At 38.8% G+C, this 142,130-nt stretch overlaps 12 protein-coding genes and 1 long non-coding RNA gene across 19 annotated transcripts in view; 6 read left to right on the top strand and 7 right to left on the bottom strand.

Annotated features, from left to right (window-relative positions):
• Window positions 1-2,369: 2,369 nt before the first annotated feature.
• On the bottom strand, window positions 2,370-14,081 carry LOC116180238. The gene is made up of 7 exons (XM_031500133.1): window positions 13,742-14,081; window positions 10,534-11,594; window positions 9,714-9,922; window positions 9,519-9,666; window positions 9,261-9,465; window positions 6,847-7,085; window positions 2,370-6,792 (listed from the first exon to the last, which is right to left on the bottom strand). The coding sequence occupies exons 1-7, from the start codon at window positions 13,960-13,962 to the stop codon at window positions 4,715-4,717; spliced, it is 4,161 nt and encodes a 1,386-aa protein (XP_031355993.1). The 5' UTR covers window positions 13,963-14,081; the 3' UTR covers window positions 2,370-4,714.
• Window positions 14,082-15,497: 1,416 nt separating this feature from the next.
• Window positions 15,498-17,712, bottom strand: LOC116180239 (nucleolar protein 11). Its single transcript, XM_031500134.1, has 4 exons — window positions 17,448-17,712; window positions 17,237-17,401; window positions 16,833-17,190; window positions 15,498-16,670 (listed from the first exon to the last, which is right to left on the bottom strand). The coding sequence occupies exons 1-4, from the start codon at window positions 17,577-17,579 to the stop codon at window positions 15,520-15,522; spliced, it is 1,806 nt and encodes a 601-aa protein (XP_031355994.1). The 5' UTR covers window positions 17,580-17,712; the 3' UTR covers window positions 15,498-15,519.
• A 568-nt stretch (window positions 17,713-18,280) lies between these two features.
• Window positions 18,281-21,665, top strand: LOC116180898. Its single transcript, XM_031501078.1, has 5 exons — window positions 18,281-18,724; window positions 18,771-18,933; window positions 18,983-19,517; window positions 20,430-20,657; window positions 20,706-21,665. Exons 1-5 carry the CDS (start codon window positions 18,483-18,485, stop codon window positions 20,816-20,818), a joined length of 1,281 nt encoding a protein of 426 aa, XP_031356938.1. The 5' UTR covers window positions 18,281-18,482; the 3' UTR covers window positions 20,819-21,665.
• Window positions 21,666-22,768: 1,103 nt separating this feature from the next.
• Window positions 22,769-31,404, top strand: LOC116180324 (splicing factor 3B subunit 3). Its single transcript, XM_031500254.1, has 8 exons — window positions 22,769-23,041; window positions 23,809-24,878; window positions 26,393-26,727; window positions 27,097-27,248; window positions 28,572-28,727; window positions 28,931-30,178; window positions 30,536-31,096; window positions 31,148-31,404. Exons 2-8 carry the CDS (start codon window positions 23,812-23,814, stop codon window positions 31,286-31,288), a joined length of 3,660 nt encoding a protein of 1,219 aa, XP_031356114.1. The 5' UTR covers window positions 22,769-23,041; window positions 23,809-23,811; the 3' UTR covers window positions 31,289-31,404.
• A 1,821-nt stretch (window positions 31,405-33,225) lies between these two features.
• LOC116180883 (probable ATP-dependent RNA helicase DDX17) lies at window positions 33,226-37,861 on the top strand. Of its 2 annotated transcripts, none has more exons than XM_031501060.1 (4): window positions 33,226-33,450; window positions 33,495-34,568; window positions 35,893-36,014; window positions 37,364-37,861. In XM_031501060.1, exons 1-4 carry the CDS (start codon window positions 33,428-33,430, stop codon window positions 37,618-37,620), a joined length of 1,476 nt encoding a protein of 491 aa, XP_031356920.1. In that variant the 5' UTR covers window positions 33,226-33,427; the 3' UTR covers window positions 37,621-37,861. The 2 variants fall into 2 exon arrangements, with proteins under 2 accessions (XP_031356920.1, XP_031356921.1); XM_031501061.1 differs by lacking the exon at window positions 37,364-37,861 and adding an exon at window positions 36,237-37,350.
• A 23,081-nt stretch (window positions 37,862-60,942) lies between these two features.
• Window positions 60,943-62,033, top strand: LOC116180707 (6-phosphogluconolactonase). The gene is made up of 3 exons (XM_031500828.1): window positions 60,943-61,102; window positions 61,155-61,636; window positions 61,849-62,033. The coding sequence occupies exons 1-3, from the start codon at window positions 60,985-60,987 to the stop codon at window positions 61,954-61,956; spliced, it is 708 nt and encodes a 235-aa protein (XP_031356688.1). The 5' UTR covers window positions 60,943-60,984; the 3' UTR covers window positions 61,957-62,033.
• LOC116180706 (calcium-binding mitochondrial carrier protein SCaMC-2) lies at window positions 61,957-90,881 on the bottom strand. Its single transcript, XM_031500827.1, has 7 exons — window positions 90,555-90,881; window positions 86,767-86,893; window positions 76,924-77,011; window positions 76,646-76,757; window positions 63,191-63,349; window positions 62,570-63,140; window positions 61,957-62,516 (listed from the first exon to the last, which is right to left on the bottom strand). Exons 1-7 carry the CDS (start codon window positions 90,735-90,737, stop codon window positions 62,326-62,328), a joined length of 1,431 nt encoding a protein of 476 aa, XP_031356687.1. The 5' UTR covers window positions 90,738-90,881; the 3' UTR covers window positions 61,957-62,325.
• A 237-nt stretch (window positions 90,882-91,118) lies between these two features.
• Window positions 91,119-96,770, bottom strand: LOC116180708. Its single transcript, XM_031500829.1, has 2 exons — window positions 94,800-96,770; window positions 91,119-92,190 (listed from the first exon to the last, which is right to left on the bottom strand). Exon 2 carries the CDS (start codon window positions 91,785-91,787, stop codon window positions 91,134-91,136), a length of 654 nt encoding a protein of 217 aa, XP_031356689.1. The 5' UTR covers window positions 91,788-92,190; window positions 94,800-96,770; the 3' UTR covers window positions 91,119-91,133.
• A 1,413-nt stretch (window positions 96,771-98,183) lies between these two features.
• Window positions 98,184-110,980, bottom strand: LOC116180705 (roquin-1). Of its 6 annotated transcripts, none has more exons than XR_004147157.1 (12): window positions 110,708-110,795; window positions 110,013-110,599; window positions 109,790-109,965; window positions 108,540-108,873; window positions 108,260-108,491; window positions 103,626-104,046; window positions 103,180-103,569; window positions 102,993-103,131; window positions 100,702-100,922; window positions 99,255-100,212; window positions 98,717-98,922; window positions 98,184-98,660 (listed from the first exon to the last, which is right to left on the bottom strand). XR_004147157.1 is itself a non-coding variant. In XM_031500824.1 (10 exons), the coding sequence occupies exons 2-10, from the start codon at window positions 110,596-110,598 to the stop codon at window positions 100,021-100,023; spliced, it is 2,691 nt and encodes an 896-aa protein (XP_031356684.1). In that variant the 5' UTR covers window position 110,599; window positions 110,849-110,980; the 3' UTR covers window positions 98,952-100,020. The 6 variants fall into 6 exon arrangements, 4 of the variants coding, with proteins under 4 accessions (XP_031356684.1, XP_031356683.1, XP_031356686.1 ...); XR_004147158.1 differs by having other exon boundaries at window positions 99,354-100,212; XM_031500824.1 differs by lacking the exons at window positions 98,184-98,660; window positions 98,717-98,922; window positions 110,708-110,795 and adding an exon at window positions 110,849-110,980 and having other exon boundaries at window positions 98,952-100,212.
• A 1,795-nt stretch (window positions 110,981-112,775) lies between these two features.
• Window positions 112,776-113,189, top strand: LOC116180030. The gene has a single exon (XM_031499854.1). The coding sequence runs from the start codon at window positions 112,776-112,778 to the stop codon at window positions 113,187-113,189; it is 414 nt and encodes a 137-aa protein (XP_031355714.1).
• Window positions 113,190-114,217: 1,028 nt separating this feature from the next.
• LOC116180835 (epidermal growth factor-like protein 7) lies at window positions 114,218-136,155 on the bottom strand. Its single transcript, XM_031500972.1, has 7 exons — window positions 135,958-136,155; window positions 119,619-119,744; window positions 119,453-119,571; window positions 114,710-114,931; window positions 114,589-114,665; window positions 114,421-114,543; window positions 114,218-114,365 (listed from the first exon to the last, which is right to left on the bottom strand). The coding sequence occupies exons 1-7, from the start codon at window positions 136,110-136,112 to the stop codon at window positions 114,261-114,263; spliced, it is 927 nt and encodes a 308-aa protein (XP_031356832.1). The 5' UTR covers window positions 136,113-136,155; the 3' UTR covers window positions 114,218-114,260.
• On the top strand, window positions 123,856-125,370 carry LOC116180836. The gene is made up of 3 exons (XR_004147169.1): window positions 123,856-123,993; window positions 124,182-124,462; window positions 125,125-125,370. It is a non-coding gene; the product is annotated as an uncharacterized LOC116180836 (long non-coding RNA).
• A 4,371-nt stretch (window positions 136,156-140,526) lies between the features above and the next one.
• The window catches only part of LOC116180534 (slit homolog 2 protein-like), a 3,330-nt gene continuing 1,726 nt past the window's right edge, over window positions 140,527-142,130 (bottom strand). The window contains 1 exon segment of the mRNA XM_031500575.1: window positions 140,527-142,130. This exon segment is cut by the window's right edge and continues 40 nt beyond it. Coding sequence (XP_031356435.1) covers window positions 140,601-142,130 — 1,530 coding nt within the window. The 3' untranslated portion in view covers window positions 140,527-140,600.

Here is a 142,130-nt window from a genome sequence, read left to right as displayed (position 1 = left end):
AACAAATCAAATTCTATCAAAAAGTATTATATTTAGAACAGCGAATTCAACATAAAGAAAGACAAAATTACTAAAAACGGTTTCTTAATATAACAATTTACAAATAAATGTTCGAATAAGTCACCATTAACTGCAAGACAGTAACCTAAGTCGATCATAAAATCTATTTCGAACTGCTGCTAATTGACAACTGGATATCTTTTTGTTTTAGAAAATTCCATGGCATCGCAGATTATTGAAAAAGATGGGGGCAACAAATTGAAAACTAATACGGTTGATTGAAGTAAAAATATATCACTGTATATGTGTTACGGTCAAAGTTATTAATGCGGCGATTATTCATAATAACCGGTCGGTCAATGTAAATAAATGATGGAATAATTTTTTTTTAAATTCAATCTTAGTTTCATAAATAGCAGTAGTTTCCCTTCCCCTAAAGTTCTAAAAGGAAATGCACACCAAATTTATGACATTGTAATGTAACATATATAAGTAGGTACGTACTCTCAAGAAACCAATTTCGAAAAAAAATTCAAAGGGCTGTAACTTTTGAACTAGTAGCCCAATATTAGAACTGTTTGAAATTATGGATTCTACAGGCCACATTCTATAAGAAAATTTTTTTTCCGGGTCGATCTGAGACAATTTTTTTTTCGGGGCTCAAAAAAAAGGCAGTGTATAACCTTCCTTTTTTACCAAAAATCGACTACACCAAAATTTCTCGGGAAAACACTTTTTCTTATTAATTTGGGTGCGTAGAATCCAAATCAATTCGTACTTTTTCGACCAGACTTCTCAATCAAAAGTTATAGACTAGAAACTAGTGATTTTAAATTACACGTTTTTTTTAAGTGCGTAATATTACCTGTAAAATTACCAATTGTTTATGTTTTTTATGTAATTTATGTAACTTACCATTTTTTTTAAAAAAACCGTAATTTTACAGTAAAATTACCAGTAATTTATGTTTTTTTTCAATATTGTATAAACCTTTTTGAATTTTGTGAGTGTTTGAAAATAAAAACACTTGTTAAATTATATATTTTGGTGTATTAAATAAAATACCCAAGCAGTAGGTATTTCGCATCACGCGTCGTTTGGAGGAAGAAGTTCCAGATAGCGAATTAGAGGCTGTATCATCTTCATTAAACCAAACCAAATTCAACGGTGAATCGTTTATGTTAGTAGTACCGTTGATGGTCTGTGGTAGTACCGATCAAAATGTATCAAATAGGTATTACATTTATGTAACTTACAAAAATTACGGTTTTTTAAACAAAAAACGTAAGTTTCATAAATTAGGTACATAAAAAAACCGGCCTCTTGTAAGTTACGCGTAATATAACCGTTTTTTATGTAACTTACAAATCGTTATTTTACAATCCACATCACTAGTACTCTGGTATTTCTGAACAAGTTGATGTGGAGATGCAAAATTGCCGTAAAGAACGCAAAAAGAGGATGTTAAGCAGATGAAGATGAAGAAATAAATGAGTTTAAAATTCTGAACTTTGACTTTATCCATTTATTTTACTTCTGTCACAATCATATAATTCATAATTGACAAATAGGCACGTTACATAGGCGTCCTCCATAACCGCCACGCAACTACCTACTAAAAAATTCAAATTTAAAAAGAGCGGAATAATATTTTGGTAATCAGACACAAAGGACAAAGTATAAGTGGAATAGACATGTGAAGAAGGCATGATGGGTACGGTGTAAAGCAGACCAGAAGGTGGGAAGAGAGGCAAGTCAAAATACTTAAAGAAGACGTCAAAAAGGGGTGCAAGTTGTGATGTAGGTGCACAGTGGGATCGGATAGCAAGAAGATAAAAAATAAAGTCAAGGAAGGGTAAAAAGACGAGTGAATGGGACGCAAAGGATACTTATGAAGAGGGCGGCGACGTGAATGGATCAAAAAACGTAAAGAAGAGGCGAGGCTAATGTGAACCAGGCATGAATAATCTTCCATAGCGATTTGAAGCATGTGAAAAAAAAAAAGGACGGGAACAAAAGCGTAGTAAAAGTACCTTGAGGGAAATGGCAAGAAGAAGTTGATACAATGAAGATGTGAAAGACGAAGAAAGATAGAACGTATGAGCAAAGATAATAGCATTATCTTTGGTATGAGTATAGGCATTGTGAAGATTTGGAGGGGGGAGGGCAGGCGTGAAGTGCTTCGGAATAAGTATGAAAAAGGATCGAGAAGGCGTAAATGGGGTGTACTGAGAGCGTGAAGACGATGTGGAATGCTTGAATAGAAGTTTAGGTTAGATGAAGGAGATGCAAAGTGGCTTGTAGGAGGCGTGTGACAAGGCGCATGAGGTGTCAAGGAAATTATGAAAGTGTCATTAAAGATTTCAATATTAATCTTGCAATAATAACATTTTATTTCAGGAATATGTATAAAAACTTGATAAAACAACAAAGGATGAACAAATTAGAGAAATATTGCCATCAATTAAAATAGCCTAACACTCATGCACCAATTTCGTTAATAAATCGTGCATCCACTTGAGCTACTGTATCTACGCTAAGTAGATCCACAAGAAATACATTTCTTAATATATTGCCAGTTAATACCATTGCATATCTTAAAACAAATTATTAGGTTAACAATCACAATATACATAAATAATATGCAACAAGCAACACTGATATTACAATTAAGACGAGGTCAAATTGTAACTAATAATTTCTCCTAGTCAACTCCGATTAATACAAAATTAAGTTTACTTAAATATACATATCACAAAAACGCTTAATGTACCTTCAGATGACTGACAACATGTAGTACATGCTCATAATCTTTACAGAACGTGTGGAACTTAATTACAACAAAGCTTAATGAGGTGTGCACCGTACGAGTAGACTACACTTGACCTACACAAAAAATAATATCGACATTGTAATGTAATACTGTAGAACGTCAAGTGAGGATAAAAAAAATTGAATTATATTGAGTTGGTGTTTACTATTACCTCAAAATATTTGTGACTATACACTTGTGTGTTTGGTACATCATTAATAAATTAAAATTAAATAAAGATTCCAATGGTCAAAACAGTCCCATCATTTGATGATTGAAAAATAATACGGATTGTAAAAAAAGTCTTAGATGTATATCTACAACTGATGTTGGCCAAAGTTGTTTACTTAACCAGTTAATGAATATTCATTCCACACAAAAAGTTACACTTTTATCGAAACAGTGTCCTCCATTTTGAAGGTTTTTGAAAGAGTTTAGACTCTAGACCTCCTGAGAGGTTCTAAAGATCTTGTGCTATAAGATCTGTTCTGGAAAGCACTCTATAGACTTTCCAGGGTTATTCTGTCATCCTCCCTACTGATAATTGTCAGATCCATACAAAGTCTGGAAAGCGCTAGGAAACCTTTTTAGACTCTTCTAAGCGATTTAGGGGGATTCTAGCGTCCTCAAGAGGCCTTTTACAGGTCATCATACTTCCATTTGCAACGATATGATTAGCAAAATGAAATACATTGCAATTCTCATCCCTTGGTGCAAGTAGGTAGTTCTTTGCAAATACATTTGGGTAGCTTTGGGCGGGTGGCGTGTTGGTTGCCTAACGAACAGCTGGACATTACAAATGACCAAAATAGTCCATTTTTCTCAGTGAGTTTAGACCTTTGTACGTTTTTTTTTAACTTGGTAAAATTACTCTGCTTAAAAAAAGACGTTAACGAATTTGAGGAGTGTAGGGTTAACCTTTTAGTACAAGATCCCCCCACATAAGGCAACCTTTGCTCATCTGTTTACTGAGTGAAATACATTTTTTAGCAATCTTAATGTGTAAAGAAACACATTGCAAATGGTTGCCTAAAAAATTAAGTCAACACTACCCTAAATAAAGTTAATGTAATTAATATTTCTGTCTGTCTGCTTCTATCACATGGAGAGAGGGCATGCGCACTCACGTCGATGCGTACCTCACGATCAGGTGTTAGCGTACGTCTTTCTCTTACACATGGAACAATACACGTGTCTCTCTCGTGTGGTACTTAGAATTGCGACAACCGTACTGTTCCGTGTGAAAGAGAAGGAAGCACCGTAACAGCTGATTGTGGGGTACGCATCGATAGTGCGCATGCGCTCTCTCCATATTATAGAAGTAGATAGAAATATGAACTACATTAATTTTAATTAAGGGTAGTCTTGACTTTTTACGAAACCTATTTGCAATGCGTTTGTTTACATACTAAGAGTACTAAAAAATGCATTTCACTCAGTAAACAGAAGTGTGAAAGTTGGCCTTATATGGCATCTTAGACTATTTGTACTATCTCCCACAGTGGCGATAGCCACTTGTTTATTTTTCCTAAATTTGAAAAAAATGAAGAATTTACAGGAATAAGTTATTAACAAAAAGTGCAGAGAATGTTTCTTAACTACCTATAAAAATACTCGTACAAACAAAACCTACATCTAACCCTTTTATGCTTTTTTAGGAAATGAGAAAGTTTTTATTCCATGATGGCGCAGATCGAATTTGTATAACATCATCGAGTATGGTAAGGACCAAACTTGTGTGACTACCTAATTGTGTGGAGATAAAGATAAACTGAATAATGCAAATCATTTTTGACCAACATTACCTTATCCACCCCAAAGAAGCAGTATTACATGAAAAAAACGAGTAATAAACTATTGCATGGTACAAAATATGTGATATAAGTAGTCTGTTGTTCTCTCTTAATAATAACTTGAGTAATGATGATAAGGTGACGGTGTAGGGGAAGTGGTATGGGAACGAGACGTTAACGGCGTGGGATGGTATGGTGTAGGTGAAACGGAATAAGTACCGTACGGTAAAGGTGAAACTGAGCCATTACCCGTAGAAGCCGGAAGTATGCGACTATCAGAAATAATTCTACTCTGCTCTAATAGCCTGGATTCGTCTGTGCCAAGTAAATGATTTCCGGATAACTGCTCGCTGGATAACAAGCGGTTTGTACTATGATCAGAAAGTACCCGATTTCCCGTATCCGCAATTAATCGCGGTCTACTCGTGTTAAGCTCCGAACTTAACAGGCGGCTCTGATCTAAACCTAACCTATTGTGATCGTTTAAAATACGATTAGCTTGAATACTGTGATCAGTAAGTAGTCTAGAATTCCCCAACTGATGTACGTGTAAGGGATTTGAACGTAGACTAAGATCTACACTATGCCTACCAGGCGAGGTTAAATCCAAAGACACCACCCTTAAAACATCGGCATGAGGGTAGGAAGGTAAAGGCGGGCTATAATTTAATCTTAAATCGACGCTCGAGCGCTCTACATCCGGATACAAATGATGATACCTATTCAAATTTTGCGAGCTATGATAATTGTGATAACTACGAGCCGACATATCGAGTCCTTGCAACTCGGTCGAGTTGAGTATGATCGGTTCAAAATTTCGATCCAAACGAAATTCGGATTCAATTAAATTATTCCGTACGTCTACGCCTTCGCCGATGTCGTAGCCCTTAACGCGAAAATCGCCATCTACCGCACTATCGTAAACGCTGCGATTTGCCAGGTCGTAACTCTTAGTCCGCAAATTCAGGTCAATCTCAAACTGCTTGTTTCGTATTTCAGACGCAAGCGACTCGACCTCATACTTAGATCTGAGCTCTGAGACTTTGTGTTTAATATCGTCGCTGTCGATATTTTCGAAATCTTTGTTGCACATATTCGAATCGAAACTTTCGACTTGATCGCGTTCGGACGACTCTGAGGGTAGATCGTACTTGTTGCACTCGTCGTTTAATGCGTTATCGTGGTACATTTTACCATCGTTAATCTCCAAGACGTACACCTGCTTCCGTTCCGGTTCCAAGTTCAATTTCATGCCTAAGTCTTTGCGCAATTGAAAGTTGGTGTCTAGATAAGGCGATTTGTAGATGGATAGATCTAGTTGCACGTCGTTTTTGGCGCCGTGTAAACTCAAATTTTGGACACTCATTCCGTTACTGTCGTCCGACGAGACGTGGTCCGCGCTGATGGAATGGCCGAAATTGTATCTGGGCGGGCTGACGCCGGGCGACAAATTTTTTTCGTGGGATGAATTGTAACTTTGCAAGTCTTGAGGGGAAACTTGGCCCACGTCGATGTAGTCCCGATTAAAGTCCGCGCGGTGTTGGAGACCCGGACTGTTGGTTGGGCTAAAATCGTTATGGTGAAAGTTCGAGTAATCGATGCCCATATTTTCGCCGTCTGTTACTGAAATAGGTTCGTTCACTGACGGGGATATTAGATTAATGTCGCGCGATTCGCCTAAATCCACTGAATGGTTGTAAGGTACGTCTGATAAGGTATCGGGATGGGTTAGGGTACATAGATTGTTCACTAGGACTTCTGTACCGGTGGGTGTAGAGTCGACGTCAATATTAATTGTTGAGTCGCTACAGTGTATATCAGTGACAGAGTCCAACGCCGCTTCCACCAGAAGGCTGGCATTCGAGGACTCGTGCCGCGAATAAACGTTCAAATTCATACTTAACTTAGTGCGTTCGTAAGCGTGCTGTTCGTTAACATCTAAGCCGATATCGGAATTACTTATTTTGCTGTCCTGAACATGACTTAAACGATAAATTTCATTTTTCAAAGTCGGCAGTGGATCGTCACCCAACCATTTCTTGCTTCCCTTACTGAGAATTTTCAAGTTGGAATTCGAATAAGATTCCAATGCCGGAGGACTAGAATTTGAGACAGAAGAATGTTCTGTGGCAAGTTGCGGGGGTGAACATACAGCAGGGGGATCATCTAAATTCTTATCGTCTAAGCCTGAAATACAAGCTACATTATTAGAGAGAAGTAGAAGTCTCGGAGTGCTATTACTGTTCTCATCATCGGAAACGTCATTTAAAAAGTTATTCTCGTTTCCAGTATCTGAGATTTTATCAACAATTTCACCGTCTTGATCCTGGTCTCTGTCCCCGCTATACGCTTCAAAAGTGTAATCCACGCTTCGTTTAATTTTGGGCATCATGTCGTCTGTGAAGCCGTGCACTTTCTTGTAGTGAAATTGAAGACATTGTTTAGTAGTAAATGCTGCGTTGCAGTTTCTTTCCATACACCTAAACAGTCAATTTTGAAAGCTAGAACTACCTCTAACATTTGAGTAGTAATTCTCTCATTCGCAAATGAGTAGTAAACTTAATTCATTTTGATGTTGGACACTAAACTTTTTTTGCAAATATTTTTGAGGGATGTTTAAAGCGTATTGCTTAAATCCACCACAGAATCACCAAGCTGTGGAGAGTGACTTACTTTGCCACCATCATAATCGCCAACACCTCAAAGGAACGAAGGCATCACCAACGGCGTCAAATCGCATCCCGCTCGGGAGACCAGCCACCCCCATGACAAAGCGTGAACAAATTCCAATTCATACAAGAATACCTCAAGAAACATAATATAGACTCCCAGTCCGTGAACAAGTTCAGCTCTCAACGGCCACCCGTGCCCTCAACCAATTAAGTATTATTCCACGCAGCGCAGAAAATGACCCTAAACTACAAGACATATAAACCAACACTATCCCAATCAGCACATATGACATAATGCATGTAAACATAGCTATGATTGTGAAAGATACGTTCACACAAGATCCTAAGCAGTTAATTTGCTAGGATAGTGTGTCTGCCACCACCTTATGAGAACAAATCAAGGTGGTAAATCGACCACGCGGCTGTAAATATTATCTTCACATTTTTAATACTTGGTTTGTGAAACAAGTAATAAGTAAAACTAAAAGCATTTATGGTTAAAATTTCAAAGAAATATCTTTATAAATAAGGAAGTGATTAAAAGTTCGACAAGATATCCCCATAAATAAAAAAGTTGGCATTGTGTAGTCTGCGCATGCGCACATCCAATTTTTACGATATGCGATATGTTTGCCTTTACTAGAAGCACCTGTGGTTAAAATTTCAACAAAATATATTATTAAATCAGAAAATTAAAAACAACTTCAAGATCTCCCCATAAGCGTAAAATAAGAAAGTTGATATTGAGAATCTTTGCGCATGCGCACATTAATCGTCAAGATTTTTCTTGGCTCATGTGACACAGGGGTGCACAATATTATAAGGAAATAGCGCGGTCAGCGACAGTCAGCAGACACCAGCGAAAATCATAAGCAAGTATCAGAAATGTCCGCTAAGTAAAATTGCACACAGCTGCTGACAAAGCTGATTATTAGCGTAGCCGTTCAGCGGATTTGCTGCGTGAAAAACGTAGCCGCTTCTGTCCGTTTACCGCGCCCAATGTGTAACAGTGTTGCCTCAAAGACCATGGCCACCGCTACAAAGACTATTTAATCAAACCAGATTGTATCAATTCACTTCATCTTAACGTTTTATTTGCAACAACATATACTTTACCTGATTATGGTGTAAACAATGCTCTAAAACACAATTTCAATATTTTTAATGGGGGAACCGTCGGAGCGCTTCTTCTATGGGGGATAAAACCCTTGTAAAAGACTTCTTACATGGCAAACGTCGGTCTTTCACGAACGGTTCCGAACGCTCTCGAATGTTCTACTAGTGGATAAAACTGTACACTCTTGCCCTGATAACTCAATTTCAAGAGTTTATTAAAAATAGCGTCCGACCCTCTCTTCCATAAGAGATGAGTACTCTACATCCCCAATACTGCAGGTAACAACTGTTTATGTTTTTGAGGGAAACCTCTTTAGAACGTTGTTTTTTTTCAAATTCGAGATGCATTATACAAAATTAAATCCCCTTCAAAATAACAATACAACAGGTGGGAACAACCATACCAAACTACTAAACGAAAAATATGGCAAAGAACCAAGAAATAATAATGGAGAACGACTCATGACAAAGTTTAGACTGAGCACAGACTCGATATATTATTTGAATTCGAGATCAATGTGATTTTTTATACGAATTGTTTGATGTTTAAATAATGATTGAAATTGTAAATTTAAATTAGGTGTTAAAAAGTTAAGGGCGTTGGAAAATAATTGCATTTTTGTAAAAGTTTATCTCCGGTCAGTACGATAAGAGTCTGTTATCGCTGTGTTCCGCTAACTAGTTTCAAGATAATCAGATGTTTTTTCGCCGAAGAAAACATAGGTGTACTGTTCATCGTTCGACGATGCATTCATTTCGTAAGCAAGAAGCGGAAATGACAGACGGGAAGACTGTTTTATAAAGATGTAGCAGAGTGCATTTTATACGCTCTAAACCTAATCTGGACCGCGCCTAATGAATACCCACCTAAAAGGTTTAATACCGCTATGAGTCAGCATATGAATCTTCAAGTTGGACTTGTTCTGAAACAATTTTCCGCATCTACTACACGCGCACGCCCCATTCAATTGTTTATTGTGTACTTCCTTCATGTGACGCTGCAACGCTGCACGGGAACCCAACAACTTCATGCAGCTTTTACATTGAAATTCCTTGAGTACCTCCGCTAAATCTGCACAAGACACAGTAAGTACAAAAAGTCACAGAAAAGGTCAGTTACGTTACCGCTATGCATTCGCTTGATGTGCACCTTCAACTTCTGCGGCTGGCAGAATTTCCTCCCGCAAAAATCGCATAACGGGCGTGATCTGTGCGGATTAGCCGAGCATCCGTACGTCCGATGCATTTCTAAATAATTCAAGCGTAAGAAAAACTAAAAACAGTTGTCTCACTCGAATGGAATCATGTTACCGACGATACCTTTTTACAGAACTGGCATTGGTAAGCGCCTTGCCCGTTGTGCAATTCGGCGGCGTGCTTCATGATATTTTCTTTGCCGAGTACGGCGACTCCACAGACCTTACAGTGATATTTACGAATCGTTAAGCTGTAGCGTATGTCGTGAAAGATTGAGCAATGAGTTCGGTAGTAAAGAGGGTGGCAGAATGTCATGTTGCAACCGCCGCAGGCTGAAATATATCACCGTTAGCACTAGAACAAATACTCCTGTATCTATTTGGTGCTAGTTTGTCCCCCAAAAGAATATTAGTACCATTATCCGAAAATTAGTAGAACTAAATAAGTGTCGAACCTGGACCATGTGAAAGTCGCTCGCCACCATGCGGTGACCTGGGAAAGTAGGTAAAAGTCGTGTAATCCAAACGTGAAGGTTTAATTGACGTTAACGTCTGGATCCGATTTGCGTTCACGTTTGGGATCGATTCGCTTTCATCTTTCGTGACCATGGAACTAAAATTGGCACCGCAAAAATGGGGTCTCTGACTTTTGGTAACCTTGAAAGTGAAATATCAAAAATCTCCGATAACCTTGAAAACAAATGCCATTGCAGCTTGATCTACTTTCCAAGGTGACCACCACGTGACACGCAACCTTCACCTTGACCTACTTTACAGGTTACCTGAAGGTGGCGAGCGACCTTGAATTGGTCCAGGTTCGGCATTGTACCTATATCTACTAAATCTCACCTTCTTTCTTGGCACCACAAATTAAAGCAAACCATTTCAAAACTATCTGTTATGCTAGTTTCATATGCTATCCTGGTGAAAAGAAAAATACTTACTAGTTTTTTCCATTTTCTTTTTTGTTGTGCTTAAGACATCATCTTGCCAATACAACAATTCCTGTCCAGCGCCGATTTCTTTAACACTGACGAGAAACAGCTCGCAATTCCTAGAGATAGCAGTAACATTTCTCTCGTCGCGTGTCGGCGCCGGTCGCACAAATCTGATCCAATTGGACTCATTCAAATCTTCCGTGTTTACATAAATATGGGATTTATCGGAGTAAATTTCCCACAGATGCTTCATGTTGAAGTCCTCCGAAATGTCGACCTCCTTAACAGTTTTACCGAATAGTGGCCCGAATTGCGTGAATTCCTTGATGGTTATGCTTGTAACGATGCACAATTCTTCTGTGCCATTTACCTCGTTTAGCTGAAGACCGTGTGGGAGCGATAAGAACGAGAATGTGATATTTTCCTTATTTTCCTGTGAGTCTTCCACATGCAGTTGCTGCTCGTATAAAGGTTTGTACTTTTCTGACCATTCCTCGTATCTTAAACTGTCATGGACTACAAAGTGAGGGTTTTGCAATGGACAATGATCTTGAATATGACGTGTGCCACAAGTGCAACACAACTTAATTTTTATAGCAACTCGCTGAGGGTCTAAGTCACCCTCATTAAGAAGAGCACCATCAGGGTCCGCCTTTTCTTCAATTTGCTCATTCAACTCGGGAGCCTTTCTAATGTCGTAATTGTTCGTTTTCTTTTTTTGTTTCTCTAATGTTTTATTCTTATCCGCATTTTCCTTCTCTTTTCTGCGATGTTTCCGAATTTTATCTATCCCTTTCGAGTCATCAACAGGAGGAGCTGCTTCCAAGTTAACGTCTTCTGTAATTGGCTCAGCCTGCTTTGTATCGTTTACGTTATCATCCTCATTTTCTTCCTGCGTTGTAATCTGAACAACAGTTTCTTTATCTTGAATTTTTCTACGTTTGCTACGATCATTTTTTGCCACATTTTGATGATCGTCAGCTGTACTATGCTCTACTTCAGGTACACTTTCTTCACCAATTTTTTTTAATGCCCTAATTTCTGATTGCAGAGATGCTAATTTATTCCTGCAACAAAAATTGATTGATATTAAATGCCCGGTTGAACAACATATAACGATTGGGGAGGACCACCCCACAGAGGACCAAAACTATAAACACTCGTACAAAAAAAACGGGATGATCTCGAAAAAGGTTTATAAATGTCTAGTTCTAAATTTGAAATATATTTCTATCTCGATTTCTATGGTTTCAGACATTGAAAAAATGTTTGATGGAGGTCATTTTTATACACAGATCTACAAGATTCTTAATTATTAATAAGTTTGTAATTTATTACACCCTGTATAGAGCATTAATTTTTTGTATTCTTTTCCCTGATTACATGTATCATATTTTTCAAATTTTAAAAGGACATGTTTCTACCGTCAGCCATTTTTAAATAGTATTGTCTGTCTTAGTTACCATGGATACAGTAAACAAAACAAGATCTTCATGAATCCCATGAATCCATGGCCTAAAATTTAAAAACCGGAAAAAAATTAGGTTTTTATTTAGGTATGATCGCAACTATTCAAGAAAGTGCTTGGGAAGGAAATGTAAAAGTAGAGTGGGCTTTGTTAAAATATAATAAAATTACTTATTATAGTTGAGGTCATTTTAGAAAATTGAATATCAGTCATTAGTTCATTACATATAAACGAGCATTTAATTAATTTAATTAGTTATGAGTATACCTTGCTCTGGTTGCCTTATAAAAGCCAAAAGACTATCGTTTCAGCGACGTCGGAAGTGAATAACGGTTGGGGGGGGGGGGCAAAAATCAGTGACCATGGAGTCTGAAACGTCCCTCCCATACAAAATTGTGTACGAATTAATGCAAAGCAGTGGGTTTTATAAGTGACCCTAAATCCTGTTTATTTAATCAATCAAATAATGTATTTTTGAAAGAAAGGTTTTGAAAAAAATTTAAAAAAGTGTCGGAGGATGTCTAGTTATATGCAATTGAGCAACTCAGAGATACTTGACTCGATTGAGAAGACCATACCCATCATAGATCATCAATATTTATTTAAAAAATAATGAAGAACTAGAACATACAAAAGTTACAAAAATTTTGTTTCTATTTATTGCACTATGAGCATTGTAAAGAAAGCAAGTATAAAAAATTAAATATATCTAAAAATTTTCCGCCTCTCCGCAGCCAGCAAGGCAAATTCTTTCAACGTATCCTCTACTTCTACACTCTTTGTAATTTCTGCACGCACATGCCGTAGGTAGACGATGTGTTAGTCGCTTTTGAATGATTTATCTACTCATTCTTAGAGGGGGCGCGGCCCCCCTTGTGTAAAAACTGAGGGGGCGGCTCGCCCCCTCTGACCCGTACTTCCGACGTTGCTGTATCCTTTTAAGAATTTCAGAGACCTAATTACTTGTAAACCCATTCAAATTAGGAATATGATTCTCAATATTAAATGCTTTCAAAATTTTGCATCCATTAGGTAACATGAATAAAAATAAGAGCATTCTATTTATACAGTGTGTGTCAATTTTCAGAATAACCAGTGATAGTTCACGAAGTGTACATTGTAATAGAATGGAACGAAATCTCGTCATAGAATTACTGTAGGATCTTGTTGTAAATATTCTTATTGGCTAACGACAGTGAATAATACAAAGAAGTGCGAGCAAATGTGTATGGCTCTACAATGACCATCCTTCTTCACAAGATGAATTCGAATGCTCGACTAGACTGCCGATTAGATTCTACAAAATATGCTCGAAAAGCTGAATATGAGCCCAAGGAACCAGGATAAATAATCGTCAGGGTCAGCCTCTCGGTTAACTTTCCAGAGCGTTCTGCAACAAAGCAGTTCAAAATGGTGGACTAATAGTAGCAAGACATTGGGAGTCATTGCAAAGATCCTGGTCTTAGTTTAAATGCAGAGTTTGGACATTATAAGCAAGTACCTATCTGGAACAGAACAAGGAAGCAACACTTCACCCTCAAATTTTCTTTCTGCAGTTTGAGTGATAGAAACGAGACTGCTCTTTGCCTTTTAGAGGTTATGTAAACAAAAAGTAAACAAATGCACATGTGTGAACTGCCAAACAGTGTTGTTGTTATCGATCTGTCAAACGCGCAAACAAAAATGTCGTACATTGAAAAATTCGAAGAATTACCGAAAATGCCAACTTAATCGTAAACTACTTACTCCTTTAAGTACTTTTCGGCGAGATCTAAAAGAAACGTAGACAGTTCCTCGTTTGTTGTGCACGATAACGTAATTTTAAGCTGATTCCAACGTTTGACATTTATCGAACCGATGACAATTTCCAACACAAAATTACCGTCGTTTCTCGTCGAAATCTCGTCAAATTTATCACTACGTTTGCACAGTGCACGTTTTGGTTCCTTCGGATGCCTTTTCGACATTGCGTTTTGCTTCTATTATTATTTAAAACCGTCGAAAACATTGTTAATGCCCATTTATAACGTACTATCGTCTATCTACTTTATGCTCAAGGACAAGGGTGTGACGTCACACAGCTACCAATAAATCAATAAATTTGAATGGAGGCATAGCGTAACGCTTTTCATTTGAATTTAAATGGCGAACAACCCTTGCTTGCGACATTTTGGGATTTATTTAACTTCTAACCTTTTATTAAATTTTTACCTTTGAAGAATACGAAGTCCAAGAGGGGCTGGCATTTGCATACCTCTACCATACCTTATAGATGAATGTAGACCCTTCTATGTGCTTTCTAGTTTTCTGTTAATAGCCTTCTATGCTTCCAGAACAATATATAGCATTAGCATTCGAGCCCCTATAATCCGGGAAAGCGCATAGAAGTAGTGCAAATATATTAAACTTGGGTAATAAGTGCACTGGAAAGGGAAGTCCACTATGCGATCCAAAATGAGTTGCTATCGCGTCACATTTGGAATTTTTGTTTACATATTAACGAAAAAATGCCTACAAGGTCTTTTTTACTCAGTACTACACTTTAGAAAAGTCGCATTATTCTATATTTAATTTATAAAGCCACAGTTTGCAATAATAACTTGGACTCTGCACTTGTCGAGTACAGCACAGTCTTTGTTCGCCATTAGAACGGTCGTTTTGTTTGAAGGCCCTTCCATCATCATTAATCCTGTTTCCTTTTACCATGTATGTATCTAGTCCCAAAAAATGGGTTGCTAAACGAAGACTGCGTTTTAGCCTTTTTGGGAGGTGGAGAGCCGTTTATGTACTCCCTATATAAATACCCGCCTTTTGCTATTATTGTGCGCCACGGAGTATTACACTATATAGCACAGATAAAGTACACATCTGTAACTGTAGTATACTCAGCAAAGAATACCCATTGTGTGTCAGTTAGTCGTCCTATTCTATAATGAGAAGGTTTGCCCAAGATGAAAAAAAGCCAAGATGAGCAAATCGATTCTCCTCATTTGGCGACATTGTCCTCTTTTGACGACCAATGCTGAAGCATCCTTGTCCTCCTACACACCTCCATTTTTTTAAAATTTAATTCACATTTTCGTCTTGCTAAGATGAATCATTACTACCTATCACAAAGTCAACTGGAAATGGTAATTCCAAAAACCTTTCCATGACACAAACTGGCAACTTCAATAGCCACTTAAGCAGTACTAACAGCCTTTATTTATCCTTATCGAATGTGCCATATGATAACACTAATTTAAAATCCCTTATAAGTTGATCCAATAATTTTGGTTTTCTCTTTTCCCATTATACACTAATATAATTTTTCCTATTATCACATAATACGCTACCTATTATATTTTGATTTATTACCTACTTTAGTTTGTCTATAGTATGATTATTAACAATTTTCTTTCGCCTTAATTATAAATCTATCATTATAATTAATTAAAGTTTCAATTTTGTTGATATTTCTGCTCAACTGTTAAGTATTATGTGTCTGAATAAAATAAATTGATAGTTTTAACAATAGTTTTATTTTAATATAAGTTTAATTTTTCTACAGAATATAGCAAATTATTTAAATGTTTGTTTTTGTTTGGTTTTTTACCTTTCTTCAGCTCGTTAAGTAAGGGAAGTGTCTGCTGTAACGTTTCTAAAGAACTAGTATAATGTGCGACTAAGCCACTAAAGTTCGTCAATATTTCTATAATTTGCGTATCCCTGGAAAGTAAAAACTTCTGATAATTCGCGTCTAGAAGTACACAACACCAATTGATTAAGATATTTTCAAATTCGGTTACTGATTTTCCACACCGGCTGTTGGTGTCTGACGACATTAAATAAAAAATGTACTGCAAAAGAAGTATCGTGCACCCTAGATCTAATTTGCTATGAAGGTGAGGCAGTAGCAGCGAATCGCTGAACGAAGACATTAAAATCTTGTTCATTAAATTACACCGTTCCACTTGACGCAATTCGACAGGTACCACATTAGAACTCCCAACCAACTTCCCACTAAAATTTTTTGAATCAATCTTGATGGTAAAGCGAAGTAATTCCACCAAATACAATTCGGGTATATCGCAAAAGTAATCCAGGCAACTCAGAATTGCGTTGACATTCTTATTTTCGATATACTGGGGGATCACGATCTCGCAAATTGTGCTCTCTGAGAATCCCTGCTGTGACAGCTCGATCACTAGTTTCGCAATCTCCTTGGGAATTAATCTATCGATGTTCTCCAACGGGGACCCCCAACTAGCTTCCTCCAATTCTTCCATGACCACGACATCAGGATCCAAGTCGATTGTAGCGGTTCTGTGACTACCGACCAATGAAGATAACTGTTCTTTGTCCAAATAAAAGGGTATCACGCCTAAACTTTGACCAGAGCAAAACAATAAGTTATTTTCGATTTTCCACAATTTTGCGCCGGATGTAAATAGTTTAAGAAGCTGCTTCGATTGAGAAACCTTAAATTGTGTGTTGTACAAAATTAAAGCGGCACCCTCCTCGTTTGCGTCAGCGCCATACATGCCAATGTGATGTTGGTTAATGTAAGCCATCGTTATGTTGTCTTTACATGATAAAAACTCAAACTGTGAAAACAGATTTCCTGTCACTTTCGTTTCATTTACATTGCTTGTGTCTTGGTCAAGGGAGTAAGAGTAAAATCTTCCATCGGACCCTTAAAATGTTAAATTATAGAAATTACATTTGGTGCATCAATAGGTCCATTAAATTGCTCCCCCTATCAAAAGGAAAAAATCTCGTTCCTACTGTTGCTGTAAACCAGAAGTGAACATTGATGTGGAGAACAAATCAATGGATATCCCCCTGAATAACATACATAATATTAACAGCACAATGTTGTCGCAGTTATCAATTTGGCAAAGAATCTGGCCCTTTACAGTTAACCCCTTCTTTCGATTCACTTCCAAAGTGCTACAAGAAACTTGATCTTCACTAAACGTGTTTACTGTCACGTGCATCTTATGGCTAGGACCTGATAATACGGCTACATAATGTTTTTCGTTGAAATGTGCGGTAAGAACATCCAGGCTTGGGGTATGTAAGCTTGAAGTGCCCTCATTAACGCTTTCCTTGCGATTTTCTAATCCGTCACTTAGAGGTGTTACCGTACCGTTTTTAAATACCAGGAAACACTTTTGGTTACAACTGATTAATGTGTGGATCGGCTTGTTGAACTATAACGTAACATATTACAAAATAAAAGTCGAAGCGTGCTATTACCTTGAATTTTTTTAACTTATCAACGTACTCTTCTTCACCTTGCCAGGTTCGTATAAAGACCTGATTAAAAACAGCAACGTACTGATTTGTACATTTATCGTACACGACCGGTGAACTAAATTTGTCCTTCGTCCGCCAACTATGAATTTGTTTCTGATCTGAAATCTTCACGTGCGTTAGCCGTTGGTTGTAACACTTTAAACCGGCTTACTCTGTACTTAATCGCAATATTCTTTCCTAAGGTGACGATGACGTGCCCTGCCTCTGAATCCTGCGAGACACCTAACAGGTTTTTTTGATCAATTAAGGGGCACAGTCCGTAGTAAGAACCAAGCTTAGCCATTGTATTAACAGGGCCCTTAATCCCAATTTAAACACTAAGGAAATCACATGAAAATATGAAATAGTGAGGTTATGTTGTTTTGAGAATTGTGTGTGGGTTATGTCAGGTTATGTTTCGTGTGTTCTCATACAGGATGTTCTGATATATATAGCCCACATGCAGTTGGACCTACTTTGTATTAATTAAAAAATAAAATAAAAATGAAGTAGATTACTACATAAACTTTACCAAATCATTATGGTTATCTTTTACAGTTACCCATTAAATTTGGTAGTGGTTATGTATTCGTTGGACAACGGTTGTAGACAAATTACAAATTCACAATTTCGTTCCAAATAACAACTATGACAACCGTCAGCGCAACCTTATACAATTTTTTTAAGTAACTTGAATATATTTATATTACAATTACCCTGAATATTATTTATGCTTGGGTTTATGTCAATTATAAACACAATAATAATCATTTTGCTATTTTGGTTGGTGGCTACGAGTAATTCGTAGGTTGGGGGGGACCAGATTTAGGGGGGCTTATTAGAGATGCAGTCAATGGTGCAATTAGGAATCAATCCGGCCCTGTTATAATCAGATCATGGAATTTAAGCTTAGACTGTGAAAGTTCATTTACCTCATACAAAGGGTACAGCAACGTTATGAGGGCCCTCTTTCTCTGATTTCCCCTTATTGCGCATGCGCTGCTAAATTTTTATATTTGTTTTGTAAAACACTGATCTGTTTTTATTAATTTCTTTACCGCTTAACGTAGCAGAGAAGCAAATGGACGGAAAATTGTCGTAAAACGTTCAAAAAAGCAATAAAAGTTATTCATAAAGTGATGAGGTTATCAAATTTTACTGCATTGGTGCAGGGGATGACCTCTGCATTTAACATTTTTTGACTGAGATGGATTTAGCTGAAACGATGAAGAACGTTTTAAGTAAAGGCATTCAACAGACGTCGGTCAACGATTTGACCACATCAGCCAGTATGAACTTCGCTGCCAATGCCGGGTACGTCACCGAGAAGTTGTACATGCTGTTACAGCTGTACCTACAAAATAAGGGTTGGAATCCATCTGTCGAGTTGCTACAATGCTTTACTGAGCTGAAGGAGTCTTCTATGTTGCCGAGTGCGGCGTATCTACAGTAAGTGTAGCTTTAGGTGTCCGTTACATTAATGATCCTTTCATAGAATGATGGCGTCCCGTGTTACTTTAGACACACAGGGTAGGTTAATTTTGAGAGAGAATGGCAAAATTATTCTACCCTTTGAGCACTTTGCGAATGCGGTAATGCTGAAGCATATGAATGGCCCACATGGTTTACACTTGGGCCTGGAGGCAACCGTTCGAGCGGTAAGTTGTGCATTGCCTTAGCTGTAAATCCTAAGGTTTGTACCTCAAGGTAATGGAATCCTACACAATCGGTAGAGAAAATTTTGGCATGGAAAAGGAGTTTATAATCGAAGTTGTCGAAAACTGCCCCAATCCAGCATGTCGTTATTACAAAAATCAAATGGAATTAACCCAAAAAACAATTCAACACCTATCCGCACCAACCTACCTAAATGCCTCGCAAGCCAACTCGGACATTCGCGCTAACAATTTTAATTCTGAGTTTCCGATGCCGATACCGCCACCTGCCATTGCTTCACATCTCGGCATATCGGCCATGGACCTAACAGGGCCGGCTTTGGATAGCAAACCGATCGATCAACAAACCAAATCTGTTCCGCCCAATCAGATTACCGCCGCGATTATTCAACAGCAGAATAGGGCCATGGCTTTAGATAAGCTAAATGCCAACTTGGAGAAGCAAAGGCAAATGCAAATGCAGCAGCAAATCGATCTGGCAAAAAGTCAGAAGTCCCACTATGAAATGCCTGTGATTGAACCAAAGCTGTCTGATTTTTTGCGTGCCAATATCGATAGTTTTGAAGGTAAGCTCTTCATCAGTGGCGTTCCCAGATTGTTTTTCCCACAGGCGCGATTGCTCAAAACGCCTTTCATAAGGTTCAGATTGTTCAAAAAGCAACCCTTTTTTGGGACTTTCACTCAAAGCAGTTTCGAGACCAGTATAGGTCTTAGTTTGTCTACTATTTTTAGGTTTTTAGTTTAGTTTTCTCTTTTACTTTTTGTAAAAAAAATTCATGCTGACCTACTTCTTTGGACATCTGCACTGCAGGTAAATATTACATCAAGATTGATTTTTTGCATTTTGATTTTTGAAGATTTTATATTAATTATTTGAATGAAATTGATCTCGAATATCGGTCATTAAAAAAATTGGCATTCCTCACTTAGTTTGGTTGTACCAAAAAGTTCCGCATTTGGGCACTAAACCCCTCACTTTATGCTGGAGAGGACTTGATTGGTACTTTTTGTAATCAAATGTACATAGGCACCAACCTCTTCTGAAATGTAATATTTCTGTCTGCTTCTCTCACTTGGAGAGAGCACAAGCGGAATCTCTTACATTCTTTTTTTCACACAAAACAGTGCGGTTGTTGCAATTTGCAGTAGTTTGCGACAGAGAAACATGTCTATTGTTCCATGTGAAACAGAAGGACGCAGCATAACAGTTGCTCGTGGTGTAGGCATCGAATGTAAGAGAGAGCGCATGCGCTGTCTTCATGTGATAAAAGCAGACAGAAATATTAATTACATTAATTTTAATGAAGGGTAGTTTTGGCTTAATTTTTTTAGGGAAATATACTTTACGACCTTTTCTCATACGTACCAAATATACAAAAAGATTATTATTAAAATTAAAATTTGGGAGACTAAACCTAGCACCCTCACTGGGACCGCAAGTTTCTTTCACACTTGGAATCACTGAAATTGTATTGTAGGTTTCTCAGCCTCAAACAAAGACCTACTGGCCTTACATAACGGCGCGTGGTCCTCGAGTGGCATGCAAAGTTCGCAGGAAGACAAACGCTCTACAAATTCAGAAGGTGGCCAGGAGAAGATCATTCGAGCATTTGCCGAAGTTATGAAAAATATGCAACGTATGAAAACTTACGTTCGCCCTTCAATGTGCAAACCGTACGGAAAACAGTCCGAAGCGCTTCAAAAAAGTAACACCCAAACGTCAGAAACGCAAACTAATTTTCTACTTTTTGCAGCCTTAATGGACACAATTCAACTAGTACAATCGCTGCGAAGTTTTTTACCCCCACCCCACATACAGGTAAGTTCCTGGAAGAACGAAGACAAACACCGTTACGAAGAGACCTAATCCGCCATGACCTAATTTAATTTCTGTTTAGGCAGCCAATTATAAAATCTATAATTCGTTATACAGGTTGACCATCCTTTTGAAGGATGTAAAATGAAGCAAGCTTACCTTTCCTAACTAATTCTAATAATTTAGCGAATAAGATAATTGTCCTTTTCAGTATTGTTCGTAGTGAGTTTTATGGCATAAACAGAAATTGCCGCAATCTCATCTTTGTACATGTGTCGTGTATAAACTGTAGTAGCAAAACGGCCAGAAACGTTCGGAATTCACTTTTCTAGTCATGAAATTGCAAGAGTTTGAAGGTTTTGTTTTTCGAAATTGGGACTGTGATATTTTTTACGGAACGGCCATGACATGACAATTTTTAAAACAGAATCACTCATTCCACTGTTTTGCTTCTTGTAATTACGTTTTTAATTTTGAACAATTTTTGTACAGGGTGGTAGTAAGATCTAAAAAGATTTTGATTATCAAAATTTGACTGCTGGAATCGGTATTATTTTTGTAGATCTGAATTGGTAGATCTGAGCCAGTATACAAGTAATGTAAGACTGTTTATAAATGTATTTTTAGTTTTGTAACTGTAGAGTAATAACTTTTATGTCGTCATTTATTAAGTGTTAAAGTGCTGGTAGTTTACCTTTGATGGTACGGCTTTGCTTCTTAGAAATCCTTATTAGACATGTACTTTTTTTAGGTTTACAAAGTATATTCAAATGTTTATTATTATTATTCATTGATTTATTGTTGTTTTTCATCAAAGTAATATTTTTCTTTGTTAATTTGATAACAGTTTTGTGCAATTACTTAAAGCAAGAGAATAATAATTTATTTAATCGTGTCATTACTGCTTTTTTTTTACAATCACATGTACGAGTCCTACTGTGCCATAGGAACATAAAACAGCCGTCAAGAATCTTACAACAATCTCACACAAAATGTGTTCCACAGATTATACCATATCGTATGTACACTACTACCTTATTGCTATTTAGTTTTCAGTTTTATTTAAATATTGGCAAAGTTGCATGTAAATTAAATTTGCAATACCAAGTACAAAAATATATGAAATAAATAAAATGAAGGTGGAGAAAACGTCAGGGTGGTCCAAAACCCGCTATTTAGAATATCTGTTCCATTTTCACACTTGGCAACAGACAATCGGATTCAACGTGGTCGAAATATGGGATGGCATGTACGAGTAAAAAATAAGAGGAGAGAACCTTGCACACAACGGAAATGGTTAAAAAGGAGGTTATAAGAGTGGGGGGAAACGCGTCGCCATTGGCAGTGGAGTAAAAACAAAACCACATATATTTGTGACAAAATAACTTGCATCGTTTCTTCCGTTTTATTATAAAAGTCAAGTGAACATAACTGCCCATCTCAAAGGAGGTAATATGATGGCGAGTTTCCGTCGCGGGCTATGCTAATTCGCACGCGCACCACAGTTACATTCTCTCCCCTTATTTTTTTACTAAACTTCAAAATGAATATTTTGAACACAACGCCTCCAATAACTTGAAATGTAATCATGATCGTTGCTGGTATATGGCAATTAACAAGAAGTCTTTCAAACTGCATCTTCTAATACATGCTAATCAAAAATCGGAGAATTTGAAATATAGCCATTGCGGTATAAGGGATATGAACAGACGCAGAATTTTTCAAGCTACAAGAAATTTGTTTCCAAGTTATTGCGTTAAATTAATTGGGGGAGAAGAAGATTGCGCCCGTCTAAAATCTAGGGAGTTCGAAATTTTCATTGTTTTTCGGCTTCCAAAGCCAACTACAAGTTTATCCTGGTAATCTGTGCTGGTGCTTGTATCTCATTAATTATTATTAAATATTTCTATGACACACCCTGTGTGATTTCAGCTAATCCATATTTTAAAAAAGAGCGCGTAACGGAAACGCAATGTTTTCGGGAGGTGACCGTAATATTTAAAGTGGCGTCTGTTTGTTTTCCTGTTTATTTCGGTTGTGCAGACGGTGTGAGTTGGTGGCAATTTTTTACCCTTTTACTTTTTTAAATTAAGGGATAATAATGGATTTTTTAAAATTTTATTCACATTACATGTCACCATGATTGGTACCTAAATTTTGTCCTAGACAAGTCAAGTCTAGTAGCTTTTGTGTACCACGAATAGTTTAATGGCGGCGCTTGTGTGATTTTCATCTAAGTTTTCTGCAGTTAATGACGAGGCATCTTTACTTGTGGTAAGTGTATTTGTTATTGGATGCAGTTTGTGCACGTTTTGCGTACAGTATTTTATGGGTTTCTTATTTACAACGCTTTTGTAACAATTGAGGTTAGGATCTTGATCTAGAATTATGAAGAGGCCTGTTTGGTGCAACCCAGCACCCCCACGTTCAAACGTAACACAGAACCTTTGGGCTACATACATTAATACCAAACTTATACTGAATCGTCACTTAATAGAGCTTAAGACTCATGATAACGACTGTTGGTTTGTTGGATCCTGAAGCTGCTACAATGACACTGTTCATTAGCCTAAATTGTGAACTGTGTATAGTTGGAGCAAGCTCAGTCCAGACAACCATTAACAGCATTTTTTGCAGGTGCACAGGGTTGCACCAGTGCAGTACATCAAATACCTCGCCATTAAATAGTTTGTAATTTTGACGCACTTTTGGAATTGGTTCGGAAGAGTGAGAGTGGCTACAATTGGTCAAGCACACGGTATCTCCAGCAGTTTATCTGATATAAATTGCAGGTCGTAGATTGTGCAAGAATAACTGCAGATGCTCTGCATAGTTGCAGTAAACTTTTTTACTTTACTGCTGGTTTTCGCATCTCACACTTTTACAAAGCATCTTATTCTGTATCCCAGAATGAGGAAGTTGTTGACAGCTGCTAGAATATCATTTACAGTGTACCTACTAGTTTATATTGTCCACCAGCTAATTACTCCTCATTCTGAAATGAACTATACATAGTAGCTTACACAGTATTTTACTTGCAGAACATGTATCTATACAATCTAACTTTGCAAAGGGCTACGGCAATTACCCATGCCGTTCACGGTAACTTTTCGGGCACAAAACAACAAGAGATCATTATTTCACGAGGCAAAAGCATAGAATTGCTGAGGCCGGATCCGAACACGGGAAAGGTACACACGTTACTAACGGTGGAAATATTCGGCATCGTAAGATCGTTGATGGGATTTCGTCTGACCGGCGGTACCAAAGATTACATTGTGGTCGGTTCGGATTCCGGTCGAATCGTTATACTAGAGTATATTGTCGCTAAAAATGCGTTTGAAAAGATACATCAAGAAACCTTTGGTAAATCGGGTTGTCGGCGAATCGTCCCCGGACAATACTTGGCCATAGATCCCAAGGGAAGAGCCGTAATGATAGGCGCAATTGAGAAGCAGAAACTTGTTTATATTCTGAATCGTGATCCGGAAGCTCGTCTCACCATCTCGTCACCTTTAGAGGCGCACAAGAGCAATACGTTAGTATATCACATGGTCGGTGTTGATGTCGGTTACGAAAACCCAATGTTTGCTTGTTTAGAGATCGATTACGAGGAGGCGGATTCCGATCCGACCGGCGAGGCGGCGCAGAAAACACAGCAAACGCTAACCTTCTACGAACTTGACTTGGGTGTGAACCACGTGGTACGCAAATATTCTGAACCGTTAGAGGAGCACGCGAATTTTCTTGTTTCGGTGCCCGGCGGTAATGACGGTCCCTCCGGTGTATTGATCTGTTCCGAAAATTATTTGACATACAAAAACTTGGGTGACCAGCATGATATTCGTTGCCCCATACCGAGGCGGAGGAATGATTTGGACGACCCCGAAAGGGGGATGATCTTCGTTTGTTCTGCCACTCACAAGACGAAGTCGATGTTCTTCTTTTTGGCGCAGACTGAGCAGGGAGACATATTTAAGATTACTTTGGAGACTGATGAGGATGTTGTCACAGAAATTAAGTTGAAGTACTTCGACACTGTACCAGTGGCGACTGCGATGTGCGTGTTGAAGACTGGATTTTTATTCGTCGCGTCGGAGTTCGGAAATCAGTAAGTTTGCTTACCAGGATTCTTTCCAGACTGCAAAACTTTGGGCGGGGTTATCTATTAACACGTTTAGCGCCGCAGCGGTCCGTGGGGGCCGCTCGTAACATATCTGATAGGGCCACGGCGGTCCCTAGGGACCACTCGGTAGTTGCAGCAGTTTTTATTAAATTTATTATTTTTATTTTTAAATAAACAAATGTACAGTGTGTAAAGCGATGGGGTATACAAGAGGGAATTTTTTTTAATATTGATTTATGAAAAAAATTTATTCTTCATAATATTTTTTGCTTGCTTTGAAAGTACCAATAACGTTTCGATTGTTTGTGGTTTGATAGTAATACTCTATTTTAATTATAATGTAGAATGATAACTTTCAATAAAAAAAAATTAATTTTATTATTTTTCCAAATTTTTATAAATAAATTTTAGATTATCGAAACGTTATTGGTACTTTCAAAGCAAGCAAAACATATTATGAAGAATAAATTTTTTTCATAAATCAATATTTAAAAAAAAATTCCCTCTTGTATACCCCATCGCTATACACACTGTATCATGATATTTATAACTTTTTGCCATTATACCCGCCATAACATATCCGAAAATGCTTAAAATGGTTTTTGGCCCGATAAAAAATTTTCAAAAATTTCTGGTGGCACTCAACGTGTTAAGTTATAAAAATCACTTGATGTTAAATACCGGATGGTTCAAATTCGTGGCTCACCATTGAGATCTCCGTAACGGTGGGAGATACAATGATGGTTAAATGGGGGCAAAGTTGTCATTTTTTGGAGCTAAAAAAACGCATTTGAAATTTTTGAAAAATCTGGAAATAACCGAGGTATCGCCGAAAAACTGGAAATGTTGACCTACTGCTTTTTATGGACGCCATATTGAATTTTTGCGGAATGAGAAGGGAAAAAAATGACGTCTTGTTATAGTTCCATATAAATTTACAAGGAAAATCTCAATATCAAATGTTTAACATTCGTTTCTCAACAAAATATCATTATTTTCCTTTTTGTCTCTATCTCATTCTGTAAAAATCCAATATGGCGTCTATGTAGCTGCTACATCTAGTGTGTTATGGAAATTCTGATAACAGATTGAGATTCTCCGAAAAAAGTGTTCATAGAAGGTACTAATGGGAACCATCCATTTAAACTAGAGAAAAGGAAAACGAAATTTGACATTTTCAGTATTTCAGTGAAATCTTGGTTATTTTCATAGATTTTTCAAAAATTTCAAATGCGTTGTTTAGTCACAAAATGAGGCAACTTTGCTCCCATTTAACCATCATGGTATCTCTCATTGTTTTTTACAATTTATGTAAATAAAACAATCATTATTTTTAATTGTTTGTAATAATTACCTTGTTCCTTAAAAAAACCAACCTCAAAGATAATTACACCCTGTTTTGGTGATTTTCAGTGATCTTTTTATTAATGGAAATCAAAGTGTTGCAGTTTGGGAGGTTTCCTCGTTAGTTGCATCCGTATGCTAATGAAATTGTGAAGCTTTCTGTACCAAATAGCACATTTGGGTGACGACGACGACGAGTTGGAGTTCAGTTCGGCCATGCCGCTGGAAGAGGGCGACACGTTCTTCTTCGCACCTCGTCCCCTGAGAAATTTAGTCCTTGTGGATGAAATGGAATCGCTATCTCCAATATTGTCGTGCAGGGTTGCTGATTTGGCCGGCGAGGACACTCCACAGTTGTACATGCTGTGCGGGCGCGGTCCCAGATCGTCGCTTAGAGTTCTACGGCACGGTCTTGAGGTCTCGGAAATGGCGGTTTCGGAACTGCCCGGAAATCCGAACGCGGTCTGGACAGTAAAACGTAGAAGCGATGGTAAGTTGGCATTTTCTGTAACTTTTTGCTTCCCTTTGAAATCGTTGCTGGTGACAAAGTCACGTGCTCGATTTCAATAAAACTAAAGCAAGCAAAAATTAAACGAGCCTGGTGCTTGAAGTAAGTCTCAGACACCAGTGCTTTTATCTTTCAGGGTATTCGTTGGTGGACAAATTCCAGTTCGCATCATTCAGGTAAGTGGATAAATCTTCGATTATCATCATAACGGTTGCAGTTTTCATGATGACATAATCCGTGTTTCACCTGATTTTAATTGTGATTACAATTTGACCTGTCTGATTAAATATACCAACTTGAAATATTGTCGAATATGTAACGCAATTACAACGTTAGTGTTTGTTGTTGCAGATGAATTTGATGCTTACATTATTGTGTCTTTCGTCAATGCTACCCTTGTGTTGTCGATTGGGGAGACTGTTGAAGAAGTTACGGACAGTGGTTTTTTGGGTACCACTCCTACGCTATCCTGTGCTGCTTTAAGCGACGATGCACTAGTACAGGTAAATAGATATTATAAATTATCAGACGGAAGAGGGAAGACTAATGCTAAATACACATGTAGTACACAAATTATCGAATTGACCTAAAAAACCCCCTAAATTTGAATTTTTATTAATAATTTGCGAACATTGTGTGTACAGGGTTGTCCAAATGTGTAGGACACATTTTTATGGAAACACCTTTTATTTTAACAAATAGAAAAAATTGGACTTACGATGTCTGGAGTTCATTTATTCATGTATGATGTTTAGTTTCTTTTTTTTACTGTAGTTATTTTATGTTCGTGCTAATAAAGACTATTATTATTATTATTTGAAAGAGAAAATCAGTGACACAAACAGAATTCAGCTATCTCTAATCGTTTGGCCGGTAGGGGACGTTTTTATACAGGTTGTTTTTTATGTGACCCCAAACTACATTTTTTTGATACACATCACCCCGTATATTTTGCAGTTTTTGAAAAGGCTGCAAAGTTTCCTAAATTTTGTTGTTGGTATCACGTGTTATACGTATTTATATCAAATACACCTAGGTTTTCATGGTGAACAAAAGATGGCCAGATTTTTTAAAACGACAATGTTTTGGTTATCTGGAAATTTTTTCCAAACATTTTTAATTTCAAGAAACCAAAAAACAACGAACATGAAACCTTATGTGATTGTAATGAATAAAATGCAATATTGCAAGTAATATTAAATATAACATGTGATAAATCAAAAATTCCAAAATATACCGGGTTTACAGTAGTCAGAGTTGAAATAAAATACTACCTTGTTACGACTTAGATTTTGACGCGCCGCACTGCTGCTGCAATGTGCTGCTATTACCTATCTAGATCCATTTTTTTTCTATCTTAAAGTAAGGGTGTTAGCACCATAAGGAAGTGTCCCATTTGAACCACCCTGTATATACAAAAAGAAAAAAATGTTCTTTAAAAGTTGCTTAAACTGACCTAAAACGCCATTTGATGAGATTGTCACATGTTTAAAAAATGATGAGCACAATACCATCTAGCTAGGAAGCTTTTAAAAATTTGATTATGAAAGCCATTTAAATTTTCCCTCTATTGGTGATTTCTGGCTATATATCCAATATACTAGGATTTTGACTCCTCCCCTTTACATTTACTCTTAAGGCCAATACACACATTACATCTTCGTGTTTACATAACTGTTGATGGAAATTCATTGGCCAATAATAAACGCACATGTTCATAGTACCATAACTTTTGTATGAAAATTATGGGTCTCCCAACTGTGCGACATTACTTTGTACCTTAGGTACTTTGCAGCCATCTGAGACTAAATAAAGCTTTTGTCTAGGTTTATCCTGATGGAATTCGACACATTTGCTCCGATAAGCGGGTCAATGAGTGGAAGGCACCTGGAAAAAAGACCATTGTTAAATGCGCGGTGAACCAGAGGCAGGTGGTCATAGCGTTATCGGGAGGAGAGTTGGTGTATTTCGAAATGGATCCGGTGGGTATATTATGAAAAATAATTGTGCGTGAATATAACTACTGGTAACTGTAAAAGTTATCAGATATTTCTTCATGCTATAGGAAGATCTTTTTGTCGCCTTTGCTATGGTTTTGTAACATATCGAAGTGAATCATTAAGAAACATTTGTTCTACCACTCAACCCTTCTATAAACATTTGATTACACTCTTGTTCTTTTCAGACGGGTCAGTTGCACGAATACAAAGACCGTAAGCGGATGAATTCAGATGTAGTCTGTATGGCATTAGCAAATGTGGCACCTGGAGAGCAACGTTCTTGGTTTCTCGCAGTCGGCTTGGCAGATAACACTGTCAGAATTATATCGTTAGATCCAACCGATTGTCTATCGCCCCGCTCTATGCAGGCACTACCCGTGTGTCCGGAATCACTTTGTATTGTCGAAATGGGTTGTACAGAACGTAACCCTGAAGATGCTGCAGCTGCTAGCACCACAAGTACCTTGTATTTAAACATTGGTTTACAAAATGGTGCTCTCCTCAGGACTGTATTGGATCCTGTTTCGGGTGATTTGACCGATACCAGAACAAGATATCTTGGCTCGCGACCCGTCAAGCTATTCCGCATAAGAATGCAAGACTCGGAAGCAGTATTGGCTATGAGCAGTCGTTCGTGGCTAAGTTACTACTATCAAAGCCGTTTCTATTTAACACCCTTGTCATATGAAAGTTTAGAGTACGCGTCCGGTTTCAGTTCCGAGCAATGTCCCGAGGGTATTGTTGCAATTTCCACTAACACTCTTCGTATTTTGGCCTTGGAAAAATTGGGCGCAGTTTTCAATCAGATTTCGTTTCCCCTTGAGTATACGCCACGAAAATTTGTTATCCATCCAGAGACGTCCAATATTATTATGCTAGAGACGGAACATAATGCCTACACTGAGGATACAAAAAAGCAGCGCCGTTTGCAGATGGCGGAAGAAATGCGCGAGGCGGCAGGTGAAGAAGAACAAGAGTTGGCAAAGGAAATGGCGGAAGCTTTTTTAAATGAGGACTTGCCGGAAAATATCTTCTCTGCGCCGAAAGCGGGACACGGAATGTGGGCTTCTACAATGAGAATAATGGATCCGGTACAAGGGACTACATTTAAAATGAAAAGATTCGAACAAAATGAAGCTGCAATGTGTATATCTTTGGTCAAGTTTAACGGACAACCTGAACACCAGTGGTTTTTGATAGTCGGCGTCGCCAAGGATTTACAGCTCAATCCTAGGTTATGTATTTCGGGATATATAGATACCTATAAAGTGGAGATGTCTTGTCGCGAGTTAGAACTAATACATCGTACACCAGTTGAAGAAGTTCCTTATGCCGTTTGTTCGTATAATGGTCGGTTGTTGGCCGGGGTCGGTCGATTGTTGAGGTTATACGATTATGGAAAAAAGAAGTTATTGCGCAAATGTGAGAATAAGGTAATTTTTTCTATTGGTAGGTAATAGGTCGTAAACATCTTGTTATTTATACACCCTAAAGAGATGAAAAGTACAATACAATGCATTGTTGCCAAGTTAAGTATGATTTCTCATGTAAACAAAAATTCCAAAGGTGACTAGACAGTCGCTAACTTTTGATTTCTATGTATAACTTGCGATAGTATTTTAACATTACTCTTCGGTTTGTGTAATTACCCTCATTAAATGATGACAAAAATACACATTTACTTATTGTTCAGTGTTGAAACATCCTGCAGTACTGATTTAAAAAGAAATTTTAAGATGCTCTCCTGCACAGCTTACCCCCATTTACTGATACTTGTTTGTATATTGCAGCACATTCCAAATCTCATCGTCAATATTCAGGCGATGGGTCGGCGAATTTTTGTCGCCGATGTTCAAGAATCTATCTACATGGTTCGTTACAAAAAGCACGAAAATCAGCTGATCATATTCGCGGATGACACACATCCACGTTGGATAACCTGCACCTCAGTCCTTGACTATGACACCGTCGCAACGGCGGACAAGTTTGGTAACATTGGCATTGTACGACTTCCCCCCAACACAACAGATGATGTGGACGAGGATCCAACGGGAAACAAAAGCTTGTGGGATCGAGGTCTCTTAAATGGAGCATCTCAAAAGGCTGATACAATAGCAACATTCCATGTGGGCGAAACTGTCACTTGGTTACAGAAGGCTACCTTGATTCCTGGTGGCTGGGAATCTCTAATTTACACGACCGTTTCCGGCTCCGTCGGCGTTTTGGTACCATTTACTTCCCACGAAGATCACGACTTCTTTCAGCATCTTGAGATGCACATGCGCAGTGAGAATTCACCGTTGTGTGGGCGGGATCACTTGTCATTTAGAAGCTATTATTATCCAGTGAAGGTTTGTATTGCATACAGAATTTGTAATGTTAACTCACGACTTTCATTCCAGAACGTAATTGATGGAGACTTATGTGAACAATATAATTCACTTGAACCAAGCAAGCAAAAAAGTATTGCTATCGATCTTGAACGTACACCTGCAGAAGTTTCCAAGAAACTTGAGGACATTCGAACTCGATATGCGTTTTAAGTGTTACTGCTTATAATAATTTTTTTGTTTAAAATAATGTTTAGATATAGTTTGTATGTGTGAAGTATGATGTACATATTTATTTAAAAAAAATGCATAGTATTTTTCTTTTGTAATTGAATTGGTTGATATGAATTGTGTGGGTGGTTACTGGTAGGGAAAATGCTCTACTGTAGTATAGATATTTGTTCTATTCATTCATAACAATCTTCTAAGTTATTGCCAACTATATATGGGATACATGACCTTGTTCATTGTCTTTCAATACAGTTGGGTAGTCTACAAAATACATGTATATTTTTAGTGGAACTTTTTCTTGGTGTTTTTATTTCACTACTGTATTGTATCTTTTGGTTTGCTACAGTTTGCTGTGCTGGTAGATTTTGAATGTTGGAAAGTGGCTGCTAGCCAGTTTGCTTTCGTTTATGAAGGTACTGATTATCACCACCAGTGGCGTAGCAAGGTCTTCTGACACCCGGGGCGGAATTTCAACTTGTCACCCTTGCTATAATTAATCATAAGCCTTTTCAAATTTTAGATACGTTTTTGTCACCCCTACAGGTCCGCACCCCCCTTCCTACGCCACTGATCACCACAATTGACCTGTGTAAGTATGTTGTACAGATGGGGCACCAATTTCATATAGAAATTAGTTGCTGGTTTGGTTTGGTTTCAAATTTCATCTAATACATTGCGTTAACTTAAAACGAGGTTTAAACTGCTTTTGTGCAAGGGGCCCTATGAGAACTATGTAATTGGTAATTATTGCTGTGTTTCAAATCCTTTTCATAGCTGTCCTTGCGGTATTCGCGAAAATATGTTGTATTGTAAAACGGCTGTAACAAATGTGATCTCTTGTGCAGATAAAGCGCATTTTTTTTAAACAGAAATAGCTTTTTTTTTAACGTCACCAATGGATATATTTCTTGCACACAAGTTGCTAAGATATGCACCTTTGGGTTCATTTGTTTCAGCCGTTTTACAATAGGGCAGATTTTCGCGAATAAAATAATTTTAGTAAAATGGCCATTTTCTTCTGCGCTTGAACAACTATAAACTTGGTCTACATATTGTGGTCTGTGAAAAAATTTAGAGGTACGGGAGATCCTATAGTTGGCAAGAAAAGAGACAACCGTCAACCACACCACAAAAATCACGGGCCTCATACATATACCCTTCGACAATAAATATCTATAAAGATTGTTATACGTAAAAGTGCGAGCTGATTGTTCATACTCAAGGCCGGAAAGATATATTGTTACCAAATCAATTTGTTTTTTCATAAACATTAAGGGTCAGAAATGATTCATTCATGCTGTTTCTTTATTATTTAAAAAATTAACAATTACAATAGCCTGGGTAACGATTTATTTAATACAGTAAGTGCTGAATCTATATCAGATGAATTCTCCTCGGGTACTTTCGGCTCTTCTATTGGGGCAATGTTTTCTATATCTTCATCTTCCGTAGGGGTAGATGTAGAGCTATCGTCAACGGACTCAGAATCTTCACTTTGTAAATTATCTGTTAAACATAATACACCTCTTATCACGCTTTTACATTCACCAAGCAACTGTTGTTGGTCTTCAATGTCTTTTGTCAACTCGGTGATGATACCTTTAACAGACTTTTCGAGCTGTTTCAGATTTTCATTAAATTTGTATATACTTTTGGGACTAACTTCTGCTCCGTCTTCTAAATCCTTCACTTTATCGTTGATTTCACGAATTTCCTTGTCAATGAAGACACACTTTTCTTTGAGCTGTTTGAAAATATCCATTTCGTAGATAAATTTAAATGGGGAAAACATAACCTCACAAACTCTTCGTTGTGAACGAATTTTGTTCGCCACTACTCCTATGATTTTTACTACACGTGTATTTGTTTACGTAAATGTGTTTAGGTAAGGATGGACAAGGATAGCGCAGGGTCATACGTTACGTGCTGAATGCTATTTTAAATTAATACGGAACGAATCGATGCTGTGTTCCGCAATCCCGTTATGATTATACCTTTCTTTAATTAATTTTATCTTCTTGTGCTAATTTTTCGAGTGTATTGAATGAAATTAATTGTCGTTATTCGTTAATTTTGAGGCAATGCGAAATTCTTAATTGCGAATTTTGATAAAAGTGTAAAATGCGTGGCCGTCCGGGAAAAAGGTAAGTAGGCTTTCTCCCTTTCTTCTGACCAGCTTTTGATGTAGGTCTAGAAGTCGCGATCGTAGGCGGTCAAGAAGCCGTGATCGTGGCTATGGTGGAGGTGGTGCAGGTGGCAATGCCCGGCGTAACACAGCCGGGTCTAACCTACGTAAACCCAGATGGGACCTCAATCGTCTAGAACCCTTCAAAAAAGATTTCTACATTCCGAGCCTAATTGTTTCAAATCGTTCAGTATACGACGTCGAAGAGTGGCGTAGAAGTAAAGAAATTTCACTTAAAGGAAAAACAATACCCAATCCAGTATTAACATTCGAAGAAGGAAACTTTCCTGATTACGTAAATACAGAAATACGTAAGATGGGCTTCAAAACGCCTACGCCTATTCAGTCACAGGGCTGGCCAATCGCTCTTTCTGGCCGTGACATGGTCGGAATCGCATCTACTGGCTCCGGGAAGACCTTATCCTACATTTTACCAGCAATCGTCCACATTAACCACCAAGCCCGACTGTTAAAAGGCGACGGTCCCGTTGCTTTAGTCTTGGCACCAACACGCGAGCTGGCCCAACAAATACAGCAGGTCGCAATAGAATTCGGACATTCATCTCGCATTCGAAACACATGCATTTTTGGCGGTGCTCCTAAAGGCCCACAAGCCAATGATTTGATGGACGGTGTGGAAATTGTAATCGCAACGCCCGGCCGACTAATAGACTTTCTGGAGAGCAACCGAACTAACCTGCGTCGCTGCACTTACCTCGTGCTAGATGAAGCAGACAGAATGCTCGACATGGGTTTCGAACCCCAAATTCGAAAAATCATCGAGCAGATTCGGCCCGATCGTCAGACACTAATGTGGTCGGCCACTTGGCCTCGAGAGGTACAGTCTTTGGCCGCCGAGTTTCTCAAGGATTACATACAAATTAATGTCGGCTCACTTCAACTATCGGCGAATCATAATATTTTACAAATTATCGACGTGTGTCAAGAGTACGAGAAGGAGGCTAAGTTGAGCACGTTGCTAAAGGAAATTATGGCCGAGACTGAAAACAAAACTATAATTTTTATTGAGACTAAACGACGTGTTGATGAAATTACTAGAAAAATGAAGAGAGATGGGTATGTTTCTTTTTTATTTTTGATAATTAACATAGCACCCATAGCCATTTTTGGACGATAGCAATTTTAGACCCATCTTTTCTCTAATACCCAGTAATTTTAACACCCACTGAATGGGGGAATAGTAATGTTGGCGGCATTTTATTAAATTTCATTGTTTCAACAGGCTTGCAGGGCTGTATCTGATTTTCGAATTCTGTGATATCGGTTTATTTGTTATTAAGCTTTATTGAATGTGATGAATTGTAGAACTAACATAACACGACCAATTTCCAGCTTATAATTTAAAACCATAGCCAGACAAATACAATTTCCAACAAATACCCCATTGATAAACGTGGGAAGATTATGAAAGCTCACTGTTATTCCAATCGACAAAATAAAAACTCCAACTTACCATGAGATATTTGTTTAGGAGAATGTTTTTGAAACCAACTTAGAAACTTTACTCCCGCATAATTTGACGGGAAAAGTCGCAGCAAATTTAATTATAATTGGTAGAAATTCACCTGGAAACCAAGGTGATGAATTTATCTTGTGGCAGCATTATTGTAACCAGGGCAGTCACAACCTGGAAATATACCATTCTCTTTCTGTAGGTATCACATTTTGTATTATTTGTATTATTGTATTATTCTGTAGGTATTATATATTATTATTATATACAGGGTGTTTTGGGGTTTGTCGACTCCTTTTGAGCTGTACTGCCGCCCCTTAAAAGGATACAGGGAAGACCGTAAACACCCTGTATAATTTTTTTTAACCTCAAAATTTCCAATGGAAGCGTTCTAATTTTCATATCTATATTTCAAACGGTTTGAGCATGAGAGCTTTGGTTCTATCTGTGTACGTTATATAATAACAGACCAAAACATACATTTTTTTCACAATCATATCACGTGCAACAATGGAACTGTTAGCATTATCAGAATAAACATTATTATATGTTGGATATATCGAAGAAATTTCATTTCCAGATACCTACTTCTAATATTAATGATCTGCCGGTATTCTTACAAAATTTGCCATTTGCCATAATATGGAAAAACGTCAAAAATGAACAGTTTTTTTGTTGCGCATGCGCAATTCTGGCCAAAAGCTTTTCAATATTGTTCCTTTTATGTCGAAGAATATGTGTAGGTACCAAATTTGGTTCCAATCGGTTGTGCTCCTTTACTAATGTGTGGGTGGTAAAAATGGATTTGATTACATGGTTAAAAGGTAATTCACACATATACAAATCAGGTTTAGTGCGACAAGTTGTTTATCTTTCAATAAGAGTTTTTATGCGATTTCATCTAATCACACAAAATTACATTTTCAGATGGCCAGCCGTTTGTATTCATGGAGATAAATCTCAACAAGAGAGAGATTGGGTTTTGCAAGATTTTAGATCGGGTAAGGCACCGATCCTCGTTGCGACGGACGTAGCGGCACGCGGTTTAGGTATGATGTTTTTGTGTATGCCTTTCTTTTTAATGCAAATGAATAATTTATGACAGGCTAATATTTTATGTTTTGATTTTGAATGAGGATTCTATTTATTTAGTTTACGTATTTTTTTTCTTTTCAAAGAGATGCACTTTCAAACTATTAGCCTGTTGCGCTATGTGCAAGGGACTTACTGCAGTATTGTCGTTTATTAAATTGGGCGCCTCTCTTTTCCAGAGGCACAAGCAAGTTAATGACATAAGAGTAGAGTCATTGTGGCTGTGCCTCTCCGGTCGACGGCAACCATTTCGCCCGGGTCGGCGGCCATGTTGGAGTCCGTGGTTTAGAACTGCTGGCTATAACCTGGCCGTGAATAAGGGCAAGCCCGAGGCACTTATCGATCTGCCCTGTGCCGGGCCGTTCGAAGTCTGGTTCTTGGACTGTGGACTGGCTCAGGCTATGGGCTACTCAGTGTCTCCCTGGGCTCCTCCGCTTTGCCTGTGTGATTGTCCAGTTACACATCTCGACTACGGGGGCCCATATTTGCTGCACTCTTTGGGCTCTCTGCCCACCAGATATTGAGTAAACAATGTTTGGTACGCATCGAAATTTTGATTGGTACTTTAGGGATTTTTATTGAGGTTTGACCAATCATAATTAAGGGTTGAGTTTAATTGTCTTGAACCACAAGTGATTATTTGCGACATTGGTCAAATTTCATTTTAAAATCGTGCATCTTAAAAAATATTACCTACTTCTCTTACACGTTTATTTGTTAATTTATACTATCATATTCTTGATTGTAATTTTGTACGCATATAAATAATTAAAACTTCATCTTATAATTTATTGATGTGCTTATGTGTACCTGTTAGGCGGAGTTTACTTTATGCAAATTATGTTTAACTAGTGATACTCAAATGAGCCTAAAGAGATCTTAGAGCAACACTACTTTCAGTGTTGGCGTCTGGTTTAACATGTATGTTGCATAATGTAGACTTTTACAATTTAATTTTGAGTACGATTAATAAATACTTTTTATTAATTTATTGGTTCTGTTTGGTTTATTAGGAGTAACGTACAGCAGATATTGTTTTATGATTTGATGTTTCTTATTTTTACTAGGTTCATTTAATGACGTCAAGAGAAATACTACTCCTAATTCTTTTATTTTAAGAAATACTTTCTTTGTGAATCAAATGCAATTAACCACTAGTGTACCCTTTTTGTGTTTTCACATTACAATTAATTCTAAAATAGTATTGTACTTACAGTGTTATTTAAGCTATGTATTTTCTTCTTATTCTACAACATTAGTAAATTATAACGTAACTCCTTTTTAATGTTCACACTGTGTATTGCAGATGTAGAAGATGTAAAATTTGTAATCAATTTTGATTATCCCTCAAATTCGGAAGATTACGTCCATAGGATCGGTCGTACAGGGCGTTCACAACGTACCGGCACCGCGTACACGTTCTTTACGTCTATAAATGCAAATAAAGCCGCCGACCTTGTCGCGGTACTAAAGGAAGCGAAACAGGTTATCAATCCAAAATTACAAGAAATGGCTGACAACCGTAGCTGGAATAACAGTGCTGGTAGCAGTCGAGGTATGTAATAGTTTATTACTTTTCCGCACACATATATGAGTTGGTAAAGTATTGTTTTCATAACAGAAAAAAGTCAGTTGTAGGTAGTTGTTGTTAGCACAATAACTCAAAATTTAATGGGATAAATTGCGTACATTTCTGCAGGCCACTTGGAGACGGCACAATTCGTACTTTTTCGATCCGACTTCTCAATCAAAAGTTATGGACTAGAAACCAATTTCGAAAGAAAATTCAAAGGGCTGTAACTTTTGAACTAGTGGCCCAATCTTGGAACTGTTTGAAATTATGGATTCTACAGGCCACATTCTATAAGAAAATTTTTTTTCGGATCGATCTGAGACAATTTTTTTTCGGGGCTCAAAAAAGGCAGTGTATAACCTTCCTTTTTTACCGAACATCGTCTGCACCAAAATTTCTCGGGAAAACACTTTTTCTTATTAATTTTGGTACGTAGAATCCAAAACAATTCGTACTTTTTCGATCAGACTTCTCAATCAAAGTTATAGACTAGAAACCAATTTCGAAAAAAATTCAAAGGGCTGTAACTTTTGAACTAGTAACCCAATCTTGGAACTGTTTGAAATTATGGATTCTACAGGTCACATTCAAAATGACAATTAAATCATATACGGTGTAGCTAGGGAATGCAATACCGGGATTAATCCCGCACATAAACGGGGATTTGCGGGACTGAGGAATTTGTCGACCAAGTGGACTTTGTTAATGAAACGCATAACGGAGAAGTTATTTTTTGTATAATTGTTAAACTTTTTTCGTTAAAAATTTACGATGATTTTTGAGGCACTTTAGAAGTTCACCTTTTTATGCTTTACAGGTGAGGTTTTTTTGAGTTCTAAGTTAGGCCGAAGGTACTTTTTTGTTAAATATAGTGATAATTAGCGACTTATTTTAATGCAGAAATTAACCGCACGGAATTGCTTAGTTGCCAATTTATTTAAAGTTTTGCGGGATCCCGCGGGATTAACATCTAGCAATCCCGCAAATACCGGGATTGAGATTTTGCTGCGGGATTGCATTCCCTAGGTGTAGCACATAGAAAAGTGCGTTAACTTTGAGGGGAACATCATTTGAGATACTCATTTTTGCATTCCTAACGCTGGGATCTGAACCCCCTATACCACCTTTTACGTTAGTTCAGTAATTGAACAATAATTAGTTAAAAGTAAGGATAAAACCCAATTTATTTCCAGAACTTTAAATGACTTTCTAATTACTTTCTAATTTGGAACAAATGATGATACTTTGCAAATTAAAAAGTTCTTACGTAGCTCGCCCAAAATTTTAAAATTAGAGCAATTGGTGCTCGGGAGCCTATGTACTTACTTCTTTCTTCATTTTATATTTAGAAATGACTAACCCCCGTACAGCCAGAGTGCTAACAGTGGAAAAGCAGGAAGGGTTTGAATTTTTAATCTTCTAACCCGCTTTGGAACGGCGGAGCGTGTAAATATGCACGAGGGTAATCCCCATAAAACGTAAATACTAATCAGGTATTGTTCGAGTTTGTTGACGTAGGGATTAGCACAACCAAGACTTTGGAAATACTCGCTCATTTGTACTAGTTTTAAAATGCTGTTTAAATTGTGCAAGATAACCGATTTTATACTGTCATTAAAATGTGTGAAATGACAAAATCCATCAGGCTGCTATTGACATGGGAGTAGTTAAGAGCGAAATCGATATTCGAGCGGGTTCGAATCGAGCTGCCAATACTTTTCACGTTTGACGCTTACAAAACTAATCCATTCCTCTGCCGACATTACTTTCACAAAATTCGTATTGGTCAACGCACCCTTTCAATTGTACCTCTATTTCAATCGATCGCCGCAGGTTTGATGAACGCTTTCGAAATTGTTCTGTACGCACGATACCAGCGGAAGCGAAAATTCCGGAGAGAAAAAACCCAGATCCGCTCCTTTTGTTTTACGGTCGCTGACAATAGAAATAAATTGAAAATATAACAGAATATGGATTTTTTATCCGAATTGCAAGATTGAAACTAAGATTGTAATGGGATTTCGGAGAGCTGCATACATTTCGACGTAAAACATAGCCGCGCCATACATTTGCTTACGAGAAGGTATTCCATTTGCGACAATGCGAAATAGCTTGTTTTGTGCGCGTTTCCTTTCGATAATTTACCGTTATGAATAACTAAATATCACCATCCATATGAATATTGATCCACGGAAGCTGTGGCGCCCTTTGTCTAAATTAACGAAATGCAGGAATCAATGAAATTTCATTTTCCGCCATTCTCGAGCCTCTTGCTTAGGAGAAGTGCTCGGCATAGTTAAAGTGGAAATTCTTTTCGAACGGCAACTCATCAGAACTCCGCCGCGTCATTATAAAAATTCAATTTAAAGGCAAGACGTTTCCAAATGTATTCGAATGACGCAAGTGTCGTCCCTATTGTGTGGGAGATATGTGCTCGTAAAAGACGCGGTAGATTAAAAAACGTCCGAGCTTCGTAGTTGTCTTTTTTGTGAATTTTTCGAAAGCCATGGCCTCCCCGTGTGGGTTAGTACCATCCAATTACCGTACACCGGGATAATCGCGTAACAGTTATTTTAGTCGAAGGTAGCGTTAAAGGTTGACAGCAACCTATCAAAATTAATGATGGCCTCAGGGCCTGCGAAGATTCGGTAAACCAAGTGTTACCGACGAGCTGTGGGTTTAAGCAATTAAATCGGACATCATCCACATTTTTGTAACAACCCACGTGACAAAGAGCAAGATTGAAAAAAAGCTGTAATGTCGCAAAGCGCAATTGAAACGGATTAGATGTTGGATTTAAAATAATGATATGCCAGAAATTTGAGAGCGCATCCCACAAAAAAAACAAGCTGTTTTAATTAAATCGTATCAACCAATATTGCATTAACATAATCTTGAAGAATGAACAAGGAAATGCAGAATAATAAGGAAATGTGTATACTACTGAACCAGCAGGAAGTAAACTGCAAAGGTCCTAAAACAATATTAGGTACACTGTTGGTAAGGTTGACGTCCTGCATACTAACATAATTTACATATTTAAGGAAGTAAATCTGTGATATAAATAGCATGTAACCTGCCGGGTTTGAGTTATAAGATAATCCCCGACCGAATTTACTTTGTGTAAGTTTGCTTGGGATAAATTAGGATTTACAACCCTAAATCCACATTTGGTCCTTCGAGCCTTTAAACGAATTGGTGCCCGTTACCACAAAGGTTCCGGTCCCATTGGAGTGCTACATTTCGAAGTTAGTTCAAGTGCCCAAAATAGCAAGTATGGAGATGAAAAGCTAACTACGGGGCAAAAGCCGTGGAGAGATCCAACGAGCATCACAATATCGGAAGCGGCAAATAAGGTTGAAGCGGTTTACGAAACTTATCGAGGACACACGGCCCCTCGTGAGCCTATCAAGGAGTATAGACTAACCACAGTCACATAATATGGCACTACTTCCGCACCATACCAAACAGTAAGGGCCCTGCAACAATTGGCAGAAGACAAAGATGAGCAGTTTCCGGAAGAATCGGTAATCGTGAAACGGACTACTTAATAACCGAGTCACCAAAAAGTTGCGAAGGTCCGGCAACGTCAGTTGATCGAGTTGTTGAAAGAGGTGGGTTCAAACTTAGAAAGTGGAATGCGTTTTCACTTGCAAGAATCTCATTTCTACCCTGCCCGAGGATCTACAGGAAACCCTTCATGGATCTTGGACCAGAAGACATAAAAAAGACCCTAGGCGTACAATGGGCGCTGCTCCAAGCTGTCTTTCGGTTCAAACATGATCTAACCCCAGAAAACACGCATCTACCAAACGAAGGATTCCACTAGGCTGGCTGGTCGCCATGGTAATAGAGGGTAAACCTAGGGGGAAACAAGTACATACCATTTTTGGTGTCAAATTTAAATGAATTCACATTAATTCAAAATAATTCACGTTAATTCAAAATTAATTCACGTTGATTCAAATTAATTCACGTTAATTCAGCACTTTCGTTGGCCAATTATCATCTTCGGTTTCTCATTCGTTTCCTTATTTCGTCTCTTGTTCACTTTTTCTTGCATGCTCCCTTCAATTCTTCTTTAATTTATTTTTAAACATCTCTTTCATATAGTGCCTTACCTCCTGGCTTCAGATTCGACTGCAGCCTTGTTTTTACCTTCTTCACCAACTTCCTTCCAGTAGCATCTTCAGCTTTTGTTCGAGTTCCTATTGAGCTTCTGTTTTAAGCCGCTTTTATAGCCTCATTTTGTAGTTCCTTCTTCAGATTCTCCTTCAGTTTCTCTTTACGCTGTACGTCCGATCTTGGATTTTAACAAACATCTTTCTGGTTCTGCTTCATTTTGACAGCACTTTTTTCAATTTCCTCTTTCTGATTCGTGACATCTTTCTTCTTTTTTTTCTATTAGGTTATTCTTCAAATTGTTCTTCAGCTTCTTCTTTAATCTTTTGTGCAATTGTCTCTTTTTCCTTCTACTTCGATAGTTTCTTCTTTGATTTCTTATTCGATTAAAAACCGGCAAGAACCTACGCCTCTTGATTTTGTAGCTTCTATGAGGTCGCATTAAGTTAGCGTAAATTAACATTAATTTGAATTAACGTTAATTACTAAATTAATTTGAATTGAATTAGTAATTTAAGTTAATTCAAATTAATTCACGTTAACTCATATTAACTCCCTATATTAATTCACGTTAATTCAAATTAATTCCGGTTAATTCAAGTTAATTCAGAGGATATACAGCCGAGTTCTCTGTGCAAATGGGCAAATAAAATATCGATGTTAATAACCAAATCTAAGGTCGCCCCCTCAGGAATAAAAGGAAAAATTAATATTCATTTCCTTACGCATAGAATAAGATCTTCGGACGCAAGGGGTTATTACATACCCTCCAGACCCCCCGGTGCCAGAAAAAAAGAAAAATTTAAAGTTCATTAATATTTTTGGAGCAATATCGAGTTAATTTTACGCGTTTTCAACATCTGTACTGTAACAAGCTGTTACAAGTGGAAAAGGAGGAAGATCTAAAAGAGAGCCATAGGCGAAGTTAAAGAAACAGAACTTCAAGAACATGATGACAAGTAAGCTAAAAAATGAGGTAAAGGCACTGTAATAAAAACTGCATAAATACTGAAACGGTTTTAGGAGATGGAGAAAGAAGAAAGGTGGTAAATGGAGAAATTGACCTTGAGATAGAAATTAAAGTCGAAGAAAAGGCTGAATAAGAAGAATAAGAAGAAAAATGTAAATAAAAACTGAAATAATTGGTTAAAGACGGGAGAGAAACTGAAGGAGGAGTTTAAAAAGAAGATGAAGTAGAAAATGTAAATGAAGTTGAAGAAGAAACTGAAGAATAGTTGAACAGAAATATTGAAAGAATTTTGGGAAAACCAAATCAAACGTACGTAAAAAGTCGATAAAAGTTGCAAAAGTTGTTAGGGGGAACGTTAATTTGAAGTGCAAAAGTAGGAGCCGAAGAAGGCGCTAGAGAAGACGCGCAAAGAGAAACTGAAGAAGAAACTGTAACTAAGAGGAAGTAACACCTCCAGCTTTTATTATAGAGATTCGATTACCCAGTTCCTCTCCAAAATTGTAAAGAGGGAGAGGGTATGGGATAACCTCCAGTTTCTTTACAGAGATTCGATTACTTTTCCCCAAAAACTACCATGGGAATCAGAGCTGGGCAGTATTCGATTTTGTAAATACTTTTTAGTATTCAAATCCTTTAAAGTATTCAAATACTTTGTAATTAAATACTTTTATGGAAGCAGTATTTGTATTTGTAACTCAAATACTTTCACAAATATTTAGTTTTCGAATACTTCGCAAAGTATTTGGATACTTCGTAAAGTATTCGAATACTTCGCAAGGTATTTGAATACTTTGAGAAATATTCAAATACTTCGCATAGTATTTGAATACTTACAGAGGAAGGCCTTTTTTACCAAATATCGATTGCACCAAAATTTCTCGGGAAAACACTTTTTCTTATTAATTTTGGTGCGTAGAATCCAAAACAATTCGTACTTTTTCGATCAGACTTCTCAATCAAAAGTTATAGACTAGAAACCAATTTCGAAAGAAAATTCAAAGGGCTGTAACTTTTGAACTAGTAGCCCAATCTTGGAACTGTTTGAAATTATGGATTCTACAGGCCACATTCTATAAGAAAATTTTTTTCCGGGTCGATCTGAGACAATTTTTTTTTCGGGGCTCAAAAAAAGGCAGTGTATAACCTTCCTTTTTTACCAAAAATCGACTACACCAAAATTTCTCGGGAAAACACTTTTTCTTATTAATTTTGGTGCGTAGAATCCAAATCAATTCGTACTTTTTCGATCAGACTTCTCAATCAAAAGTTATAGACTAGAAACCAATTTCGAAAGAAAATTCAAAGGGCTGTAACTTTTGAACTAGTAGCCCAATCTTGGAACTGTTTGAAATTATGGATTCTACAGGCCACATTCTATAAGAAAAAATTTCCGGGTCAATCTGAGACAATTATTTTTGAGGGGCTCAAAAAAAGGCACCTTCCTTTTTTACCAAATATCGACTACACCAAAATTTCTCGGGAAAACACTTTTTCTTATTAATTTTGGTGCGTAGAATCCAAAACAATTCGTACTTTTTCGATTAGACTTCTCATTCAAAAGTTATAGACTAGAATCCAATTTCGAAAGAAAATTCAAAGGGCTGTAACTTTTGAACTAGTAGCCCAATCTTGGAACTGTTTGAAATTATAGATTCTACAGGCCACATTCTATAAGAAAATTTTTTTCCGGGTCGATCTGAGACATTTTTTTTTCGGGCCTCAAAAAAAGGCAAAACCAAAAAATTAGCCCCTTCCGAATTGCATCAAATGTAGGAACACCTTGTATAATATTCTAGAGTTCCTTGGACACAAAAATCTTTGAAGTTCTAAAAGGACTTTTTTGGAAGCTCTTATAAACTGTTGGCGCCTTTTAAACGCTCTTAAAAACGTCGTAAGCCTCCTAAAGGCTATTGAAGTCCGTTAAAGATTCTTTAAGCCTCTTGAAGAATAATAAAGACCTCTTTTAGTGCCCTTACAGGATATTAAAGACTGTCTCAAGCTCATAAAGATTCCTCTCGATAACTGGAAATCCCAGATTATTAATTAGCGATATTGCAGACAATTAAATTGTCCGTCTGTAAGTATGTCCATGTCTAACTGCTTTTGCAGTTTTTGCGTTTTGTCCGTCCGGATCCACTTTTGAACTATTTCTAGAGAGGAATAGTGCTATAGTCCTGGAACTTTTTGAAATAGGTACCCTACACCTTGGGGGTGTGCCAGGCAGCCGTCAAATTTCGCTGGGGGGGGGGGGGGGGGGGAAGGGGGAGAGAAAGGCCCATAATTTATTTCCTGAGATGCTGTTTTTAAAAGTAAAACGTGCATAACTTTTACGTGCGGCAAGCAATTGGTCTCAGATTCTGCACACGCACGCAAGTAAAACTTTGTGTGTGTGGGGGGGGGGGGGTGTAAATACCCGTTCGACCTTTCATGGCGTTCTACTCACAAGTCTCATCGAAATAAATTGGTGTGCAAATATAACTTTCCCGCGTGACTATTTCAGTGAGTAACGTGGCCTGGCGGGAGGGGGGTGGGGGGGGTAAACAATAATTTTATCTTTGATGGTATTCTAATTAAAGTTCTCAACGAACGGAATCGTTTTCTACTAACTACCGCCCTTCTTTCTACCCTCTTATCAAAAGAGGGAGTTTGAGGGGGGGGGGTTACTGCTTTTATCCTTCGTGGTACTCTAATGAAAGGTCTCAACGAAAGGAATCAATTTCTACTGATCATAGTCCTCCTCGACCCCTTATCGTGATCGGATATATTCCCCTATATCTCCAGAACACAAAGGGCGATTGGGACGTCTGGAAGAAATACATCCATTGGTTATGTCAAAACTTTTAAGAGCAAACGCTTAAAGGGAACATTCACGTGCTGCAAAAATTTAGAAAATACGTTTGTAGAATTCTGGGGATAGTTTAGAATAAGTCGAACCTATGGAGGTTTCTTGTTACTTTCGTTCAACGGCGTAAAACGGCACATAACAGGAGCTTGGTTCTTAATTGATGTAATACAAATTTCACGCTCTCGTGTCAAATTAAACCGCGTCTGCTTTGTAAAGGGGCGCAAAGTTTCTCCTCAATGACGCAAAAAAGCGTATAATTTGTGCCTTTGTGAAAATTGGCATTGCTGGATTGGAACTGAGTAAAATACGAAGTTTGTCCTCACAAATCGGTTCTCTAAAATCGACTTTTTTATTACTCCCGGTGGATAGTTGGTAGGCGCATATTAAATAACTAGGTCAATTGTACTTTAAGTACGCTTTATAATATTTCCTTCTTTGATCTATAAATAACAATCTACATTACAAAGTTTCGAACAAACCTGTCGATGTACGATAATCAATACACCAAACAGGATTTGTCAGGTACACTTGTTTTGAATCAATCAATCATGGGCAGAAAAAATAATCACTGCACCATGATTATAGGTCTAGTTACACTACCCCCTTCTTATGTTGGATCCTAATTTAAAACTCACAATTCACTGTTTTTTTTATTATTTATTACTTTTCCTAAGAAAAAGCGTACAGGGTGATTTTTGGTCATGTAATGTCCAGTAAATGACGACTACTAATTTCTGTGTTCTGATGTAGAAACATTACGCCTACATCACGTCACGTTGAAACCTCTTCGTAATGGTATTGATTCCATGATTTTAAGATTAGAAACGCTACCCCCAAAACTGTCAGTCTACTAATGAACGATAATTGCGTTCGAAATGAAGGAACGTGTGAAAATTTAATGAATCTCGACGAGGTGAAAAATGGAAAAAAAGAACACGCACCTCTCTCCGTCATCGTTGAATGCGAAATCGCCCAAGAAGAGGTCCCTCAGCCGGAAGCGCGAGGGAACCGCCAACGGCACCGTATCCTTTTCCCTATCGCGTACCAGCAGCATCTCATCACAGTTCCTCGAGTTGTCCGCCACGATTGCGGTGGCCGAGACGGATGAAAACCGCCGCACACTTTTACGCTCACCGACTTCGCAAAACGCGCGCGTAGTACTAACCACGAGATGGGCCGTCGCGACGCGTCTGAGATTAATTTATTCGTATAAATCATGCGCTGATAGGTAATGTTGCTTGGATACGGCGCTTTCATTTACGTGTATTTTGGCGCGGCGCCAAGAGATCCCTCAATTATTACCCACACACGTGCCTTTCTCTTACTTGATTTAATAAACAGAAATTGTAATTGTTTCGAATTGGCTAATGCGCTTTTGCGATCGATACCGTCTGGACCTTTGTAATAAAAGCAAAACCGACTAACGGCCGTAGTTGCAATAGTTTGCCGCTTGCATTTAATGTAAATTATCAGAAGTGGGATAATGACCAGTTGGTAGTCGTAATACGACGCTCAAAGATTACCAAATACCTTTAAAGGTTCCCCCCATACATCTCTATGATTAAACGTCCTAAACTTTTTAAAGGTCCTTTTCAAAGGATCTTAGGAGAAGGGCAATGAGACGAAGAAGCAATACTTTAAGGCTCATAGAGACTTTCCATGTCTCTAATTACAATTTTCAGCCAATTAAGTAAGCGACTCTTACTGCCACTAACAAGCTGTGGGGATTATGGAAATGTTACGGAAAAAAGCATCTAGCGACCTTTAACTATGATTAAAGGACTAATAAAAGCTTTTAAACGCTAACAAAGGCTATTAAAACATTCAAAGGCTCACACGCTTGTTAAATCCTGAAGGTTCTTGAGGTTAATAGAAGGCCGGCGCCCTCTGCGCCACTGTCATGACGTTCTCGCGGTCCAAAACCGAATGCTCTGCCGCTGTTGCTTCTGGACTAATCCCTACACCTTTTTCTTAAATTTTTTTAGTACGCCCAAAATGCAGCTAATTAATTAACGCGGCCATCTTTAATCGTAATGATCATTATCATAAGTGATTTGTGCGGTACGTATTGTTATCTGCAGATTTTGTCACAGTTCCGTTTAGAAAAATGTGTCGCGGAAAATATATGATCTTATAAGCCTTCCGGTTGTAAGCATCCAATATATAAAACTTGAAATGTCAGGTATAAGTTGATGGATTCGGATAACTTAATGCGTTTTTGTAGTTTACTCTCAAAATTTTGTTCGGGCGCTCGATAAACTGTATAAATTTTTCGTGACGGTAACATATCTCAATTTGTGAGACCGAACCACCTTCGAAAGTATTTCGGTAAATCTAAATAATATCAACAAATGACAGGTGCGTACATAACTTTCCAATATATAGGAGGAATGTTATATAAATTTATGGAGACTCCTGTGGCGGACGTTCATTTGGATAAATGTGGAAATAACAGCTGAAATACTGTGCCGATGGATTCTACTAACTGCTTTTAGTCAGTAAATCTAAAAATTGCAATGCCAGTAGTGTCTCTTCGTCAACAGGAAATGCTTTTTACGGTTGAGAGTGTACTGAAGATACCAAATTTTTCCTTCGAAAGCTTATTGAGCAAACTAACGAACGTACTTTAGATTTAGGCAACAACGTTTTGCACTATACCATACATTCATATTCTCCTTTTCCCCCCTCAACCCGTATATCCTTCCTGCTTTTCCTTGCACTTTGTACCTCTTTATATTCTCATATCGGATGGTCACTATTTTCCAATTTCTCTCCACATAGTTTGCATTTAATTTCTTCTTATTCTCTCCACTTTTCTTTTCTCTCTCCTGGTTTCTGCATCTGAACCTGTTAAATTAATGTCCTTTAGGTATTTCGGTAGCCACTCGCTTATCAGTTCCTTGTACCTTCGTTTTCCTTGCGAGTTCTCGATTCTCTCTCGATATCCTCCATCCTTTCCTCTATTTCTCTCCACTTTTCGACCTCTGCCCATCCTTACCCATAATCTGTTTTACCTCGGTTGCTTCTTCCAGTCCTCTATTTGTATTTCTCTCCTTTTTTCCCCTTTTCTTTGTTCATTCCTGATTTTCCCTTACATTTTCTGCAGTATATACTTTTTTCTGTTCTCTCAACTCCTTTATATCTTCCTTTCTCCCCTTTGCATCATTTTTCGGTATCTGTTTCTCTCTGCTGTATACTCTCTGTCCCACCACTCTCTTTTTTAACTCGTCCTTTCCCTTCATTTACCTGTATCCATGTTCTTGCCTTTTTAATACTTTCCTCTCTTTTCTTCGTCTTTGGATATTATTGAACTTACATATTTCCATCGGCTGGTGATCCGATTCTATCTTTGTTCCTACCATACATTCATTTATTTCTTCCAACATTTTTGACATCCCTCTTCCATGTATTTCCCGACCCTATCTCCCTCCATATTAATTCCCCATCCTCTGCTTTCTGTTCGTTCCAATAGCCCTCTTTGTTGCGTTCTCTAGATCTTGACTTTTTATCTTGCATCTCCGCCCATTTTCTTTTATTCTCGATTCTAGCATTTAAATGCCCCCACCCCCTACCCTCAACATTACTATTTGATTTTTTAACTCTTTCATTCCTTCTCTGTTGTATTATATTGTATGAAATTTATGATTGATTGATTTATTTCTTTGAGCCATTTGGCGTAAAATATACATGAAATATAATAATGTTATGTAGTATAGACGATGTTTAATTTTTGTTTAAATAGCTGCATGTTAATTTTGTTTATTTAATTGTTACGTATTTACGTGTTGTAAGGATAATTATATGCGTCATATTTGTTGATGTCATGCTTTTCTCCTTTCGTAGATAAGAGTTGCTTATCGCCAAAAATTAAGTTAATTTGCAAACAGATGTCAAGATAAAAGAATTGTATGTATTTTAATAATAGAATTAAGAAGTGAATCACCAACCTATGGAAATCAGTCTAAAAGGGGAGATAAAAGAAATGTAAAGATATAGGGACGAAGGGAGATACAGATATGGATCAAAGACACTGTGGGAACCTATAGGAGACTAAAGGAACAGGAAGAGGAAATAGAAAGTACAGAGGAGGAGTAGAAAATTATGAAAGAGAGAGTATTAAAAAGCAATAACGTGGGAACAGGAAATGTAACGACAAAAGATAAAGATTCGGAAAGAATATGAAGAAGAAATCGGGGAAATAAAAACAGAGAAAGATTAGAGGAGCAAAAAAAAGAAGAAACAGGAGAGCACACAGAGGAGATAAATGAAGGGGAAGGGAAGTGTACAGATACAGAACAATGATAGGAAAAGAATAAAAGGGACATACTGAGGAGAGGGAGTTAAGAGAACAGAAAAAAAACAAAAGAAATTATGAGGAAAATTAGAAAGAATATGAAAACTTTTGGAAGATAATAAATGGAGAAAAACATAATAAGTGGCACAAGAATACAAATATAGAACTGCAAAGAGCAATTTATTAAGGCACTACAAGGAAAGCCGGAGTGTCAGAGATGGTGGGGAGGTGGTGGATCAAGAAGATTGATCAGCTGAACAAACGGAAAGCGGCAGTGAGGGGTCAAATAACTGAAGTATGGATTTTCCCGACAATTAGTATCAAGGGATGCCGAGGAAATTGATAAATAAGACATGGAACGAAGGAGGACTACCTGAATAATGGAAGGAAGGCGTAATAGTGATGATTTACAAAAGAGGCGACAAACGCTCTATGGAAAATGACGACTGCGTACCGAATATAAGAGCAGATATAGGAAAAGTATGGAAAATGATGGGGAATGCGAAGTTTAGATTATGATTTAAAAAACCGAATCAAAGAGTTATATGGAGAGACGTCATATTGTGTCATATTGTAAACTCTGCGGATAAATTCGATATTTAGTAGGTTTACAATAAATAAATTAACAATTCAATTTCAATTGAGTATTTACCCGATGCGTGCCTTATTACCAAACAAAATGCGTCTTAATAATCGGCCAATTATCGGCTGACTCGATAACAATTCAAATGTCCTGACCTTTAGAATTCTTTCGGTGACCCTCTGGTCCTTGAAGATCTTGCAATGTGCGTATAATTTTAATATGTTTAAAGAAAAACAATTATTGGCTCCTATGATTTGCTTTTTTTTATTAGTTCAATCAACTAAATGGCATAAAAAATAGCTAGAATCAGAGCTGGGCAGTATTCGATTTTGTAAATACTTTTTAGTATTCAAATCCTTTAAAGTATTCAAATACTTTGTAATTAAATACTTTTATGGAAGCAGTATTTGTATTTCTGACTATTTACCATGTGTGTTTCCATGACAGTAAGTGGAATTTACCAGTTGCTATGATTACGACGACGCCAAAATTACTTACCGATCTGAAAACAGAACAACAAAAATACTTACCGACGCCTTTTTAAAAACAATCAGTTCAATGTTAACAGTCTTACATTACATTTAATCTTTAATTTAATCTTCGACATACCATTCGGCCACCGGCAAATACCTGGCTCATAAAGTCATAAAGGAAGTGCAAAGCTAGCAAACTACATCAGACACATGCACAATTTTATGAAATTATTAATTTCAATTTTGACAAATAAACTGGTTACCTAGTGATATACACCATACCACTTCGATCATTTCGATTTATTCTGCTCGTTAATTTCTTAGTGCATATTTATATTGGTTGAATAATTTTAATTTCGATCGCGCAAAAAATGTTATAAGCACGTCGAACGTTAAGGGTTATCGTTCTCAGACAATAATTGGAGTCGTCGCTCCGCTCCTCCTCCAAACAATTGTCTTCGAACGGTAAAAATCCCTTACCGTTCTCCATACTTAATATACTATTATGGAAGCAGTATTTGTATTTGTAACTCAAATACTTAAACAAATATTTAGTATTCGAATACTTCGCAAAGTATTTGAATACATAACCTACCTTTTTTTACCAAAAATCTATAAGGGCTGTAACTTTTGAACTTTTGAACTAGTAGCCCAATCTTGGAACTGTTTGAAATTATGGATTCTACAGACCACATTCTATAAGAAAATTTTTTTTCCGGGTCCATCTGAGACAATTTTTTTTCGGGTCTCAAAAAAAGGCAGTGTATAACCTTCCTTTTTTACCAAAAATCGACCACATCAAAATTTCTCGGGAAAACACTTTTTCTTATTAATTTTGCTGCGTAGAATCCAAAACAATTCGTACTTTTTCGATCAGACTTCTCAATCAAAAGTTATAGACTAGAAACCAATTTCGAAAGAAAATTCAAAGGGCTGTAACTTTTGAAGTAGTAGCCCAATCTTGGAACTGTTTGAAATTATGGATTCTACAGGTCACATTCTATAAGAAAATTTTTTTCCGGGTCGATCTGAGACAATTTTTTTTTCGGGCCTCAAAAAAAGGCAGTACTTTTAAGTTATTCAAATATTTGAGAACAATTTAGAAATGTTTAGGGAAAGTTTCCATTGTCACAAAATCAAATATAAAAATCCGATACATCTGAATACCGAACTCGATAGTCTACGTAACTTAAAAACAATAAGGACCTTTCTTATATCCTTAAAACCATGTGTACCAATTTTCAAAGCGAACGCACGTTTCTAAACAAGTTATCATGCACACGGACAAACGGATGGTCATCAAAAATGGATCTGTTCCAAAATCGCTAGGATTAATTTCAGAAAGGCGTACGTATCATGTGCACGACGTACGATCGCTTTGAAAACTGGTACACGTATAATTCTTAAGGATATAACTGGTATAAGAAAGGTCCTGGTAGGCACTACCTCCTATATACCTCCTATATATTAATAATAGTAAGAGGTCATATCTATGGAACCGTTCATTGCACAGTTTCGGGAAAAAAAATTTTGATAACGAAAGGGGCCAATAGAAATCGCTGGAAATTATATTCAAGTTTCTAGCTTCGCCGCTAGAGGGCGTACGATTCATAGTTAAATGGAAAAATGACTTTTTTTCTAAAATATACCCAACAAACATGCATAAAAAATACATGCCTAGCAATCTAATATGTAAAAACATATTAAGTAGCGGGCACCCCTAAATTTCGCGACGAAGAAACACTTTGAATTCCTTTTATTTACGAGCGGTAAAATATAGACGAAGGAACATTTTCGAGGCGATGATCCGCTTTTCAAATAAAAAATGGAACGGGAAGTTTTGTTTCGGATAGCTAACAGTGACTGGTGTTTAAAAACAGGTTTCTTAGTCTGTGCCTTTTGCATTTTGATAGGTGCAGGAAAAAGGACGTTGCACTAATTTTTTTCTGTGCGAGTATTCCAAACCCCCGATGTTACGTTATCATTCAAAAAGATCAGTCCTCAGATTCAATCTTGCTTCCTGACGAAGGTTCCATACCGCACAGACTCCTGGTGTTACGTTGGATGGTGCCTTTCGCAAAAATACAGTGTAAGTGCTATGGTCATCGTACGTGAGGAAAAGTGTTAAACCTGGTAGTCTGGGAGGTATTCCAATACCCCCCGCGAAGCATCCGAAGATTTTGAAAGGTATAAGGAAAAAGATAGGGAATACCTTTTTTTCCTGGGCCAGACTCACCGGTGATACGTTATCACTGAAAACGTTTAGCCCTTAGGAGGCCGACAATTGTAGATCGGGCCGATAATTGTCGATTCAAAGTTATGAAAAACTGTAGAAGCCGTTGTTGGCCCCTCTACGTTTTCGTACACAAGCCTGGGCAGAGTATGATGGAGGTAAGTCGGCCCTCTATTCTCCCTAGGCTTGTGCCGAACTCGCTGAAATCTTTCACTTTTGCCTTGAAGCTTAATAACAGCGCTATTGTATGCCGAGCGAGCCAAATGCGAGTTCGGCGCAAACCTAGGCAGAATAGAGGTCTGACTAAACCCGTTAGACTAGGTAATTTAATCATAGGGCGTCTAATGAAAATCAATTTCTCAAAGAAACCAGGTGTCAAATTCTTAACAGAATAGCTTCCTAGCTGAAACCAAAAATTGCCAACATATGTACGCACTTACAGACGGGAAAAATTTATTCTTTAAAAGTTGCTTAAAATGGTCTAAAACGTCGACATTTGATGAAATTTTGAAATGTTCAAAAAACGGCTATCGCAATAGCTACCTAGCACATGCTAGGAAGCTAAAAAGGGACGATAAATAGACATTCAGATTCAGATTCACAAGTAGAAAGTAGTAGATGAAAGTGAAAGTACTAGGAATGAGATGAGGGTTAGGTCACCAGAGTCCACTCGATCATAAATTTGTGCATTGATCTAGACTATTCGGCCGTTTACATTTCACTTGTAAGGCAAAAATTATTACGGGAGCAGAATTAAAAGCGCATTCAAAGATCGATACTGACCAGGAGAGGGTTTCCTTGAGCTAGCCTGGATAAATTTTTTGTATTTTAACGTATACTAAGTTGAAAGCACCGACGTATTTGGGTGAGAAACTTTCCTAGTTTAGGTAATTAAAGGTCATATTTAAATTAATTGATCCAAAAAACTTTCCTGTTAATCGATCTCATCAAACAACAGGTGTCCACATCAAACTTCCCTTTTGAGACTCGTCCGAACTAACCCTTAAATGTTTAATTACGAATTTCGGCCATTCACTTGAGAAATAATCCGGCGCAACGTGCCAAATTTTACTCTCCAAGTTCACAGCCTATAATAATCGTCATAAAATAGTAAACGAAACGGCTATTTATAGTAAGTGAGTCAATAATTTTTCATCCTGAAATATCAACGTTTCTACCCGTCAATACATCACGAATTATTGACCTACCTTTCGCCGTCGTCGTTAAACGCGTAATCCCCCAAAATGAGATCCCTCAAACGGTAACGCGCGGGCAGCGGCAGAGGCACGGGGTCCGTCTCCAGATCGCGGGTTAGCGGTGCCATTTCCTCCCGCGATTTACCCTCCAGGATTGAGTCTATCTGCACTCGAGTTTTACGAAAAGGCTTCGCGCTTGCACCACGATTTCGTCGTAGGATTACTATGAGTTCAATTCGCGTAACGGCGGAGAGCGTCGCGACGCGTCCGAAACGTTTATTCGTACTACAATGCGATCATAAACCGTGCGCCGGTAAGTAAGTGTTGCTTAGATACGAAACGACGCTCTCTCATTAATGATTTCGTTCCAATGTTCCACTGTTTTTTGACCCCAAGACCGACTTCGGCCTAATTTATTCTCACATCGCGCCCCTCGTCCGCGTTTCTTTTAACAATTTCGCGAAGTGAGCTAGAAAAGATTGATCATTTGTAAATTAAAAATCATTTTCGAATACTTACAGATTCCTAAAATGAAAAAGGAGCCCCAGGGAGATGGAAAGATTAATGGTATAGATAGAAAAACTCGGTTTTACAACTCGAAATTGAAACCTGTTAGCGTGCTAGTAAGTTTAAAAGTCTGGATCGCTATTTATAAAACGTGCATGCGATGTTTGACGTCGGAATTTATTACCCAGAGTACGGTAGGACTTTATCGATCAAAAAAGAACTTAATACGGAGCTGTAAACAAATAAAAAATTGAATTAAACAATCCACCCAGTGGGACGTGTGTGTTACATTGGTTTTAAATCGAATTTCCTCCGCATTGCTACGTATCCTTCATCTCTACTCCCCTTTTCGTTGGCATTTCCATCCATTACGTCTCTTTCCAGTACGTCCTTATTCCATCCCTCCTTCTCCATATCCACATTTCCAAAGCTTCTATTTTTTGCATTGACAATAATGAAAAAGACGCTGCGTGTCGTAAGAGGGGCTTAATCAAAGGCCCACTCCGCCACAACTGATCTCCTTTGGAATAAGGTCCGTGTTTTCTAAGCAGTTGTGGTCCTTTCTGTACGTATATATTCACATTATTACCTAATTGCGGTTGGATTGTTAGATTTTATTATGAATTATCGATAAAGTTAGAATTAGGGAGGTTGGGGTTGGAAAGTTTTTACATATTTACATACGGTATTGTATGCCATCATTTCCTCCTTCAGATAAGCCAAGTTCAGCAATTTCAATTGGATACATGGACGTAGGCGCGAATTTAAATTGGTACGAGTTACGGGAAGGTTTTTAATGTAAATTGATTATTAGGATTCAACCCGTTACGCCATCTGTATATTTCTTGTGCAAGTTAGTTCTGTTGGTAAAGTTTTCACTTCTCACTTTTTCTTATTGTGTTACTAGAGGTCACCCGAATGTACCTTCTGTTACAGTAACCTTATAAAGAGAGTGGCGACAGTAGTGTTGATTTGTTATTGAAATCGCCAGCCATGTTGCATCTAGTATATAGAATACTGTATTGTAGTATACGCAACACATGTCATGCCTGTATTGTGTGTTGCCTACTAATTTGAATTTTCGATGCAAAATGGCGCCTGTCTCTATAAAGTCACTGTATCTTCTCTCTTAATCTTCCTTGGTTCTTCCGTGGAGTCTAGCAACCACCCGCCTAGGATGCTTAGTTTCGCCACGAAATTGAGACTACTACACCCCACCACTACGACAAGCTGCATACCATGGTGGGGAAGTAGGTACCTGCGAGAGGTAGAAGTCTGTTCTCTTTCCTTTTCTTTCTGCCAATCAAACACCATTGCCATGTAACTTTTTCTGTCGCCGGCGATCTCTGTTGCCAGATTTCCGTTGTTCTTCTCTCTTTTCTCTTGGATCCATTCCTTCGTAGAGGTGTCTCAGCTACAAGATCCCAAGAGTTCGCCCGTGCAAGCACTGCCGCAATTTTTTCAGCTTTTAGCTGCCTCTAGGTATGGGAAAAAAGTCAGTCCCCTTTTTGTCCAGTAGATAGATACTGGACACTATCGGCTGGTTTTGATCTCGTGGGCTCCCATTCGCATGAATATGTCGCCCGGGTATCTTCTTCTCGTTGTTCTGTGAGCTGCCACACTCTAACCATCCACAAGCGCAGGAAAAGCAACTGTGCGTGGTCCGATTGTAATTTCCAGGTCCAAGACCAGATAAATGTTCCAGAGTGCCAAGGACCGATCAGTGCGAAATTCCGCACGTAATTTTCAGTTTTCCCTCCTGCCCTGTTAGTAGAAAGCTGTGTAATAGGTAACTTTTGATCATTGTTCCAGGTATTTGGGGGGATCGCATACTTCGCATTTAGGATTCGATCCCATTTTTCCGGGTTGAATGCGTTTTCCACGTCGCGTGTTCATCTCTAATAAATTTAATATCTGGCGAATACCGGAATTATTTTAAATCGAGTCTGAACACTTGTCTCTTATTGTGGAGGATATAAATTGAATTTTGGCGAATACGTTAGTAACGGCCATTTGCATAACCTTGTGAGTTCTTCTTACGATTTCTATGCGTTTTATATCGAGTTTGAATCAATTTACATTTAAACCGTTGCCGTATTGGCTAAATAAGAGTATGTTCAATTTTGGGTTCTGAATGGATTTGACATGTTCTTTTTGAATTCTAGTGTAGTCCTAATTTGATCCTAGTTGTTGGGTTAATTACGAGTTTAATACAAATGTAATAATTATAACGAAACACAGGCAATGTCAATGATGTCATCTGTGTCCATCAATGCTACCAACCGGATTGACACGTACTGTCATAGTGGAGTTGGGGAGATAGAAGACATTGTCATCGGCATAGCGGTATCAATTAATTATTTGCATACAGTCATAGTTTGATCGCTTTTTCAAGGTATTCCATACCCCCCGGCGATACGTTCTCCTCACTACAAAGAAGATGACCTCATAATTCTCAGGGTCTGGGGAATATCCCTCCTCTCCCCTTCGCCACTACTGTTCCATTGTAATTACCAGTATATTACTATACACGTACAAGGAAAGGAATATTTTAACACCATTTTCCGGAAATGGTCATCGACTTTTTCGTTGCTGGGGGGTATTATATACCCCCAGGCCCCCTGGTGGTACGTTTTCTGCAGAACGGAGAAGAGGATCACATAATTCTTACCCAATAACTATCATGCGAGTTTTGAAGCCTAAATTGTTTGTGAGAGAAGGTGTTCTCCACACAATTTTCCGAAAATGGTCATCGACTTTTTCGTTACTGGGGGAGACATTACATACCCCCCAGGCACCCTCGCCCCCCCCCCCACGGTTCTCTGCAATACGAAAAAGAGGACCTTATAATCATTCACCACCAACTGTCATACGAGTCCTGAAGCCTAAACGGTTTGTGATAGAAGGTACTACCGGGGGGTCTGGGGGGTATAAAATACCCTCCAGCACAGCGATAGTTCCATTGCAATTGTCAGAACACTACCATAAAGATACTGAGGGTTATAGGGAAAGGGTAATTGAGCCCTTCTTTGCTTAGTCGTTTTGAACCCCCTCCACTTTTAACACAATTTCTCAGAAATGGTACGTCATTGAGGGGGGGGGGGCTGGGAGTTATGAAATATCCCCCAGAAAAAAGTTATCAAGACCTTATTTGCTGAGTAGTTCCGACCGCACGAGTCTGCCCGGCATTTGGTGTAGATTATATTGTCTGTCTGTCTGTCTGTCTGTACAGAAGTGCGTGACGTGTTTCCATTGCAATAATATGGGAAATGCAAGATTGCACATTTAAACTTGCGTGGGATTTCGAGTTACGGTTCTAGAGATGGCGCAAATGGAGGATGTTAAACGAATCAAACGAGTGAATTGTTAAAAATGGCCGATTTCATTAATAAAGCGCAATTTTAGGGCGTTAATTAATTAAAAAAGATAGGTAGGGATCAATCCGGCAAGAGATTTTTGAAGACATTCGGTTGTGAGCCAGCGTAGCACTCAGTGCTGTGTTGGAACTCACGTCCCGGGAACGTAAAGTGTTATAGGAAAGTCGTTCCTATTTGAGCAAGCTGTCAGCGTTAAATTTGTTAGCGCGTGAGGAATACTTAAAATTCGGAAGCGACAAACAGTGAAATTTGTGGGAGTAAAAAGGATTAAAACATAATTTCAACTAGACGGACGTTCCGTCAAAACAGTGGCCGAGTGCTTTAAAAAATTCTTCGAAGGGAATTATAAAAGCCATAAATGTGCGATAGTAGCGAAAAGGATCTTAAGAAGAACAATTAATTTTTTTTGATACAAATTTGAAGAGAATTGGAGAGGAACTTGTGACGAAAAGTTGAAGTTCCTGAGAAGAGTACTTCAGAGGCACCTAAGAAGGAATTGAGGTAAACATGAAGGCAATTTGAGAACTTGACGTACTTGAAGAGATATTTAAGGAAACGTGAGATGTACTTGAAAGGCGCGTGAAGAGGAATTTATGTACAATAGTTAATATCTCACTTCTCTGGTAGGTATACGGTCCTCATTAGAGTAGTGAGAAAGAATTTTGTTAAATTTCGAAACCATGTTCATGGCGCAGTTCCGACACCCGACGTACAGACAGACAAAGTAATCGCTTGGTAGCACAACTTAAGCGAAGCGAAGCATTTTCAATTCCAACTAAATTACACACAACTGTCCAATATTCACATTTCCACCGAGCTTAATGAAAATTGTTCCGCTGTAATCAACAACGTCCGGTTTAAATGCAAATTCGGCACCAGTTTTGCGGAGGAGTATTGATTTCAGGGTTAAATCCGTTAAATTATCAAACCCAATGGACAGTTTTCATGCATTAACAATTACATTACAAACTACATTATGTATGTTCTTCAACGTAAATACCGTATTACATCACGAACTTTACATTTAATAATTTCCCGAGGGAATCGCTCAAGGTGTATCGAGTTTTAGCATTGCGTTGTATACCTATACCGACGTCCGTTATTTAATAAAATCTTCTGATTAGTTAGTACCTGTACTGCGATTTCGAGTTTCGTTCTGCCAACGCACGCAAAGTTTGGACTTACCTCCATCCCCGGGGGAAGGGATGTTTTCGTAGTGCAAATTAGTCGTTTCTCTCATAAGCAATTGGAACTTTTTTTTCATTTGTAACTGACAGTCAACAGTCAAAAAGATTGTTTTGTTTCCCATGCGCATTAAAAAACCAACTGCCTCACCTATCGACGGCTTGTAGACGGTCGGAAGGTCAACATTATTCTCAAACAGGTGAAAGGAGTAACTCAATCCGTAACCACTAGTGACTAGATCCACAAGTTACAATTAATTAGCGGTAGCTACGGGAAATCAAATGCAGGAAAGAGAAACAATACCTCCCTTTATAATTAATGGAACAAACAGTTACAAAAAGCTTGCAATTAAACGCAGCGGTAGAAATTTCTCTGCAAGAAAAAGCAAAAGCGGTAAATACCGTGCGGCAAACTTAATTAATTAATATTTACGGGTCGGAAAGTATGAAAAATAAATACGGTACTTACAATGGGCGCCCACAGGGGGGGGGGGTCAACTATATCATATAATTTTGGGCGCAAGGCGTGTACAAGTCACGCCAAAAAGTAAATAAAAATATAAAATTAAAATAAAATAAAAATACAAGCTTTGTGAACCCTCGGCACCAGTGGGTATAACCTTTGTCTTGGCAATGAAAAATCCAGATACACAAATAACATTTAATTGCAATAGGTATGTAACTTAATCTAATCTCATTCAAATCCCAAAGGACGGGGCGCAGACGACCCATGGCGAGGTTCTGTTGAATAGCGAAGCTGGCTGGGGTGTATAAACACCCCGGGAGCAGAGACTTGTTACTAGTCTCTGACTAGTTCAAAAGTTACAGCCCTTTGAATTTTTTTTCGAAATTGGTCTATAACTTTTGATTGAGAAGTCTGATCGAAAAAGTACGAATTGTTTTGGATTCTACGCACCAAAATTAATAAGAAAAAGTGTTTTCCCCAGAAATTTTGGTGCAGTCGATTTTTGGTAAAAAAGGAAGGTTGTACACTGCCTTTTTTTGAGCCCCGAAAAAAAAATTGTCTCAGATCGACCCGGAAAAAAAATTTTCTTATAGAATGTGGCCTGTAGAATCCATAATTTCAAACAGTTCCAAGATTGGGCTACTAGTTCAAAAGTTACAGCCCTTTGAATTTTCTTTCGAAATTGGTTTCTAGTCTATAACTTTTGATTGAGAAGTCTCATCGAAAAAGTACGAATTGTTTTGGATTCTACGCACCAAAATTAATAAGAAAAAGTGTTTTCCCGAGAAATTTTGGTGCAGTCGATTTTTGGTAAAAAAGGAAGGTTAACTGTCTTTTTTTGAGCCCCGAAAAAAAAATTGTCTCAGATTGATCCGCAAAAAAAATTTTCTTAAAGTTGTCTGGCTACAGGACTTTTGACGATTACCATTGTGTATTCTTGTATCAATTACGGATTATTACGGTGTATATGCCTTACATTAATCAAAAGATAATGAATTAATTATCGTTTAGATAATATTGACCTTTACCTCGACATCGAGCCCCCACTTTCCCAAACTCTCATTCATCTCTGCCCAGCCGGCTAGTAACAACGCTAACCTAAAAATGAGTGTAATAATAAAGGAAAACGAGCACGAATTAAGTCAAGAACTTGCCAAATTAATTGAAACAGCTTCAAATGAAGCGATTAATGATCACAATGGATTTTTCGTGGGAGTCTCAGGTGAATATCACAAGTCATTTAGCTACGTGTAATTGAACGTTTTGCTCATCAGGTGGATCCCTAATAACATTACTAATCGCCGGATTAAAAGGAATCCGAACAGACTTTAGCAAGTGGAAGATTTTCTTTAACGACGAGAGAGTCGTGCCCGTCGACGATCCGGATTCGACATTCGGCGCGTACAAAAAAGATCTCGTCGGAAAGGTACCGATAACGGAGGACCAATTCGTACAGATAAAGCAGGGAGTTACGGCGGACGTCGCCGCCAAGGATTACGTCCAACAGATGGCGCAATACTTTACGGGGTCCTGGCCCGCGTTCGACCTTCTGTTGCTGGGAATGGGACCAGATGGACACACCTGCTCGCTGTTCCCGGGCCATCCGCTTCTGGAAGACGACTCGAGGTGGGTCGCTCCGATCACGGACTCGCCGAAACCTCCCCCGGCTCGGGTCACGATCACTTTTCCCGTGATTAACAATGCGAAAGCTTGCATTTTTGCCATGTGGGGTGATGGTAAGGCGGACATGTTGAGAGTAAGTTTACTGTAAATTTCATCTTTACTGATTTTGCTCCCGCAATTTAAATATTTGGGAGAATGAACAAATATTACAATTTTTAAAATATCACAATATTTAATAATATAAATATATAAAAATTAAATATATTATTCTTCCAAATTTTTATATAGCATGGATTCTGGTCCGTATTAATATACTGTCAAAATTGTGATAATGTATTGTTATAGCGCGTGCTAGTCGATAAAGAGGACCTTCCAGTGAATCGAGTCAAGCCGAAATCCGGCAAACTCTTTTGGATCGTGGACAAAGCAGCGGGGAAATATTTGAAGAAGTAACTTTATTAAATTTTTAATACATTTTATAGAAATACATTTACAATAAATTATAACATATTAAAATATTAAGTACATCACATCATCTTTCAACTTTAAACCTCTGGAATACATTAATTGAATGTCATTTCAGTAAATACATTTATTTATTTTAACACCTAAAGTGAAAAAGGCAGAAGTTACACACCACCTGGACCAAAAAAAAAAAAAATTCTCGAAAAAAAGGGTAACAAGCTTCTTAGTATCGATACAAAATAAATAGCATTCACGTAATTTGCCGCGACAGAGATTTCTTCACTCCTGCGCGCTGAGAGGGTTGTATTTATTACATTTATCAGAATAAATAAAATGGATTCCTAAGCTTTGCCTACATCACGTCATGTTCACTCCAAGTAGTCGACTTGAATATTCGTAAACGACGTAACTTATGCTTACTGCAGGCATTACTTTGATGAAGTTCGGCGTAATGCCTCGATACAGGCCTAGTACGCCTTCTTTTTGAACTATTGTACGAAACACGCCCGTCATGGTCGTGTTCACCTTGTCGACGGATCGTTGTGTAACTATAAAGGATAATTAAGCAACAGTTCTCCAATTAAATTAACAGGAGTCTTACCTTGCGCCTGCAACCGAGTCCTAACTAATGCTAATGGGTACGAGCACATCTGGCCTAAAGTGCTTGAACAACTGCCGCACGCAAGTAAAAGCCAAAAGCCGGGTTGCTCGTTGCTAGAATGCGTTTTAAGGTACTTCTTCTTTAACGTTTCATACACAGCCAGATCGATTCCGGCGTACGGTATGATGCCTAAGATATTTGGAATGTAGCCGCGATAAAAGCTCATTACGCCCTCATTGGAATAAATCTTGGTGGCGGCGTCTAAAATACTTTTGTATTGCCCCGTCTTTCGGAGCGCGAGTCGCGTCTTTAAAACTTCCAGGGGATATATCGCCGTCTGACTGATCCCGCCCGCCAGCGCCCCGGCGCAGAAACGCTCGTACATTCCCAAAGTGTGATCGCCATCGCCTTTAATGAACCTCTTGATTTGCTCGTAGGCCGCGAACTTTATGGCCGTTTCCGGCGCGATCTTAAGAACGTTAATGCCGTTCCCGCGCCACAAACTGGCCACTCCGCCCTCTTTCAGCATCGAGCGGAGACACTCGGATATAGTTTGCCGGGACGATTGTACCTGGAAAAGGTCTCGGGTTAGTCACTAGTCGGCCGCGATCGTTCACTTACTTGCAAGAATACTTTTAACCTATCTAACGGGGCGGTACAGGTTCGTGACACTGCTCCCGCAACGCCACCGGCCGCTAGATGCCTCCACCACATACCAGTTTGCATTTCTGTCTGAGTGAAATCATCAGGAACGTTCATATCCTCCCCGATGTCTAAATACTGGAAAAAAACATTTCATTAGTTTCACCATGGACCAGATCGGGTATTCACAGAGTCGTATTAGATTCCCCATGAACATCTTGTGCTGTTTATGCGTCAGTTGATTGCAGCTAACTGACGTTGTCACGACGCCGACGTTTCTAAGCCTACTTTTCATTTTATACCGGGCGTATTGTTTGAATCCCAATCACACAAATTGTCCTTGTGGCAAATGTCAGCGCAACGAAGAGGAGCTGCTATACTGGGAACCGGCATTTGCACGCCAGCATGAGGGATAGTGGTGTTGAGGTACTCGAACTACGCCGGCTTGTCCTGTAGATCCTTCCGATTCGGGTCGCAAAACCGAAAGGCGCTAAGTGCCCTCCTCCCACATTCCAGTCTCGAGATATTCGCACTTATAGTTTTGAGATGTCTCACAGTGTTCTAGTGATATAAGGAATTATAACTGATTTCGAAAAGATGTTGGAGAAGAGGGCAGTAGGAATTAATTCCTACCAGTTTTCAAACCCCCTCCTCCTCCACCAATTACAGAAAGGTAAGGAAATATAACCGATGCCGACAGTAGGTCGTGGTGGAAAGCGATAGTTGGTAGAAGTCAATTTCTTCCATTAGAGTAACATGAAGGATAAATAAAGTCAGTGACTCCCCCCTTGCCCTCAATTTGGATAAGGGGTGAGAGAGAAGGACGGTAGATGGTAGAAAACGGTTCCTTTCATTGAGACCTTTAATTAGAGTACCATGAAAGATCAAAACCAATTTCTACCCCCCCCCCCTGCCGTTACCCCCTGGTCTCTAAAATCGCGGAAGAGAATTATAGTTTGTAAAAACCAATTTCCTTTGATGAGATCTTTCATTAGAATATTAGACCCTGTGTTATCCCCCCTCGCCCCTCATTTTCAAAAGTTTTACTTTGGACCACTAGAGAGCATGCGTGTGCAAAAATCTGCTTGTCCCATGTGAAAGTTGTGCGCGTTTTACTTTCAGAAACAGTAACTCTGGATATAATTAATGGGGGTGGCCCCCTCAAGACAACAAAATTTAAAGGCCGTGTTGCACACCGTCGAGTTATACGCTACCTACTGCGACAAATTACAGACCTCTAGGACAGACAGGCGGACAAAACGCAAAAAATAGCACGCTAAAAATTCAAAATGGCGGTCGCACAAAGACCATGTGTCAACAAATGTTTTGCGCATTTTTTAAGAATGAAAGGCACATATTGTTTGCGTTCTGTTCGTTCGTCTGTCCGGACCCACTTCTGCGGTTTTGAACTACTTTTTGGTGTCCCAGGCTCCTGAAATAGTTTACAATAGGTAGCCTATACCTGGAAGGCGTGCCAGACGGCCTTTAACTTTTGTCGTGTGAAGGGGGGACTCCCCCATAAATAATTTCCCAAGATTTATTTATTTATTAACTTGCACAAGTTGTATATTTGCCTCAGATACTAGTCGTGCCAAAATTTTTTTTTAATTGTGGAGGGGGGGGGGCGAAACCACGTTTTACTCTTCACGGTATTCTAATGAAAGTCTGCCGTCAAAAGGAATTGGTTTACGTGCGTTAACTTCTGCATGGGACAACCAGATTTTGCACACGCATGCATCTACTGGTGCCATGCAAAACTTTTTGAGAGGGGGGGGGGGGCTAAACATACGTTTTACCCTTCATGGTATTCTAATCGAAGGTTTCATCGTAAAGAATTGGTTTTACACACTATAACTGTCTTCCACGATTCCTTTTTGAAATCAGGGGGTGGTAAGATGAAGGGCGGGGGAGGGCGGAATTGGTTTTATTTGTCACGGTACTCTTAAAGGTCTCGACGAAGGTAATTGTTTTCTACCAACTCCCGCCATTTTCCCTTATCCCTTATCTCCTTATAAATATAGGGTGTTAGGAGGGGGGGGGGGAGAACTGGTTTTATCCTTCATGGTACTCTAATGAAAGGTCTCAAGGAAAGAAATTCATTGCTAACAACCACAGTCCGACAAACCATTGATCTTTTGTTAAAAATACAAAATACTAGAAATAAATTCTGCTTTGCCACCATGGATTAGTAGAACCTACTACTAGATTGAAAATTGAAAGATACACCACATCGGAAATGTGTAGAGAATGACACTGTACACTCCAAAGTATGAAATTAAACAAACAGAAGTTCCACACATATTCGAAAAATTTCGTTTCGTGTAATTAATTTAGCCGGCCACATTCTACACTCATTTAACCTCTCCTGTACATACAAAAAACACCCTGTATACTTAATAATCAATATCTTTGAACCATAGCACTGTATCTTATATGTATAATTTGCATGAACCAGTTGTTTGTAAAGGCCCAATGGAGATTCCTTTGATCTCCGATAATTTGTAAACTTGAAAGGATTAAAAAATGTCCATTCCCAAAAAATCAACCCTAAAAAAAACGAAGTTTTGTTTCTCATTCTCAATTTTAAAAAAAGGTCATTGGATTTTGGAAATGATTGGATGTTGCAGCAGGCTGGTGCTGTCCGAACTACCATGGACCTGTACCTTGCCAGTGAACTTTTTCGAAACGCTCACTTACGACTGCGATAACGATAACCTCGCTTATCTCTATGACGAGGGATAATGGAGATTAAAGAAGAGCGCCTTTTTCCAACACTTCGTGCCATGGTAACGCGGTTGGCCCCATGGCAAGAGAGAACCTTCGCGAAAACCCAATTAAGCGGTTCTTAATTGCCTACCTTTCTGAGCAGCTGTCGAAGTACCACAATAAATTCGTCGACGACACCCGGTAGGGATGTCGTGGTCAAATCTTGCTCCAACATGGTCACTGATTTTATTCTCGTCGACTGTAGCATGATTAATACGAGTGTCACACGCGGACGTTGTTACATAAAACACGAATTAGACTAAATTTGGCTACGCATGCTATAGACGCGAGAACAGCTGAGCCGAGTAAAAAGTACAGTAAGTGCGCCGACGTCCGGCACCGAAGTGAGAGAGAATCGAGAGCGGCGATTAGTGAAGTGGGGGAATTTATAATAGGTACGAGGATGACGTTCCCCTTTTTTATCTATTAGTAAGCGCATCTTAATAAATAAACGCGCTATCTCTCCTAGTAAGTCACATGGTGTGATCGTTGATCTTTGGAATTCCAACGCATCCAGTTCCGACCGGAGATGTTGAGAGCTCGACCCGGGTTCATGTCCAATTTTGGAAGATTATGCGCCAATAATTGGCACTCCCCCAACGGTCGCCCTGACCACACTCAACAGTGAAATGAAGGTTGTACTCGACAAGTTGGGGAAATTCCGGCAATTGTTTACTTCCGGGAGAAAGTTTCCGAAAAATTACCAATTTGCGCGCGGGAAAAACCTGTTGGTAGACTTCCCCCCCCAAAAACAAGTATAAAGTAGTTATCCGAACCATGCGACTAAATGACTATTTCGTGAACGCCTTTTTTTAGGGCTGAGGGAACAACATTCCCACGTCGAATTTGGTAGGGGGGTTTGAGAGTGAACACATTTTCATTGACGCCTAGTTTTGTTGGGGGAGAGTAATCATAGAGCGAGGTTTCGTGGATGAATTTTCAGGAGCAAGTGCATTTTGCGATCAAACGAATTTTCCGTCAACGCTTTTTCTTAGGGCAGATTTTCTTGAGGGGAACATTTTCCAATGTCAAATTTGGCAGGGAGGAATGTTGGAGAGTGAACAAATTTTCAGTGAGGCCTAGTTTTTTGGGAGAGAATAATCAGGGAGCGAATATTCGTAGATGTATTTGTTCCCGGATTCCTTGGAGAATTCTCAGCTTTCGTGAATTCGGGAAGCGAGCAAATAGATCCAGGGGCCAAATGTACCTAGGCGTGAAATGGCCCAACGCGAGGAAGAAAAACAAAATGAGAGAAGAAAGATGTTTGAAATTGCTCTAATCCAAAATAAAATCTTCTCATTCTCCGCCCCTCTCCAAGACAGGTGAACGAAAAAATATAGATAAACTTATCAGGCCACGTGCACCATTTATTTTTTAAAGAGTATACACCTTATCTAATCGGTAGGTGATTATTGGATTAGAAAATTGATAATAAACGAATGGGGAAGGTCGAAGCGGATTTCTTGGGAACTATTTCTTTTGAACTAACCTATTCGGATGGGGGGTGGCAATTTTCCTTCCTGCACCTTTAGCTCTGAATTTTTTTGAGGATAATTTTTCTGTTGCCAATGAGTTCGGCGGTGAATTTTCCTTCTCAAGATACGTATTCATCTGGAGCTAGTTTTCTTATGAGCGTAACCTCCATACACGAGCTCTTGTAAGCGAATTTCCCATTCTGAATTTTCTTGAAAGTCATTTATCCGAATCAAACTACTTCGGTGATTAATCGTGCTGTTAGCGAATTTCCTGGTAAAATTGTTTCAATGTACGAATTCACCTGGAGCGAGTTTTCCTATGAGAGTCCCCTCCTTATGCTGACTTCCTGTCAGTGAATTTCCCTGGTAGAATTTTTTCAATGTATGAATTCACCTGGGGCGAGTGTTCTTATGAGAGTAATTTCCTCCTACGAGTTCTTATAAGCGAAATTTCCCTTTTGAATTTACTTGAGGGTCTTTTTTCCGAATCCAACTGCTTTGCCGGTGAATCTGACTGTCGACGATTGGTCCTGGTTTCGATGTATAAATTCACCTGGAGCGCGTTTTCTGGAGGCTCGTCCAATTCCAACTACTTGAGCGGTCAATCTTCCTGGTAGAATTTTTCAATGTACCTGGGGCAAGTTTTCTTGTGAGAGTAACCTCCTTAAGCGAATTCTCCGTTCTCAATTTTCTTGGGGGTCATTCGAATACAACTACTTTGGCGGTCAATCTTCCTATCACAGCATTTTCCTGGTAGAATAATTTCAATGTAAAAATTCACCTGGGGCGAGCTTTCTTAGAGCGAAACCTCCTTATACGAGTTCTTGTAAGCGAATTTCCCGTTTCGCATTTTCTTGAGGGTCATTTTTCTGATTTCAACTACTTAGACGGTAAAGCTTCCTACGCAAGATACGCATTCACCTGGAGCTAGTTTTCTTACGAGCGTAACCTCCATACACCAGCTCTTGTAAGCGAATTTTCGTGGTAGAATTTTCTTGAAAGTCATTTTTCCACGCCTACTACTTCGACGGTGAATCTTCTTGCCAGCGAATTTTCCTGGTAGAATTTTTCAATGTACGAATTCACTCGGAGCAACTTTTTTTTATTAACATAACCTCTTTAGACGTGTTTATGTCGGTGTAATTTCCTGGTAGAATTTTTTCAATCTACGAACTCACCTGGGGCGAGTTTTCTTATGAGAGTAACCTCCTTATACGAGCTCTTGTAAGCGAATTTCCCGTTCCGCATTTTCTTGAGGGTCATTTAATTGATTTCAACTACTTAGACGGTAAATCTTCTTTCGCAAGATACCCATTCACTTGGAGCTAGTTTTCTTCTGAGCGTAACCTCCATAGACGAGCTTTTGTAAGCGAATTTTCCTGGTACAATTTTCTTGAAAGTCATTTTTCCACACCTACTACTTCGGCAGTGAATCTTCTTGCCAGCGAATTTTCCTGGTAGAATTGTTTCAATGTACGAATTTACCTGGAGCGAGTGTTCTTATGAGCATAACCTCTTTACACGAATTCATGTCGGCGAATTTCCCTTGCAGAATCTTTTCAATCTACAAATTCACCTGGAGCAAGATTTCTTATGTCAACGAATGATCCTTGTAGAATTTTTTAAATCTACGAATTCACCCGGAGCAAGTTCTCTTATGAGCATAACCTCTTTAGACGTGTTTATGTCAGCGAATTTTCCTGGTAGCATTTTTTCAATCTACGAACTCACCTGGAGCTAGCTAGTTTTCTTATGAGCGTAACCTCCATACACGAGCTCTTGTAAGGGAATTTTCCATCCTGATTTTTTTCGAGGGTCATTCAATTCCAACTACTTCGGCGGTGAATTTTCCTGGTAGAATTTTTTCAATGTACGAATTCACCTGGAGCGAGTGCTCTTATGAGCATAACCTCATTATACTTTTGTAAGCGAATTTTCTTGAGGATCATTCAATTCCAACTACTTCGGCGGTGAATCTTCCTGCCAGCGAATTTTCCTGGTAGAATTTTTTCAATCTACGAACTCACCTGGAGCTAGCTAGCTTTCTTATGAACATAACCTCCATACACGAGCTCTTGTAAGCGAATGTTCCGTTCTGAATTTTCTTGAAAGTCATTTTTCCGTGCCAATTGCTTCGGCGGTGAATCTTCCTGTTAGTGAATTTTCCTGGTAGAATTTTTTCAATGTACGAATTCACCTGGAGCGAGTGTTCCTCATAACCTCATTATACGAGTTTTTGTAAGCGAATTTTCTTGAGGATCATTCGATTACAACTACTTCGGCGGTGAATTTTCCTGGTAGAATTTTTTCAATCTACGAAACTCACCTGGAGCTAGCTAGCTTTCTTATGAGCATAACCTCATTATACGAGTTTTTGTAAGCGAATTTTCTAGAGGATCATTCAATTCCAACTACTTCGGCGGTGAATCTTCCTGCCAGCGAATTTTCCTGGTAGCATTTTTTCAATCTACGAACTCACCTGGAGCTAGCTAGTTTTCTTATGAGCGTAACCTCCATACACGAGCTCTTGTAAGCGAATTTTCCGTTCTGAATTTTCTTGAAAGTCATTTTTCCATGCCAACTACTTAGGCGGTGAATCTTCCTGTCAGTGAATTTTCCTGGTAGATTTTTTTCAATGTACGAATTCACCTGGAGCGAGTGTTCTTATGAGCATAACCTCATTATACGAGTTTTTGTAAGAGAATTTTCTAGAGGATCATTCAATTCCAACTACTTCGGCGGTGAATCTTCCTGCCAGCGAATTTTCCTGGTAGAATTTTTTCAATCTACCAACTCACTTGGAGCTAGCTAGCTTTCTTATGAGCGTAACCTCCATACACGAGCTCTTGCAAGCGAATTTTCCGTTCTGAATTTTCTTGAAAGTCATTTTTCCGTGCCAACTACTTCGGCGGTGAATCTTCCTGTTAGTGAATTTTCCTGGTAAAATTTTTTCAATGTACGAATTCACCTAGAGCGAGTGTTCTCATAAGCATAACCTCATTATACGAGTTTTTGTAAGCGAATTTTTTTGAGGATCATTCAATTCCAACTACTTCGACGGCGAATCTTCCTGCCAGCGAATTTTCCTGGTAGAATTTTTGCCTTCTACGAACTCACCTGGAGCTAGCTAGCTTTCTTATGAGCGTAACCTCCACACACGAGCTCTTGTAAGCGAATTTTCCGTTCTGAATTTTCTTGAAAGTCATTTTTCCATGCCAACTACTTAGGCGGTGAATCTTCCTGTCAGTGAATTTTCATGGTAGATTTTTTTCAATGTACGAATTCACCTGGAGCGAGTGTTCTTATGAGCATAACCTCATTATACGAGTTTTTGTAAGAGAATTTTCTAGAGGATCATTCAATTCCAACTACTTCGGCGGTGAATCTTCCTGTTAGTGAATTTTCCTGGTAGAATTTTTTCAATGTACGAATTCACCTGGAGCGAATGTTCTTATGAGCATAACCTCATTATACAAGTTTTTGTAAGCGAATTTTCTTGAGGATCATTCAATTCCAACTACTTCGGCGGTGAATCTTCCTGCCAGCGAATTTTCCTGGTAGAATTTTTTCAATCTACGAACTCACCTGGAGCTAGCTAGCTTTCTTATGAGCGTAACCTCCATACACGAGCTCTTGTAAGCGAATTTTCCGTTCTGAATTTTCTTGAAAGTCATTTTTCCGTGCCAACTAGTTCGGCGGTGAATCTTCCTGTTAGTGAATTTTCCTGGTAGAATTTTTTCAATCTAGGAACTCACCTGGAGCTAGCTAGCTTTCTTATGAGCGTAACCTCCATACACGAGCTCTTGTAAGCGAATTTTCCGTTCTGAATTTTCTTGAAAGTCATTTTTCCGTGCCAACTACTTCGGCGGTGAATCTTCCTGTTAGTGAATTTTCCTGGGAGAATTTTTTCAATGTACGAATTCACCTGGAGGGATTTCTTATGAGCATAACCTCATTATACGAGTTTTTGTAAACGAATTTTCTTGAGGATCATTCGATTCTAACTACTTCGGCGGTGAATTTTCCTGCCAGCGAATTTTCCTGGTAGAATTTTTTCAATCTACGAACTCACCTGGAGCTAGCTAGTTTTCTTATGAGCGTAACCTCCATACACGAGCTCTTGTAAGCGAATTTTCCGTTCTGAATTTTCTTGAAAGTCATTTTTCCGTGCCAACTACTTCGGCGGTGAATCTTCCTGTTAGTGAATTTTCCTGGGAGAATTTTTTCAATGTACGAATTCACCTGGAGGGATTTCTTATGAGCATAACCTCATTATACGAGTTTTTGTAAACGAATTTTCTTGAGGATCATTCGATTCTAACTACTTCGGCGGTGAATTTTCCTGCCAGCGAATTTTCCTGGTAGAATTTTTTCAATCTACGAACTCACCTGGAGCTAGCTAGTTTTCTTACGAGCGTAACCTCCATACACGAGCTCTTGTAAACGAATTTTCCGTTCTGAATTTTCTTTTTTCCGTGCCAACTACGGCGGTGAATCTTCCTGATAGTGAATTTTCCTGGTAGAATTTTTTCAATCTACGAACTCACCTGGAGCGAGTTTTCTTATGTGCGTAACTTCCTCAAAATTGATAAAACGACCATTTTTGGGGGTTTCCAAAAGTGCCCCACGATCCCGCTTGTCCGTCATTCCGTCTCGGATCAGATCTTTATGTTAAACGTTAGTGTTGTGTGCGGTCTTGGAATTTTTTTCTATATAAATCGACTGAAGGTGAAAGGGCTGGGAGTATTCTTTATTGATGGCGTGGGACTGATGTATAATTCAATTTGGGTATCGAAAACTTAGACAACCCCATTTTTATGATGGATCAATCCAGAAATCTCATCCAAAACCCAGGGACTTGATCTTCTCGCTTTTGGAGAAGATGATAAACCCACTATTCGCAAGTAAAATTGTTGCTGTTTGTACTCCTTGTTAAAAACACGGTCCGTTTCCGTTTTGGCTTGAGACCACCGATCTGAAAGTTGGATGAGGATTTTGGAAATGGATCAATCTCCTTGGGAAAAAGACCAAACCTATGGTTTCGATACGCAAGACTCGGAAATTACGATTACCATTGCCCGTTCGGTATTTGCACAAGCGATATTTATCTTGGGACTTATCTGCTTGTTTACGATGAATTTTCCTACACAACAAGATAATTGCGAACCGTTGAACTCGACAGTCTAGAGAAAAAGGTCAGTACCTGATAAATTTTCCTATAAAACGATATCGGGTTGCTTTCCATATCATTTCTCCACGCTCTCCTTTCCGTCTTGGTCGACGTCAACATGGCAGCCAGAATTGATCGATCGAGTGAAAGTGAATTTCGCAATTTGGCACGTAAAGGTTAGGATAATGGAACACAGCGCGATTGCTAGTTACGCTAATTGGTCACCGCGCGGGTAATTGAGGATAATTGTTTTGTTTATCTCGACGACACAAAAAGGCATGAGTTACTAACGGCTCAAAAGCTTCGATTAAATGACCAATTACGAAGAGGTCATGGAAAGCTTTGTGGGTGTGCATGTGACGTTATTTGCATAGTAATAGTTGATATCCGGTGGAGGCGTGTTCGTGACGCGGTCAGCGTCACCGAGATCAGATCAGAAAATCCAAAGGTGCCCAAACAAAAGCGGCGACACGTGTGGCAAATTTTGCTTCAGCTGATAGAGGTACACAAATTCAACCTTGGAATGTTGCCATTGAATCACTCGTGCTTTCGGCCTAAAAATAAATATTATGCGAAGGTTATTTTTAAAGGGAATTATTTCTCTGCGTTACGAACTTCGTATTGTCACTGTTACACAAGACCATAATTGCTACATAATTGGGAAAACCGACAAGTAAACAGATTGCTTAAAATTGTGCTCCTTCGCTCGGGATTATTTTTTGAGAAAATTTCGACTCTTCTGAGAACCGAAATTGGCGAATTTATAACAACGCACTGTCTTTACAAAGTCTGCCAACAGCCTTGATTGATGGCACAATTTGTCATTGGCACCCGATTAATACAAAACTAGTAAATTGTCACAAAGAAACAACATTGATACTTCGGATCATAAGCATCCAAAAAGACCCATTACAGTACCCCCTTCTTGACTTCGAATCAAAGCCAGTCGCCGTATGCGATTGGGGTGTGCGAAAAAATAGCGAGTCCTCCGTATAAAGAGGCAAAAAGTCGAGAGTGCGCATGCTCAGAACCTTCTTATTTATGACCATAAAAGGTATCCAATAAATTTAGGAGCAAAATTGTCCACAATTACCGTCGCCATGTTTCTAAAATATTTCTGGTCTCCAGTAGCGTGCTATATTCCAGTGGCGTGCCATATATTTTATGGAAGACTTGTACAGTACTCGAAGAGTATGCAACATATACTTTTTTATTATTCTCTTCCAACTGTATCGGGAGTGGATCCTTCCCCTATGAACATTGGTCATCAGAGTGCAGAGGGAGGGGTGTCCTTATTCTAATAAACTGTTTCAGAACAACATAGACAGCAAGCGATAAATCCAAATGACTCCAAGGAACCAGAGAGGAATGAAATCTAAATTATCCGAGAATCACGAGGGACAGGGGCGGACTGGCCCGGGGGGGGGGGGCGATTGCCACCTAGCCTGTAGATCATAATGGCCAGTTGGAAATTTATAAGTATGTGCTGTATTTAGTTTCTTGCACTATTAATAAATTATTAACACGTTTCTCTAATTGGGGTTGATGTTAGGTTGTTAAAAAATTCTGTTTTAATTGAAGTGTTTTACAATGAATTTATCATTTTTTGTCGTAGTATTTTGAAAGTGCTGAAATACAATGATAGGCGACGCACCTCGTGTGGATTGTATATTTTGTTACTTTTAATTATCAGCTGCAATAAAAAAAAAACTGTATGGTAATTTATTTTCGAGAAAGGAGTACTTTAAAACGTTTTTGTGGTGCACCTCAGAGCTAACCCCCCCGCCCCCATCATTACTACACTAATACTTTAATGGCCCGTAACCTATGCAATTCCACCTGGGCCGCAGTTACCCAGTCCGCCCCTGCCGAGGGACTCGAACGGCGCGAAAAATATAAAAAAAGGGACTCCTCACAAATTTGAAGAATATTACCCATCGGATGGATTTGAGGAATCACAGGTCACAGGAAAGTGGGAGTGCCAAAAGAAGTACATATTTTGGAGATTAATGTAGAAATGGGGGGTCTGAGGGGTATGGAATACCCTCCAGAAAAGAGAGAATGACCGTATGTTCATTTCCTTACACGTACCATAACATTTTCGGGCCACTGGGGAGTATTCCATACGACTCCCCCAAAATTAGTAAATTTTTTGGAAAAGAAAGTAGAACATGTTCATTTCATTACACATACCATAACATTCTTCGTTTCCTGCGGAACACAGTAGGTTCGCCACCTGCTGGTGACCTTGGAAAGTAAGTCAAGGTGAGGTGCCACATGGCGATGACCTTGGGAGGTCGAGATAAAGCTCAAAGCGCAAGCTGTAGTTATCTTATTTCATTTTTTGGGGTGTCAAATCAAATTTTTAAGCGTATACCAGATCAATAGACCCATTTTTATTTATTATTTTATTGTTTTGTTTCGTTTAGATGTATGCTCAATTATTATTATTATTATTACTATTATTTTTGCGGTGTCAACTTACATTTTCAATGTCATCTAAGGTCAACCACATCAATTATGGTGTCAAATTATATTATCAATGTCATATACGGTCAACGACCTCAATTGTGGTGTCGAATAAACATTTTCAATGTCATCCAAGGGCAATGTTCACATTTTTGTGTTGTCAAATTACAATGTCAAGGACATCCAAGGGCAAGTCTGACCCAGTTCAACAGTTCAAGGTCGCACGTCATCTGATGGTGACATCGGTACGTAGGCATGTCGTGTGACTGTGACCTTGCCAAGTAGGTCAAGAGTCGTGTGGCACGTAGTGGCGACCTTTGAAAGTAGGGCAAGGTAAAGCTCAAAGGTCACCCTCCACTCTCCTCAGGTGATGATCCGGGGGTCAATGACCCCATTGTTTGGGTCGTCAAATTACATTTTCAATGTCGTTCAATGGCAACGCCTTTTTGTTGAAATGATATTTTGAAGGTCAAACAAGTTCAAAGATCTCTGCAATCTGCCCCCTCTCCCCCTTCCCCCAAGGGATTACCATGCGGAGATTTCACATGGAACTTTTGTCATGACAGGAGTCATTATAGACATTTGGCCGGAAAAGTAACAGGCGTGGTCGGTAAAGTGACAGGTGGGAGGAAAAGTAGTCTGGTCTGCCTCTGTCGTAGAAACTAAAATTTCCTGGCATAAAGTAGGCATGAAAATGAAGTTTTCATGGCAATTTTGGGCAAAAAGAATTATAGTTTCAAACACTTACAGGATCTGACGGTACTGGATCTTGAAGAATATTTTGCACGGAGCGATGCTCGGGGCGATATCCCAATTGTGAAGCGAGGCGATTAGAAAACCCAAGTATACACACAGAATGATTTTAATTACTCGTTTTTGTCAAGCTATAAAATTAAAAACTCGAACACCTTTGTAAGGTCTGAAACGTACGATTCAAATCAAAACTACAATCAAATTTTTAATCTCATTTATTAAACTCGAATATTTTCTGAAACGTTAATTAAATATCTTCCTAATATTTTTTTAAATTAAGCTCGAATTTTTTTACAAATTCTGAAACTTATTTAAAAGTCGCCCTAAACTTAAAACGGTCTTACAAACTCTGCAAAAACCTCCCCTTGGGGCACCTTTCAGAGATCAAGTACTTGTCTCCTTAGCAATCTTAAAAAAGTTCGGGAGAACCTCAGACATCCTATTAAAAATGTCCCTTCAAGAAATCGCAAGACAGAATACAACTCGTTCGATTCTATGTAGAAACACAACAAATCTCTGTGGAGATACACCAAAATGAACAGTACTCTTTTGTTTAGAGTTACGCCATCTGGTGGTAGAGTTTCTCTTGATCGCAGCCCAACTTAAAAGTTGCATAATCGAAAATGATGGTTGAATTTCCCTACTAGAATATGGAACTATTGAGATCACTACCCCGCTAACAATTCAATAAATGAATAAACAACGCAATTACATTATTAAACCATAACATCAATTTTCTCATCCTGCTCCGACCTCGTCGTAAACAACTGAGCGTTTTGGCAAAGAAAAAAGTGTACTTACGGTGGAGTGACGCCAGTAGTTGATGAGCTGATGGATATCGCTGCTCGGCGCCAGCAGCAGAAAATCCCGCCACTCATCGTAGCTGATGTTGAGGCTGCCGTCCTGGTCCATCCTAAATCAAAGGGAGATTACAAAAAATCGCTAAACGGCGGCGGGCCGTTTTGGTTTAGTTCTAATTCTACACTAAAGGCGGCGGCATGCTCCAGTTAAAAACAAGAATAAAGCGGGATGGCGCACAAAGAAAAATAATTAAAATAAAACCTACAAAGTACAGGTACCTCTGTAAGAGATTCGTCGCTTCCTGGCGCTCTAGCGGTACGCCCAGCTCCTGGAATGCTCGGATAAGTTCATCGAGATCGATTTTGCCTGCAACAAAAGCGGCAATTACTACCGTTGGACGGATAGCGCACTTAATGAGAAAGTATTTGCGGTTTCCGTTCGGTGGCGATTAACCGTTTTTCCAATCGAAACTGTGTACAGGTACGTAATCGGTTTCATTGACCGACAAACCTTATCGAAAGAGTAGGCCAAAAGGGATGTGCCCTAATGACACCAGATTGAGGGTTAGGAGGTTAATTGCGATAAAGATAAATTGTTCTAGAGATCGCGACCTCACAACTTCATAAATTTGTTGGCAGGTTCATAGTGCAGTCTGTGGAAAACGAGGGGTTAGTCGGTGTGATAATCTTTCGTACACATGACTGGTAGTCACTGGTATTCCCGTGGTAGTCTCTGGTATTCCTGTGGTAGTCTATGGTATTCCGAAGGTAATCAGTGGTATTCTCTGGTATTCCCGTGGTAGTCAATGGTAATCTCTGGTATTCCTATGGTAGTCAGTGGTAATCGCTGGTTTTCTGGTGGTAGTCTTTGGTATTCCTATGAGCATTTACTAACTTTTTTGCTGGTATATAGGTATTTCCGGCATAAACTATGGTTTTTGTGATTTTGTCTATCAAATCGCATACTTTTTAAAGTTCGATTGAGTGCTGGTTATTGAAGGTGACGATTCAGTTTTAAAGATGGTAGCGATTCAATCAGTAATAATGTATTTGTGTTGTGTGTTTAAAAACATGCCTAGGTCGAGGCCAAGGTTTCCATGCTAATCACATATATCTTAGATCTGGATCTAGACCCTTTTTAGAAGATGATCTTGTATCTAGATCTAAATTATATTATAATAGATCTTCCACTAGTAGATCCAAAGATCAATTTTAATTATTTACGTTATAAATGTTTTTAACATTGGACGAGTAAATCGTTGTCTATATTTAAAGAATAAAATACTGTGTTCCATTCAAGTTTTTGGGATTTAGTGGGAATAGTCATTAGCACAACGGGTAGTTTAGCTTAGGGGGTAGTATCGGTAATTGTTTACAGTACAGGGTGAGTCAACGATTGCGCGGAGTTACTTAATGTCTTGAAGATAAGATTTTTCGATAGAGTGCTTTTGTATTATGATGATATGGTTGAATATTCTCCACATTTTAAAAATATTTGGAATTATACAGGGTGCGCCCACAAAGTATGGCGCCCAAATGGTACATTTTTTAAATAGAACCCCCTGTATTTGAATGCATTTTTCAATTCTACGTGTAATTGTACGTCTTTTTTATTATATGGTTAATATCCGAAAAGCTAGTAGTTTTAAAGATAATTCGATTTTTAAGAAAAATTGGGTATTTGCAAGCGTCAGTGTATTGTCAAAATTATTACTTAAATTTTGATTCCAGGTTTTATATCTTTTATCACGGGTTAAGTAAAAGTCAAATAAATACATCTACTATGAAACATAAAAAATATAGCTTACAGGGTGTTTTTCTTGGTAGGTCCAAAGATACAAAACTTCATATTAAAAAATCTCACTTTTTTAACTGGAACACCCTGTATATTTTTCTGTCATCATTTAGATCCTCCAAAAACCTTCAATTTTTGATAATAATGTCCTATACCTATCTCTGTTTTCGAAATATCTTGGTTTTCCTGGGTTTTATATTCTAATCTTAAATTCGTTATATGTAATTTACATAATAGTGAGGTGGACATGCAAAAAAAGGCAATTTTTATCTATCTCGTCCAAAACGAAAATCATATCGATTAATTTATTTTTCAAACTATTTTAAGTCCAAAAACTGGAGAATAAGTAAAAACATTTGACTATAAAGCAAATTTAATTTAACTCCTAATGTCATCCAGTCAGTGATATTAGTTTCATTTTTTTTTTCATATTCACCTCGTTATTATGTAAATTAGAACTTATTTCAGATTAAAATATAAAAAGTAGAAAAACCAACATATTTGTTTATGTTTTTACTATCAAATTTATTCTCTAGTTTTTATAGACTTAAACGAATTATTAGAAAAATGAATTAATAAATATGATTTTAGCTTTGAACGAGGCAGATAAAAATTGCCTTTTTTTGCATGGCCACCTCACTATTATGTAAATTACATATAACTTAGTTAAGATTAGAATATAAAACCCAGGAAAACCAAGATATTTCGAAAACTATCAGAGATAGGTATAGGACATTATTATCAAAAGTTAGAGGTTTTTGGAGGAGCGAAATGATGGCAGAAAAATATACATGGTGTTCCATTTAAAAAAAGTGAGATTTTTTAATATGAAGTTTTGTAACTTTGGATCTAAAAAAAAACACCATGTAAGCTATTTCTTTAATGTTGTATAGTAGATGTATTTATTTGACTTTTACTTAACCCAGGATAAAAGATATAAAACCTGGAATCAAAATTTAATTAATAATTTTGACAATATACTGACGCTTGCAAATGCCCAATTTTTCTTACAAATCTAATTATCTTTAAAACTACTAGTTTTTCGGATATTAACCATATAATAAAAAAGAGGTACAATTACACGTAGAATTCAACAATGCATTCAAATACAGGGGGTTCTATTGAAAAAAATGTACCATTTGGGCGCCCTACTTTGTGGGCGCACCCTGTATAATTCCAAATATTTTTAAAATGTGGAGAATATTCAACCATATCATAATACAAAAGGCTCTATCGAAAAGTCTTATCTTCAAGGCATTAAGTTACTCCGCGCAATCGTTGACTCACCCTGTACAACTGATTCATGGGCATGCCGCCGCCAGGTCTACCCGAATTATCCGAAAAACACGTTATTGTTATGTAGGTAAGCACACCACTTTGCCTTAAGTAGTAATTCAGATGTAGGCGGTTATTATAATTTTCAAAGAAGGACTTTTTCGCATCATTTTTCTTGCTGTTTTGCGAATTTTGCATAGATAAAAGTAAAACCTGAAGGGGTTACACAAAATGAGATAAGTACCTAAGCATTTTCCGAATAATGAATCAAATCCACCCATGTAAATCAGATTTACCTATGGAGGATCTATAAAGGATCTAGATCATTTTAGGACGATCTTGATCTAGGTGCGGATCTTTGGTCTGGATCTAGATCTAGAATTAAAGGATCTTGCCCAACATCGGTCACAGTCCAGATACAACTCCTTATCTCGCTGCCACCTGTGTGGTAGTTTGGAGTAGTCACTGGTATTCATTGGTGATCTATGGTATTCATTGGTAGTCTCTGGTATTCATGGGGTAGTCTCTTGTAGTCTGTGGTAGTCTTTCGTACAACATTTTGCTCATGTATTACCCCGAGTATTACCCCCTCGGTGGAAAATAAAGGTCCGTGATCTTCCACTTAATCTCTCAGCCATGCCGCTAATATACTGATTACGCTCAAATGTGCTGTACAGAAAACTGCCTTTGACATTACGTCTGCAATTATTGTCCATTCAAAAACTAAAAAAAATTCCAACATCCACAAATTTTGGGACCCGTTTGGTTGATTTCCCAACGAAACTATTGTTAGTTGCACATCTAAAGACTGTGCTATCGCGTGTGCCGACGAACAGACAGGCGAACGGAAAAAAAATAAGAACATTAGCGCTTTCACGGCTTTATTTTCGTTTCTAGCTTAATTACAACTTAATTGAAGAAGTATCGAAAACAGTGTTTACTTTTCATTTTCATAGCCTTCGATATTTTAAATTTTCTTTTTTTCAGCTTAGGTCCATGAAAGCAATTTGATCCAGAGTAGGCAAATATGGCCGACTCAGTCACACTAGAGGCGCCACCAGGTGGTGACCTTGGTAACTACTTTTACATACATATATAAATAATAATAATAATATTTATTTTTGACATTCAGTTGACACTGCTTAGTCTCGTCTGGATATTTAACATGTAAAATTAGTCGGTATATAACAATCAAAATATATGAATAAAATATAAAACAAACACATCAATAAATAGAAAACAAACAGTATTAACATAAATGAAGGGTTATGGGGCAAGCATAAACTCTTCGGCACTGTAATAGCAATTTGCTATAATATATTTTTTTAATGTTCGGTTAAATTCCCGTAATGGTGACTTTTTTATTTCCTTATTTAATTTATTATAGAGCGAGAGATTAAGTGAGTTACTTTTTGACAAACATAACCTGTACACGGGTGGTAAAAGTTGTTCCTTATATCTTGTATTGTGCCCGTGATGCCGCTTATCCGAGATTGGGATATATAGCATATATATGATACTAAGTAGTACAACATCAGAAATAGCAAAATAAAGTTTATTCTTATTCCTCTCTTCTCTGCAACGTCCTTCTCATCCAGTCGATTCCTCTTCCATCTTCCTTTACTGTTTTGCTCGTCTTGGTTTTGCTGCATCTGTATATCACGTGTTCTATCGTCTCTGTTTCTTCCTTACATAGTCTGAACTTTTCTTCCTTCCATCTTTTCCCGGTTCTGTTTTCATTTCCGCATCTAAATCTTGCAATGGTTTTTATATTTTTGTTGTTCTGTAGATATTTTGGCAAGTGTAATGTTTTTATTTCCTTGTACGTGGTATTGTAGGTGCTGTTTTCTATTCGATTGATTTGGTATTGTAATTGGTTGTCTTTGTCTCTCTCCTTCATAATCATTGGTATATTTACTCCTTCTCTTCGTAATCTTTCCGCACCATCTTCTGCATACCCATTTCTTTAGAAATATCTTCTTCTTTCTTCTGTCCACTTTTGGTCTTCTTTCTCTCCTTGAGTTTCTTTTAGTAACCCATTTTCTTCTATTTCTATCCTTTCTTCGTATTTAACTACTCTATATCCCGCTTCTATCCTCATCTTATCTTGTTTGGTTTCCTCCAGAAGTATGTAAGTACTTGCCAATCCTAGGATCCATTTTAGGATTTGTTTTGTATCCGCTCAATGTCCTCTATCTCCTTCCACCCCCATATTTCTGCCCCGTACATCACTGTGCTTTTGATCAGGTAGTTGAACATCATTTTCTTGATTCTATAGTTTTTGAATTTTCTTTCTGCTATGCTCCATATCTGAGGTATTAATCCACTTGCTTTTTTTTTATTTGTCTTATGTGAGCACTTGGTCCTCCGTTTTTCATTAGTGTGTACCCAAGGTATTTAACTTCCGAAATTTCTTCTATTTCTTTTCCTTCGATTTTCCACGATGTCTCGTCCTTATTCTTCTTTCTTCTTTTTGTAAAAACCATTATTTTTTATTTTTCTGTGTTTATTGTGTAGACATTACCTCCGTTCTTTTCCAGTTCTTATTGTACTGCGTGATTTATTATGTATATGTTGTCTATCGTCCCCCTTCCCTTCCTAAAGCCCATTTGTGTTTCATCTAGTATTTCTTTGTCCTCTACTTCTTCATTTAATCGGTTGTTTAGTATTTTAGCGTAAAGTTTGTATGTTGAGTTTAGGAGTGTGATTCCCCTATAGTATTTGATGTCATCTTTGTTTCCTTTTATGTATATTGGGCCCATTTCTCCTTCTTTCCAACTTTCCGGAAATCCTCCTCCTCTCCCTACCCTGTTAATGATTTTTCTGATTTGCTGTTTCACGTTTTCCGGCGCATGTATTATCATCTCATTTGTTATTTGCAGAGTTGGACTGGGTCAAGCATAGAGTGACCCAGTGAGTTTACTGACCCAGTGACCCAGCTTGACCCCGTGACCCAGTGACCCAGATTGACCCATCTTGACCCAGCTTTACTCAGTGACCCGTCTTGACCCGGTGGCCCAGTAATTAAATTATTGTTAGGTATCATCCAAAACAATTTCAAGTAACTTTTAATTTTAAAAAAAACTTCCTCAATAATATTCGGCAACAAGCACGTAGCCCAATTTCATTCAAGAGAACTAATACCTAAAAAAATCAAATGCATTTGTTTATAGTTTGTAGTCAAGTAGTCAATGAAAGTATTTAGAGAAAAGATTTATTTCGATTAAGCTAACTAGTAGAAAAAATTAAATGTGAATGAACACCTGTAAGCAAACTGGTAAGCCCTGAAGCAAAGAAATAACATTATTCTAATACAATTCGGAACATGGAAAGTTTTTTACGGCAGTATTAAAGCAAACATCACAGAAATGGCAATTGTCAAGCAATCGAGTATTATTTTCAACAAACCAGCATTTCATTTATTTCATAATCTGTACACTTGAACCGAGGGCACTGACTTAACTGCGTTATTCGATCAAACTAGGTGACTGGGTCGAATTGGGTCCCCGGGTGAAATTGGGTCGCTGGGTCAAACTGGATCACTGGGTCAAACGGGGTCACTGGGTCAAGTTGGGTCACTGGGTCAAACTGGGTCACTGGGTAACTGAAAAGAGTATGACGTGACCAAGCGACCCAGTTTAATTTAGTGACCCAGGTGACCCAGTGACCCAGTCCAACTCTGGTTATTTGGTCTGGTTTCTTTTTTCATTTTTGCTATTTCGGCTTCCATTTCTTCTTCCCCTATTACTTCAACCCCCTTTTCACTCCTTCTTTTTGTTTTTTCACCTCTGAAGCTTATCTGTCCGTTTAAACTTTGCATAAAGTAGTTATTCCCTTCTTTTTCTCCAATGTCGTCCAGTATTCCTTCTTTATATTTTCTCTCTTTGTTTATAAATTTTCACTCTTCATTTTCGTTTTTGATACTTTATATTTCTCTTACTTCCTCTTTTGTAATTCTTTTTTGCGTTCGCATGTATCCTCATATTCTTTCTTCTTTGTTCTGTGCTCTTCTCATGTGTCTTTTCCTGTTTTCCAATCCATTAGTTTTTTGTCTTTGTGTGTAAATAAATAAAGTAGGATACGGCCACGCCTATTTTTATTAGGAAACCGACTTAGCGTCAATTACACTCGCTTATCAAGCGGTGTGTAAGTGACGTTAATTAAAAAACACTCGCATACTGACTACCCTAATTACCACTGAGCAGCGTCAATTATTGACTTTATATTGTTAATTACAGCACCTGGAAACGTGCTCGCTTAGAAGCGAAGAATAAGTTGTAAACAATCAATATCGTCACACAACCACAAATTTCCAAATAAAATTGGTTAGCAACCGAGACAATACAAAAAAACTAGAGCTCGTTAAAAACAAGATTGCGATGTCCTAATACAATGAAACATTTTTGTTTATTTCGGTCTTGGCAGCGACAATAATTTACGATTTGGATATAGGCATCGCGGTTTTTTGAAAAAGATACCTAGGTTATTGTGTCGCAAAAATACACGGTTTAAGTCGACGATTAAACTGATATCGCGTCATAGATTAAAGTCTCTTGAGAAAATGGGATATCGCAAAATTAAAAAAAAATTTTCAGCTGAGTGGAGATATCTACAGCGACTAAAAGTTAAGGTCATCGAGATACATGCTGACATAAGTACAAGAATGAATAAATATTTACAATAAACACTACCCAGAATATTCGCAAATTGATTTTCGGAATTTTTCGTACTTTTGGGAAATCGGTGGATTTTTTTCATGATTTCGTATTTTGTGGGTTTTTGTATGATATACATAATATAGATAAACATTTTATTGGCAGCGTGAACTATGTGTGCGCAATACAGGGACAATTAGCATGCCTTACAGAGATAATTAGCGTTATATGGGAAAGTGGAAATGGTGCGCTCATAAAAATTGACACACAAAGGTTCTCGACCATGAATAACTTTTTTAAAATAGCGGCAGTTTTCTACTACTGTCGGTTATACGGGAAGTAGCTACCAACTTTCTTATTTTGAATGGTAACTTGTTGAAGAAGGATGTACAATCTACAAGCAAACTTGGAAGTGGAAACCAAAGTCTGGTGACTGAAGAAAACCGTGAAGTGTTATAGATGTAATCAATTCGGACATATCAAGTCGAATTGTCCTAAGAGAAAGCTCGACAAGAACATGTTCTGTGCTATATCGGCGTTGAAGTGGCCAGAAAATGAAGGGATTTTTGATTCTGGCGCAACCTCGCACATGTACAAGGACCTTAAGCTTTTTGGGTGTCATAAAATGCAGTTCCAGTGGGGATCTTGAAAAAATAAACTAATTTTTAATACAAATCACAATTGCCCTGAACGCATAAATGCTGTTGCCATGGAAATTACTTTATTTATTACTTTAGTTCTTTAGTTTTCCGTTAGAGGTCATCCGAAGTGTTATAGGTCAATGACCTTACTTTATTCTTTTGTCGCTAGAGTTCACGCTATGTACCTTACTGCCCCTCCTTGAATTTTTGTCTTCCGTACAACCTGTACTTGTTGCGCTCAGAGAAGATCCTGCACTCATAGTGGTTACTTGCAATTTTTCTTAATACACCATTACTTCTAACCTGAATAAGGCTCGGAATAAGGGCTCTTGGTATTGCCTATTATCATAGTTCTTTGGCGGACTTTTCTCTATTTCTGATGTGTGTTGTGGTTGCTTCATTGAATACGCTTATCGGATTTATATTTGCAAATGACTCAACATTATTCTTAATACGTATTTATAGGGCTTTGTCTTCTCATTGTTACCTCATAATTCTAATTGTTCTCTCCTAAGAGTCCTAATCTTTTCGAGATGTTGTGAATTGCTTCAATCCTTCTGATCTCACGTACATTACTTTGTCGCTACGAAGACTTATGAAACTGCCAGCTGAGGTTGAAATAAAAAATCTTATTAGGTGCTGTAAATGCAAAAGCTCGTGCACCAGGTTTCTTTGGCTTGTACCTATCCCTTGTTTGAAGCTTTCACAAGCGCGTGTATTTTGGGGTATGCTTTCAAACTTGTGCAATTTCTTAATCGCAGCATTGTTCGAAGTTTCGAATAAATGCCCCAAAGGGTAGAAGATTTAAATAGCTTTGACATTTCCTTAACAGTATTAACGATGCATTTAAGACTTTGTTCTTAACATGCTTCCTAATAGGCTTTACTGGAAGTGGATTTTGCACCTACCAAGTTTTCTTGTGCTTTTGCAACAAGCAATTGAATGTCAATATGATTTTATTTCCCTTATTTTTAAATTATATTGCAGGTATAATCAACAATACTATAAGAAACGCGTGTATAATTGGTCTTTAAAGCAGTTGCACTACGCTACGCGTCATTAAATTCGTTGCGCGTGCTTTAAAGACTTGATTATACACTTCTCACTCACTATACTATTTAATTGGGTGACTATTTTCATATTCATTAATTTGTTCTTAATTTATTCCTTTTGATTCTTCGCCTAAGTTAACTGAAATTGCTGAATATCGATCAATTACATGTACAAATTTGCATAACGCAATACATAAATCATAACAGATTAGTACCGGTCAGAACGTAATGTCAAGGAACTACTTAAGCCAAGGCCGACCCAAATTACGATAATGGAACATTTACACCTCAGTCTACATTAAATTATTCGTAATTCACACGTGCGTGTAGATCCTTGGATGCAAATGCAGCGTACAATCCTGTTTGATATTTTGTTAATTACCCCGTTTGGGCCTAGGCAATCGATAGCACCTAAATGGTTGAGATTAGAGAGAATTCCCGACTGTTAAACATATTTTTGGGTTATAAGGTCCCTTTACTCAACGAAATTCATCCTTGCACTCGAATCTCACTTTACGCTTGGATTTTCGGAACGAGGGGCAAGTCATCCGTCCCAAGGGAGGGGCCCTACTAACAACAAACTCTTTAGTTTTGAATCCATGTACGATATGAGATGCGATCCACCAATTTCAACATGTTCCGTTGTTTTTAACAAAAAAGGGTTAGCTTTGGGAGGGAATAGTCATTCCGCGGCCGCAACTTACCATCTTTATTTTTGTCCAAATGCGAAAAGTGCAGTCTGAGATTCTTCTCGTGCTCCTTAACGTACAGAATGAAGTCCGCCAAGGACACGTCTCCGCTTTGAGTCTTATCCGATTGCTGTATGAATTTCTGGAACAACAAAGAAACGACGGTTAGAAGGTCTAAAGACGGGAAAGTGTAATTAATCTTGTTTACTGTCTGGTTGATAACGCTTATCGGAATTTTCAACGGACGGCTGTTAAGTTTTACAACTCGACAAAATCAAGGTTCACAGCCGTCAATCGACACGCTTATGATCGTTATCGATTACGCGAATGACCTTTGTGCGCATAGTTCAGCCCCTTAAATCCATTTGCGCTGACAAAATGAAAGCGCAAAAGATCCTGATAGACACATGAACGACTAAGAAAGGGACTTCGGAAATATGCGTTAGTTATCCTTATTGCTGGTTGCGTAATTACACTGGTCACATTTAAAATTCTTGCAACTAACGTGATAAAATGTGACGATTTTGGCTATCCTTGCTCTTTAAAGTGTAATTACATTTATTGTACAGCCGTAAAAACTACAATATTGATTGCTTTGACCATTGTAAATAAACAAAATGGCGGCCGAATTGCCTTTTAGTTCAGTTCCTACTTCGACGCGCTAAAGATTTTCTTGTTATAAATCTATTTAGGGATTTCAAGACGTACTGTTAATTATTTGTAAATAAATGACGCAATGAAATTTACGTTACAGGAATGTGGGAAATGTTTTGGGAATGATCTATATGAAAATTCGAAAAATGCCAAAAAGTAAAAAATTCGGTACCCATTTTGAAGTATCCTAAAGGTTGCTTTGAAAAAATGTCACATGCTCGACATATTCCAAAGATTTCCTACATGTTACCTTGGCAGTTTCGAAAATATTTCCAACATTTCCATCTTCTTTTTACACATTTTCAAGAGATTCGGCATTTGCAACATTTTCAAACAGTTCCCACATATTTCTAAATTTTCAAAAATGTAAAAAGCATCGCCATTTCTTAAACGTTTGGCGCTTCCGAGGACACATCCAAAACATCCAGAACAATTCCAATTAAATATTTTCAAAGTATTTCCAAAAAAATTCCAATCTCCAAGGTGGTCAACGTGCTAGACGTTGGTTTCAAAACATTCGATATTTTCAAAAAGTTGGACACATTCCTATATTAATTCCAACATTTTCAAAATTCCGAAATTGCCTCAATTTTTCCAAAAGATTCTCACGATCTTCGAATATATTAAATATTACAAAGTCTTATCGAAATATCCTCGGAAATATCGAACACGTTTTGTAAATACAAACGTTCCAAAATATTTAGCAAATGTTGGAATTAGGAAGGAAATTTTGGAAATGTGTAATGTGGGTTTTTAGAACATTTCAAAAATGTTGTGAAAATGTGGAACACATACAAATGTTTATTGCAAAACTTTCTTTATAATGATTGTTGAATAATGTTCCGTTTTCAAAATACGTACACGGGGTCAGGTAAAAAAATTATCGGACCTAATTTGGAACCCCTTTTATATTTATAAAACGATAATACTTAATCCAAAAAAATACAATAATTTCTGATTTTTTTAAATATCCTTGGCGTTATATTTATTGTGCTCGGGCGACCTTATATCCCATTCGGGAGGGGGGGCGTTGCGAGACGAGGCGGCGCATCCGGCTAAACCGAGCTTATGTCCTATCAGGAAGTGGAACATTGAGGCGTGGTGAGGCGGCGCAGTCGCCGATACCGAGCTTATTTCCCATCCGGAGGTGGGATATTTGGATATGATGAGTCGACTGCGCCGCCGCCGAAGCTAAGCTTATGTCCCATGCGGGAGCGGAAGATTTCAGCGCGGTGAGGCAGCGCAGCCGCCGAAACCGAGTTACTTCCCATCTGGGAGCGAAACATTTGGATGAGGTGAGGCGGCACAGCCTGCCATACATTCGGAAGTGGGATATTTGGGCGTGATCGAGTTTATATACCATACATTGGGGCGAGGTGAGGCGGCGCATCCGCCTAAACCGAACTTATGTCTCATTCAGAAGTGGGATATTTGGGCGTGGTGAGGCGGCAACGGAGGGAGCAATCCCTAGGGTAGGTTCTTTTTGGGTCAGACGTAAAATTACGTAAAATTATAAAATTAAAATTTGAAAATATTCGCTCGTTTACGAAATACGGGGGAAAATAAAAAAAAAACTATCATCAATTTCAGAATGATCCTATATTTTCTTAGTTAAAATAGGTACAGAAAAATGTTTATTGCAAAACTGTTGAATAACGCGCCTTTTTCAAAATAAATATGTATATGGGGTCAGGTAAATAAGGTATTGGATCTAATTTCATATTTTTTAATTGAACACCTTGCATATTTTAATATAAAAAATCTCGTAAAAAATAGTATATTAAATTTTCAAAAAATTCAAGAAAACGTCCCTATTGATTCAAAAATTTTTTAAATGTTTTGTATTTTTTGATCATTTGAACCTTTTTTCATTTTTTTAATCCAAACTTTTTGAACCTCTTAGTTTTTTTAATCACTCAAATCTCATCCCTGGTGATATATATTTTTGAAAAAAGAAAATCTGCGCTATTTTTTTAGATTGAAATATGCAGTGTTCCACTTTAAAAAGTGAGGTTAGGCTCGATAACTTTCTTACCTGACTCAATATACCTACTGATTATGACCCATCCGGAAGGGGGGCATTTAGGCGAAGAATACAGGCCGTATTATCTCGCTGCGATATCTGTGATATTCCAAACCATGAAACTGTCACGGTTGTTGATGTATTGGAGAGATAGAAACGAGGGTAGAAACCTTTCAGAAACCTCTAACAGTCTAACGGAACTAAGCTCAAACAATTTTTGAGAAATCTCCGTATTGGCGTACACTCGCCGACCGCAGGTTTTTCTAGACTTTTCCTGGGACTTTCACTAAATGAATTAAATTATAACAATACAATAAGTGTATTATATTGTAATGAGGTCATGCCTCTTCATTTAATTATCCATATCGCCAGTAAAGTCTGGCTCTCGGTCTGGCTTTATGTTGTGCGCCATTAATAAATAAAGCAATGAACGAAAACCACTTCCGTGTAATAACGGAACTTTCTTGAATTCCCGAATCATTTAGTTTAAAGTTCTCTAAAAACACGAACTTTGAGGGGTTGTTTTGGGATAACGAATAAAAGAGGAAGCTTATCATGTACTCAAACCTCTTCCTTGTCAGATGACTCAAAATACTATACTAAAAACGAACGCTAGATCCCTCCAAGTGATAAAGATATCACCCACAGATAGTAAATAGTCATTGACCTTTAATAAATATTTATGGTCGATAAATTGGTTTAATATGTAACCTTGGGCGTTCTGTGGGTATTTGCTTCGCACCCTGTATATATGCAGTACCATGTACAACATATATTTAACACCTAAAGAAGACATAACCTATAACCTAAAAATCAATGCACTGACCACCTTGTGATAAAAATGCACGCATGAAAGGAAAAGAATGGCACGTGAATAATTTTAATTTATTCATTACGTAAAATTCAAGGTAAGCAGACGAAAAAAAACAGGAATACGATTAAAGCGAAATTGGCTCAATTTTTCCACGCCATGACCTTTCGCGTAATTAAAACCTCTTGAATTCGTGCCAAATTTATATCTCGATATTAATATCTGCTACCGGCGACCTACAAAAATATCGCAGCCCTTCCCCCCGAACGAAGGGGGGGGGGTGTTGGTGTTCATAACCTCAAAGTGGTTAATTACCTCCGCGTAATGATGGTGCACCCCCAACTTTTTAAGTTCGACGGACAGATCGTGTATATCAATCTTTCCGTTTCCATCGCGGTCGAGATTCGCGAACACCTTCTCCAAACGCTCCTCGTCCTCGTGCGGCAAATGGTGATTCAGAAATTCGTCTTTCTTCGCAGCACTGCCCCGATTTAACATTGCAATTTAAAATGTCGCTATTTAATTAAATCACATAACAAACACAGCACACTTAGATCCACATTTCCGCAATGCGACTTTGCTTACGCGTTTTTGACAGCGACCGACGGCCCGGTTTGCAACCACCACCACCACCACCACGTTGCCAACTCGAGGTTCTCCCCCTCCGTTTTTACAATAAATTTAATTGTGTCTGCAATGCTAAATTCCACAAGTTGCGCGTGACCTAGAAATTCGAAAAAAGTTCTCTAATCCGGTGAAATTCCGCGCCCTCCCGCAAACTTTCCATCCTACTGAAGTTCACAATTCACTTTAATATCAAAAGATGTCGCCCTTAACGGAAATGTTTCGTTTGCGATAACAATACGGAAATAAAATTCTATTTTCGTATTGTATTTACAGGCCAAAATTTACTGGAAATCGTCGAACCCCTTTCTGATAGATGTTATGTCCTTTCTGAATTTTAAAGGGGAAGAAACAGCGATGAACTTTGACATCGGGGTACCACGGTGTTGATGTCCTCTTGGAGGCGTCGGAGAATACTTCTTCGGTCGTGGCCCGCATCGCTTCTTCGTTTTGTCGTGGGGATCTCCTGGCCATTCGGTTGACGGCGTCGATAAAGTCAAGTTCCGCGTTTTCGTACGGTGCAGATACTCCGCGAAGACCATTTTCCAGAGGGATCAATCCTCGCTCAAGGATCGCAGGAGGTTTTCCCAAGACTCTTTTCTGAAGTGGCCGATGACCTTTTCTTGAAATCCTCGGAACTGGACTCGGTGTAACGTACGGATCCCACGAATGTTGGAAGCGCACTCTGGATCGGCTCTTCTCCAGGATCAGGTCTTGGATCCAACCCGGAACTTCGTGCCAAATTCGCCGGCCGCCCGCTCCGTCATCGTTTCTTCGAGACGACTTCGGAAGGCGGGCCAAGACGTACGCCTCATCTCGGACACACACGGGTTCCATCGCCTCTGTTCGTATACGGTTACCGGTCTCGCTACCAGGTTCCGGCGCCGCCTTTAACTTTGGTTGGGTGTCGCTCTTACGTTTCATGGTTCCTTTACCGGTTCCAGCCTCGCTTTGAGGAGCTGGGTTCGGTCTTAACTCGCTGGTTTCGCCACCAAAGGTCTAGGGAATCGTAGACGGGGATGAGCGGCTTCTTCTTTTTCTTGCTTGATTTCGCAGGTTGGAAGCCATCTTGTTCTTCAGCAACCTGCGAGGCTAAATCAGGTTCTGCGGTCTCTTCCATTGGTTCGAGCGGTGGCGGCGGATTTGACTATTCGGTGGTTGCTATCGCGTCCTGTGCGGCAACCGGCGGTTTTCCGAAGCAGAAGATAGGTCTTTATCTTCGCTACTGGAAAATGCTTGAAGCGCCTCCCATGGACCATACAGTTTACAGTTGGTTCTAGGAATTTGTCAAAAGCCTTTTGAACAAGGGCTAAAAAGCGCTGAACCGCTGAAAAAGTTTAGAAAGATTTGACATGATCCATAATCCCTTGAAGAGTGTCTTAGCTTTAGGAGCTATTGTTAATATTTGTTAAAAGTCTTCCAATATTACAGAGAACGTTCGGTTTCGGGTTTGGTTCTTTAAAAATCTCCGTGTATATGGGAAGATGGCGACGTAAATTGTAAGTGAGCACGTTCGAAATTATTGGTTTTCATCGAGGCGTCCGTTTGGTTTGGTTTGCGGAAAATAGTTGGGACGGAAAACCCGTCGGGAGCTACTGGAACGTTTTTCGGAATCGTATAAACTAATCTTGGGGTCGTCGGTATATGTATAGCCAGGGGCGGACTGGGTACTTACGGGCCAGGTGGAATTGCATAGGGTACGGGCCATTAAAGTATTAGTGTAGTAATGAATAGGTGGCGGGGGAGGGGGGGTAGCTCTGAGGTGCACCACAAAAACATTTTAAAGTACTCCTTTCTAGAAAATCAATTACCATACAGTTTTTTTTAATTGTAGCTGATAATTAAAAGTAACAAAATATACTAATCCACACGGGAAGATGGCGACGTAAATTGTAAGTGAGCACGTTCGAAATTATTGGTTTTCATCGAGGCGTCCGTTTGGTTTGGTTTGCGGAAAATAGTTGGGACGGAAAACCCGTCGGGAGCTACTGGAACGTTTTTCGGAATCGTATAAACTAATCTTGGGGTCGTCGGTATATGTATAGCCAGGGGCGGACTGGGTACTTACGGGCCAGGTGGAATTGCATAGGGTACGGGCCATTAAAGTATTAGTGTAGTAATGAATAGGTGGCGGGGGAGGGGGGGTAGCTCTGAGGTGCACCACAAAAACATTTTAAAGTACTCCTTTCTAGAAAATCAATTACCATACAGTTTTTTTTAATTGTAGCTGATAATTAAAAGTAACAAAATATACTAATCCACACGAGGTGCGTCGCCTATCATTGTATTTCAGCACTTTCATGCTACGACAAAAAATGATAAATTCATTGTAAAACACTTCAATTAAAACAGAATTTTTTAACAACCTAACATCAACCCCAATTAGAGAAACGTGTTAATAATTTATTAATAGTGCAAGAAACTAAATACAGCACATACTTATAAATTTCCAACGGGCCATTATGATCTACAGGCCAGGTGGCAATCGCCACCCGCCCCCCCGGGCCAGTGCCCCCTGGTTATACACTGCCTTTTTTTGAGCCCCGAAAAAAAAATTGTCTCAGATCGACCCGGAAAAAAATTTTCTTATAGAATGTGGCCTGTAGAATCCATAATTTCAAACAGTTCCAAGATTGGGCTACTAGTTCAAAAGTTACAGCCCTTTGAATTTTTTTTCGAAATTGGTTTCTAGTCTATAACTTTTGATTGAGAAGTCTGATCGAAAAAGTACGAATTGTTTTGGATTCTACGCACCAAAATTAATAAGAAAAAGTGTTTTCCCGAGAAATTTTGGTGTAGTCGATTTTTGGTAAAAAAGGAAGGTTATACACTGCCTTTTTTTGAGCCCCGAAAAAAAAATTGTCTCAGATCGACCCGGAAAAAAAATTTTCTTATAGAATGTGGCCTGTAGAATCCATAATTTCAAACAGTTCCAAGATTGGGCTACTAGTTCAAAAGTTACAGCCCTTTGAATTTTTTTTCGAAATTGGTTTCTAGTCTATAACTTTTGATTGAGAAGTCTGATCGAAAAAGTACGAATTGATTTGGATTCTATGCACCCAAATTAATAAGAAAAAGTGTTTTCCCGAGAAATTTTGGTGTAGTCGATTTTTGGTAAAAAAGGAAGGTTATACATAGCTGCATTTGGGGAACACTAACACTATCACACCAGATCGAGAGCACAATGTGGCACGAATTCCATTTTACTGAAGGGAGCGGTCCGAAAATCAGTGGCGGAACCGTTGTGAGTCTCAGGGAGTTGGGCGAGGACCCTCAGAGCAAGGGTAGTAAGTATTTAACTTTCTCATCGGCGTTTGTCGCTGGTAATCGTCAATATTTGCCTTGCTGTGATTACGTGTCCGGGTCAATATTTTTTTAAGATTCTATTTTGTGAACAAAGAGTCAACCACGTCCCACCAGAGATCCGGCCGGATAACGCGCCGAGTCACACCGTCTTGCCTTCGTTGTCAACTTCTATCGGACCAGTGATCCGTGTGTCAACGGTATCACAACCCCGCAGACTTCGTCTTATTCCCAAGAGTGAAAAGATCTTCCTGTTTCCAAGAGTGAGAAGAGAACTGAAAGGAAAGCATCTGGAAATCTTGGACAATGATAAAAAAACCACGACGAGGTGTCTTAACAGCATTTCGAAAAGCGAGTTCCAGAGAGCCTGCGATGCATGGAAAACGCATTGGCAAATGTGTATTTTACATGTATGATCAATAAATCTATTTTTTTAAATAGGCTCATTACTTTTGGGACAAACCCTGTATGTTTCGGGTAGTGAGATCTTGATGGCTATATGCTTTTTAAGTTCTACAGGTAGAAACGTTGTCCCTTCTGCAGTTTAGAGGCTACGTAATAGTCTTAGCGTTACATACTCTTTGTATTGGCGACTCTATCTCTGTTTCTGGTAGTCAGACCTTGGTGGCTTACCTTTGGTGGCAATTAGAGGAAAAAAATCACCGTCACTTATGATACTAAAGTTGCTGCAAGACCGTCTATTTGTAGTTATTCCAAAATATTGAGGACAATCATAGGCAACACACAATGCAGCTCTCTTTCAGAAAATTTTCATTTTTTGCCTGTAGTGGGCGTTAAGTTTCTGTAAACCTATAAATATTTCACTATGTAACAGCTACTTGTACTTCGAATTAAAAACGATTTACACAGTAACGCACATGCAAGGCCACAACCACCATTAAAATTGAGGTACCTAGTGATGAATTGGATAACACGGCAATAAAAATTGTAACAAGCCCATAAACTAAATTAAGGATATTGTACAATAACGTACGGCGGTTTCCTGCTACCGACTGTATAATTAAGCGCATTGTGCTGGAGGCTCACCATCTTGCTGGTCGCGTCCACATCTCACTTTTGAGCATCAGAAGCACGATGGTCTGCGGGTTGATACATTCATCGACCCTGAGCACCAAACGCTACCGTTGCGCGAGCTTATCCTTTCCTCCGTAGTCGGTGACCCCCCTGTTTATCCAGTGTAGATACTCGCCCACCTCTCCATGACCGGTGAGAAACCTCTTTCAGACCCATAGACTCAGATCTGGAACGAGGGTTTTTGTCCACGATCCCCCCTGGTTCTTCCTGTCCCTCTCTCCTTACCAGGAGTCCCAAAGGAGGAATGCCTATTACATATAGAACTAGGGTGGGTGCTCCCTCGCCCTCTTGAGGGCCACCGTAATTCTACACAGCGCTTTATACACTATAGCGGTTCGCGGTTCTATATGGTTCTTGTCTAATTTCACTCCTGGTAGGTCAACTGTTCTGGGACAGTACCCGCTACCAGCGCCGAATACGTTTTCGCCCCTACAAATTCACTTGGCATTCATCCTTTTCCTACAGATGTCACAGCGTCCGACGCAGGGCACTTCTTGATCCTGCAGGCTCTTAGGATGACTCTGGAGGTGCGTTTCGCATGCCCAGAGAGGTCAAGACGGTTACCTCCTGTGAGCGTTCATGACCAAAGAATGGATTTTTTTCAGGGTATCCTTCGTGTCTTTACCTTTCACGAAACCAACTTGCGAGGAAAGTTCAACCAGACCTGACAGATGGCGGGCATCATCTGACTTTCCCCTACTCCTTCTTGGGAATGACAACAATGGGCGCCTTTTTTATTCTTTACGGGTATCCATCACTAGTTTGAATGCACCTTGAAATTCCCAGCTGCTGTCGCCAGCGGTAGTTCATCGGGCCCGAGAGCCCACTGACGAGGTAGTCGTGGTATTCTGTATCTCCGTGCCTTCGATAATAGTCTCCTGGAGCTACTCTCCGGTATGTTGTGCCAGTAGAACAATTCCTCCAATTTCTTAATGATCCCATCATCATTATGAATTGTGCTGTTCGCATATTCTTCTCTTTCCTTCAACTTGTGATGACATACCCCTGTGGTTAGGCAAATTGTAAGACACTAAGTATGATAAAAAATACAAAACGCTAAGTGCATACAACAACGATCAAATCTTCGACTTAAGAAGTGTTATTGTGTCTGTCCTAGTATGTCCATGGTGACCACTTCTTAGCTCCCCCGTACCGTTAGGAGGGCCACCTTCGTTTTGTCGGGGACAAATCTTAGTTTTTTGTTCTCCATCCACTGGTTGACAGTATTCCAGCCCAGTTCTTTGCTCATTCCCTTCGTTAATTACTTTTAGACCCGCCTTTGTGCCCTTGTCACATATGTCCACAACAAGTACAACGAATTTTTGAAGGTAAGAAAACTTTTTTTTATAAATTGAGCACGTCATTTTAGTATTGGTACTTGCTCCGACCAGTGACAACAATAGCCCACTTTAACAAAAAAGTAGGTGCAGAACTTCTGCCTTAATTGATCAATATGAATTACAATAATCGTAAAGAGGAGTGCATTGGCCACGTCTTTTAATTAAACGGTATTCTTACGTAAGGTACTTACCTACTCTGCAATTGTCACTTAAATTTTAGTGGATACTATTCCACAGGTTTACACTTAGACCTACACTGATCTCTAAAATGGTTTTATTTGAATGCACATTAACTAAATGGTGTGTAATAACATTGGCATTGACCTTTTTTTATTAGGATCAAACATATTCTATTAAAATATCGATTGTGTTAATCTTTTCCCTTGAAATTATTGCATATATGATACAAGATCGAGTAATTATTTTTTAAGGATCGTTCCCTTCCGTAAAGGACTTTCTGTGTGTTCCGTAAGTCTGGCGAAGCAATCAACAATTTAGGACAAAACACCTAAAATCTCGTTTTCCTCAGCCCTTTGAATTTTTTTCTAGTCTATATAACTTTTGATTGAGAAGTCTGATCGAAAAAGTACAAATTGATGATTGGATTCTACGATTCACATCCAAATTAATAAGAAAAAGTGTTTTCCCGAGAAATTTTGGTGTAGTCGATTTTTGGTGAAAAAGGAAGGTAATAAAAAAGGAAGTTACAGCCCTTTGAATTTTTTTCTAATCTATTAGTTTTGACTGAGAAGTCTGATCGAAAAAGTACAAATTGATTTGGATTCTACGCACCCAAATTAATAAAAAAAAGTGCTTTCCCGAGAATTTTTGGTGTAGTCAATTTTTGGTAAAAAAGGAAGGTAATACACTGCCTTTTTTTGAGCCCCGAAAAAAAAATTGTCTCAGATTGACCCGGAAAAAATTTTCTTATAGAATGTGACCTGTAGAATCCATAATTTCAAACAGTTCCAAGATTGGGCTACTAGTTCAAAAGTTACAGCCCTTTGTATTTTTTTCTGGTCTATAACTTTTGATTGAGAAGCCTGATCAAAAAATTACGATTGATTTAGATTCTACGCACCCAAATTAATAAGAAAAAGTGTTTTCCCGAGAATTTTTGGTGAAGTCGATTTTTGATAAAAAAGGAAGGTAATACACTGCCTTTTTTGAGCCCCGAAGAAAAAATTTTCTGATTGACCCAAAAAAAATTTTCTTATAGAATGTGTCCTGTAGAATCCATGATTTCAAACAGTTCCAAGATCGAGCAACTAGATCAAAAGTTAAAGCCCTTTGAATTTTTTGTCGAAATTCTGACAGCGCCAATCGATAGCGCTGGTCGTGACCTTTCCAACGAGAGGCGGAAGGCATATCTACGACGCATCGTTCTCGAGATATTACGGTTTGAAGTTTCGACCAAAAATTCTGACAAATATTGCACGCATTGTCCTTCGTGATCATAATACAAACGCATCGCGACCACATTCCGGGAACATCTACAGCCGAGTCGACTATTTCCATTACGCCTAAAACAATGCATTAATAGACCTACAATATACTGCATCGCATTTTTTTACAAAACAACTTCAGCGTCTCATTTTTAATTAATTCTATAAAAGTAACACGACTAACAAACACAAAATTACATTAAATCACTATAAAACACCCAAATTAAATCTCGTAACATTGACGTGTGTCCACAGAATATGGCCTTCTTCTTATTCTGTGCGTGTGTCAAATTTCATTTCACAAAACGCACAACTGCCCTGTGATGGCGCTGTAGATGTTGGCTTCATAAATTTGACTTTCCTAGCAATCCAGTTATTTTTTCATCCAAGGTCGTAAGTTGTATATACAGGGTGGAAGCTCTCAAGGTATAGGTATAATTTGGTATTGCCATTTAAACAATGATATTGCACACCCTAACAATATTGCTCGCATTGTCCTTTGTGATCATAATACAAACGCACCGCGACAACACCATATATACAAAATGTGAAACAAATTTACTCAGTCCTTAGTCCGGGAACATCTACAGCCGAGTCGACTGTTACTATTGCGCCTAAAACAAATGCATTAATAGACCTAATTAAAATGAAGACCCTCAACTTTACTTACTGATTTTTTCTGTTATTCTGCCAGCAATTAAATTAACCGCACCACATAATACCAAATAAGGTAAACATAAGTCCAAATTTGAATGGTGTAAATCCATGTAAAAAAAGAATAACAACAATTACATAGGAGTCTATTATTATACCACTGAATTGCACCAATCGGATCCGCCCACCACGCCCTCTTCACTGTTGGCTGCGCTGCTGCACCTGTTTAGTAGACAAATAAAAGATGGAAAAAAATTTGATACTTTATTATCAATATAATTTATATACTTCCACCCAAATATACAGACGTGATTAATGTAATCAGTACAATAGGTAATTTATTAATAATCACATGTGCAACATGACCAATTTCTTATATATCAAATATGATCGCCAAGAGTAATAAATTAAACAGGATAAGCATAAATAACAAATATTCAATTAAAATTTGACAAGACTAGATCTGGAGCGTGCATAAATTCGTAAAAACATTAATGAGTCAATATAGTCGTCCGCCAGTTCTACTCTCATGTCATAATAAAACTTTTACGTACACGTACAATGGTAAAAACAATGACACAGCCTAAACCATATATTGCAAATTTGATAAAACTCGAAATATGCCGTACCGTTACATACGACGGCTTACTTACTCATCATCGCATATATTAAACTTTTCATACGCAGTGTCTTTATAAAAGCAATTAATTAGAACACACCACCGTCATGCGACAGTGCCAACAGACGTAATGCAATTAACAATTCTTTAAAAATAAGAATAAATAATTAAGGTTAAGGGTTATCAGCTTAATACATAACAATAAAACATCTTCGCCCGTTAATGGTTGAACTCCGAGTTCAAATGAACACTTTTGTCAGTCAGGCGTAAGTACCTAAGAGTCTCGAATAACTTTTAAAAAAAAAGTTCAAGATTGCTCTCGAATCCAGCTGCAGAGGTCACTCGTATAAAATTACTTTAAAATGATGAGATAAATATTTGCATTTTCAAACAAATGCATACTAAAAAGAAAATATCAACTGACAGTATTGATATACCAATCACACACAGTATGATAAAAGACTTAACCACATGCAAAGCCATTCATTTCTAAAAATTCAGAGACCATTTTTGTGCACAACACTTAGTGTAGTCCCAGATTCCAATAAAACTGGAAATTAGATCATCAAATTTTTTTTAAACTTGATTCGTGGGAGCCAGGTTTTATTTCGGGTTTTTTGCCGAAACTGCGCATGTCATGACGTGTATAAAGGACTAAGGAAGGGGGGGGGGATGTCAAAACTAAACCCATTGGGTTGAATTTACTTCTTAAAGTCGTCCTCGCTGCTCCAGCCCGTCTCCTGTTCCTCGAGCTCCTCCTGCCAGCGCAACTCCAACTCGCGCATGTCGTTTGCTATGTCCTCCTCGTACATCGCCTCCTCCGTCATTCCGAGACCGGCGCTTCCGTTTCGGTAGTGGTTCATCGCTTGGTTGAGAGACGAGACGATTTTATTCTAAAAAATTCCGATCGTCAAATATTTTTTTAGGCTAAAGTCGAGTGCTGCCAAACAGGCGAAAGAGGTGCAGTTGTAAAAATTCTGTCCAATTAAAATTTGTTTTACAAACAAATACAAGTTGGCAGATCTGACAAAGGATCTTAATAAAGTCACTAGATATAGAAAGTACCGCAATCATCCGCCATTTTTGGGCAAATTTGCTGCCAACTTAAAAAAATTGACAAATAAAATCTGAATAGCTGTAATTTTTTATAACCTAACCTCATAGTACTGTCATGTTTTATAAAAATATATACAGATATCTCCAAACAGGTGGAACAATCCCTAACATTAAAGTTACTAGAATCTGGTAACTTCCGCCATTTTTGGGCAAAAATCAAGCGTTCTCTCTCTAACACACGAGCCCAATGGATTGCGGTACTTTCTATATTTAGTGACTTTAGATCTTAAACTAATGCAGCGCCACCTGTACATCAGTCCACTCACCAAACACGCCTCCTTCTGTTTCTCTTGAATGCCCTGCTCGATTAAGTGCAACTCCTGGGTCAGCCGATCGCCCTCGCTCAAGCTCGCGACCCCTTGCGTTGCCAACTTTAAATCGTCCAGCTGCCTCTCCAAGTTGCGAAGTTGCATTTTCACCCTCTGCGACTCGGCGAGCAGCTCCTTCGAGGGATCCTGCATTCTCTGTATGATGACCTGCGGTGAACCTGAGCGCCAAAAAAACTTACTTTTAGGTTTGGAAATCGGAGAACAGATCAAAATTGAAATAATGATCTGACACAACAAAATATAAACACAATTCCGTCCTGATTGTGAAGCGTTATGGGCAGCATTCTGCGCAATTTTGTTCGAAGTAATTTTAATATTCCTGAAGGAGCCGACCTAACAAACAATATATCAGTAATTTATTATGCGAAATTTAACATTTTTTGTATTTCTTTTTGAGTCGAACCAATACTTTAAATCTCGTAACGCAGCACCCGTTTTCCGCATTGACGTTCAGACTCAAAGTTATACACACACCGTATATTTGTGGAGTAGACCAGCTTTGCTGAACATCCGGTATCTAGAAGCGTTTCAAGTTGGGCACTTCGTTACTAAGTAGTTTCTGAATTTTTTTATGTGCTCTAGGAGACGAGGAGTAAGCTTTGTGTGGTCTCATTTTGTTTAATTGTTTGTCATACCGTGGATATTTAAATTGTTTTTATCGCCTCCGATTGCGCCGCTTGGCCTCACATTTCAAGAAAAAAGGCTGGACCTCCGAATTTGGAGATTTCATTCCGACTATTTGGATAAGTATAATTAACCGTAATTACATGAATCGATTACAGTAACAACCTCCGATTAAGTCGAGATTACATCCGTTAGGTGCGCTCTTAAAAAACCTAAAGTTTGACATCGGTCCCATATTTTTCCGATGTCGGCGATCTTTTTACTTTTGCATCGTCGCAGTTACGTTTTGTAAGTATAGAAATTTGGAGCTCTGCCGTAAATTTACTTTTGCAACAATACCGTATTTAAATCTTTTTGCCTTTTGCATTAAGTTACCGCGTCGTTTTCATTGGAATTCATTCAGGCACTCACATTTAGCCTACTATTCAGTAATCCGGATAATACACTAATTCGAATACACCTCTTGCATTTAATTGTCCGGATTAAAGAGAAAGAGAAAGAAAAAAGTACATGCTTACTGTATTGAGTAGCATTTTTATTACGAATACGATGCACGGCACGGCAACAAAAGTTGGGAACTGTTGACACGGTGTTAACAAACAAGTTTTCAAAGAATTTAAAATGTGCACAGTGCAACAATCGACAACACTTCCAAGTATTTAAAGTGTACACAGTGTGATTATACAATGAACTGCAGACCAAAGTAGAAAGTTAGAAATATTAGCTGTCAAAGTAAAATTAGCGGCAGCTAATCTAATGAGTTGCAGTAAACACCATCCGATTAAGTTGCGAGTGGTCTCAAAAGAAGTGCTCTTAATTAATTTGAATGACCAATTACAGATTTTTAGGACGTCCGCAAGCCGCCCAATTAATTAAATTCTGTTCCACTAATTTTAAGAGGGAGGGGGGATATTGTTTCGCTTTCCTGCGTTTACTTTCCCGTCGACACCGCTAATTAATTTGTTTTAGACCGATTCGTGAAGCTGCCGTTGGTTTACCCAAGGCTTGCGAAACCCTTCCGCAAACTACTACCGCCGACCTTGACCAAGGGCAAGGCCGTATTTACGGAGTGGCGCTCGAGTACGTCCGTTCGCTGACGTGATTTATTTACAATAATTTGTATATTTATTTAACGTTCGCCGGCTCTGCTATTTCCTATATAAATAAAAATGAATCTTTGTCGGTCTGTCTGTCTCTTATACCTGCCTAAACCGTTCATCCGATAGCGATAAAACTTTGGGAAACGGTTGGACGTATGCCCGCGAAAGTTTTTGAGTTAGTAAAACACTTTCCGAAATTACCACGGGAACGGAAAAAACGCGATTTTACGATTTACAAGAGACATTTAGAACGTAGGTTTCTTCGAAGGCGTTAATATTGTACCTAGAAAGAGCTTCCCGAAGTTCCCACGGAAACGGGTACGGGGAAACGAAGTTCGCCATCTTCGTAAATAACAAAGGTGGCATATAGCACACTTGTGCTTGTGTAGTATTTTTGGTTATCTTTCATGGGCAAAACAAAAGTCAGTGGCGTACTTGTGCATGGTCACGGGGGAAAAAATGTTCACCCTGTATCTGCACGATTTATATAATATTAAAACGTACCTATAGTAACGTATCCGTCGCCGATGCCGGAGCCCGCCGACGTGACGTAGGTGGGCGCGATTCCGCTCTGATGGTACGCTTGAGGATTGCCATAGTACCAGGGCGTGACGGGACTGGGTGCGGACACGGGACGACGCACCTGCACAACGGGTTGTGACCTCGAAAACTCGCCCACTCGAGTACTTACCATCGAGGTGGAAATTGGCGGCTCACGAAACTGCGTCGAGACCTGGTTCGTGGGTACATTCTCCTTGTGCATCCTCGAAATCGGGCCAAATTTGCTCACGCATGGCGCGTCGTAGGGCACGTACTCGTCGTCCTTCAGTATCGAGTCGGACCGCACAAACGTCGGTCCCGAATTGATCTGACCGGTCCAGAACGTGTACGGCGAATCCAAATCGTACGACTCTTGCAGCGCCAGGTTCGTGGCCGTGTTCGAAATCGTAATCGCCGCGTTCTTTCCGACCACCTTTTCCAGTTGGGAGATGACCTCCTGCTTTCTCTGCTGCAGCTCGGCCAAACTGGTCAGGCTTCGGTTCTTCGATATCTGTTGCAAATTCGTTTGGTTCTTATTGATCTGATCGGTGGAAGGCAAATGGTGTAAAATTCGAAAATGGAAAAGTGCCAACTTACCATTTGATCCCAATTGGGCCGTCTCGCGTACTCGATCGTCTGCTGATTAATCGGCGCGGTGGTGGCGTAATCCGGTTGGGGCGGATAAAATTGACCGCCGTTTGTGAGCACCACGTTCTGAGGCGTGTTTCCGTATATTTCCGGATAACTTGACGCGTTCGTCCCGTACAATTGCGGCGTGGAATAGTGCGAGTTATTCGAAAAGCTCGGGTTGTAAGGTACATCGTAGTTGATTCGCGGGAGCGAGACTACGGCCGGTATTGGAACGGGACTTACTGTAGTTGCCGTGTTTGCTATTGGATAGTAGTCTTCTACTTGATTATACGAGCGTTCGGTTGGAGATTGACTGTCTATGTGCTCTCTCGAAGTGCCATTGCGTACGACGGATTTGCGATTCTTTGCACGATACCTAGACGTAGATCTACCATAATTTTCAATATGCCGCATCGTAGTGTAAAGAATAGACTAGCCAGACTTTTTGGAAACAACACATTTACTGGAAGTCTAAATTTTTAACATCGAAATGTACATTTAACTTGTAAAGAAAGCGCTCGGGAGGTACGCCAATAAGATACCATTGTAGAGTAACTTACTTATAACTGGCCCACATTTTTTTTTTGAAAGTTTTAACATGTTTACTGCTGCTGACAGTAAGGCCAAAGAGTGCCTGTAGGAAGTTGACCTAGGCGGAACTGCGTCTATTATAATAAAGTAACATTATTCTGTAAGTGGGACCATTGAACCTCCACCGCCGGCCATTTCACCCTGTAATACCAGTCCGCGTTTCCGTGGCCGATCGGTGTCGAGTACTGCCATTTATGCGTTCACTCGTAGTAAACCGCCGATTAAAGGCTCAGTCCACGAGCACGTCGGTAAATATAAAATGGCACACAAGGTCCATTTGAAAAAGCGCAACTTTGAGCTAAGTATACCTCGAAAACCGTGCAAAATAGAAAAAAAATATATGGGTCCCTTACGCACTATTACGAACTATTTTTATTAGCATTCGCCGTTTGGTAATTTTTATGCTCGAGTGTTGTGAGAATGTAGTTAGGGTTGATTTTTAAAGAGGCGCGTGTAAAAATTTCCTTTCCCGTAGCCGAAAAAAAGTTTTTCCAGTACAGTACAGTAATATTGTAGGATAAAGTAAGCCAGGGGGCGTTTTATTTGGCTATGAGGAGCCACCCTGTAGCATATTTCAATTATTGTTAATAACGTTAAATGTGGTTGTTTATTAGAGATTAAACGTAATGTCGATCATATTTGATTTTGAGGTCGATTTTGTTTTGTATAAGAATTATTGGTTATTAATATTAATAAATAAATAAATAAAATAAATAAATCTCCGGTCTTAGATAAGAAGTTGTGTTATCGCGACGTAAGCTAATTAGTTTATAAGAAAACAGGTGCAGTTTATGGTTCGACAACGCATTAATTTATTTAGGAAGTGGCGGTGGAAGTTAAAACCAAAGGGATCTTGTTTTAAAGACAAAAGGCGGACATTAATCGTGTTTTTTTTGTGGTGTACGTTTGAAACATAGCCGTTTGGGTGTTAGTCTAAGCGGTACACAGAAAAATCTGACGAATAATGCAGAAAGCATGCCGTTTGGCATGGTGGATTTTTATGTCCAAAAGAACGATTTGGCCTGCAGCACCCCCTTCCCCCACCATGTGGAACCAATATGGCGGCTATTTAAGAACCAATATGGCGGCTATTTAAGAAAAAATCTGTTTCTGACTAAAAATATACAGGGTGGGGCAGAGAAACATCCCTACTTTTGAGGTGGCATTGTCAGTAGTGGGGACATGTTGGAGGAGTGGGGGTAGGTTCGAATGACACTGTGGCCACGGAATTTTCCGATAGTAGCGCTGTCAGTTGTAGACATGGCTTGGTCGAATGAGCAACGCGCTTTTGCTGTCGAGACGTATTTTTCTCAGAATAAGTCTATTGTTACAGTGCAGCGTGCGCTGCGAACTCGTTATCGGATTCCTCCTCGCAACCGCAAATCCGTTTTTTTGTGGGTGGAAAACTTCCTTGCATGTGGTAATGTAGTGAAAAAGGAGAGTTGGGGCTCAAAGGACCGTCCGTACTGCGGAAAACAGTGACCGTGTACAGTAGTGTATTGACAAAGAGGGACATCACTTGAATGATGTGGTGTTTAAAACAAAGTAAAATTATTATTAAAATTAACTTCCAACTGTACCCTTCTGATGACTCAATAAAGTTTTGTTCTAACATTTTTCGTTTTTTTTTAAATTTACCTTCAAAGTTAGGGGTACTTCCCTGCCCCACCCTGTATATTTGTATTTCAAGGATGGCATGCGAGTAATGTTTTAAAGATAATTGGAGGTCGCTGATTTCAAATCTGAGGTCAAAATGTAATAAATTTAAGTTTTAATTAGTTTTATCCTTCATGGTACTCTAATGAAAGGTCTCAACGAAAGGAATTAATTTCTACCAACCATAGCCCTCCTCCTCGACCTCTTATAGTGATCGGGTATATTCCCTTATACCTCAAGAACGGATTGTCGGAAGAGGGCACTCACAAAGGGCGATTGAGACGTCTGCAAGAAATATATCCATTGGTGATGTCAAAACAAAAGCTATTTCGGTTAAAAAATGCGCTTTATCTGCACAAGAGTTGGCCACAATTTATACTTGTTTAATTTTGATAACACTGTTTGGTTTTGATGAAACATACGCTCAGCTCAAGCGGCTCTGCCACCTCGACTCGCTCTGATTTGTAACGGTCCATAGCTCGGCTTCGCCTCGCACTTTTCACAGTTCAACAAAGAGAATTTTTCAGTTTCCGTTGTGGTACGGTAAGAAAATGATATTGAGCAGACTGACTTGACAATTTTTTTGAATTTGTGAGTAATATTTTTGATTTTTTGGAAACATCATCTATACAAAGTGAGTTTTTTGTGAAATTTTTGATTCAACTTGTTGAATCCAGATCTCCATATAATTTTACATAAGATTTTTAAATTTTGGTAACAATTTTTGGTTTTGATGAGACATACGCTCGGCTCCGGCGGCTTTGCCGCCTCTCCTCGCTCTGATTTGTAGCGGTGCATAGCTCGGCTTCGCCTCGCACTGTTCAACAAAGACAATTTCTCAGTTTCAGTTTTGGTACGGAATATTGAGCAGACTGATTTGACATTTTTTTTGAATTTGTGAGTAATATTTTATTTTTTGGAAACATCATCTATCCAAAGTGACTTTTTTTGAAAATTTCGATTCAACTTCTTGAATCCAGATCTGCACATAATTGTACATAAAATTTTTTAATTAACACTTTTTGCTTTTGAGGAGACATCCGCTCGGCTCCGGCCTCGCCTCACTCTGATTTGTAAAGGTGCATAGCTCGGCTTCGCCTCGCACTGTTCACTGTTCAACAAAGACAATTTCTCAGTTTCAGTTTTGGTGGGGTAAGAAAGAAAATGATATTGAGCAGACTAAATTGACAATTTTTTTTAATTTGTGAGGGATATTTTTGTTTTTTGGAAACATCATCTATACAAAGTGACTTTTTTTGAAAATTTCCATTCAACTTGTTGAATCCAGGTCTGCACATAATTGGACATAAGATTTTTTAAATTTTGGTAACACTTTTTGATTTGATGTAAGGGTCCATAGCTCGCCTTCGTCTCGCAAATCGCGCATAACGCAAAATTTTTTCTCCTCTCCTTGGCCCTCTACGAATTTTTAAACTAAAGATAGTTTTACTTTTTATTAGTAAAATGTATTTTTTTACAAAATCAAAATTCTAATTATTTATCCAACAATTATTTTATGATTTAGATCGACATTAAAACAAAACAAAAATATATTAACTGGAAGAGTATTTTTATAATATTTAAATGAGTAATTAGAGTGTAAATTGCTTGAATTTTGATTTTTTTGACGCAGATTTGAAATCAGCGACCTCAAATTATCCTTAAAACATTACTCGCATGCCATTCTTGAAATATAAATATATATTTTTTAGTCAGTGACAGTTTTTTTCCTAAATGGCCGCCATAATGGTTCCACAGGGTGGGGGAAGGGAGTGCTGCGGGTCAAATCGATCTATTGGACATACACATCGTTTATGGCAAGTGGCTTGCTTTCTGCATTGTTGGTCAGATTTTTTATATGTACCGCTTAGACTATGTTGGGCGTACTGCCATAGGTATGTTTAATTGTACAGTTGTGCAGAAGAAAGGTAGGCAGAGAAGTGAGGTTCTGAAATACCATTCAGCTTCGTTTTTTGTGTTACGTGGTAGTGCGCCTGTTTGTTGAAAAGCGCAATTTTGCCCTGATTATTTAACTTTATTTATTTAAATTTAATTTGTTTAAGCAATCGCTTGTTGCGTGTTACCTGGCCCTGGGTGCCTATATTTTTTTGCAATTTCTTTAATTGATTTTTGTCGAATAAATTTGTTCATCTGTAAATGGTTAGTTTTGTGATTAATCGAGCCCAAATTACGACTCAGATAGAAGTTCTCAAGTTAAATATATAGGCGGATTTCCAAAAAAATATCAGATATCGCACAATTTAGTTTTCCTTTTCTCTGTAAAGTCGTCTCACTATTCTACTCTTTACATTATGGTGGCAGCTCCTAAACTAATTGTAGAGAAAGGCACTTACTTTTCAAGTTCCTCATTAGAGTGCGCAAATGTACAATTGGAACCGCGCGGGCAGCTGCCCCTCAACGTGAGATCGCGACACATGCTAATTTTGTACTTCGCATGCTGCGAGTGGGCGGAGTCCTGCAGTTTACGGCTGCCGTGCTGATGAATGAAGTCGACCAATCCCGCCACCACTTGCTTGACGGCGAGCAAAACCTCACTGCACTCTTTCCACAATGGTATCGAGGACTCTACAAAGTTGCTACGTTAAAAAAAGCGTAAGCGCCGATCGAGCTTACCTGGACTAGGATCAATTCCGGCAAGAAGTTCGAGATGAGGTCTCAGGATCGATAGCTTTCCAGGATCGCCCGTTCTCTGTAAGGCGATTACGAGCTCCTGAACCGACTGGGCGAACGACTGTGGCGTTTGTAACTTATCGATGATGCTCTGCATGTGCGACTTATGAGCGGTGTCGCCGTAGAGCAAGGCCGACCACTGATCGGGCGCAATTCGCAGGCCGGCCTCGGTCGCGATCTGTACAATTTGGGCGTCGTGCTCGCGACGCAGCGCCTCATAGGTGCGAAACTCCTCTTTTAATTGCATTAATGACGAATCACCCTCACGCTTCGAAACCTGAAAGGGGGTACATCAGTTACAGCGGGTCGTTTGGGATAAGGAGTTTTATTGTTCGTTTCATAATGAAGAAGAAGATTATGGTGTGCCCTTAAATATTGGAGACGAAGTTGCGAGTTTCGCGACGGTATTTTTTTACGCTAAATTTTCGGGCAGTCAGCCCTATTTTTTAATTGAACACGCAGTTCGTCACTAGTTTGGTATTATAAAGCAAAGTGAAGTTCAGAAGTTGTCATCATTTGTATGTGAGTTAAGTGCGCCTAGTATCGCAACCTTTTACGACCAGATTATTTTAAGAAAAAGAGTAATTTTAAGATTCCGTATTTTTATTTGTAGACCGCCGGCGTACGGGGTATGCAACGGAAGCTTGTTGGTACAGTAATAGAAGAATTTTTAAATCTACAAAAAACTTGAAAAATTTAACAAGCTTCCGTTACAGCACCCCCTTCTTATTTTTAAAAGCAAAACAAATTTGAAAAACAAGTTAAAAATAAACGGAAATTATCCCAAAATTATTTCGCTTATCTGACATTGTCAATCGATTAAATGTGTGTCTATTCAAATTCATTGTGCGACCCAGAGATAGTATTCATGTCAGATTTTTCTTTTCTTGCCCAAGAATTATATTATGGAGAAATTAAAAAGTCTGTTTCCATTTGATTTATTTTGAGCTAGCTGGAAAGAAGTTTTGTGGGTGGCCTAGTGACCGCATGCCATTTAATACAGCAATATTTAACCATTTTTTCAAGCAAGACTGACTAATTTGACTATTTAAAAAAGTAATAAAAGAACTTGGTTAATTAATTAATTTAAATCTCGCTTTTGATGAATAAATAAAACTGTACAGTGATTAATACATCTAAAGTCTAAAGGTCAAAGATCAGACCATCGACTCGGGCCCGAGCTCTTAACTTACTTTGAAACATGACGCTCTGTAAAGTAACTGAACCACATGCCCGATACTTGTCTTCGAGGCTTGAGGAAAGTGAGGCTCCAACCTCTGCACAACGAACATCACCAAAACCTTCCTAGACAGAGCCGAACCGTCTTCCAGCGCCAACAGCACCAGCTTCAACACCTCCTCTTGCATGGCTACAACAAAAACGGTTACCGCCACACGCACGACGGACCCGACTCACCCGGCCCCAAAAACTGACAACCCCTCGCCCGAACGGCCGCCCACAAATTCGCCGACAGCTGCTGGGGATTCTGATGTTGCAATATGAGCTCGGTGACGGTACGTTCCCCGAGCGACCGTGCCGCGCGCATGGCTCGCACGCGGCCCTCGTCCTCGACCAGCTGGCAATTGATCAGCGTCACCAGCTTTCTCTGCATCGGCCGCGACAGTATGCTGGCGCTCGCGTTTCCGTTCGAGAACGGTTTCAAGTAGATGGCGAGCTCCTCGACGCATTTCTTCGCGGAAACGTAATGCGGCAAGTTCTCCTTGGGCACCACTTTGAGATCGACGTAGTCCTCGGCGTCTCCCTTACTTGTCGTGGCCCCGACGAGTTGTAGCAGCGCAGAGTTTACGGGAAGACAGTCTATGTCTATACTTATTGTTGTCTGATCGAAAGGACATTGCTTTCTGTGCAGATTGGAGAGGCATGTTTTACAAATCGTGTGCCCGCAACCGAGACTGATCGGGCTTCTCTGAAGGACGTCAAACTCGTTACAACATACCGGACAAGACAGGAACTCCGTCCACTGTGGAGCCTGAATTGGCATTCTGCAATATGAGAAAATATGGTTGAGTTTCCTTTGTTGTCCAGGAGTTTCCTTATCATAATGTTGTGGTTTATGGATGAAAAATAAATACGAGGACGTTGTCACGTACTTCATAATGAAAATAAAGATGATGACACTTATGGAAGTGCCACCTAGGCAAGTATTGCAAACGCATCTTGGTAACTACACAGCGAGAGATTTATAACGAATTGTTTATTTATAGATAGTTAAATGTGCAAATAAATACTACCTTGAGTAATTTACGGCGACACATTACATTATATTAAACTGACAGGCATCACAACATATTTGTTGTGAAATTGCCTTATGAGAACTTCTAGAAACGTCAATGAACGTCAAATGATGACAAATGTGATTAGTCATACTTGCCATTATTCCTACAAAATCGAGCTGCATATTTTATACCAAATGATATTTGCGATATATAGCGTGCTTCAGAACTAGAGGGCGGGCAAGTGCAAGGTTGTTTAAAGTCACTAGATATAGAAAGTACCGCAATCATCCGCCATTTTTGGGCAAATTTGCTGCCAACTTAAAAAAATTGACAAATAAAATCTGAATAGCTGTCATTTTTTATAACCTAACTTCATAGTACTGTCATGTTTTATAAAAATATATACAGATATCTCCAAACAGGTGGAACAATCCCTAACATTAAAGTTACTAGAATCTGGTAACTTCCGCCATTTTTGGGCAAAAATCATGCGTTCTCTCTCTAACACACGAGCCCAATGGATTGCGGTACTTTCTATATTTAGTGACTTTAAGGTTGTTTTATTAGAAAGGTTGTCTGGTAACTCTATACCAATAGAATGCTTGCATTTTGAAGGCGCGAGAACGTCATCCAGAATTCACATTTAAAATTGCTCATAAGTTAAAATGCTAATAAAAGAGGTAAAAAACTTAGTTTTTGCAGTATATTTTTGGATTTATATGGGTATTTGTATATAAGGGTGGATCTTATATTGAAAATCTTGGAAGTTTATCGACTTCCACCTTTGAAAGCAATCAAAGTATTGAAAAAATGAGTGTGGTGCGTAAGCTGTTTTACATTGCACGAGGACTTGTGAAAATGTAATCAAATTAATTTTAATTCCGCGTTCTACAAAATAGGAACCACCCCTATGTACCAATACCTAGCCTTTGGGAATTAAAACTCTAAAAATTCTTTAGCGGATGACGCCAAATAAAATGCTGTTCCGTTTTATGGAATATGTATATTTATAGTATGTACAAAATGGTAACCGAGGTGCACACGGTTAGCTCTGTCGTTGGGGTGAACCCAGATGCAGGTCTTCTGACATGGAGTGTGGCGCGAGGTCGAGCTGGCAAGGCGACCTGGTTCTGCAGATGGAGAGCTTTTTGTTTCTTGAAGTGCAGTCGAAGCAGAAATTGCGTTGCACTTTGCAGATTTCGTGGCTCTGCTTTTAAACGTTTGCGGCCAAAGACGCTACGCTTTCATCGGTTGGCCGTTTTGACCAATGAGGGCGCAGCACGTTTTAGTTTGCTGCCGGATGTGAAACATTTTCTCACCCATTCTTTAAGAACGGTAGGGTCCTTGGGAAACGTAAAAACCGAGATTTTATTTACACCAGGATGAGGAATTTTAGTGTTACCGCCACTCATCTAAAAAAATACTTAATTATAACATACAAAAGTACATATAATTGATGAACTAACCTTTCAATCCACGGCTATGAAAACCCACAAAATTCACAAACTAAATGTTTTTACGAGTATATTGCACCAAACAGGTATCTACAGCTAATATATATCCTTATGCACTTCAAAATTCAACAAATTTTAAACAAATAAACTATAACTCAAGAAAAATAAGTACCCGCGCGACTACAAACTACAAACAACGTCGAACGTCAATGTCTGAATTCTCGATGACGTATACATTCCCTTCCTCCCGCTTCCGCCCACATAGTTACCAGGTAACCTTTGAAATAAAATAACCTTGGGGCAAGTGGGCATTCTACCGTGTGTAAATTCGTCTATGTTGGCAATATCGTAAACGTGGCAACCGCACATTTGTAAGTTTTGTAAAATAATCACTTTGTATGAAAAATGACTTCGTATGATGAATGGCATTAACAAGTAATGAAGTGTTTAGTTTACATAACCTCAATTTTTCCAAAATGTAATTCAAAATGAGCGTGGCGGAAAAACTGAAATCGTACGAAAACTTTATCGAAGAAAAGCTCAAAAACGACTTAAAGGAACTCGAAACTGCGCTAACGAAAAAGAGCGACGATTTCAAACTATGGCAAGAGTTGAAGAACTCCCTTGTACATTTAAAGGAGGCGAAAGATGACGAACTGAACGTTACCTTCGAAATGGGACTGGGAGTATTCATTGGTGCAAGAGTGGAAGAGAGGGAAAAGGTGATCGTGAATATCGGATGCGATTGTTACCTGGAAATGTATTACGATGAGGCGATTAAGTACGCCGACATACGTATGAAGTATTTAACTAAGGAGATCGAGTTCTTTCGACAGCAGGCCGTTAACGTCAAAGCCCATATTAAGCTAGTATTGCTGGCGATGAACGAATTGAAAGAGTAAACATGTACTTTAATAAATTGTACCTGAATTCTTACAAACTAATGTCTTATGATTGTTGCATAATTTGCAATTAAAATGCATGCAAAATGTACACTGGTCACATTTAAGCTTTGGAAATGTGCACCAACTGATAAAGTCATAGATAAATCGTACAAACTTGATGTCCCCTAAAATAGAGATCTTAGTTCCAGGCCCTTTCTGTTTATAGTGACCTCCCTCCCCTTGCATGCTTTCCAGAACTTTATGTTTGCTACCAGAGCTTTCTATGCCATTCCAAAGCTTTCCAGACTCCTGCAGCTCTGGAAAGGCATAGATGTGTACCAAAGGCGATGCTCTACCTATTAAAGATCAGAAAGCCCTACAACGCTCTGGGAAAATGCTTTCCAGAGCACTTCTTTCCTCTCGGAGCTCTCCGGTTCTTAACCTAACCGCCATCCTCTTTCCAATGCTTTGAAAAAAGCAATATGGTCTAGAAAGCGTTGGAGAGAGAGGGCGGTTCTTTTCTAAAAAATGATTAAATGTAGGTAGATACTTGCAAACCCATAACTTAAGAATCATCAAGGTTGAATATTGTTTTTGGTCAACCCTTGGGTTTTGGATTTTTTCTCAGGGTGTTACCTGATCGGGGGGACGACTTACCAAAACACTTGCACTTGGGAATAATTTGATATGTACAGCTTACATTATTCGCTTATGTCCATGCTGTAGGTGTTATATATGTAGGTATGTACATACTCCGCCTGTGTGCTATGTGGGTAAGGCTCAAGAAAATGGTAAAATATGTTATAAAACCTTGGAGGGGGCTCGAACACTTGTAAAGGTCTAGAGGTTCTTAGTGGCCCTTTGAGACTGAAACAATTTAAATGACCTTTGGTAGCTATAATTAGGTATTTATAATGCTGTAGAGTACAGGTGCTAAAAGACTCTTGAACTTTCGGTTAAGGACATTTAAAGGCACCATATTGCTTACAATTTTCTTGAATCAGGTTTACGATGGACCCTAAAACGTATACAAACGTAAGACACAGTACAAAATTTATTCAAGACTATAAATTACAATAAGATATTAGACTAGAAAGCTACTTTATTAGGACTAGCGCCTTGTATTTTAACCATGAACTTTTCCAGTCTGCCGAGCTTACTCTTCAACATTGAAATATCATCGCTATATGCCTCCTGTAACGGTCCGTCTGTTAGTAGGAAATAAGGAAAACTAACATCCAAAACTTACGAGCTTCCTCAGCCGAACCTTTAACACATTTACGTCCTCTAGAATACTATGGAAGTGACCGGTTATCTTTTTCACCTCCACGTTTTGTATTGACGAGATCGTCGCCAAGTTATCTAAAATAGTCTACTCACGAAATGAGAAAAATGCCACAACGGCACTACAGATTACCTTTTCAAGCTTGTGCAGTCGCTTGTCGAGCATTTCGTACTGTAAATCTTTGGCTTCCAAGGCGAGCTCTTCTCCATCTAATTGCATTTATCGGTTACTCATTTACGACAGGAGTCCTTACCTTCCTTACGGCACGATTGCCCATCACCCAGAAGGATGAAGCTCTCTCGGCACTCGCACTTGAAACCGCCCATGGTGTTGTGGCAGATTTGGTCGCACGGTTTATTGTCTGTACACTCGTCCACGTCCTCCTCGCAGTATTGCCCTTTGAAGCCGCTGGGGCAGCTGCAGGTGTTCGGTTTGACGCAGGTCCCACCGTTTTGGCACTTTGATACACATGACGCTAAAATAAAATATTGTAGGTAATTATTAAGTTAGTTGACAGTGTGGACGTTTTCTAATAAAGTCCTGGCCGATGATGAAAGGATCGAATGGAAGACCTAACTAAAACAAACACCAAAAATGCACAACCCATCAAAATTTGCCTTTTTGAGTTTACATTTTGGTAAATATAGGGAAATTTAGACATGTACCGCTTCATAGCAGACATGAACGAAAGTACCTAGAAACAAAAAGCGATTACGAGGTGTGCAGACTGTACGTGCGAGGGTTTTAGAGTCCGTTCATTTATGAATGATAAAATTTACCCGAGGGAGCATTTTCTAATTGGAGATGCGTTCTTCAAATAGAAACGAGATTAAATACCACTGAATTTGAAGAACACATTGTGATAAGTAGGAAAAATATTTTTCGCATTGCTAACAAAGGAACCGGTTAAAAGCAAGTTTGTCTAAGTTCGAGTGACATATTTGCGTAGCGCCTTGTGCGATAAATATAATTTTGTATACAAGGGCATTCGGCAGGAATTGCATTTACTTATAATGAAAATCTTGCACATATCATCTGGACGCTGAGGGGTATTCCATACCCCCAGATCCCCGGGGCTACGTTTACCCTCGAAACTGCATATAATTCGTGAAACATAATCATAGACTTGGTCTTCTTGTATTACGTCATCATCAAGGATAATGCAGAATTAGAAAACCGAGAAGAATCAATAAGAGTTGATAACGGAACTGGACCCAGGAGCATACGCTTTTGGGGTCAAGTAGCTATTTGTGGCAAAAATTCTTTGAACTAACTACGTAAGTGCAAATTCCTTTCAGTTGTTGGAAATCTGAAACATTACCGCATATTTATTATATTATAAGCATTGAATAAATGTTATAAATGGCAAATAAAGGAGTCTTGACCTGACTTTGTTATGACTATAAGTTCAAATAGAATTTCCAGTTAATTTCGCGTTGATGACATTTCGAAGAAAAAAATCTGCAATCGAATTGAAATAAACATGTCAAAGTGTAATAACACTTTCCCATGGGTTAAAAATATCTTGCCTTTGTTTACGTGTCATAATTACATTTTAAGAGCAATTAAGATACACGCAAGCTTTGGGTAGTGCATGTTAACTTCTTTCTCTTGCACTGTCCAGTTTGAAGTTATTAATTAACCACAGGTTCAACGGAATTTTGATTAGTCTCTTGACAGCCTCTTTTTTCGTGAGGTGGGTACTTTACAAAGGTACCTACAGGTGAATGATCGTAGATTTTAGGACGTTAAATAGAACAAGCCACTACGTGGATATTACGATGAAAAAAAGTTCGTACAGCCCCCCAGCGTTGCATTACAAGTAGTTAGCACTCGATCTTTTTTTGGTGCAGTCGATAAGTAGTTGGAAGTTTTGAATTTTTACCGAAAGGTGCCCTCCCTCCAACGGGTTACCTTCAAACGTTTGATTCTTGCAGGAAATTAGCACCTCCGATGTGTTTGGTCAATTTTATTTCGAAAGTTTTGACACGTGTCTATGCAAATTTACAAATTACAAGAGTTTTGGGTCATTTCTGAAATTATGAGCCCTTTCAATGCTTTCTAGATGCTTCTTTTTATCGAAGGTGTTGAAACGGATCTGCAAAAGGTGTAGAAATTGAGTAAAAAGGTTCTGAAACGTAATAGAGAGCTCTGGAAGGCCCCTTAAACGTCTTCTAGATACCACGAGAATGATACAGTAATATATAGAGCTAGGCAGAATACTTTCAAAAAGTATTTGAATACTAAATAGTAAATACTTTACACAAATAAAAATTGATTACTAAATACTTTTACGTCCAGCACAAGCGAATACTAGATACAGATACATTGAAAAGTATTCAAATACTTAAAAAAATAAGTATTCAAATACTTTAATGTATTCGAATACTTTCAAAGGTATTCGAATACCTACTTTCCAAAGTATTCTAATACTATCAAAGGTATTCGTACACTGCCTAATTTTGAGCCCCGCAAAAAAATTGTCTCAGATCGACCCGGAAAAAATTTTCTTATAGAATGTGGCCTGTAGAATCCATAATTTCAAACAGTTCCAAGATTGGGCTACTAGTTCAAAAGTTACAGCCCTTTGAATTTTTTTTCGAAATTGGTTTCTAGTCTATAACTTTTGATTGAGAAGTCTGATCGAAAAAGTACGAATTGCTTTGGATTCTACGCACCAAAATTAATAAGAAAAAGTGTTTTCCCGAGAAATTTTGGTGCAGTCGATTTTTGGTAAAAAAGGAAGGTTAAACACTGCCTTTTTTTGAGCCCCGAAAAAAAAATTGTCTCAGATCGACCCGGAAAAAAATTTTCTTATAGAATGTGGCCTGTAGAATCCATAATTTTAAACAGTTCCAAGATTGGGCTACTAGTTCAAAAGTTACAGCCCTTTGAATTTTCTTTAGAAATTGGTTTCTAGTCTGTAACTGTTGATTGAAAAGTCTAATCGAAAAAGTACGAATTGTTTTGGATTCTACGCACCAAAATTAATAAGAAAAAGTGTTTTCCCGTGAACTTTGGAGTAGTCGATTTTTGGTAAAAAAAGGAAGGTTAAGTATTCAAATACTTTGCGAAGTATTCGAATACTTCTCAAAGTATTCAAATACCTTGTGAAGTATTTGAATACTAAATATTTGTGAAAGTATTTGAGTTACAATTACAAATACTGCTTCCATAAAAGTATTTAATTACAAAGTATTTGAATACTTTAAAGTATTTGAATACTAAAAAGTATTTACAAAATCGAATACTGCCCAGCTCTTCTAATATAAAAGCGCAATGAAGAATGGGGTATGGAATACTTAAGAATACCCTCCAGGTTTTGTTATAAAAATTCGATTACATTTCCCCGAAAACCAACGTAAGAATTATAGAGGTAATGGAAGGGTCTCCTTTTTTTCTGGGGGTTATTGGTGGGGAGTATTCCATACCCCCACACCCCCTGTGCTGAGTTCTCCTCCAAAAATGTTAAGAGAAAGGATGACGACCCGGTAGAGTATGGGACACTTTCCAGGAAAATAAGATTAGAGTGTATTTTCACGAAAACGAGAGTCTTCAAGGCAGAACTGTGTTTTGGGAGAACGTAGTACCGGAGGAGTTTGGGGGGTATAGGCTTTGTTACAGAGATTTACCCCAAAACAAACATAAGAATGATAGAGGTAATGGAAGGGTCTTTATATGTATATACGCGAGTCGCGACTTTAAAAATTCGTAGCGGGTGGGAATTTTCCGAGAAAAAGTGCGCTTTTCCCTCGGAAAAAATAGGAAAGAGCGTTACGGAAAAACGAACCCCCCCCCCCCTCACCCTAGGAATGGAAGGAGAGTTGAGAGGACGTAACGGGGAAACGGGGAGGGGGCTTATCGAGTAAGGGTATGTTGCGTTTGCCTCGTAGTTTGAGGGCGCTGCCGAGGTGGAGTGTTAGATCGCGTGGCGGTAAGGGTCGAGGAGGGGTGGGGGGGTTACGAGTTACGTTTTTAAGACACTTTTTCTCCAGCACGTTACCTTAGTTAGCTATAAAAGTTTTAGTATTCACATAACATTCAATTATGCGGTAATACCGTAATACCGGTCTCCCTGAAAAAGTAAATCTACCTACTTTGTTCGCATTAGACTTGAGTCATGTATTAGCAAATCGACTGAATGTAACAAATACGGCATTCGCCCAAATAAATGACTCGGAAGTACCGAATCTAACGCAATAAAATGGCGAAAGGTGTATTTCCATCGGCTTTCCCTTTCACCCGTTCCAAAACAGACAGAAAATGAGCCTTGTAATTAAATAAGAAAATCCCATTCAATTCGCAAAACGAAAACGTTGTTATTTTAGGCACGGAAAGTGATATTGGGAAGTCGATAACGATTCGCGGCGACGAAAAGTCTACCATAAAGAAACGTAAAGAAAATTTCTGCATTAATTTATGTTCGGAAACCCATCTCAAAATCCTTTCAAAGAAAATGTTTTATCGACCGATGCCGCAAATTTTATTCATTAAAATTTGAAAGAGAATTTAAGCAGATTTCAAACTATACAATGGATTCGCTGAAAGCATTTTCATTTAGAAGAGATATCAAATCGAGGGTATGAAAATGATTCACTTGGATTTTCCGATCGAACGGCTTAGTACACTGTGCCAGCATTTCATAGGGAAACGAAGCGAGCTTTCTCGTATTTCTATTCAGTGTCAAATGAAATGCATGGTTTGTTAAAAGGAGCGAAGTTGAAATAATATTAATTTCAGACAAATTGGAGAAACTTATGGAATTATTAGACACTGAAGCAATAACGAGAACACCTAGAAAGGAAAGACACATATCCAAAAAGGTCATGAAAGGATCAGCACAAGAAGTGAAGTCGAATATCTAGCAACTGAAGCCAGCCTATTCAACGGTAGCAATGAACCGTGTCTGCTTCCACTGCTTAAAGAATAGTCATAAAGTTATGGAATGTCTTTCGTAGCTAAGTTAGCGTTTTAAATTTATTTCCCGACAACTTACGTTTGTTACACCCATGGCTCCGGTTTGTCACTTGGTACCATCCCGGACAACAGGTATACAACACCTGAGTTCTCGTTTTCATATTAACAACATCCCTGTACGTTGTTTCAAATACCAACCTGAAAGTAAACGTGGTGGTGCACGACCCAATTCATTCCAGACTTACCGAACACCATTGCACATTTGGTTGCCGTTACATCGTTCCGTGTACCTTTTGTAAACGGGCCTACTGTACGATTGCTTTGCGTTCACTGGAAACGTAACGTTCTTCTCTGTGGTGCAGATGTGTCTCCTGAAAGCAAGAAAATATATTCAATATTGACAGTGCAGAAGTTATATTTAAAAAACATCTGTAACATATGCAACATCTGTAACATCTGTAACATCTGTAACGTCTGTAACAACTGTAACCAGAATTTTAATTTTTATCCCACAACTTCAATATTTTAATCAGCCAAACTCAAGCGTTCATTTATTATCGAGTTTGTCTTATAAAAATTTAAATAAAAAATTGGTTTGGGGTGTATCAAGATAAGGATGTCTATAATGGGGATCAGTTGTGCGTGGGTGCACCATCCTGTTGAAACTTTTCTTTGTGTGTCGTGTATCGTTGTATGCGTAATAAAAAATGCTACTCAATACAGTGTGTACTTTTTTACGTGCCATAAAAAAACAATTAAATTGATCTTTTGTCCGAAACGAAACGGAAATGAAAATTATAAAACGCAAATTAGTATATGTATGCATAAAAGCATAGAACTGAAAAAGGAGAGCTCGTAATTTGCGGATACATTGCACATCTCAGCCATTACTAATTTAAACCATTAAAAGCACTAAATAATTCATCATAGGACGGTACGAATTTTGTTACAAAAAATCCGCCCAAGCGCTCTATGTGGTTAAAAAATGAATGCCGACGACGCTAAAAGGTTAATTCGAATGCATGATGCAAATTCTCCCTCGTCCAAACTAAAATATGCATGTTTTAATGCATTCCAGCTTAATGCTATGCAAATTACTCGCAACGATAATTAATTGAATCGGTCGAAAATTACGTAGCCCCTTTACCAACGCAATTGAGCAAATACTCGAAACCCTCCCGTTTTCCGAATGCAATGACCGCGTCGCACTGTATCGACTTTCTAATAAGTTATAAAAAAGAAACCAGTAGTTGACAAACAAAGGGTTACACGAGCCCATCGTAAAAATGCGAGCGAATTGCTCCCAATTGTTACAGTACCAGTATGCGATCGTAAATTTTCTCCCGCTGTATCTAGACATAAAAATCGGAGCCTTTTTTAAACTTTTATTACCTCTAGTTATACTTGTTGAGCCGCGCCTTGTTCAATTGTCTAATTGATTTAAGATTTTAAACACAAGCGCTGTGATTCATTTTATTGCACGAGCGAAAAGTTATTTCGGGACAAATAATTCTGTCATCAAACTCGCAATTCACTAACGGTTTTTCGCAGTGTCTGAAGAGCGCACTTAACGGCATTCTAGGAATGTTTGGAACGCCGTTTTGCCTTTTGGAAGCAATTCGATATTAAACTGACACACGCCGGTAAAGATTTGGATACATTTCAGTTTAGTTAGCCGCACCAACCAGTTCCCGATGTCTGTGGATATTTTCAAAAACACTAGTCCCTTCTTACACTTAAGTTAAAGTTGATTTATATTGGACTAAATTTTCATTATCATCGATCATGAAGTAAAAAAGTGATAACTGTTTCCTTAAGACGCGCATTTTTATAGGAATCGTTTCTCCACTTACCACAGAAAAAAATACCGCTTCGGATGGTGCATTTATTGGAATAAATCTGAATTGATTCTGACTATTTTGGCCCATTAAGATAGTATTATCGTCCGACAGACTGTCCCCAGTAACTCCCCCAAGCCATTAAACGGTCGCGGCGTACACGAAAAGCAGTGACCCGTAAAATTACAGATTACCAAATGCATTTGCAAACTTTGGAACCCACACACATTGTGTAGAAAATAACTCTCTCATAGGAAACACCCTGTATATATTGAAATAATGAAAATTCAAAAGAAAAACCCAATTTGTCGTAAATTTCTAGTGAACCTCCTTTCGCGTCTGGTCGCTACCAGCAGGAGGTAGGTACGCGAACTACGTGTTCTTGATAAACATATGCCGTAGTAACGGGCCACAATTTCCGATGATTGCGAAAGAACGTTTAGAAGTTTAATCACGTTTCTCAAATTCTTTACACTGTAACGTTATTTACCTAATAATTTATATTCCTGATTTAAATTCCATTTAAGTAACTTTTTGATTTTTGCTCTCGTTTATATTCTTACGGCATCTAGGTATTTCCTTTGTAATCCACTAGTTTAAACGTAAATTATTCTTGTAGTAGAATTTTATTACCTAGTTCTTTGTTTTGCCGTTAGAGGCCATCAAAGTGTTATACATTTCCTATTTCAATAGTTCTTTGCTGTCTTCAGTGTCTTCCGGTTGCCGGTTTCTGAATCTTCTAGGGCATTTTAATACTCTGGATATTTCTGTCATGAATTTGTGAATGTTCTAGGGATTTTATGTTCAAGATGGTTTGAGCTCTCTAAATCGTTCAATTCTTTCCAGCCAGCTCCCTCCACCGTCTCAATCTTCCCGATCTGAATGATAGCCCAGATCTTCATTCCCTCGTCCAGTTTTCCCAATCATAATCTTCTAATGCTCTTGAATCTTTTGAATCCCTGGGATTTTATGAAGAATTTAAATTTTGAAAATCTTCTGAATCCGTCTTCTGAATGGCCTCAATCTCTTGGACATGCAGGCTCGTCTGGTTCTTTGCCTGTTCCGAATTTTGTAGGGCATTTAGATATTATGGACCACCCGGATATGGATTTCTGAATTTTGTAGGTGTTTTTAATGTTTAAGATGATTAGACCCCTCTAAATCGTTCCAGTCTTCCCAGAACCTTCCATCTTCTTGATTCTTTCCCTTCAAGGCTGTCGAATCCTTTGAATCCCTGTAATTTTATGAATCATTTGAATCTTTGAAATCCTCTGAACCCGTATCAACAGTACTCTGAGTGTTGTCATCCCCTTGAACCTTCCGCCTTTCCGAATCCTCTGGAAATTTGTATCTCTCTGGAGCTTCTAAACTTACTTGGCTTTGTAGAAATTCTGAACCTTCTTCAGATTCTGATTCTGTAGGGTATCCTGATTTTCTGGCTCATTTTGGCTGTACTGGATCTTTCAGGTACCCTGATCTTGAATTCTTAACCTCTTGGATCTTCTGGAGATCTATAGGGTTTATGGGAGTTCTAACCCTCGAGACAAATGTAGCTTCTGGATCTCTTTCATCTTTTAGATCTTGTAGATCTCCTCATTCTTTTGTATTATCTTGGATCTCTTGGAGGTTTTACAGCGTTTTGCTCCAGAACCACGTTAAATGACCTAGTTCTTCTTCGATCTCTCGCTTTCCTATCACTTCAAAGAGTCCTTAATAAACCTCAAAAATAAGGCACTGTGGTCTTTATCTAATTTTTTTATGTTTTAGCCTTTATTTTTAAGTGGGCGAAGTTTCAGCTCCTGTTGTACTAGTGCACAGAAGGTAGTATCAGGGGTACACACCACAGATTCATTTCTGTTTCCAGAAAAGCACAATGGAAGTACTGCGGATTATCGGGAGTGTTTCCCGGAAACTGTTGTGAATGCTGAGGGGTATTCTATACCCCCCAGATCCCCCGGTTTTAGTGAAACCTAATCGTAGAACATTGTTAATTTTTAAGACTTCCGAAAGACCCTGTACGTTACCACAGATTCTCGTTTAGATCTTCCCAGTTCGTGGGCAGTTCAGTTCGCATTTTTAAAGAACATGCGAACAGCCTTTCAAACATTTTAGAGGTCCGAGTTCCACCAACGTGTCCTCCTCAGATCAGAAAGACCGCTTGAGGAACGAACAGAACAAATAACCATAGCACTTGTTGTAGATCTTCTAGCGTCTGATACGCCACTGCTTGTAAACGAAGTCGGAGTGTCTAAAAATGTAATGCACGAAGATTTGGGCAAAAAAAATGTCTGCTTACGACAAATCAGAAACCGCTGTGTGTAAAGAAATTTGTTAAGATCAATTGGACCACCATTAATGGTGAGATAGGACAGTCTGTAACGCAAATTGACAAAAACTATGGGTACACAACGCCCACAAACCGCAGATTTACCGCATCCACCCTACAGCCCAGATTTAGCACAATACGCCATTTGCTAAAACAGCTAGAAAGACACCTCAAGGGCCGCAGATTTACCTTACGTTACGACCGTTTGTGACGATACCGTAACAAAAATAAAGAAAAAGCCCTCGTATTTTAGCGGTGCAAATTTTTTAACGCCGCTTTTCACAAACCGCGCCATCTATCAGTTTCCATGCGGGAACACGGCTAACTACAACTAACACCAACGCTGCCGCGATCCAAGAGATTCCCGCATGAATTTCGGTATATTTACTGTGTTTTTAATGGTATTTTTATGGGGATGACCTAAAGGAAGATTAGGGTAGGCTGCAGTGCTTCAAGGTAAGTCCATTTCGATTGCATACTGCATGCACCTAACCGCAATTTACGAAACAGTCTCTTGCAAGAGGCGGCAAAAGTGGCGGTGCGGATAGGTGTAATGCAAGTAATAATTTGCCATAGCGGAGTATGTTATATGTAAGAATTAAAAACAAAAAGAAAAAATTGCTGAATCATGTTCTTCTTTGCAGAAAGTTGAAAGCCGCGCCATGCGAGCGAGGTGTCGCCGCTATCGCCCGTTTCTTCATGGCGGTGATGCAGTTCCATCACAAGAACAGCGTTCACAAGTGAAATGCCTTTGGACCTTCGTCTAAAACTGAAAATCGCCTTCTAGAACAACGGAAACGGTGAAGCTTTTCAATAAATCGAAACGTGTAAACTTTCCGGCGATCGCGTTCTGAAGGGCCATTTGTGCTAGCCGCCCAAGGTTAGTAATATACCAACCTTGCTAGCCGCCCACGGAGCTTCAAAAGTAAGTGATTTCTTTAAATATAGGGCGATTGCACTTTTGCATGTTTATTAAGTGGGTATTTTCCGTCTGTGTCGAAAATTTTGTAATTTTACAACAAAATACCGGCGACACACCAAAATGGCCACCGGTCTCGATAACATCGTGCTGCATTTTTCGCGTTTCTTTTACGTTAATTTGCATTGATCATTTTGTTTTGGTGGAGTGAAACGGCGTATTCCTGTTAGTAGATGGTAGTTACGTAGACGCATAATTGGGTTTTTGAAGTGATATGGTAAAAACATACAGAAAGCGCCCTCGTATCTCATTTGAACGCGAGCATAGCGCCATCTCGGGAGCACGACAAACTAACACCAACGCTTCCACGGCCCAAAAGAACCGCTCGTGATTTTCGTGCTTTTTTCTTGTTTTTTCTTGTATTTTTATTGTGGGACCTAAATACAGATTAATTGTAAACTGCAGGGCTTCGAGGTAATCCATTCCGATTGTATACTGCATGCACCTAACCGCATTTTATCAAACCGCCTCTTGCAAGGAGGCGGCAAAAGTGAAGATGTGGGTAGGTGTAGGTAATGCAATTGTAAATTTTCCATAACGTATAGTATGTTATATGTAAGAATTAAAAACAAAAAAGAAAAATTGCTGAATCATGTTCTTCTTTGCAGAAATTTGAAAGACGCGCCGTTGTAGCGCGGTGTCGCCACTATCGCCCTTTGCGTATTTGGAGCTTGGGCCTGAGGTTCCCATTTACCATCTCAAGAGCCAAGCACGGCGTTCCCTAGTGCAATACCTTCGTGTGCAGCAGAAAATCGCCCTCTACAACCATCGTAGCGGTAAAGCTTGTCAACAAACCGAAATGTTCCAACTGATCGTTCTGAAGGGCCCCCTTAGCCTCCCACGCAGCTTCAAAAGTAAGTCAAATCCGATTGCGACTTTTGCATGTTTATTAAGTCGCTATTTTATAACCGTGTGTGCCGAAAATGTAATTTTACAACAAAACGTTGTGATGATAATCCAATACGGCCCCCGACAATAGGAGCTAGGAGCATCGATCATAGCGTTATACTCGCATTGTGAACTTCAACAGTCAAATACACGCCAATTTTATGTAGTTCACAACATCATAATATCGCAATTTTCGTGTTCGATGTCCACCCATAAACAACGGGAGTAAGTACGTAGGTACGACGCTCTCATATTTATCTCGAACAGTACCCCCCATAAGCATTTAGTGTGTAAAGATAGTTTTGTGGCAGTCTACGACAAAACATGTACCAAGTGCACGTGTGAGAATGGACCACAAAAATTCCAAGGCCCTCGCCCCAACGGTACACGTAAATTTTGAAAAACGATCACTTGCAATGCGTGTACTTTCGTAGGTACGAGTTGTTTATCTTGGCTAGGCAAGGTCAAAAATAGTTGGTGCTTTTCCCCAGACTTTTTTTAAAACGTTTAGCGTTCCCCTTTACGGATTTCTCCGCGAAGAAGTACACTACTTGCGCATTTTCTCCTGTCGGTCTGTCTGTCTGTAATCTCATATCAGGTTCAAGGTACGTGCACATCGAGCGGACGGCACGGATCGAATTGCGAAACAAGAATTAAAATCCGTGCGTGTCGATACCGACGTATTCACGTATGTGGGAAGTACGTAGGGCCTTGCGCCGGCGTCATCGGCCTTTATCAAGCGGCACATCAAAGCGATGGAAGCTATATAGGGGAGTGCATGGTGTACGTCTGTCTGTCCGTCCGTCCGATTGGGCCGATTCGGTTCAAATTTTGTCCAGTTTACCTGCAACAAGCCTATTGAAAGTAGGTCAAATCCCAATGACACCGTGGTTTATTCTTCCTGCAGCTTAGTCTTGCTTTTTGAAACCAGATCAAACGTTACCTCTTCGCCGCTCGAAGACAATTTAAAACCAAACTGAATTTCTTCCGGCGATTCCGATAATTGATGTTCGATACCCTATTAAAAAATAATGCGTAGAATACCGACCGTACCGTCCGTTTGATGCCGCGTACCTTAAACAGCTGAACCGATTGGAACAAAATTTGCTATTCACAATCCGAGTCATAAGTGGAAGAACTGAACAGTTTTTGGGCTGAATCACGACTGCGCAAGAGTAACACTTTTTGATGTTTTTCCACTTGCGCATTTTTTTCCTTGGGAAAATAATGCAAAAAATTAGGTTTAAATAAACACAAAAATGAGGCAAACTCTTTGATCCTTATACGATCAGAGGGTAGATAAAATCTAGCATTTTGCTGAGAATGTCAAATTCCAGTAGGAGAGATTTTATAATTTTTGGCGCATTCTTTTTAAGAATTAAAAAAAATGTGCTATTGTTTGCGTTTTATCCGTCCGTCCGGACCCACTTCTAGCGTTTCGAACTACTTCTAGGGGAATGGTCCTAGAGTCCTTGAATGTTCTGCAACGTGTACTAGACGGCTCGGTTTCTTAAAGCCCCCCCCCCCCCAAATTCGACACACTTTTAATAATAATAATAATATTTATTGACGGCCAAGCCAATTTACATTTTGTTACACTTGCTCAATTTTTGAAGATAATGATGGCGTTCAATTAATCTGCTTTGGAAAAAAAACGCTCAAGATGCTTAATAAGCAAAAAAACGTAACTTACACACTTGTTTTTACACTTGCGCAATTTTTCCCATGGAAAATTAGGTTTCTTCGGTTTCTTTTCGCGTTGCGTTGCGTTGTGCAGTTAAGTGAAGTGATGTGTTTCGCTTGTGAAGTGCAGCATGGAGTTCCTGCTTCCAGTTGAAGAAATTGGAGAACGACTGTGTAATTATTTATTTATAAAGTTGCGTTGCATTGTGCGGTTTAGTGATGTGGTTAGTTGTTCTTGTGAAGTGCAGCATGCAGTTCCCGCTTCCAGTTGGAGCAATTGGTGAGTGATTTTGTAATTTTTTATTTTAAACTTTGGCGTTAATTTATTGCGCATGTCAAAAAAACGCCCAAGATGCTTAAATGAAGCAAAAAACCAAACTTACACACTTGTTTTTACACTTCCGCAATTTTTGAAAATAATGTTGGCGTTTAATTAATCTTCTTTGCAAAAAAAAAACGCTCAAGATGCTTAATAAGCAAAAAAACGTAACTTACACACTTATATTTACACTTGCGCAATTGTTGGCGTTTAATTAATCTTCTTTGCAAAAAAAAAACGCTCAAGATGCTTAATAAGCAAAAAAACGTAACTTACACACTTATATTTACACTTGCGCAATTTTTCCTTTGGAAAATTAGGTTTCTTCGGTTTCTTTTCGCGTTGCGTTGCGTTGTGCAGTTAAGTGAAGTGATGGGTTTCGCTTGTGAAGTGCAGCATGCAGTTCCTGCTTCCAGTTGGAGCAATTGGTGAGTGATTTTGTAATTTTTTATTTTAAACGTTGGCGTTAATTTAATGCGCATGTCAAAAAAACGCTCAAGATGCTTAATAAGCAACAAAAACGTAACTTACACACTTATATTTACACTTGCGCAATTTTTGAAAATAATGATGGCGTTCAATTAATCTGCTTTGCAAAAAAAAACGCTCAAGATGCTTAATAAGCAAAAAAACGTAACTTACACACTTATATTTACACTTGCGCAATTTTTCCCTTGGAAAATTAGGTTTCCTCGGCTTCTTTTCGCGTTGCGTTGCGTTGTGCAGTTAAGTGAAGTGATGTGTTTCGCTTGTGAAGTGCAGCATGCAGTTCCTGCTTCCAGTTGGAGCAATTGGTGAGTGATTTTGTAATTTTTTATTTTAAACTTTGACGTTAATTTAATGCGCATGTCAAAAAAACGCTCAAGATGCTTAATAGAAGCAAAAAATCGTAACTTACACACTTGTTTTTACACTTGCGCAATTTTTGAAAATAATGATGGCGTTCAATTAATCTGCTTTGCAAAAAAAACGCTCAAGATGCTTAATAAGCAAAAAAACGCAACTTACACACTTGTTTTTACACTTGCGCAATTTTTCCCTTAGAAAATTAGGTTTCTTCGGTTTCTTTTCACGTTGCGTTGCGTTGTGCAGTTGAGTGAAGTGATGAGTTTCGCTTGTGAAGTGCAGCATGCAGTTCCTGCTTCCAGTTAGAGCAATTGGTGAGTGATTTTGTAATTTGTAACGTTGGCGTTAATTTAATGCGCATGTCAAAAAACGCCCAAGATGCTTGTTAGAAACAAAAAAGTAACGTACACCCTTTTTTTTACATTTGCGTAATTTTTCAAAATTATGTTGGGGTTAATTTACAGTTTTATTGACATTTCCAGAACAACACCAAAGGAATTCTGATAGTTATAGGGAATGGGTTGACGATTCCTTTCTTTGGTCGGCGATTTTGAACCCCTGCCGCTTTTTGAATTTTTTCTTATTGAGTATTACTCGAGCAATGTTCCAGTTAACAAGACCAGCTACACCCACAGCTGCCATGGAGGTTTTGCTGGGCTCCCTCCCTCGTCACTTAGTGGGAGCGTAGAGGGGAGGAACAACTAAACATTTCTAAATACATATAGAAGATTTCAGACTACATGACTCCCGAACATCGCCACGACAAGCCCTTTAAGGTGTTGGTTCGGGACAAGGAAGTCTGTTATACCTAGCTATAACCAGATGCGCAGAGGTTTTTGCTGCCAAAGGGCTACTACGTAAACGCATTTACATCTGCTCGGACAGTCAGGTATCTCTTAAGTCTCCCTGACCTCCAAACTGTTTATGAAATGCCACACAAACCTGGAAGAAACAGCCATGCCTAATCGTGTTACGTTAGTGTGCGTCTTGAGGCGAAAGCTCGCTAATGTCGGCACTTAACATCCCCAAATTGGACCGGAACCCTACTGTGGAGCACCACCAAGTCTAGCTGGAGGAGTGAACAATTTCAGAAAAGAGTGGAAACATCTATGGGAATCTTCCCCAGACACTCCAAGAAAATGGTCGGTTTTCAGGAGACCAAAACCAGCTCGCTGCTAGCACTCAGCAGAAGGTCACTAGACACTGCCCCTTGAGATATCATCTTAACAAAATCGGGGTAGCTGATGACAACACATGTCACCTCTCTGCTTCGAGGAGGAAGAGAACCGGAACACATCGTCTGCTGATGAGAGGCTGTCACCGCACAGAGATCTCTCGGAGTAATTTTAAAATTTATGAAACGTGTCTAATATATTCGAAGCATCGATCTACTACTTACCTGAAATGATGGTCAAAGTCGCTAATTATACCTAATTACCATGCACATGTTGACCAAGACATGTTTATGCAACAAGAAAGAACTCACGTTGAGATTAATCTACCAGGTGCTCATTTATTTTAAAAATTTCGCCAATTTACTGCCTGTGCTTCTTCATCTTTCGTCTTCCAAGCTCTACCAATTTAAACGTACGACATCCTGTATACTAAAACTGCGGGCACACCTCGCCATGACTAAGCTCAAGCTTTAAACAATCCTCAATCAAAATTATACACATTAAATAAATGAGGTAGCTTCGGCTCGTTATTTGTTTTCCCACTCTCCATTACGTACGATACGCCGTCGCAGACAGGTCAAATTTTTAACCTCCCCATCTTTAAATAACACGTTTCGGTGTTTAATATTAAATATTACGAGTCGTTAAGTTTAACTTTGGGAAAGTTCAAACAAATAAAATTACGATTATGACCCGTTGATTTAGGGTTAATGCTCGACTTGTTTATAAATAATAACTTTGTTTCTGAAGTCTGGCGCGTAAGTTATACAGGTACGATGCGAAATATAAAGATCGTCATTAGCAACGTTGTTTTAATGTAAACGGTTGCTTTTTTCGATATTTTTTGTAACGGGCAGGTTAAATTGTTTATACATTAGCCTGTTTTCATTTATCTTCACTTTCTTTTTCTGTTTTACTTCTATTTTTCTTCATCCCACTCCCTTGGTGAAATAAAGCTTAAAGTCGGATGTTGATAGTGGGTACCGACAAAGGTAATATGGTAGAAGTCTGTAATGAGAGCGGTCGGCTTCCAGGCTTGTTTAGAACAGTTAATTCTTATTTAATAATTAAAACTTGCTGTGGAGATGCTCGAGACCGGTGGAAAAATGAAGTGAGTAAGCAAAGAAATGTGTTCGAGTTGGTAATAAACACTCGGTGCTAATTAGAAATGATTTCAGTTGAGGAAGAGGTTACCTATTCCAACAGTCAAGTTTAATCCCCTTTTGTTCACTAACGGCGACACACCTGAACTTTTTTTGAAACGCAAAATAGCCCAGCGCGTTTAATTAAACCGCCCTTGACTGAACACGACTCTAGTTCGAAATTAATCGAAAGTGGCGTTTAATGAAACCAATCTCAATCATTGAAACTGAGTAGGCTAAATAACCATCAGATTACCAGTTCTTGCTCGCGCTATTTAAGCTTTTGGTTTTGATATAAAAACACGTTCATTTACTAATCGAACCATACTTCAGCGGATGTCCAAAGAGCACTCGACATTAATATAAATTTTTAATTTGAAAACCTTTAATGCGCAGACCGACCGCGGGAAGTAATCATACCTTCTCCTACGCGTTTTACTCCACCCCAAAGCGACGGCCAATTCGCTTCTGATTATGCAAATCCGTCGGAATATAACAAAGAAATCGGATATACGTACGAGTACTACGCGAAAAAATGGTCCCATTTACATTTATTTCAAATTCGAATAAAATTTTCTACCAGGTATGCGTTCGCCACCTACTCAAACGCTCCATTACCTTTATGTTCTCTTTACATCCTGGCCCGTGTAAATTGACGAGATATCTTTTGTCGTCTTTGTATTAAAATCTACATTCAGCATCGACGTGGGAATCGCAGACTGTAGGCGGATCAGTACACGCTGCTTGTAGGTATCTTTCATTTGGCGCAGTATCAAAGAACATGAATAAAAGCAGTACGTCAATTTTAATTAGAGTTTTTTCATTGTATAAGTGTAGGAGCTTCGATCACAAAACCTCCTTTTCTACTTTCAGTTTGATCATTTCCGCCGGATTGCTTTACGTGCCTGTAAATTAGCACCTGATCATTGTTGTAGCTTTCGAACCGAAACGAGGCCCGGACTCTCCTCTCAGTGGAAGAATTTTTTCCGAACGTGACCTGGTGACTTGAAAAACCAAAATGCACGTAAACTCCCAAAAAGGGGTTGGCAGTCCTCCGATTGTTTTCGGAAGGGAAGTTTGATATCATCAGCACCAGATCACCTGTAGAAAGCATTTCCGGTTAACGGGGAGATCATAAGGTGGCTTTACGCACCGTCGAGAATCTCAATTTCACGATCATTCCAACAGGAGAGGTCAATATTAGAGGGGTGGGGGAGATTTAAATTCCAGAACAGGGAATAAAGGAGAATGGGTAAAGGGACACAAGTCAAGAGATCAAAAATGTAACAAAGAGGGCGAGTTTGTTACTGAAATTAACAGAAAATAGAGAGGAGAATTTAATCAATGAAAATAAGTACCTAAGTCTAAAATGGAAGGTAATTAAGAAGAAATAGGAGAAAAAACAGAATGGAAAATTAGGAAGGAGAGTATTAAAGAAGTATAAAGTGTGCACAACTCTTGTGCAGATAAAGCGCATTTTTTTAAGAAAACGGTTCCTTCCGTTGAGACCTTTAATTAGAATACAATGAGAGATAAAATTAATTTTTACCCCCCCCCCTCAGGTCCTGTCGCTCACTGATCTCGAAAAGGAGTCGCAGGGGATAGTTATAGTTTGTACGAACCAATTTATTTCGATGAGACCCTTCGTTACAATACCATGAAACGTAGAACATGTGTTTACCCCCCCCCCCCCCCCATTTCCTAAAGTTTAACTTAGCGCCACTAAAGGCATGGGTTTGCAAAATCAAAACAGCATCTCAGAAAATAATTCGTGGGGAGGCTCCCCTTTTAGACAGCGAAATTTGATGGCCTTCTGGCACACCTTCAAGGTATAGGCTACCTACTGTAAAAAATTCCAGGACTCTAGGACCATTCCCATAGAAATAGTTCAAAATGATAGGAGTGGGTCCGGACGGACGGACGGAGGAAACGTAAACAATAGCACATTTTTTTTATTCTTAAAGAATGCAGTAAAAAGCAACAATGTGGAAACAGGTAAAGCAAGGAAGAAAGGAGTGGTGGGACAGCGAGAATATAGAAGAGATAACCAGATTCAGAACAATGATGGAAAAAGAAAGAAAGGGAGAGATAGAGAAGAGAACAGAAAAAGTACAACAGAAAATGCAACAGAAGATATAGGAAAAAGAAGAAGAAGAAATCAGCGAAACAAAGAGATGAACTTTTGGAAGATGATAAACAGAGAAAACGAGAAGAAAAACCGAATAAGTGGGAGAGACATACAAATTGAGAACTGGAAGTAGCACTTTATGAAGGTACCACAAGAAAAGTAGGAGAAGATGGGTGTGACAGAGGAACAGGGGAAGGGGGGAATTCAGCGGGGAGGTATGAAATCAAAAATGATGTATGGATTTTCACCACAGATAATATCAAGGAAAAAGCTGAGAAAACTAATAAACAAAATATGGAAAGGCGGAGGACGACAGGCATAATGGAAGGAATGGGTCGATTCATAAAAGAGGGGAGAAAGCCTATACGGGAATCGCCATAATGACGACTGCGTACAGAATATATCCGAGGGTGTTAAATGAATGATCAGAAAGGGAAATAGAAGAGAAAAGGATGATAAGGGGTTAGATGATACACTCAACCTTATTATTAATTTTTACATAAGAGATGGAGAAAGTATTCAGACGGCGTCAAAGTGGAGGAATTGTAGTGGAAAGAAGGAAGATATGGTCCCTGGCATACGCTGATGACATAGTAATAATAGAAACAGAGGAAAAACAGATGAAGAAAATGATGGGAAGATTGGCGAGGCACTGGTAACGAAAAGGAGGGGAATTAAATGTCGAAAAATCTAAGATGATGATATTTCGGTAGAGGGGCGGAAGGAAAAGGGAGGTATAATGGAAGTGGAAGGAGGAGAGGGAGTAAGTAAGAGAATTTAAATATTTAGTATAACTGATGCAACAAAAAAACGGGGCAAACGCACAAATATGGGAAATTAAAAAAAGGGAAAAGTGGCGGTGGGACAGATATGTGGAATTTGGGAGAAAAATTCAAAAAACGAATTCAGAATAGGAAAACAAGTTTTTGATACAATTGAGGGACTAAACGGAAGGACATCAAGTTATATATTAAAGGGGGAAATAAGAGATGGAGATAAAAAGAAGGGAAATTTGTCAACGAGGCCGAGCATAAAAGTAAAACGGTTGGAACAAAAAGAATAATATAAGAAACGGATACCATGGGCAGATGTTGAAAGAAGGAGAGAAATAATGGACGAAGAACTTACAAACTTACAAAAAGTGACCAAGATGAAAGAGGAAAAGAGCATTGGAGAGAAGAAGAAAAAAGGAAATTCAGACTACATGGAGAGAAAGAGGAAAATAATGTAACGAGGCAGGAAAGAGAAAGGAAGAGGAGAAAAAGGATGCAGGAGATAATATTTGCAATTTGACGTGTGCAAACATATTTATACATTTGTACAGCACCAATATACATCTATATATCTATCTATCTATCTAATAGGAAAAAGGGAAAAATGTAAAAAATATATGATGCAAATGAAGGTATTTATCTATCCTTCTCCCGCACCGAATATTCATACTTGCGATTTTACCTAAAAACGATCCCGCGCGCAGCCTTTCTCCCTACCTCCCGGGGCGGACGAAAGCGGGAAGCGAATACGGGAAGTATCGGCCTAACAGGTAAGATTCGAATAAAAGAGAGGAAGAGACGGTGAATTGATGAAGGAATATTTATCGACGAGGATGAACACAAAAGGGATTTGGTGGGAACAAAAAAAATATTGAAAGAAACGGATACGGATGGGCAGAGGGGGAAACGGTCGAAGAAGAACTGCAAGTACAGCAACTGAGAGAGAAAATCGGAAATTCACGAGGAGCTAGTAACGTAGGAAGTGTTGAAATATGTAACGGAGGGAAGGAAAAACAAAAAACTAAAAGCAGGGTTAAGCTGCAGAAACGAGGAGAGAGAAAAGTAGAAGTGGAGAGGAGAAGAAAGGAAATATAGTGTATGGTGGAGAGAAATAGGAAGATATTGATCATCTGATATGGGAATGCAAAGAAGTAGAAAAAACAAGGGAAAGCAGGAGAATAAACGATGAGGATAATTGAATAAAGAGGAGAAATACAGAAAATATGATGCAGTTTATGTAAAAAGTTTTTTTCCAAATGGCGTAAATAAGTATATAGAGCCTTCTAGTGGTCATCAAGAGGGGGGGGGGGCATGAAGTATTCTTGAGATAGTGTTTCTGTAAGTAAAACGTGCGTAACATTTACATCAGACAACCAATTGGCCTCAGATTTTCTCTTTAGTGATGCCAAGTAAGACTTGAAAATGGGGGGGGGGGAGAGGTGAACACACGTTCTACCCTTCATGGTATCCTAATTAAAGGTCTGATCGAAATGGATTGGTTTGTACAAATGGGTGATGGGGAGTTGGGGGTAGGTGTAGAAATGGATTATATTTTTTATGGTATTCTAATCAAAGGTCTCAGCAAAAGGGACTGTTCTCTACCAACTACCGCCCTTATTTTTTACTCCTTATCGTAGTAGGTGGTTGGAGGGGGAACCATCTTTCATGGTACTCTAATGAAAGGTCTCAAAAATGGAATTAATTTTTATCAACCATTGTCCTCTTCGACCCTTTATCGTGACCGGTTATAATTCCTATAGTATCTCAAGAAACGATTATTGGAGGAGGGTACTCACAAATGGAGATTGGGACCTCTGAAAGAAATATATCCATCGCCGGGCACAATTTATTGCCAGAATTTCTGATTTTAGACCAGTAAAAACCGTGGGGGTTGATATTCAGGATGGTCCTCAAGATTTGAGTGCAGGAGCTGAAAATCAATTTTCGAAAATTTGAACGGTACAATCCAATGCGCATAGAACACAACTTGTTACAGTAGTAGTGGAATTTGAGAGTCAAATTGGCCCCTGCGTATAAATTCAAGGAAAACAGGCATACAGGCATTATATTCAAATTTTTATAACACATTTTGTTTTAAATGGGGGGGGGGGTAACTTGATGGACCTCTGCTATAGTGTTCTTTTAAATGTTACCAAGTAGACTGTGGACCTCTAGCGTCTTAAATTTATAGTAAAAATTAGTGCCGACCCCTTCGCGCGCCAATATTAAATTGCTGCTTTATTCAAATTTACCATTAAATTTCGAAAAGCGACACCCTTTGATTATAATCAAAGGTGACATCCATCAGGTAGCGACAACCTCCAATTTTTAATGCCAAAAATCTTCGTGGAAGGTGAAGGCCTTCCCTCTGGGATAATTACCTGCTTATTAAAGATCCCCCGAAAAAATAATTGGATTCGCGAAAATAACGTAATTAGCATAAATCTCCTTCTGGTTACCAATTTGCGAAAGAAAAAAAAAACTTACCCAGGATGGTGCTTGCTGTAGGGGTTATAAGCGATGCCGGTAGCGGAATCCACCACGATTTTATCGTCGACTTCACCTGAATTGTAATGACGCCGGCCGAAAGCGTTGTAGTGCACCAGCACCGCGACGACGATCACCACGTACGAAAGGAGCATCGTGCATACTGCACTCGCTGCATTCGCACGTGCATGCAACAGTACCTAAATGCACACGTGACTTAAGATGCACATGCGTCTTTAAAAACAAAGCTCGTGCGGAACAAGCCTGAATGGCTCGTTAGTTTGGAACGGGGGGGTTGTATGACGAATAATCGAATAACGAGAAAAGTTACCTAATTGTCGTTTCCGAGAGAGAATTTGTAAAGAAAAGCGAGCCGCCCTTGGCCTATTTTAAGTGAATGTATAGGGAGAAAGACACAAAGTAGGGCAGTTAGCAACCCCAGCAGCAGGTGGTGACGGGACCTGAATCGATCTCTCCCTTAGCCCGGAATCCCTATATTAGTATCTCATTCATACAATTTCGTATTCCACATCGTAAAATTTTCCACCCTCCCGTGGAAATGTTCGACCGAACTTTTTGTTAGTAAACAGGCAAACTTTGAAATTGGAAATTGTGGCTGTTCAGATTTTCAAACGGCACTCCCAAGGAAGAGAGATTCAAAGTTTATACTTACGGCAGCAGGTAGAAAGCTCTAATTTAAAATTTGTAAGAACTATGCAGGGACGCAACGATTTCCACTTATTTCTTGGTTTAGAGCGCGAGTAATTATTGCATACATACTCTATAAATATACTCTACAAGATACTAAGAATCGCATACGATTTACAGTCAGGGAATTTGTTACCACTCAGCTCGTATTCGAAAAGCAGACTTTCAATCCGGCTCATATTCAATAGTACTAATCCTTGAACTCGTAGAAATTGATTGGCGAAGATTTCACGTCGAGGTCGCCTTTCGTTCTCGAGTTAGGCGAGGAACAGAGGGACAGACAGACGGACCAAACCATCACATAAGAGGAATTTTTTTTCTTTTTTTGACATCTCGTCTACCGCCCCGCTTCCCACTTCTCCTCCTTTCCTTATAGTACCTTAATCTAGAGCCGCTTTAGGTCCTCTGCTTTTATTTCTCGCCCATATGTTCTGTTTTTCCTTTCCTTTAAAGGTCCTTGGCTGTTTTTATTTCCCTGATTTGCTCTTCTTACTCTTTCTGTTTGTCCCTCTTTTTTCCCTACATTTTCTTTTGTACTTTTTTTTATTCTCTCAACCTCTCCTCTATCTCTCCTTTTCTTTCTTTCTCAATCACTATTGTATATCGGTTTCTCTCTTCTGTACACTCTCTCCCACCCCTTTTTTCCTATTATCTCTCCCTTACTCATAATTTACCTGTTTTCACGTTATTGCCTTTTACTACCCTTCAGTGTTCTACTCCTCCTCTGTACTCCTTGCTATTTCTTCTTCTTGTTCATCTAGTCTCTTTCTATAAGTCTCCACAGTGTCTCTTGTCCATATCTACATCTCCCTTCTTTTCTTGAATCTTTCCGTTTCTTTCTTATCTTCATATGGACCATAACTGTATCTTCCTTGATTTCTTCATCTTTTTGTCTTTCTTTTTAGACTTATTTCCATCGATTGGTGGTTCGATTCTATCCGTGTTACTACTTTAAATTCTTTTATTTCTTCCAGTATTTTTTCGTTTACTATATTGTAATTAATTTCTGCGAAACCTAGGTCTTTTTCCGGTCGATCTGCAATAATTCTTTTTTTAAGGATCATTGAGGTGTAATGTCAGAGCTTGGCTCACTCTCATTTTATGTTTCCATGCTTTGAGGGGTATGTTTTTTGAGTTGTAATTCTTTTGGGCGCTACAGGCCAAAATGTATTACAATAGTTGCGAAACAAGTGTAAAATGTACGCGTTTCTTATAGTATTTGTTATTATACCTGTAATACAATTTAAAAATAAGGGATAAAAAATAAAATCATATCGACTTTTCACTCGAATACATTTGTGATTAAGTGGGCTGCTTATTCGCATGATTGCCATGGAAATGTCATTTGAAGTTTGTTTATTAAAATCATCGTCTTTGGATATAAAATAAGTTTTATTAAAACATACAAAAGGCCGCCCAGTCAGTGGTTTGTTACAGAAGCAGAAGAAAAGTTGTTACCTACAATATCCAATAAAGCCATTTGCAAAGAAAATGAAAATGTGCTGGTGATGTATGTACTATACTTCTTGCTTTTTACTAGTCAGTATAAGTGTTACTTGTCGCGATAAGATCTAAGTTCAGTATTCTGATTTTTATATGCTTTTTTTGGATACTGTGTGTCAATATCGATTAAAAAGCGCCTCTGTTCGGTCGACCTGGTCATACAGGCATAGTATTTGCTTTTGTAACGGGATCCCGCTAACGGACCTTTTTAAGTACGTGTGAAAGCCGGTGGCTCCATTGAGTCGTACGATGTACTGCAGACAGAGCTGGGCAGAATACTTTAAAAAAGTATTTGAATACTGAATAGTAAATACTTTACACAAATCAAAGGTATTTGAATACTAAATACTTTTACCTCCAGCACAAGCGAATACTAGATACAGATACATTGAAAAGTATTCAAATACTTTAAAAAATAAGTATTCAAATACTTTAGAATGTATTCGAATACTTTCAAAAGTATTCTAATACTATCAAAGGTATTCGAATACTATAAAAAGTATTCGAATACAGTAAAAAGTATTCAAATACTTGTCACTCAAATATATTAAAAATTTAAAAATAAAATTTCTGATAGAATGTGGCCTGTAGAATCCATAATTTCAAACAGTTCCAAGATTGGGCTACTAGTTCAAAAGTTACAGCCCTTTGAATTTTCTTTCGAAATTGGTTTTCTAGTCTATAACTTTTGATTGAGAAGTCTGATCGAAAAAGTACGAATTGTTTTGGATTCTACGCACCAAAATTAATAAGAAAAAGTGTTTTTCCGAGAAATTTTGGTGTAGTCGATTTTTGGTAAAAAAGGAAGGTTATACACTGCCTTTTTTTGAGCCCCGAAAAAAAAATTGTCTCAGATCGACCCTGAAAAAAATTTTTCTTATAGAATGTGGCCTGTAGAATCCATAATTTCAAACAGTTCCAAGATTGGGCTACTAGTTCAAAAGTTACAGCCCTTTGAATTTTTTTTCGAAATTTGTTTCTAGTCTACATATAACTTTTGATTGAGAAGTCTGATCGAAAAAGTACGAATTGTTTGGGATTCTACGCACCAAAATTAATAGAAAAAGTGTTTTCCCGAGAAATTTTGGTGCAGTCGATTTTTGGTAAAAAAGGAAGGTTATACACTGCCTTTTTTTGAGGCCCGCAAAAAAAATTGTCTCAGATCGACCCGGAAAAAAATTTCTTATAGAATGTGGCCTGTGGAATCCATAATTTCAAACAGTTCCAAGATTGGGCTACTAGTTCAAAAGTTACAGCCCTTTGAATTTTCTTTCGAAATTGGTTTCTAGTCTATAACTTTTTTTTGAGAAGTCTGATCGAAAAAGTACGAATTGTTTTGGATTCTACGCACCAAAATTAATAAGAAAAAGTGTTTTCCCGAGAAATTTTGGTGCAGCCGATTTTTGTTAAAAAAGGAAGGTTATACACTGCCTTTTTTGAGGCCCGCAAAAAAAATTGTCTCAGATCGACCCGGAAAAAAAATTTTCTTATAGAATGTGGCCTGTAGAATCCATAATTTCAAACAGTTCCAGGATTGGGCTACTAGTTCAAAAGTTACAGCCCTTTGAATTTTTTTTCGAAATTGGTTTCTAGTCTATAACTTTGGATTGAGAAGTCTGATCGAAAAAGTACGAATTGTTTTGGATTCTACGCACCAAAATTAAGTATACGAATACTAAATATTTGTGAAAGTATTTGAGTTACAAATACAAATACTGCTTCCATAAAAGTATTTAATTACAAAGTATTTGAATACTTTAAACGATTTGAATACTAAAAAGTATTTACAAAATCGAATACTGCCCAGCTCTGACTGCAGATTACAGGCTTTTCTTTTTTTTGCAGTCCTCGTTACCGAGCTTGCTGCGTAGCATGGATTCTTCAAACTATGTTGAGTAGATTTAGGTTTTAGCTGAGAGATGGGTGTCGATAAAAAAAGTAAAGTAGTAGTTGGTTGTTGGGGGAGAATCTTCACGCTATGCGCCTTGAACCGTGAGCGAAGTTCGGTCAAAAACCTGTGAATTAGCGGAGGATGTTGATTGTTTTTTTTTGTTAGACACCTGTAAAATTAAAATCGCGGGTGAGTCAAAATCCTCATTCACGAAACTATTCCGAGAAATCAATTCATTTCTTTTCGCTTCAGTGTAGAAATAAAAACTACGGAAGTCAGCTGTAGTCTTAAGTAAATCCTTCAGTTGTTTTCTTAGATAACTTACGCCTTTACCTTTGTAAAGCAAAAATTTGTCTCCATTAATGCACCCATACCTGACAGCATTAACTAATAGTTCCTTTTAACACCATTAATCTGTAATGACTTGCAACCGCGCCCTTAACACATTAAGACATTTTAATGTCCTATCGCACTTATACTAAATTCGATTTATTATTAAAGGTACATAGGCAAAGCTGCATAATTTATTTAATACCTAACGTTAATAAGCCTCCCCGTCCTCCAGCTCGCTGGAGATCAGTCTCGTCTCTGACACGTTCGTCCTCCCCACGATCCTGGTGATTTCGGTACGATTGCGATATTGCAGGTAAAATAGGAGCGACATTAATATTAACGCGACCGCCACGAAGACGTACAGCACGTACTGGTGTCCGTCGGACGTCTGCATGTAAACGGGTGCGGTGACCGTCACCGCGTTGGTTTCGTCGTCTGGTCCGTCGTCGGGAGCCACGGTCGTTCGCGTGGGGCACTTAAAGTTGGGGTCTTCGGCGTCCGCACCCAGGCTGAAGATAAGATTGTCGTGCTTGAAGGTCTCCTCCATCTCCTTCTTCAGGTAGCACGGTAACGAGTTCTCCTCGAGACCTATGTGGGATAAGGCCGGGAGATGGTCGATGAGAAGCTTGTAGTCTAGATCGGTGAGGTTGTTGAAGGACAGGTCCAGGTTGTGGAGACTATGCAATGGGAATAGGCCGGTCTTCTCGTACGTCAAAATCTTGTTGTGGGACATGTTCAGCTTTCTCAGCTCGGGTAATCCGGAGAAAAGGCCAGTTTTGAAAACCTTGAGCCGGTTGTAGGACAAATTCAGTATGCGCAACCGGTGAAGGGTGAGCAGTAGCCCTTTTTGGATGTTCTCAATTAGGCAGCTGCTCAAATCCAGCTCCTCTAGTGCGTCCAATCCGCGAAACGAACCGACCTCGACGGATTCAATTGGATTTGAGGACAGGTTTAGAGTTTCCAAGCGGGGCAGTTGCAGGAATGTGTTGTTCGAAATGACCTTCAGGTTGTTTCTGGCCAAGTTCAGGTAGAGGAGCACGTTCAGCTGTTCGACGTCGAGTGGATCGAGCTTCGAAATCTTGTTCTTTTCGAAGTTGAGCGAGCGCACGCTAACCAAACCGGTGAAGATTCCGTTAATTGTCGTGATTTCGTTGTTGGAGAGGTCGAGCTCTTCCACGGAACCCAAGCCGTTAAAGGAACCGTCCTCGATACTCTTAATGTTGTTGGCCTTCAAATTCAGCTTGTGCATATTCGTCAGCTCTTTAAATCCGTTCGCCAGCAGTTTATCAATCCGATTGTTTTCCATGTTCAGGTCCTTCACCTTGGTGATGCCCTGGAAGGTCTCTGCCGGTACTGAAACGATTTGGTTGTCCTTCAGGTTGAGTGTCTCCAAGAAGACGAGCCCCATGAAGGCTTTCGGTTTCAAAACTGTGATTTTTGAGTCGGTCAGATCAAGTTGCTTGATCTGGTTACCGGATATGTCAAACGTGTAGCTCTCGATGACTTGCAAAGTGCAGTTGACGCACTGAAGCGTCTCGTCAAGATTGTCGAAGCGGTAGACGGTCATACGGAAAAAGGATGGGATGGCATTAACGCAAATGGACGTGAGAAAACCGCGCCCTTTGTAGCTGCAAGACATTGCGGGCTGTTGGGCCGCCGCCGACGTTAGCACTAGCAGCACGCACAGTAGGGGGTGGTAATTCATCTGTAACAAAACTAAGCTAAGCGTTTCCGTTAT

The sequence above is a fragment of the Photinus pyralis genome, unplaced genomic scaffold (genome assembly GCF_008802855.1).
Source record: "Photinus pyralis isolate 1611_PpyrPB1 unplaced genomic scaffold, Ppyr1.3 Ppyr1.4_LG9, whole genome shotgun sequence".
Taxonomy (NCBI): domain Eukaryota; kingdom Metazoa; phylum Arthropoda; class Insecta; order Coleoptera; family Lampyridae; genus Photinus; species Photinus pyralis.
This window is presented reverse-complemented; position numbering and strand designations above follow the sequence as displayed.

Bases quoted from the DNA above. Each gene is read 5' to 3' on its own strand.
- LOC116180238 (XM_031500133.1), bottom strand. From the start codon at position 13,962: ATGTCGAAAAGGCATCCGAAGGAACCAAAACGTGCACTGTGCAAACGT. The intron at 9,923-10,533 runs GTAAGTATTTTT...GATATATTTCAG, and splicing joins AAAGAAAATGGAAAAAACTA to CCTGCGGCGGTTGCAACATG. The intron at 9,466-9,518 runs GTAACGTAACTG...TGTCTTGTGCAG, and splicing joins CATCAAGCGAATGCATAGCG to ATTTAGCGGAGGTACTCAAG.
- LOC116180239 (XM_031500134.1), bottom strand. From the start codon at position 17,579: ATGGCTAAGCTTGGTTCTTACTACGGACTGTGCCCCTTAATTGATCAA. The intron at 17,191-17,236 runs GTAATAGCACGC...GTTACGTTATAG, and splicing joins ATAAGTTAAAAAAATTCAAG to TTCAACAAGCCGATCCACAC. The intron at 16,671-16,832 runs GTATGTTATTCA...TAACATTTTAAG, and splicing joins CATTGTGCTGTTAATATTAT to GGTCCGATGGAAGATTTTAC.
- LOC116180898 (XM_031501078.1), top strand. From the start codon at position 18,483: ATGGATTTAGCTGAAACGATGAAGAACGTTTTAAGTAAAGGCATTCAA. The intron at 18,934-18,982 runs GTAAGTTGTGCA...TTGTACCTCAAG, and splicing joins TGGAGGCAACCGTTCGAGCG to GTAATGGAATCCTACACAAT. The intron at 19,518-20,429 runs GTAAGCTCTTCA...ATTGTATTGTAG, and splicing joins CAATATCGATAGTTTTGAAG to GTTTCTCAGCCTCAAACAAA.
- LOC116180324 (XM_031500254.1), top strand. From the start codon at position 23,812: ATGTATCTATACAATCTAACTTTGCAAAGGGCTACGGCAATTACCCAT. The intron at 26,728-27,096 runs GTAAGTTGGCAT...TTGTTGTTGCAG, and splicing joins AGTAAAACGTAGAAGCGATG to ATGAATTTGATGCTTACATT. The intron at 30,179-30,535 runs GTAATTTTTTCT...TGTATATTGCAG, and splicing joins TGCGCAAATGTGAGAATAAG to CACATTCCAAATCTCATCGT.
- LOC116180883 (XM_031501060.1), top strand. From the start codon at position 33,428: ATGCGTGGCCGTCCGGGAAAAAG. The intron at 33,451-33,494 runs GTAAGTAGGCTT...CTTTTGATGTAG, and splicing joins CGTGGCCGTCCGGGAAAAAG to GTCTAGAAGTCGCGATCGTA. The intron at 34,569-35,892 runs GTATGTTTCTTT...TTACATTTTCAG, and splicing joins AGAAAAATGAAGAGAGATGG to ATGGCCAGCCGTTTGTATTC.
- LOC116180707 (XM_031500828.1), top strand. From the start codon at position 60,985: ATGAGTGTAATAATAAAGGAAAACGAGCACGAATTAAGTCAAGAACTT. The intron at 61,103-61,154 runs GTGAATATCACA...TTTGCTCATCAG, and splicing joins ATTTTTCGTGGGAGTCTCAG to GTGGATCCCTAATAACATTA. The intron at 61,637-61,848 runs GTAAGTTTACTG...GTATTGTTATAG, and splicing joins GTAAGGCGGACATGTTGAGA to CGCGTGCTAGTCGATAAAGA.
- LOC116180706 (XM_031500827.1), bottom strand. From the start codon at position 90,737: ATGTTAAATCGGGGCAGTGCTGCGAAGAAAGACGAATTTCTGAATCAC. The intron at 77,012-86,766 runs GTAAGTTGCGGC...CTTTTGTTGCAG, and splicing joins TTTGGACAAAAATAAAGATG to GCAAAATCGATCTCGATGAA. The intron at 63,350-76,645 runs GTAAGTACACTT...GTTTTTTTCCAG, and splicing joins ACTACTGGCGTCACTCCACC to TATTTAGACATCGGGGAGGA.
- LOC116180708 (XM_031500829.1), bottom strand. From the start codon at position 91,787: ATGAAACGTAAGAGCGACACCCAACCAAAGTTAAAGGCGGCGCCGGAA.
- LOC116180705 (XM_031500823.1), bottom strand. The intron at 104,047-108,259 runs GTAAGTGCCTTT...AAATTATGGTAG, and splicing joins TCTAATGAGGAACTTGAAAA to ATCTACGTCTAGGTATCGTG. The intron at 103,132-103,179 runs GTAAGTACTCGA...CCCGTTGTGCAG, and splicing joins CGCCAATTTCCACCTCGATG to GTGCGTCGTCCCGTGTCCGC.
- LOC116180030 (XM_031499854.1), top strand. From the start codon at position 112,776: ATGAGCGTGGCGGAAAAACTGAAATCGTACGAAAACTTTATCGAAGAA.
- LOC116180835 (XM_031500972.1), bottom strand. From the start codon at position 136,112: ATGCTCCTTTCGTACGTGGTGATCGTCGTCGCGGTGCTGGTGCACTAC. The intron at 119,745-135,957 runs GTAAGTTTTTTT...TCTTGCTTTCAG, and splicing joins TACAGCAAGCACCATCCTGG to GAGACACATCTGCACCACAG. The intron at 119,572-119,618 runs GTAAGTCTGGAA...GTTTACTTTCAG, and splicing joins CAAATGTGCAATGGTGTTCG to GTTGGTATTTGAAACAACGT.